The sequence below is a fragment of the Cupressus sempervirens genome, chromosome 8, assembly GCF_028749045.1.
Source record: "Cupressus sempervirens isolate cs-2001-9-10 chromosome 8, ASM2874904v1, whole genome shotgun sequence".
Classification (NCBI taxonomy): domain Eukaryota; kingdom Viridiplantae; phylum Streptophyta; class Pinopsida; order Cupressales; family Cupressaceae; genus Cupressus; species Cupressus sempervirens.
In genome coordinates this window covers 80805778-80949956 of record NC_143125.1, presented here as the reverse complement: position 1 = coordinate 80949956, position 144179 = coordinate 80805778, and the positions used below count along the sequence as shown (strand labels likewise).

Below are 144179 nucleotides of genomic sequence, written 5' to 3'. Positions count from 1 at the left end.
ATTAACTCACTATTCTTGTGATTACCAAGTATCAGAAGAATAACTTTATTGTTACCTAGTTGTTATCGAATTGCAATATAAAATAAATATCATGAAAATCAACTTACAACACAACAACAATCACACATTCGATATGAAGATTTAACACGAAAACTCTATAAAGGGAAAAATCACCTAGGACCAACAACACAAATAATTCCACTCTTCTGAAGTGTGCTCTACTAGGAGTTAGCCTTGGAAAAGGTTTGCATGCACATTTTTAGTGTGACCTAGTTAGAGGATTTTAACATAAAGATCATCTAGACCTTATCGCTCCTTGATACTATTTAAAGATTGAAATTCTCTGAAGGACTTATAAAAATCATAGTTGATGTCACCATATAGGATTTCCCAAACTTGTTAGGTCCACTCAGCTAAGAGATTTTTCTACTACAATGGTAAGTAAGTAACAATCAAGTGATATTTAAGATTAACACTACCTTGCTTGTTTAGATCTTAGTTCAGCTTTATCTTCTTCCTTCTCTAATCTCCTTTTGGCTGAGTCACTTCTTTGTACTTTGCTTGATCTTCCTTCCACTTTGCTCAGTTCACCTTACTTCTTTCCTTCTCTTTTTCTGTCAATAATTAACACCCATTCAACATTCAATCAACAACCAACAACATACAATCAACAACCAAAAACTTGTTCCAACATCTCCTTAGATAGTAAACTCTCAACTTTTAGATCTTGTCACTTAACCACATCTATGGATCTTAGATTCATTGTATTTAGTCACTTGGAAAATGGAATTCGCATTGAACTTTGTACTCATCCTTATCATGTTTCAATCTTTATCATCAAATCTTCATTGTATTTTTCCAATCGTTGATCTTGTAACTAACTTTGACTCAGGCCTTTGAACTTCTTGAACATTCTTTATTTTCACTGTAAGTCTACCTCAAATTCCATCTTTCTTTACTTGTTCTTCCATCTCATACTCGATGAATATTACATTCACTCAGGTAATACATCACTTGGTTAATACATGATTTACTCAATTAAAACTGTAGCAGCTCATGCAATATTGTACTCCTTTCACCTTGTCACTCAATTTAGCTTGTATAGCTCGATGAGTACATAAACTTCATCATTATATTACATAATTACATGATTGTAAAACAATCAAACCAATATTACATTATCATTTTCCCTCTTATTAAAGTGCCCATTGAATACCATACTTATCAACTTTGTCATCATCATACTTTCTTCGGATCCTCTTCATCAATCAAATGATATGGCACTCTATTGAATTAGCATAATGTCTAGCCAACTAAGATTTTGACATCAATAAAAACATAACAACTGATATGAATCTTTTACATACATTATGACATTCTCTATTACATCATCAATTAGGGCTAGTGGAGAAATATAAGAAGACCTATTCATGTGGTTATTTTTTATTATTCATATTGCATTTAATAGAATATATATATTTGTTAAGATTCTTGTATCATGTTGTAATGCCTCACCAAGGAACCCAAAAGAAATTAACCTAAAGTTTCACTAAGTTTACCAAACAATTTTTTTTTAAGTTAATAAACAACAAGAAATAACACAGCGGAAGTAATAACTCACATACATACAACCATTCATAAACATATTCCATCTCCTAAGGGTCCCATTACGTTGAATCGAATATATAAGTTCATCAATACTAAAACTGATACATAACCAATAACCACATCATAGATAACCCATGAGTATGAATACATTTGTAGATAAACCACAAGTATGAATACATTTAAATAATATATAATTACATAAGATGCCACTTGACATAACTAGAATGCATAATCATCCACTGTACAAGTCACAAGGTATGAAAAGCTCAACAAATATACATCATCAATAAAATACATCATCTCATAAGATCTCTAATAAATAAAGTACAGATCAACATAATATAACCGTCCATCAGAAATACAAGGTCAGAATGAAAGGAACAACTGCACAAGTACATCAAGCAACAACATCTAGTTGTTGATGGTATAAGAAAAATCACTACCACCCGACCTTGTGGAACCTAAATGGCCCACTCCCACTATGTTGAGGAGATAGTCTCAAGTCCCACACGGATATCAATCCACAAGTCATAACCAACATCTAGGTCAAGGAAATAAATTTTAATCTATAAGTCCCCCGCCCACCCAATTGTGTGTGTGTCTATATGTATGTATGTATTATTTTTAATAAATTACATTATATAAAATGTAATTTGTTTTTATAAAAAAAAAATTAAAAATTAATTTCCAAGTACAGACCTGGTATACAAATTTTTCCAGCAACCCTCTTTAATTTTTTTAAATAAAATTATAAAATTTAATGCTAGGAATGGTTTTCCCCAAATTGATTTTCGATTCAAACAGATCTCATTCTTGAATAAAAGCAAACCTTATCTAAGTTGATAATCCAAAACATAATTACTCAACACAAGGGTTTTCAATCTTCAATTCGTTTACATATGTTTTCAAAACAAAGAACAATAATTTCACAATCAAGGGTTTCAACCCGAATTAAATTTTAAAAACAAATCCATTTAGACACAGAGAAGAAAAAGATTTCAAAGAGGAATTATTGTGCAAAACTCAACAAGATTCCACCTAGATTTGATCCTAATCGGTCGGATGCTCAGAGCTTGCAAGAAAATTCTCTTCATTTCGAAAACCCTCTTCCTGAAAATTGGCTCCCCAAAACCTCTGTGTGGAGAAATGAGCTCTAATTTCTTAATAAAGAGCTTTCTCCCATTAGGGTTTCGGTTTTGCAATCATGCAAAAAAAAATTCTTAATTATTTTATTATTTTAATTTCATGTGCAACCTTTTTGCAATTTAATTAAAATAAACTTATTAGTTAATTCTTTCTCTCTCTCTTTTTTGTTTTGATCGATAAACGACCTAAGCCATATATTATATTTGATTAAAAAGCAAATTTACAAGAATCTTCATTCTAACGCGCACTGGTAGGAAAGAACGAAGAAAGAAAACCTCCACTCTAGCCCGGGACAAGTGTCCTTTATTATACATAAGTGAAAGGGGCATACCCCAGCAAGATAAATATTAAGAGAGTTTTGAATTAATCATTGCATAGCTATACATCTTAAATGAAAGAGGGGATCAAAGAGCTCAAAGCGCATTTTCTTCGAGAAGCAGGAGAAAACTTGAAAAATGAGGGGATGACACAAACTAACCACCAACCAGAGTTAGGCGTTAGGAAAATAAATAAATCCACTACTAATTTAGAGGAGTAAACCAAAGGTCAATGGGCGAAACCAAACACAATAAAGTTTGTTTATCATCCTTTTGCTTATATGATAGTCTTAAAGATAATTATAGTGGGAGATTATTAGAGACAATTTGTTATATTAGTTAGGAGCATATTCTTGTTTTTTAATCCTTAGTTATTTGTTGTAGAATAAAATGCTAATTAAAATTCATATATCCTTTAATTTTTGACATATACATGTAATTTGTATATAGTAATCCATAATTAATCTACATCATTTAGGATTAGCTTATAATGAAGATCAATTAAAATGACAAAGGTTGAAAACTCGGGAGAATAAAATAACAAGGTTCAAAATCGTCAATGATACTAGAGCCATAAATTCAATCCAAATCTATTTGAAATTGATACATTATAAGCTAAAAGAGTATAATATTATTCTTTCTCTCTTTTATTAAATCACAAGATGTCTTTAATAAAATATTTATTAATTTAACTAATAATAATATTTAAAGTTTATTATAAAAAATGAAACTCCTAAATAAATTATTATTAAATTAAATAAATATACTTACGCCAAAATTAGAAGTTTGATTAAATCTTTATAGTTTAATTCTTTTATTTATTTAATTTCTCAATTAATTATATTTAATTAAATAGTAATTTTTCTTTATAAATTTTTTATTAAAATAAATCATTAAATTATCTTTTAATTTGATTTAATTATAACTAAAAATCACATCAGACCCACAAAACTAAATAAGAAAACCCATTATAAAGAATAGAGTACTAGATCAAACTCAAGGGTCAAAATCACAAATTCATGTCACTTAACAAATTTGGAAGGGTAAAACTCAGATACTTGTCCTACTTTCTAGGACAATTTCCTTAAGTTTAGAATTTGGACTCAAGAATTATCTCCCCTCTTTTACCATTGAGATATTGCGATAGCGCACACTCATCTTGGCAATTCAGGGAAGTCAATGCTCGGTACCTACAATCTACATAAAATCTGAGCATGTACATACGCATATAATCTAAACTAAATATGTAATGATGAGAAGTGGTGCATCGTGTAGATCCTGACTACCAGGTGACTACAACTCCCTCCCTCATCCACATCAGAAATGTCAAACATAAAGTAAAACAAACAAGTACACCATACACATGTCAATATGGGGTAAGTATCCATAGAAACTACATATAAATCAACCATCCATCTATCATCATGAAATAATTAAAATCACTATATGAACATACATGCATCATCACCAAAAGAATAACCATAAACACCTGAAATAACCATGTATCAAGTAGCTCATCAAATATATCAACGAAGTCTAAAATAACATCTAATCAAATCCAGTAACTAAGTACTGCTAATCATAAAATTGACCTAAAAGAATTTGACAATACAACATGAAATGCAAACTAGGGGTAGGCATTACAAATGTAGTTGTATGTGTAATGTTAGTTGCACTCTTTAAAAAAAAAATTTTTTAAAAATTTTAAAAAATCTTACTTTACCAAGTTGCCCTCTTGGGGCACTACACTTGAAGATAATAACTATAAAAATATTGTACACACTTGTGTAAGAGATGTATTTAAAAAAAGAAGAAGAAGTTTATCTCTAATTTACTTTTCTAAATTAGAACATAAAATTATTTCAACATCACCATTAATGTAAATGTTAATATCTACCAATAAAATCACTCACCTTTTCTTTAAATTGATGAAGGGTACTTCCCTTAATAATACAAACACATAACATAAATAGAGAAATAACAAGAAGTTGCAAGAACAAAAAAATTCGCTTCTTATTATATCCAAGAGTATGAAATTATAATATTTAGAAATAAAACATACAAAGCCACATGGGCATTTTCCTTTCAATGTTTAGTAAGTCGGAGCCACCACCAACATCCCAAAATTGTCCTAAACAACCCTACATGCCTTCTTTATACAAGACAATTTTCTACCACACAAGAAGGTTTCAGAGATTTTTCCCTAGAACTTGAGGCCAACCAAGCCTGAATTATTATTATTATTCATATTTTATTGCATTAGAGTAAGCCCCAACAACTTTCAAAACTCAAAATAAATTTTGAAGAAATTTCATTTTTGCCCATTTCAGGCGGTACAACTTCTAAATACTGTAATTTGTCACTAGTTGCTTCAATAGACTATTATGACCCCATTTCAGAAATGCCATGACCTAACCTACAGCTTCCATCTCATACAAGCTCCGATCAATCAAGGTTTGTCCCCCTTTTTAGAGCCTCTAAAGGCTTCTGAATCGAGTTCAAAGTTTTTTTACCTTACTGCCAATATTGTAAAATTTTAATAACTTTACAAATAAACTTGATATTACAATGAAACTTTACTAGAAGGCATATAAATCTAAAATGAACCTCCAAGGATGAAATCAAAATATTGTGATCTCAAACGACCAACTTATGAAAAATAGTAAGCTTATAGAAATAGTAACTTTGCATTAAGATAGCCCTTATTGAAAATACAACACAAATATTTTTGGATGATGCAAGATTGCCCTTACACCCAAGATGCTTCAATGTCATAAATCCTTGCAATAAATTATATTATTCAAATTAATTTGAGGATAGATGTTACTTTTAATTTTTTGTACAAATAAATTAACTAATATTTTAAACTAATCATCAGAATAAGGAGGGACAAAGCAATAACATGTTAAAGCTTTTTATCTAGTAGTTTGAGAAAACAATTTTTCTATGAGACTATAATCATTTGACAAATCACTAAACAAAAGTTTAAAATGTTTTCATTTGATTTAGAAAGCCACCTTTTCTATTATATAACTCTAATTGGGGTATCCATGTATTGAGGAGCAATAACATAGACAATATTTTAGGAAAGTGGACTAGCTATATCATAAGTGGGAATATTGAACTTGTATTGGGTTAGGGAAGCCAATCATTTTGGAGGGATGAGATATTTTGAGCTAAATTTTTGATAGAGGCTCTAGTAGATGAATTATTGTTGGATGTGTTGGATTAAGATGGAAGTTTAATTTTATCACAGGTAGGTGAAATATTTGAGTCTAAAAAGGTGGAACATTATGATGGTGGGTGAAGAAGATGTGTAATGTCCCCTTTTTAAGATTTATTTTTTAACAATAATTAGATAATAAAATATTATTAAATAATTAATAATAATAAATTCATGTCTTAAAATTAATATTAAAATATAAGCAAGAGCCTACAACACAACGATAAATTACAACCTCTCATCTGACTGGTCTTGGGTTCGAGTTTTCTCGACCTTAACATATACTTATAATAAACCTTGACAAATAATAATCAATTTTAACAAATCATAAGAATAATAAAATAATATAATCTAAGCTTCGACCCATTACCTATCTAAAAGATAAATCAATTCATATAAATAGAAAAAATAAAAATAAATAAATAACATATATAATTTATGTAAATACATAAATAAATAATATAATATAGAATAACATTAATTAATTAAATCTAATGAAAAGTCAAGTGATATGTAATAAAGAGATACGACTCTTTCAAATTAAGATAGAAAAGGGAGAGTTCGTTTGAAAGAGGGGAGGAGGAAAAGAGAGGACTTAAAGAAGGATTTAATAGAAGAGGAAAAGAATGTGAAGAAATAAGGAAGTGATTTTTTAAAAGGGAACAATGACGAAAGGATGCGACATTTTGAAAGGTTAGTAATCATGAAGAGTTGTGAATTTCACGTTGATTATAATTATGAAGGGTTGTGACTTTTCAAATAGATTATGATTATAGAGGAGAACATAAATATAATTGGCTTTCTTCAAAAGGAAGAGAAGGGGGGAATAAAAAATCTTTTATATATATATAGTACATAAAAGAGACTTCAATAACAAAAATTATGAGCTCATGTTTCAACATTTACAATAATTTCTCAGCCCAAACTATCAAAGACCAAAACTAGCTAACCATAAAGACCATAACCATCTAATTTCCATACTTGAATTGCTCATTATAATCTTCCTTGTAAACTTTTTGAGATTGGAGATATTGGTATATGAAACTAGCAAAAGTTTGAACTAATCAATGACATTTTGTGAGGCGATCCAAAAAACTTGCACTATACACACAAACGTACAACCTTGCCACTAGTCATTGCAACGCCCCGCCAAGGGATCCAAAAGAATTAACCTAAAGTTTCACTATGTTTGCTAAACATTTTTTTTTTTAAGTAAGAAAGTATAACATACACATCAAACACATAGTAGCGGAAGCAATAACATGTAATCAACAACAAACATACATCACAAGTCACATTCCTTAAGGATCCCAAGATGTTGAGTCACATTTAAATTTAATTAATTCTAAGTCTAACAACTACCACATACATATGAAAGGATAATCAGAAAGTCCAATGTCCATAATATACATTTGTTTTGAATGCCTCTTGGCAAATTAATTCAGAATGCTCAATCATCCACTGTACATGTCACAGGGTATGAAAGGCTTAAAAGAATATACATATGTAAAGATAAAGATACATCATCCTCAAATCCATGATACAAAGTACAGTAAAATAAATGAAATCATCCATCATACATGATACATCAATACATCCATAATGATAAAACATCCATGAACAGAATGAAGGTAAATGCCAACCAAGAAAACTCCAGTCACGGTGACCACGGACGGATCTCAATGGTAAGAGTAAAAAGCACTACCACCCGACCGCGTGGAACCTGAATGGTCCACTCCCACCGCGCTAAGGAGATAGTCTCAAGTCCCAAATAGGATAACAAAATCTATAATCATAAATACTCTCTAAGTCTAGGAAATCCTATAAGTATGCTAACTCAAGGGCTCCTAAAAAGATCGACATCTAAACCCAGAGGCACCACAAAGACACGTAGGAAACCTACTATGCAAGCGGGAAAGTTTCATCGCAAAAGTCACGTCAGAAGTTACCCGAGCAATCCCTTAGGAATCTCGGGTCCCCTGTGATCCTACGGCCACTAGTATCCTCTCGTACTGACAAGACATACTATGGAATCAAGGTCGTAACCAAGCGTTCTCTCTACCCCATCCTAGTCTGTACTAGCACTCAAGGCATGGGAGAGAACATACAGTTATCTTATTAGATTCATTTAAGTCAGTATTTAGATGAGATGTTTTCACTTATTAAAACAACTTACAATGAGTTACCCTGGCAGCCACTTAGGGCCCCGGCCCCCATCGCAAGCCACTTCCCGACACTACACATAGATAACCTACCGTAAACTCATGAAATCACAAATCACAAATATCACTGCAGCCCTATACAAGCGACTGGAAAACATCAAATGATAATCATAATGATCACAACAGTTCTCTATCACCAACTGAAGGCATCAATAATAAGTCACAATATCCAATGGTTCTCCAACGAGCAACCAACAATTATCCCAATAATAGATCACAATACTGATCGAAGACTCCAAAATGGTCAAGTCAAAACATGTCACAGCGTGACATCACCAAGAACAATTCACTTAAAAACACCTCAGCCTCACATAAGGAAATTGGAAAACAATAACAACTAGTAAAGACATCCATAATAGAGCATAGCATCACATTACCAAGGTCGAGTATAAAGATCGAGAACAAATCACCATAACATCACAATCGCACAACCCCAGAACCTCTGGTAAACGTCCTAAACTGGTCAACATCTAAACAACCCCAAAACTCCCAAAGCATAGTCAGTACAAACAGCACAATACAGTTTCATAGTTTGGGTTTGGTTTGAAAAAACACAATAGGGTTTAAGTTCTAGTTTCGTATATGTTTTCAAGTAATAAATTTTATTTTTCTTTTTCCAATTAATCCATTTCTATAATAACCTCCATTTAATCAATAATCTAATTCTACAATTTAATCGATAATATTCATTATTAATTAACTTTAATTAAACTAATTTAAATTAAATTAATCAATAATTACTGTTCTAATTACTTATATTAATATATTCATTAATTATTAATTTATTAATATTTAACCAAAAATTATTAATAAAATAATATTTACAAAAACTATGTTAAATGCATTAATATTTAATTATTAAATATTAATAAAGATTATTATTAAATAAAATATATTAAAATTTATTAATAAAACTTTTTTTTTAAAATAAAATAATACAAATTTAAAAAAATGAAATTAAAAACAAATATCACAAAACACACACGTATGTTTAATAAGCCTGTCGGCTTAATAACCCGCCTGTGGCCTGCCGCAGTCCTGCGGTCGCAGGGCCTACGGCGATAGGTACTATGTACTTGACGTCGCAGTACCTACGACGCAGGTACTGTCGCGCAGAGCCGCAGCAGTGGGGGTGGGTACGGGGTAATTCCCTCCCCCCCAATATTAATATATATATATATATATATTTTTTTTTTAAATACAATTTTTATAATAAAATTTTATTGATATTCAAATCTGTTAAAGATATATAAATTTATAAATATGTTAAAGTAATTCCTTTTAATATATATAAATATATTGAAAAATTGTTTCCTTCTTTATATTGACAGAGAAAATATAGTCAACCATCCGAACTTCTAATTTAGAATTTCAGTCTTAGATTCAACCCTTCCCATTTAAATACTATGTATACAGAAGTTAATTGATAAACATCTGATAAGTTCCAATATTGTAATGTTTAAACATTCATCATAAAGAATTCAGGTCTATAATCCACAGACACGAAGAAGACAGGAAATAAGAAAATTGCGTAAATAATCAGCGATCAAAACACAAGACCCTACCTGATCTTGATGCTAATACGAAATCCTTGAAAAACTATGAGAGAATTCGCTCCCCTTCAATAACTTTCCTCTGAAAATCTTTCTTGGTATTAGCCTTCTGAAATTCGCTTCCAAAAGTTGTCTCCCAAAAATTCCCATCCAAATTTGTGTCTCCCCAAAAATGAATCCCCAAAGTTGTGATAAAAAGTTTTCTCCTCAAATCGGGGCACTAATTGTGCGTTCACCCGAGAAGACTCTTTGCACAACTGAGTTAACTCCAAATTATCTCTTATTATCTTTTCTTTTATTTTGCATTCATCTTTTCATGCACATTAACTTGAATTATTAAATAACTTTATTTACTATTCCACTTGACTTCTATTTTAAATTAATTTATTACTTTAATCTCATGTGCACTTTATGAAATTAAAAATAACATTATTATTTTCTATTATTTTATCTTTTAATTTATTTCTCATATGTAAACTTATGCTTAGATCATGCGATCTAGAAACCTTTAATAATTTAATATCTTTCAACTTTTAATTTATTTTATAAACTTAATTGATAACATATTTAATTAATTTAAATAACAATAATATTTAGCATTTATTTAAAAATGAACTCTAAATATATTTTTATTAAATTAAATAATTATTATCATGTTCTAAATTTATCTTTGAATTTTTATCTCCAAATTTAATTATTTTATTTAATTAATTTCTCAATTAATTAAATATTAAAGATATCATATTAATTCTCCATTAAATTAAATCATTAATTAATCTTTTTAATTAGACTTAATTAATAGAAAACACATCAAGGACTCATATAACAACATACGAAAACCCTTCATAGAAAAACACATACTAAATCAAAACAAAAGGGTTATAATCACGAAATTACATCATTTGATGCATTCAGAGGGTACTTAACTCAGATACTTGTCCTAATTATCAATTAGGACAATTGGCTAAAGGGTTTAGGATTTGGACTTAAGAGTTTATCTCCCCTCTCTTACCATTGAGATAATGCGATAGGGTACGCTCATCCTGGCAATTCAGGGAAGTCGATAATCGGTACCTGCAACCTGCATAAAATCCACGCATGTACAAACACAATATTCTAAGCTAAACAGACAATGGCAGGAAGTGGTGTATCGTGTAGATCCCGACTAGCAGGTGACTACAACTCCCTACCTTAACCACATCAGAAACACCATAATAAATAAAACAAACACGCACACCATACACATGCAATATGGGTAAGTATCCATCAAAAAGCACATGTGATAATAAACCATCTAACTAATCATCATCGATAACTGAAAACATTGAATAATCATCATACATGCATGAAATATAGAGTACCAAGTAATCTCATCATATAATAAACTGAGTGTAAAACAACATCTGATAATCTCTAAAATAATAATACTAATCATCAAACATAAAATTGGCCTAAAAGAGTTTGGCAATGATATCAGGAATGTAACTAGAAAAATGTAGACTAGGGGCAGGTACTACATCCACCCCCCCAGACTTAGGCTTACTCGTGGAAGCCTATAAACAAATAGGGATATAAATCCCATAATCTAGATGCATCCTCCCATGTAGCTGAAGAGTCATCAATAGGGTCCCATTGGACCCTTACCTGCTCTATGGTTCGACCCCTGAGCATCAACTCCCGCTGCTCTAGAATATGAACTGGCTCCAAAGCCAGCTGCCCGTCCTCTACCTGCAATGCATTCCAATCAAGAATATGTACAACATCAGGGATATACTGTCTAAGTACTGAAACATGGAAAACATCGTGAATGCAAGTAAGGTTGGGCGGTAAAGCAAGACGATAGGCAACTGGACCAATCCTCTCAAGAATATCGAATGGTCCCACAAAGTGAGGTGCTAGCTTCGAGCCCTTTCCATAACGCATCAGACTCTTCCGCGGACATACTCTCAAGAAAACCTTCTCTCCCATAGCAAACTTCTTATCTGTCCTATGTGCATCAGCATACTTTTTCTGCCTATCCTGTGCCGTTGTCAAGTGCTCTCGGATACGCACAACCTGTTGCTCCATGTCACGAAGCATCTCTGGACCCAACAGGTTGTGATCCTCAAGACTATCCCAACTCAAAGGTGTACGACAAGGGCGTCCATATAAGGCTTGGAAAGGTGCCATGCCAATAGAACTGTGATACCCATTGTTGTAAGCAAACTCCACTAGGTAGAGATAGTTCTCCCAATGAGTCTACCTATCCATCACGTACATCCTCAACATATCTTCGAGAACCTGATTCACTCTCTTTGTCTGACCATCTGTCTCTGGGTGATATGCTGAACTGAAATTCAATTGCGCTCCAAGATCATGTTGTAGTGATGTCCAAAATGTGGAAGTGAAAATATGATCCCTATCCGAAATGATCTTTCGGGGAATACCATGTAGTCTCACAATGTCACGCATGAAGACATTAGCTACAGAAGCTGTAGTGTAGGAAGACCTGATTGGTGAAAAATCTGCCACCTTAGTCAACCGATCAACGGTGACCATGATAGCATCATGACGACGAGGAGTCATAGGTGATCCTACTATGAAGTCCATAGAGATGATGTCCCACTTCCATGAAGGAATGAGATTCGGTTGCAAAAGTCCTGCTGGATGCTGGTGTTCTGCCTTGACTCTCTGACACTCAAGACATCTAGCCACAAAATCAGCAATGTCGCGCTTCATTCTGGACCAATAGAATAAATGTCATAAGTCTGCATGCATCTTCTTGACACCTGGATGTGCCGAGTAAGGTGCACGATGGGCCTCTGATAGGATCAATATGCGAAGCTCATCCAGTAGCGGCACATAGATCCTTCCTGAATGTCTCAAAAGGCCATCTGACTCAAGGACATAGCCTGAATACTTACCCTCCAAAGGTCTCCCTGAATCGATCTCACTGCACACCTCCAGATACCACGAATCAGTGGGGAGTGCCTGAAGTATCTGCCATCTCAAATCAACACTAAGAGTTATAGATGATATCACATGTTTCCTGCAACTCAAAGCATCAGCTACTATGTTCTCCTTCCCTTGGATATACTTTACCTCAAAGTCATACTCGCACAAAAACTCCATCCAACGCCTCTGCCTAGCATTCAGATTAGGCTGCGTAAATATGTACTGAAGACTACGATGATCGCTATGTAGTTCAAATTTGTGTCCCAACAAGAAATGTCTCCATCTCAGTAAGGCATGAACTACTGCTGCTAACTCAAGGTCGTGTGTAGGATAATTCAACTCATGATCCTTGAGTTTGCGTGATTCATATGCAATCACTCGACCATTCTGCATTAGAACTGCTCCAATCCCCTCAAGGGAAGCATTTGTACACACCATGAAATCACCTTCTGGTTCAGGTACTGTTAAGATCGGTGCACTGGTCAGAAGCTCTTTGAGCTTCTGAAATGCTTCTTCGCATTTTTCTGTCCATAAAAACTTCTGTCCTTTCCTCTGAAGGGAGGTAATAGGATGTGCTATTCTGGAGAAGTTTTGGACAAATCTGCGATAACAACCAGCTAGACCCATGAAACTACGAATCTTTGACACATTAGTGGGTGCAGGCCAATCTACTATTGCCTGGATCTTCGCAGGGTCTACAGAGATACCTTCACCTGAAATAACGTGTCCTAAATACTGTATCTCTGATTGAAAGAAATCACACTTTGCTGCATTGGCACAAAGTTGATTATCTCTCAAGCACTGCAAAACCAAACTCAGATGTTCCTCATGTTCCTTTTGGGACCTATAATATATCAGTATATCATCGAGGAACACAGGAACAAATCTATCAAGATAGGAACGGAACACCCCATTCATTAAGCACATGAAAATTGATGGAGCGTTCGTCAGCCCAAAGGGTACCACTGTGAACTCATAATGTTCGTAGCGAGTTCGAAAGGTGGTCTTATGAATATCAGCCTCCTTGATGCGAAGTTGATGGTATCCTGACTTAAGATCAATCTTGGAGAACACTGTAGCTCCCTTGATCTAATCAAATAAATCATCAATCCTTGGTAAAGGATGCCTGTTCTTTATTGTCACCTTGTTTAGCTGTCTGTAATCAATGCAAAGGCCCAAAGAACCATCTTTCTTCTTCACGAAGAGCACTGGAGCTCCCCATGGTGATACACTAGGTTGAATACTACCCTTGGCCAAAAGTTCCTCTAACTGCAAACGCAACTCACTTAACTCCTGAGTGGTCATACAGAAAGGAGCTCTAGAGATAGGTTCCGCTCCTGGAGTGAGCTCAATGCTAAAATCAATTTCTCTCTTCAGAGGCATGCTTGGGATCTCACTCGGAAAGACATCTGCAAACTCCTGTAAAATAGGGTGATCGAGGGTCTTCCTCGTAGAGTCTTTTTCATCTAGCTCATTTACCGTAACGAAAAATACTTGACATCCCTTACGAAAGCTCCGCTTTAATTGCATAGCAGAGATCATCCGTAGAGATATAGGCCTCGGTATCCCCACAATCTCAACATCCTTCCCTTGGTCATCCTGACACATAATGGTCTTCTTTCTGCAGTCTATACTAGCCCTATGAGAGCCAAGCCAATCCATACCTAAGACCACATCGTAGGAGCCAAGAGGAATAACTCGGAGGTCAACTGAAGTCTCAAACCCTCCTATGCTAAGTCCACACTTATTAACTACAGAATCTGTGGAAACTTTAGCTCCTGAGGCTAGTTCCACTTGCCAACTATGATCTTGCTTAACCGACTCCAACTTACACTTAACAACTAGAGATGGAGAAATGAAAGAATCTGTAGTACCTGAATCAAACAATACAGAGAGAGGTGTACCTCGGATAGCTCCTGTAGTCTCAACTACTATCCCCTGATGGTCTACCTGACGGTGATCCACCACTGCAAATACTCTATGAGATCTACCTGCATCTCCGACTATAGGCTCAGATGCTGTTGGCCTAGGTCCTGAATACTGAGATGCTCATTGTGGACAGTACACTGCAATGTGACCAATTTGTCCACACGAATAACATCCTGTGCCCCTACCAGATCCTCTCCCTATAGGTGGTGCATTTGACCACTGGTGGCTATCCCTGCTAGCAAAAGATTGGCTGCTTTGTGTAGGCTGAGACTGTTGATTCTGTTTATTATGTTGAGCATTGCGATTGATCCTAGAGTTGGAACCACTGCCACCACTCTGTGCCTGAGGGTAAAATCCCTTATGCTGCTGAGGCTGCTGCTGAGAATGCTGCTGAGACTGATTCCTCTTAGGGAAGGGAGGCTTCTTGATTCCACCGGAGTTGTGGTTGCCCTTAGATCCTGCTGTAGTAGGCGCTCCCACAAAACCCCCCTGTCCAAGGTTGACACTCTGCTCTACAAGGATAGCTCGATGTACCGCATCCTTGAGGGTTTTAGGCTCAAATACCTTAACACCCCCAACAAAATGGTTGTTCAAGCCTTGAATGAAATGTTGTGCCAACTGCACTGGGTTGTCACTGAATCCCGAAAAGGGCATGAGCTCATAGAACTTGCGCTCATACTCTACAACGGTCATAGTGTACTGTCTCAGGTTATGGAACTCATCTGCTCTATGCTACTTCCATTCCTCTAGTAGGAATCGCTCATGAAAGCTCTTCAAGAAAATCTCCCAAGTGACACTACCCATGTTAATGCCCAACTTCTTTTCCTCAATAGTCCACCAGGTGGCCCCAAATAACTCCAGGTTGGTAATGGCAAACCTCGCTTTGACATTACTGTCAAAGTCCTGCATAGCAAAAATCCTATCAAGGGCAATAAGCCACTGCTCAGCTACATACCCAGAACCTTGCCCATTAAAGGGCTTGATCTTGGACCTCTGAAGGTCCTTCATCTGAGAGAATACAATGGATCTATGTCGATCCCTCTGAGGGCTCCTAGACCTGTGTCTATGCTCATGTCCTACCTGGTGTGCTTTATCCTGCTCCTGCTCGTGAACAGGAGGTAAGCGATCAATAATGGTTCGCATCATTTGCCTCAGATCAACCTCCTCAGAGTCGGCATGTCCCTCTCTGTGGTTCTCTTCCTGGTGTTCACTGACATGCTCTTCCCTATTCTCTTCCTGAATGGGGCTCTCGTGGATAGACTCATGAACACTGATATCTCTGCCTTGTCCACGGCCTCTGCCACGGCCAAGGCTACGGCCTCTAATGGAAGATCTTGTCCCAGATACCATCCTACAATAATATCCAAGATACAGAATGCTATAACAACCATAATGCATAAAATTGTAAATCGTATATATAAAAGACACACATTTTGCAAACAGTAAAAGTGTCGTTTCCAGTTTAAAGTCTTAGTGTTGAAGTGTGAAAAATATGCAACTAATAGTTTACATCATGTTTCAGTTCAACTAGTTTCAAGTTTCAGTTTAAGGTTTGCATTCTTGTTCAACTAGTTAACACTAGTGGCATTCCAATATACCCAGAGCTCCCAATGTAGAAACTCGCGCTCTGATACCAGATGTAACGCCCCGCCAAGGGATCCAAAAGAATTAACCTAAAGTTTCACTAAGTTTGCTAAACATTTTTTTTTTTTTAAGTAAGAAAGTATAACATACACATCAAACACATAGTAGCGGAAGCAATAACATGTAATCAACAACAAACATACATCACAAGTCACATTCCTTAAGGATCCCAAGACGTTGAGTCACATTTAAATTTAATTAATTCTAAGTCTAACAACTACCACATACATATGAAAGGATAATCAGAAAGTCCAATGTCCATAATATACATTTGTTCTGAATGCCTCTTGGCAAATTAATTCGGAATGCTCAATCATCCACTGTACATGTCATAGGGTATGAAAGGCTTAAAAGAATATACATATGTAAAGATAAAGATACATCATCCTCAAATCCATGATACAAAGTACAGTAAAATAAATGAAATCATCCATCATACATGATACATCAATACATCTATAATGATAAAACATCCATGAACAGAATGAAGGTAAATGCCAACCAAGAAAACTCCAGTCACGGTGACCACGGACAGATCTCAATGGTAAGAGTAAAAAGCACTACCACCCGACTGCGTGGAACCTGAATGGTCCACTCCCACCGCGCTGAGGAGATAGTCTCAAGTCCCAAATAGGATAACAAAGCCTATAATCATAAATACTCTCTAAGTCCAGGAAATCCTATAAGTATGCTAACTCAAGGGTTCCTAAAAAGATCGACATCTAAACCCAGAGGCACCACAAAGACACGTAGGAAACCTACTATGCAAGCGGGAAAGTGTCATCGCAAAAGTCACGTCGGAAGTTACCCGAGCAATCCCTTAGGAATCCCGGGTCCCTTGTGATCCTGCGGCCACTAGTATCCTCTCGTACTGACGAGGCATACTACAGAATGCAAGGTCGTAACCAAGCGTTCTCTCTACCCCATCCTAGTCTGTACTAGCACTCAAGGCATGGGAGAGAACATACAGTTATCTTATTAGATTCATTTAAGTCAATATTTAGATGAGATGTTTTCACTTATTAAAACAACTTACAATGAGTTACCTTGGCAGCCACTTAGGGCCCTGACCCCATCGCAAGCCACTTCCCGACACTACACATAGATAACTTACCCTAGACTCATGAAATCACAAATCACAAATATCACTGCAGCCCTATACAAGCGACTGGAAAACATCAAATGATAATCATAATGATCACAACAGTTCTCTATCAGCAACTGAAGGCATCAATAATAAGTCACAATATCCAATGGTTCTCCAACGAGCAACCAACAAGTATCCCAATAATAGATCACAATACTGATCGAAGACTCCAAAATGGTCAAGTCAAAACATGTCACAGCGTGACATCACCAAGAACAATTCACTTAAAAACACCTCAACCTCACACAAGGAAATTGGAAAACAATAACAACCAGTAAAGACATCCATAATAGAGCATAGCATCACATTACCAAGGTCGAGTATAAAGATCGAGAACAAATCACCATAACATCACAATCGCACAACCCCAGAACCTCTGGTAAACGTCCTAAACTGGTCAACATCTAAACAACCCCAAAACCCCCAAAGCATAGTCAGTACAAACAGCACAATACAGTTTCATAGTTTGGGTTTGGTTTGAAAAAACACAATAGGGTTTAAGTTCCAGTTTCGTATATGTTTTCAAGTAATAAGTTTTTTTTATTTTATTTTTCCAATTAATCCATTTCTATAATAACCTCCATTTAATCAATAATCTAATTCTACAATTTAATCAATAATATTCATTATTAATTAACTTTAATTAAACTAATTTTAATTAAATTAATCAATAATTACTGTTCTAATTACTTATATTAATATATTCATTAATTATTAATTTTTTAATATTTAACCAAAAATTATTAATAAAGTAATATTTACAAAAACTATGTTAAATGCATTAATATTTAATTATTAAATATTAATAAAGATTATTATTAAAATATTATTAAATAAAATATATTAAAATTTATTAATAAAAATTTTAAATAATAATAAAACTTTTTTTTTTAATAAAATAATACAAATTTAAAAAAATGAAATTAAAAACAAATATCACAAAACACACATGTATGTTTAATAAGCCCGTCGGCTTAATAACCCGCCTGTGGCCTGCCGTAGTCCTGCGGTCGCAGGGCCTGCGGCGGTATGTACTGTCGCGCAGAGCCGCGGCAGTGGGGGTGGGTACGGGGTAATTCCCTCCCCCCCAAATATATATATATATATATATATATATATATATATATATATATATTTTTTTTTAAATACAATTTTTATAATAAAATTTTATTGATATTCAAATCTGTTAAAGATATATAAATTTATAAATATGTTAAAATAATTCCTTTTAATATATATAAATATATTGAAAAATTGTTTCCTTCTTTATATTGATAGAGAAAATATAGTCAACCATCCGAACTTCTAATTTAGAATTTCAGTCTTAGATTCAACCCTTCCCATTTAAATCCTATGTATACAGAAGTTAATTGATAAGCATCTGATAAATTCCAATATTGTAATGTTTAAACATTCATCATAGAGAGAATTCAGGTCTACAATCCACAGACACGAAGAAGACAGGAAATAAGAAAATTGCGTAAATAATCAGCGATCAAAACAGAAGACCCTACCTGATCCTAATGCTAATACAAAATCCTTGAAAAACTATGAGAGAATTCGCTCCCCTTCAATAACTTTCCTCTGAAAATCTTTCTTGGTATTAGCCTTCTGAAATTCGCTTCCAAAAGTTGTCTCCCAAAAATTCCCGTCCAAATTCGTGTCTCCCCAAAAATGAACCCCCAAAGTTGTGATAAGAAGTTTTCTCCTCAAATTGGGGCACTAATTGTGCGTTCACCCGAGAAGACTCTTTACACAACTGAGTTAACTCCAAATTATCTCTTATTATCTTTTCTTTTATTTTGCATTCATCTTTTCATGCACATTAACTTGAATTATTAAATAACTTTATTTACTATTCCACTTGACTTCTATTTTAAATTAATTTATTACTTTAATCTCATGTGCACTTTATGAAATTAAAAATAACATTATTATTTTCTATTATTTTATCTTTTAATTTATTTCTCATATGTAAACTTATGCTTAGATCATGCGATCTAGAAACCTTTAATAATTTAATATCTTTCAACTTTTAATTTATTTTATAAACTTAATTGATAACATATTTAATTAATTTAAATAACAATAATATTTAGCATTTATTTAAAAATGAACTCTAAATATATTTTTATTAAATTAAATAATTATTATCATGTTCTAAATTTATCTTTGAATTTTTATCTCCAAATTTAATTATTTTATTTAATTAATTTCTCAATTAATTAAATATTAAAGATATCATATTAATTCTCCATTAAATTAAATCATTAATTAATCTTTTTAATTAGACTTAATTAATAGAAAACACATCAAGGACTCATATAACAACATACGAAAACCCTTCATAGAAAAACACATACTAAATCAAAACAAAAGGGTTATAATCACGAAATTACATCATTTGATGCATTCAGAGGGTACTTAACTCATATACTTGTCCTAATTATCAATTAGGACAATTGGCTAAAGGGTTTAGGATTTGGACTTAATAGTTTATCTCCCCTCTCTTACCATTGAGATAATGCAATAGGGTACGCTCATCCTGGCAATTCAGGGAAGTCGATACCCAATACTTGCAACCTGCATAAAATCCATGCATGTACAAACACAATATTCTAAGCTAAACAGACAATGGCAGGAAGTGGTGCATCGTGTAGATCTCGACTAGCAGGTGACTACGACTCCCTTCCTTAACCACATCAGAAACACCATACATAAATAAAACAAACATGCACACCATACACATGCAATATGGGTAAGTATCCATCAGAAAGCACATGTGATAATAAACCATCTAACTAATCATCATCGATAACTGAAAACATTGAATAATCATCATACATGCATGAAATATAGAGTACCAAGTAATCTCATCATATAATAAACTGAGTGTAAAACAACATCTGATAATCTCTAAAATAATAATACTAATCATCAAACATAAAATTGGCCTAAAAGAGTTTGGCAATGATATCAGGAATGTAACTAGAAAAATGTAGACTAGGGGCAGGCACTACAGTCATTTATACATGGAAACACAATTCACAACCTTAAAAAGTTAATCCTAAAAGCACATTCCAAAATGTGAATATCACCTCTATTACTGTGTCCAAATTTGAATAATTGGAAGATGAGAATGGATGTAACTATATGTTAAAATTAACAACTTTCTAGAGAAAAAACATGCAAAATATTCCCTTAATGCATAAATTCTAAAAATTGAGGTTGTGAAAACTATATAAGCAATTCCAAAGTAGCCCTTATCACCCAACAAAATGATTATGCAACCTATAAAACAAAAAGTCTCAAATTATTAAAAGCCACAAAAAATTGATTCTTCATAGATGTCCATTATAGATGTTGTGGGGAGGAGTACCAATTGAAGCAAAAAATTTCAAAACTTAATCAACAACAACATTTAACATAAAAATCACTTAAGGGCTTTCTAGAAGCTCGAGGATTCAACATAGGAATGGAGGGATAAATCCCTTAATGCATTCAAAAAATTATGTATTCAATTTAGGCTCCACTCATAAGCTATCCTCTTAGTTTATCTGGTTTTTGATCGCCCATGCCTTCATGTGTTCCTCAATTTTTTCTTCGTCTTCCTTTGACCTATTAACCCTAGCCTTCATTGTTGCAATGTCTTCATCGATTATGTGCTTCGTTATCAATAATTTTAGTGTGTACCAACCAATTCTAGCTCACCTAAAACACTAGTGTCACAAATCATCATACAAATGGGGTGAGCCTAGTGCCTTGGATCTTCTCAATCCTTGTTTTCCTTTCCCCTAAATTAAGCTCCCATCCTAGGACTAAGATGGAAAGGATCTCCTTGATCCCTTCTAGGGTTTTTATCGAAACAATCTTGTGCACGACACAACAAAAAATGCCTTTGGATTCACCTAGTTGCACAACCTAGGCCATGATTATTGAATAAACATCAATATTTGTTCAATGTTAGTTTTTCACCAAGAAAAATATGTCTCCCAGCAACAATTTCACAACCTCTATGAGTTGTGGGTGAACAAATTCAAACATGTTGTCCATTTTAGATTTACCAACCTCTCTATGGAAAGGTTGTTGTTATTTGTTGCATTTAAGGATGAATGAGGAATGCATTGTAACACTTTGCAAATCCCTTGAGAAATCCTGAAATGATTGTGAATTGGGTAGAGAATTAAAGTTACAACTTGAGGGGGTGAGTGATATTTTCATTAATTCTTATCCCACCACCTTACAACCACACATGTGGAACACATCACAAAATGAATTTAGCTTCTAGTTCTTTAAATAACACATGTAGGATGTGTCACTTTCCCAGATTATGTTAAGGAATGTTAGTCTCCAACAACTTGTAAATGTGCATTTTTAAGTCCTCAATTATGATTTCAGACACTTCAAGATTTAGTGTCCAATTAGACATTTTATTAGCTCCAAAGTTTCCAGCTCTTCTGATGTGGGTTATTTGCCACGTCCTTAATATTAGTGTATATAGGGTTATGAATAATTGACTTGTGGCTATCTTAATTCTTAATTACGTCATGTTATCATTATTATATTATTATTTAGGTGGGTAGGTCAGCCTAGGTGTCATGTAGGGTTGTGTCTATTCAACCTAAGCATAATTAGGTATTTATAGGAGGTTGTGAGTCTTATTTCAAGATCATATTGTGAAGTGTGTTCTCATTGGAGATATTTGGAGGTTGCCCGCTTGAAGTGGCTTATTACTCTCAGTTATTATCAAGTATTTATATAATATTTCATATTATTTCTTGTATTGTGCAAGTTATTTCATTACAAGTGGTATCAGAGCATGATCTTCGCACCATAGAGGCAAGATTTTTTCTCAACATTGGGGTGATTTTGGGAATAGCATAACTCTTCGATTTTAGTAAAATTTTCAAATATTTTTAAAGGGTTTTTGAAGACCATATCAAAGAAGCTATAATCCAAAATTTAAAGGGATTGGAGCAAATTTGAGCAAATTATTGCATAAATATTATTTCTACACAATTTATTGAGATCTTCATGTCTCTCACATCTTGTTGAATTGGAGTATAAATTGTATTGGGTTTTTGAATACATATTAGAGGAGCCTAAATTTCAAAGCTTGGAGAAATTGAAGAAAAAAAAGCAAGATATTGCAAAATTAGGAAAATTCGCTCTCAAGGGAGCAAATTTGCTTTTTTTATTTTTTATTTTTCCAAGCGAGGGTATATTGGCCCTAGTAAGTTATAGTAAAAAATAAATAAATAAATTAGAGAATTTACATTTCATTTGTGGGATTTATTTCAAAAATATTGCTTTCCATCATGACGGGGCCTTCAACAAGAGGCAAAAAGAATTGCTAGCACACCGGGGAAATCCTCTGATCAAGATTGGGAAACAACAGAGGATAGTAATCCCAACGAGGAACTAAGTTCAAGGAAGAGGTTAAGAGGGATATGTGTGACCTACAAGGAGATATATTAGATATATGAAGCATGTGAAGCACCTATATGAATGAAACAAGGAAGGAGCTCTCAAGCAATCAAGGTGAAACCTTCAAGTTGACTAATAATGACACAAATTTTAATACTCTTACGGGATCTAGGAATTTTTTTCCAGAGGTGGATATGCGCAAATTTGATGGCAAGGATCCTCTAACATGGATAAATCAAATGTAGAATTTTTTTGAAGTACATCAAACCCCATATGGACAAAAGGTCACGATGGCTTCCTTATATCTAGAACGAGATCAATTCATTTGGTATCGTTGGCTTTGTACTCATAGAGGAAAACGGGTCTCACCAGTCTCACCATATCATGATCAATTTTTACTAAAGAACTCCAAGTGCAATATAGCAATAGCGTGACAGAAAACTTCATTAGCCAACTTGCTAAGCTTCAACAAATAGAATTAGTTAAGGATTATATTCAAAAATTACAAAATATATCCTTAAGAATGGGTACAATTACAGAGGAGAACTTGAATGATTTATTCTTGGGTGGTCTCAAGGATCAAATTCAACATGAGGTATGCATGTTTTGTCCTAGCTCAGTAAATGAGTCTTTTGTATTGGCACGTAGGGTAGAGGAGAAGTTCTTGATTCCTAGAAAGCAAGGGGCTAATGTGACAAGAGAAAATGGATATTCAACACCTTCTCTTCCTCGACCTACTAGATTGACTCCACAAAAAATTGAGGATAAAAGAGCAAAAGGATTGTGTTTCAACTATGATAGAAAATATAGTTGAGGACATAAGTGTAGTGAAAATAAATTGTTTTATATTGAAGGTCCAAGTGAGGAAGAAGAGGATGAACCCATATTAGAGGAGGACAGGGAGTCAGGTAAGGAATCACATGATTCTCAACCAATCATTTCTTGTCATGCACTTTCAGGTTTTAGTGCACCACAAATTCTCAAGGTAGTGGGTTTCTTAAAGAAGCAGAAAGTAACAATGTTGATCGACTCAAGTAGTACTCATAATTTCATCAACAAAAAGTTGGCAACTCTTCTAAATTGTTTTATATATCCATCCCTAGAGTTTCAAGGTTTGATTGTAGATGGGGGCACAATTAGTTGTTCAAGGAAGTGACATAGCATCAAATTATCCATGGGAGATTATCAACTTGATACCCCAATGTATGTGATATCCACGGGTGCAACAGATATTGTTTTGGGAGTACAATGGCTTACTACATTGGGAACAATTGAGATGTACTTCCAAGAACTATTCATGTGATTTCAACCAAAAGGAAAGGTAGTGGAGCTAAGGGGATTGAAGGCAAAATCCCCATAGATGGTAAGCTCTCGTCAAATGAAAAAGTTTCTTAAGAAAGGAGTGGATGGATTTTTGGCCTAGCTATGTTCATTAGAAGTCTCTCAATCTAATGCTCTTACTCATCTAGATTTACAAGCAATAATTGATCGTCACTCAATGATTCTTGGAGATATGCCTAGAGGACTTCCTCTTAAGAGGGATCATGACCATGCCATAAAACTAGTTTTAGGGAGCCAACCACCAAACATTAGGCCTTGTAAGTACCCACACATACAAAAAAGTGAGATAGAAAAAATTATTGAGGAAATGCCAGAGGCAAGAATTATGAGGCATAGCCAAAGTGCTTACTCCTCACCTGTTGTGATGGTGCATAAGAAGTATGAAACTTGGTACATGTCTCCAAATTATAGAGTGCTCAACAAGTACACCATCAAAGATAAGTTTCCTATTCCAGTCATCGATGATCTTCTAGATGAATTAAATAGAGCTATGCATTTTACCAAGTTAGATCTTAGATCAGGTTATCATCAAATTCAAATTAAGGAGGAAGATATTTGCAAGACAACATTTCAAACTCATGAGGGTCATTATGAATTTTTGGTGATGCCATTTGGTCTTCCCATTGCACCGTCTACATTTCAAAGTTTGATGGATTCCATTTTTAAGAAGTTTTTGGGAAAGTTAGTGTTAGTGGTTTTTTATGATATATTAATTTATAGCAAGACTTGGGAAGAACATTTGCAGCATGTAGATCAAGCATTACAATTACTCGAAGATCATCAACTCTATGTTAAGCCATCCAAGTGTGCTTTTAGTCATAAGGAGGTAGAGTATTTGGGACACATAGTTTCATGTGAAGGAGTAAAGGTGGACCCTAGCAAAATGAAGGCTATCATGGAATGCCCTATTCCAAAAACCATTAAGAAGTTGAGGGGTTTCTTGGGATTGGCAAGGTACTATAGAAGATTTGTGAAGAATTATGGCCGTATAACAACACCCCTTACCACTCTATTGAAGAAGGATTCTTTTCATTGGAATGAATCCGCTCATGTAGCATTTGAGCAATTGAAGAAGGCTATGTGTACAATTCTAGTACTTGCCACTCTGGACTTCACCAAGGAATTCATATTGGAATGTGATGCCTTTGGAAATGGGATAGGAGCATTTCTCATGCAATAAGGTCGACCAATTGCTTTTGAGAGTCATTAATTAAAAGGTAAAAATCAACTCAAACCTATTTATGAGAAGGGAATGTTAGTAATCCTTCATGCAGTTAAAAAATGGAGGCCTTATTTAATGGATCAACACTTCAAGGTTAAGATAGATCATGACAACCTAAAATATTTTTTGGAACAAAGACTATCTTCAGAAGAGAAACAAAAATGGGTCACTAAGATGTTGGGATATGACTTTGAAATTGTATACAAGAAAGGGAAGGGAAATATTGTGGCCGATGCACTTTCTAGGAAGGATGAAAAAGATGAAGCATTATTGTGTGCCCTTTCAATGTTACAAGAAAATTGTGTGGTAGAAGCCAAAGAAGAGTGGCAAAATGATGCTGCAACAAGTAATCTCTTCCAACAAATAAAAAGTGACCCTAGTAGTTCATATAAGTTTTCTTTAAAGGGGGATATTCTTTGGTATAAAAAGCGCTTGTATCTTTGCAAGAATTACACTCTTAAACACAAGATTCTCAAAGAACTACATGAGTCCTCAATTGGTGGTCATTCTGGATTTTTGAAGACATATCATCTATTCAAGCAAGATTTTTTTGGGAAGGGCTAAAAGGTGATGTTCAAAATTTTGTGGCTAAATGTTTGGTTTGTCAAAGAAATAAGGGGGAAACAATTAAGACACCAGGTCTCTTGCAACCATTATCTATTCCTACCCAACATTAGAGAGAGGTATCCACGGACTTCATCACAAGGCTTCCCAAATCTAAAGGTCATTATGTCATCATGGTAGCAGTTGACCGCCTCACTAAATATGCACATTTCATTGCATTATCACATCCTTTTACAACAAGTTTAGTGGCAAAAGTTTTCTTCGAGACTATCCAAAAGCTACATGGTACACCCAAGGCTATTGTTAGTGATCGTGATCCTATCTTTACTAGTCACTTTTAGAAAGATTTATTCTCATGTTTGCATACTCAATTGGCTCATAGTTCTTCATACCATCCTCAATCAGATTGGCAAACTGAGTTTGTTAATAAATGTTTGGAAGGATATCTACGTTGTTTCACTTTATAAAAACAATCTCAATGGGTAGATTGGCTACCTCTTGCAGAATGGTTGTACAAGACTTCTTTTCATAGCTCATATAAATGTCTCCATTTTTGGCACTTTATGGATATCATCCTCCTTCCATCACATCATCGTTAAAGGTGTCACCAAGAGTTCAAGTAGTAGAGGACCACTTGCTTCATCAACAACAAGTACTTTCAGGACTGAAGGAGAATTTAGCTATGGCACAGAATCAAATGAAACAACAAGTAGATCAACATCATAGTGAAAGAAATTTTGGAGTTGGGGACTAAGTCTTCTTGAGATTTCAGCCTTATAAACAAATCTCAATGAAGCAACAAAAAAGAATAATAAGTTGTCTCCAAGATATTATGGACCATACCAAATCGTGCAAAAGATTGGTATTGTTTCCTACAAGCTTGAGTTGCCACCAACAACAAAGATACATCCAATTTTTCATTTTTCTTGTTTGAAGAAGGTAATTGGGCAGAGATTCATACTTAGATAGTACTACTAGAGCTTGATGAAGAAGGAAGAATAATTTTGGAACTAGAGTGCATTCTTCAAACATTCATGAAGAAGCTGAGGAATAGATCCCTCACTTAGTATCTCATCCAATGGAAGAAATTACTAGTTGAAGAGGCCACATGGGAGGATGAGAAGCCCATTCAAAAGAATCCACACTTGGTTAGCATTGAGGACAATGCTTCTTTCAAGAGAGGGGACATGCTACACCCTTAATATTGGTGTATATAGGGTTATGAATAGTCAATTTGTGGCTATCTTAATCCTTAATTAAGTCATATTATCATTATTATATTATTATTTAGGTAGGTAGGTCGACCTAAGTGTCATGTAGGGTTGTGTCTATTCAACCTAAGCATAATTAGGTATATATAGGAGGTTGTGAGTCTTATTTCAAGATCATACAGTGAAGTGTGTTCTCATTGGAGATATTTGGAGGTTTCCCCCTTGAAGTGGCCTATTACTCTCAATTATTATCAAGTATTTATATAATATTTCATACTATTTCTTCTATTGTGCAAGTTATTTCATTACATTATTTTAAAGTCCTCTAGGGAGGCCAATTCCTAATTAATGTCCGTGATGTAGTTTTGCAAGTGTCAAGACTCCATAATGCATTTGATAATGGAATTAATGATTATGAGAGATCCCCCTCCATATGTAACTTGGTCATCCCTAGTTTTTTGGATGTTCAAATTGCCAAGGTAACCTCTATTTCTACTACATTGTTGGTGTCATCCTAAAGCCTCTTACCCCCAAGAGCAATGAGGTCACCATTCTTGTCCCTGATGACAAAGCCTTCTCTTGAGTTCCCTAGGTTGCCTTTAGAAGTGCCATCAAAATTACACTTCCACCATCCAACTTGTGGTTTTTTTCTTTTCCAAATAACATGAAGCTCATGAGAAGGGGTAGGATTAACCTCACCAAACCTATTCATGAGTGATTATAAGATATATTATACCCATATGATATACATATTTATATGATAAGTCTAAGTATTTTGGTGTTAATATCACTTACATTAATGTGATCACAGTATAAATTATAATAGCAAAATTAGAAATATTCATCCACACTCATTCATATTACTCTTTGGCTAAGATGGGAAGACTAAAGTGTTATCAAGGAGGGGCTTGTACAATTTCAAGCAACTAGATCTTTGTCCCAAGATATGGTACAAGGGTCGATGATTTGTAAGCCTTCAAGATGTATAATTAGAAATGCAAACTTTAATGGAGTCCATTGCAAAGTTGGTAGTTAGGCTACTTGGATAACATCCACTCCTTCCTTCATTGAGTCAAAATAGTAATAAGATTTGATATGAGTTTTGACAAATTCATATTCATATTTTAAAATCATTCTATATATAGCCCACAAATGCATCTACATATGCATGTGATATTTCTACCTTGTCAATTATCTCCAAACAACTAGCCATCTCTATCTCAACCATTTTCTCACCTTCAACATGTTCCCTGCACTCACTTACACTCAAATTTATAGTCAATAGAAATCAGTTGCAACTAATAATTCATCATTATATAAATCACACTTTCATTAATTATTTTGACATAACATCTAATTATCATTCATGTACATACATTTATCGATGTATTAGATAACATAAGATAGTTGTCCAATGGTCCCATCTGGTTTTTCATATTATTAATGTTACGCTTATGGGAGAAAAAATTAGGATGTGACAACACACCTAACTCTCATATCTTCATCCCTCTTGTGACATTGGTCACAAGATTAGGTCTTCAATCCATTTCATCTCTCTCATTCAATCCTAGCCATTCATTAACCAATGAAACTTGGCCATTTGTTTTTTTTTCATTAAAAATTCTTTAAGTTGAGACCTTTATTTACATTTTTCTCATCCACTTTCTTTACACGTCACTTTTCTTCTATTTCTCTATCTCAAAATCATGCTCTTGGTCTAAACAACCACATTCCACCCAGCTACAAGATCAAAGAGGAGCAAATTAAGTATACATGAATGCACTTTCAACTAAATCAATGAATGAATAAATAAATAGAGAAGATAAAACTAATTAATTACTTCATTTATCTTGACTTTATGTCTTCTCACTTTCTTTCTTCTTCAAATATAATAATAAAAATAATATTTAATATTTAAAAAAAATATAACTATACCTAGAGACATCTCGAAAATGATCTCTCTCGTCGTCTTATGCATAAATATAAGAATGCTAAACTATCATGATTCAAAACTAAAATCACAATGATACTAATTTCAACATTACAATATAAACTAATTCACACTATCTTAGATTTAAGATATGAAAAGAATGTACCATCCACATAGATAGAATTAAAACAAATATATTTTATTAGTATTATGAGTTATGCTGCCTACAAAGATATCTGAAAATTAAAAAACAATTTAGAAGTTAATAGTCTAAATGTACAATTCAAAGAAGCTAAACTTCCCAAAACTAATGACTTCTTGATTAAAGTTCACAACCAAAAAAAAATCTAAAAATTCTTGAACATTGTGAACATCATTATTATTAGTTCCTGCCAAGGCAGGATACTATAGCATTCATTGAAATGCAACTGTTTCATTTAATTGTTCAATAAGATTTGAGTATTTTTTGACAACTTTTTAGATCTCTAAAGTTTTAATATATATTGAAGTTTTTAGAATTATAGAGAAAACATTTATCTTCAATATGATTGGCTGCTTTTTGCTACAGTAGTGTTTTTGGCTCACTTAGGAACTTTATACATTCCAATGTGGAAAAAAAATGAGTAATAAATAAAGTTGAAAAAGCACCATAAATATCTTGTACTTATTCTAAAGACAATAATAAATGAATTTTTAAAAGTATCATAAATATTTTGTACTCATTTGAGAACAATAACAATCTTGAAATTTTTTTATTTTTTTTTCTACATTCCACAATATTGTTGAAGTATTTTTATTTCAGTTTAAAACAAAATTGGCACATAGTGACAAAAATTGTACCACAAGATAGATCAATGTAATTATCCAAACAAAATTAACCTACCTCTACATTATTTTTCAAAAACTATTATTTGTCTTGCTCATCATTAATTGCTTAATACAAAGTAGACATTCTCTTGGTCACATATGATTTAAATGTTTTTCTAAATTTTTCTTTTAACACAACAAAATCAATATACGTTATGTATCAATGACATTTCATTTTTTAAATTTTGTATTAGCTTATTAGTCAATGTTGTATTTGCATATACAAATATAATACAATTTAATTTTTAACTCAAATTTTTTTACGAACTAATTGTATGACTAATGTAATAACAAATTATACATTGGCAGAATTGTTATTAAAAGTCCCAGTCATTGAACTCTAATTAACAAGTTTCTTAATATCAAAGGATCGAAAAAGAGTTCCATCGGAAATTCCCTCACCCTACTTTGTCTCAATAATTGGTATATCTTTCCACTCGGAATTTGACACGGTAGCGGCTGAAGAAGTATCTTTCACCTGCCGCAACGAATCAATTAACAACAAAATCCATCCCAAAATAAAGAAAAAGCCAGTCGGGAAAAGTTGCCATCAGCAAGCTACAAATTTGAACTTACTGAAAGAGTCACAAATAAAGGGGAAGCAACGTTGTTCTCTTGTGAACAAACTCCCCAAAAAGCAGAACCACCACCCACCATTGTTTTGCTTTCTTTTCAGCAAGCAGGCACTCTGTAATGTGCTAGGGTTTGAAGGAAAGCAAAAACAGAAGAGTAAATGGAGGGCGTGGAGGAGTACAGTTACAACAATGGAGGGCTTAAAACAACTAATAGTCAGCAGTGCTTGCATAAAGCTGAACCACCGTCAAGAATTCTCACGCTGCCTACGATTCTAACGCTGGCAAGGGTGGCGGCTATTCCCGTGCTTGTGGCAGGTAAAATTTATAACCCTCGCTGTTGATTTCACATAATTATTTAGAATGTCATGATATTTGGTGTCTAAATTCTAATGAGACATGATGTAGCGTTGAAATTGGTTGAAATGCTGTGTTATTTAATTCATCGTAGTGTTTGAGTTACGCGTGCTTTTCTCGCATGGGTAATGCCCATCAATTCCGGTTACCCGACTTTTATGACTAGTGGGATTAATATTCTGTTGCCCGTAGGCTTGAATGAGCCATCTGGAACTCAATACAGCAGACATGATGAAAATGTGAGATTGAAGCTAGCTAGATGAACCGGTGGACACAACTAGGGACGTGGTAACTGGACTTTCTTACGGCAGATCATAATTCCTGTGCTATTGCAGTGAGATAAAATCTTGCAAAATGATCTCGTCTCACATCAATGGATATAGTTGGGTCTTGCATCCGATTTGGGTATTTTTTATAAGACTGAGCTTTCCAGTATTATTCTGGATTAAACCTGCTTAATCATGCAATTTGACCTACAATCAGACCCACTTAACTGAAATATGGCCAAGCATTCAGGTCCAGAACTGCCGAGTCATATATTTTCTCCCACATTCATTGTTAGGTCCACTTAGCTTGATATACCAAGAATTATTTTTTTCAGTTTTATTTATGTTTGATACATATGGTACGAGTTTACACATTGCCCTTAATTCATAGCGGGTTTGGGTTGGGAAACATTCTCGAGAATTTTAATCATTACTTCTGGGTTTGATATAGATCATATGTGTGAGGCAAGGTTATGGGTTTCCTTTAACATCTTCTGGGGTAGGGTTGGAGAACATTTTAAAGATTTGTAAACATAGATTACACTAAACCGCATCTCATTATCTGTATGCCATGACAATGTTCCATGTTCACTACAGTTCCATGCTATCTTATTGCAGTGTTAAACCTCTGTTTTCTAAGTGTGAACCACAGTTTTTATGATTTGTAAACATAGGGTATGCTTGTTGGATGCATCACATAATCTTAACACCCTAAACTTGCCACATATTTGCCTAAGTTATGGTCTGTGATTCGGGCATTAAGGGTCTAAATTCAGCAGAATTACTATCTCTTGACAATCTAAATGACTGCTAAATTCACTAATTGAGATACTTGATCTTGTTTTCCTATTCAATTAGTGCATAAATACCTGTATGGACTATGTAAGCTGGGAATAAAGTAGTACTACATAATAGTTAGTGATTGGTTTTTGGGAGATACGTAGAGAATGGGTAAGGGAACCCTTTGGAACTAGAGCAAATCAAGTTCTGGACAAATCTCAGGGTCTGCTTGGGGGAAACATTTTCCCTAGAATTAGGATCAAACAATCTTTTTAGAATAAAGATGAAAATGAAGAATGATTTCCTCTGCTATATTATAATAAAGAATTGAATGTGGGTGGTCTAAGCTTGAGCCAGATTTCAAGAATATAGTATTTACTTCACAAGCTCATGTTTTTAGTTTTCACATTGTTATGGGCTATCTAACTGTAGTGGGAGAAATGAACCAGGCTTGTCAACGTTAAGTTTTGTAAATGTAGGTTGCATCACAATTTAGCCTCTAACGTTTATTCCCAAATCTCACCACATGTTCTCCTGAGAGTAATGGGCTGCATTTGCACATTGGACAAAATGAGTTGGGATTTGCTAAGCTTGAACAGTTGAACTTCATTCGTAAGATTCGTAAATACAGGCTACACTTGAATGTTGCTGGATTATGATAAACTTGAACGGAACTTGAAAGGCAAGCAAACATAGGTTACACTTAAATGCACACCATAACTTCAATCGCAGAAGTTTGCCACATGTCTGCTAGAGTTATGGGCTGCAAATCCAATGTAACTGGTGATCGTGTCACAACTTTTGTTACATGTTTGCTAGAATTTTCGGCTGCTTTATGGCAGTGGGAGATTCAACTTGATTTTCAACAATAATAATTGACTAGAAGACAAAGCCTAAACTTTGTTTTCGTTTCAGAATTTTGAATCATGTTATCAAGGAATGTTGATATTAAGGCCAGCTTATTACAAAAGATGAAAGATCTACGAGAGTGAAGTGGTTCTGTTATTGAACTCTATTTAAAAAAAATGTATTTTGAGGTTTTCCATGTCTAATAGAAATCTTACCAGATAATCCCAAAGGGACATCAGGAATTTATTTTTTCTTCTTTTCTTTTGATGTTTGAACTTTTGATCTTTGTGCTGCTATGTGTTTACTATTCATTTCATTATATATAATAAAGCAATCTTGCTTCAAATTTGTTAGAATTTAATGCTATCCTATTCAGTGAGGGCATTTGAACCTAGGCCACTTTCTCAGGAGTGTCCTCCATTACATTTATACCTCTATTGCTTCAACAAAATCTGTATTAGATTTAAAAGAATGCTAAAATAGATTTCCTCCCTGCTGTTTAGAAATTTGAAATTCCTTCAGAAGGAGTATTGTATGAAACTAACTTATCTCTGAAGAGCCTGCTAGCATGAAACACGTTCTATGTATGAGTATTTCTCACGGTTTACTGGTTTTTTCCTTAACAATTATTTTCTTTGCTTTGAGAATTTCCATCTCTACACAGCTTTGACAGTCTTGATATCAATCACTACTGAATGAGTTATCTCTATTATGTTCATTGGTTAGACATTAACATTCCCTTATATGTCTTAAATTCTCATCCCAAGCTTCTTGTAATCACAAACATAAGTTCAAAAGATGTCTGTTTCATATGTCCAAAATCTTATGAGCAAAAAATACTTGACATCAAGTAGAAATTAATACTGGCTATTAAATTCTTAGCAAAGAGTAATAAATACAGCATAGTTGGAAAACTCGCCTAAGGCAAAAACTTGCCAAGCCTCCCAAAAGTTTAATTAGGAAAAACTTGGAGATTTAAAAAAAAAAACTCGTGAAAACTTGGGAACCTAAAAAAACCACTGAAATTTAATTAAAAATACATTTTTTTTGTTAATGAGAAGATGCATCTAATAAGTTAATTAAAGAGAACACAAAAGAAACATGCAGAGTCTATATATATATATATATATATAGTGTGTACAAAATTGCATTCTCATGTAGAATGCTCATGGCGGGAAGCAAAATAGTAAATACTTTCAATCTATCAAACTAGAAGTAAATACTAAAAGTCTAAATACATCAATACAATCACATCTTCCTCTTTCCAGCTGCATTAGCTGGAGAGCGAGGGGATTTAGCCCTCGAAGAAGTGCCCCGCACTGGGATAGGGCATGAGTTGCGTCACTGTGAAGTTTGTGGCTGTGCCTCCTTGCTCAACATCCCTACTGACTGGCTTGGCGTCCTGGAAGAGGATGTATCTCCTCCTATATGTGGCATTGGTAATGCCTCGTCCTCTAAGCTTGAATCATCCTTGTCCTCAATGTCATCCATTGTGAAATGAAAATCTGTTCCAACATCCCCCTCCATGGCCTGCCTCTCCAAATCAACAATCTCATCCAGTGGAAACAATGGACCTGGCTCCTGTGCCATCCAATTAGAATAAGGATCTATCTCTTCTAGATGAAGTGGACCAGGTAGTGCTGAACTCTGTGCCCTTTTTATGTGCAACTTAAGATTATAGTGCACATAAACAAGGTCATTAAGCCGTTTTTGAGTCATTCCGTTTCTTTTCTTTGTGTGGATGGACTCAAATAAGCTCCAATTACACTCACAATGGGATGCGCTGCCAGGTTGGCATAGGACTTTGAGAGCAAAATTCTTTAAATTGAGGGTATTGCCACCCCAACTTGCTCACCTACCATCTGGAAAACAAAATATAAACAGTTATAAAGCAATGAAAAAAGATAATCAAAAAACACATCTTATCAATTTGCAAAGGTTTTAAAGTTTGACGCTTTACTTAATGTGCTTCAGTAGATCTTGCTCTCTTTGCTAGCATAGAAGAGAACAAATTACCCTTCGATTCCACATAGACTTGTTGTTCGGTCACAACAAGGTCTCTCTCCGCTTCATTGGATATTATTCTCTCAATGCATTTAGAGAGACCTTCCATGACCTCTCCGTTAGTATCTGAGTAGGAATCATCAGCCCTAAAACAAATAGAAAATGATATCAAGTCTTACAACACAAGTTAAAAAAGTAAAATAAAATAAAGTCTTAGTAAAATCTCAACTTCAAGGACAATCATAGTACCTGAATTTGCGGCATGAATGGGTTGGTGGAGCATATTGTTCCACCTCCTATCAATTATTTCCCAAATGGGGTCGAATCTGAGTTTGTCCGCATGATAATAATTTCTAACAGCCTCTTTGGCCTTATCCATGGCCTCATAAAGACCTCCCATTGGGGATTGTTGCCCATCATATATGTGCAAGACTCTAACTAGGGGCTTAGACATCTACATTTGAAATTTGAAAAATACAAATTAGTTAATAACATACTAAGTTATGAATTAATAATGAAACTTGAATCAACTAAAAATATAATGTTTTGATTCTTGAAGTTACCTCCACAATCTGTGCCACAACATCTCCTTCGAGCTTCTTTGAGTAAGATGAGGCAACCCAATCAACACACACAAACATTTGTTTCAATCCAATATGTGGTTGAGAACACTTTGCAATGTCAAGAACACCGTTGCAAACCTTGTCATAGGGGGTCTCACCAAATCTTTGCCTTTAGTGGTCTTTCTCATCAAACCGAGAACCCATAGGTGATTATAGATATATTTGGTGACTCGTTTAGCATCTTCCACAACTAGGCTCACCCAATCAAGTTTTCCTATTGTTCGAAAGAAGGTAAAGGACATATGTTGCACAAGGTGACCAAAAAAGTGTGGGATGCCGCTCTTGGCGGATTCTATCTAAAAGATTAGTAAAAAATCAATAATTAGTTACAAACTTTCCATATTTACATCAAATCTGAATTGAATAATACCATAGCATTATATTCATGATTCATTTCGAACCAAAACAATCAAATTTACCTGCTGCCACATATGCTACTGCATTCTCTGTTATGATTTGCACCACATTCTCTACTCCCACCTCCATGACAACATTCTCCAACATTAAAGCCAATGTGTGTGCATTTTTCACTTTGTTGGAGGTGTCAACAGATTTCCAAAACACTGCATCATCTTTGCAAGCAACCAAGAAATTAATAATGGTTCTACTTCTTCCATATGTCCACCCATCAGATAAAATGGTGCAGCCATACTTCTTCCACTCTTTCTTTTGGTCTTCTATCAATACTCTTGCCATACCAACCACATGGTCAAGCAACCTACAATTTAGGTGTAAAAAAGTGTTAGCAAAAAATATGAAATAACAATTAAGATTTAAAATATAACAATGAACTGAAGTGAATCACAATTATTTACAATTGCCAAATAGTAAAATACTAACCTTCTACTCATATCCTTGCGAGTAGGCGGCTTGTACCCTTTGCCTGATATTGACATTGCATTCACCAAATTCAACCAATAGGGACTATCAGCCGCATACATTGAGATATTGTTGAAAAACCAAAAATTAGCTGCTGCAATATTAGTTTTCTCATGCACCTCCTTGAACCATCCAGTGCCCTCTAATGATGGCTGTGATCTAGCTGTGTTCCTAAGCACAAAATAACCCCCTATCCCTGATGTAGATGGTGATGAAGAACTAGGAAATGTAGAAGAAGTGGAACCGACAAAAGAGACATTTTGTTTGTGGATCTGTGGGCCACAAAGAGATCCTGGTATGTTCTCAAGTGCTTCTTCTTCTTCTTCTTGCATATCAAAAGGAGCTCCTTGAGATTCAGCTATGGCTGCCCTCATAGCTAATTTCGCCCTTTCCCTATTCAATTTTTTCTCTTCAGTAACTGCAAGTAAGGCATTGATGAATTCTTTTTCTTCGTTAGTTACCTTGAGACAAGGATCTGAATCATGTTTCTTTTTGCCTGCAAGGTGGTATTTGAAGGGTTTATGCCTCCAAAAATACGTTCATTACATGGAATGCGGATTTGACAGCATGCTTTTTTAATGCTGAACCGCTGCCCTACACATAAATTTATTGAAAAAACTTAGAACTTAGATTTATGAGTATGAACCAAAGTTACTGAACAACTAAATGAACAACTAGGGTTTGTATTTAAAAAATCTTGCATATCCTTCAAAAAAAAATGTCAAACATAGAGCTGAATGACTTTCAAATGATTCAGACATAGAATTGAAATGCTTTCAAATAATTTGAACTTATTTACAAGCAACAAGAAAACAATAGAACTATTTTTAAAACTATAAAAACAATCTCAACAAACCTACCTGGGACAGAGATTTGTCTTCAAAAACCGTTTGGAATCCTCTTCAAATCCACCAAAATCCACTTTGAATTGCTTGCAATCACTTAAGAATACCTTGGAACCCTTCTTCCCTCCCCTCCTCAAGCCTCTGATCACACAATACAAATTGGTACGGAAAAAAATGAGATTTTCTGCCCTATAGTGCTTTTCCAAACGCGCGGCCGAGTTTTTAAGAAAAACTTGCGAGCTCGCCGATTTTTCTTCGATTAATTGCCAAGTTTTTCGCTGGAGCCGAGTTTTAGGAATGGTGAGTTTTTTTGCCATTTACTCTTCGGCCGAGAAAACTCAATGAGTTTCTGCTACTCGCCAATTACTCTGCGAGTGTGCCAACCATGAAATATAGTAACCTCTCTCAAACTCCTTTGAAGATTGTGTAGGATTGCTGTTTTTTTGTTAGACTCTGATTTACTATTGTCAATCTGGATCAAAGCTCTTAAAATTTTCATTTATTTTGGACACCTCAGCCGTTTTCTGTGCAAGGCTTTCTGTTTGTTAGTATTGTTGTGATCCTATATCCAAGCATTATTTTGTCTTCTTCGGTTAAAAGTAAAACACTTTGTCTCAAAATTTTGCAAGAATTACATATAGAGATGCCTTAGAAGACCCATGTTCATGGCTTCTGGCTTGCCACATTTCTACATCACCATTATTCTGCATATAAAATCATTTGGGACGACCAAACAACACAATTGCCTTGAAGGACTTTGCTTACATAACTACAATAGAACACTGCAATGCCTACTTTTCAAAGTGGGCATAAATTGACGGTCCATATTGCCAATTACCCCAATTTTGGAAATTCCTTGGATTGGTGCTTTAGACAAAATTGTATGAATAAATACATCCCTCAAAATTCCTCTTCCAAAGATCTTATGGATCTTTCAAGAATATGGCTAATTTCAAGGTCTTCCATAAAACAAGTTAATTCTACACCAAGCAATAGTACAACATCCTTGATACAGAGCAAGAATCAAAAGAATTAGCTTGAAAAACATAAAGGGATTAAAGAGGAAAGAGATGGTAGCATCCTTTTTTAATGCTATAGAAATCATTAAGCAGAATATATAGGAATTAACTTTCACTTCTTTTAAGTGAAGGTAGACCTTTAAACTTGGGCAAAAGTTCAATAAGAGTCTCCTGTCAATTTATTCAATCAATGAGAAAGGACCATTAGTTCTTCTTACAAATCATTTACCCAGTGATTATGGATCTCATTTTCTTCTTCAAGGAATTAAGGATCTTGAGATAGTTGATGCTTTTTACCATCCCCAGTCTTATGAATGGTGAAGAGAAACTTATGCACATGTAATTAAATGAAAGAATGCTGATGGATATTAACTACTTTGTTGATGCAGGAGCATCTTGGGTTTGCTTGCAATCCTGCATATTTGGAGGGATTTTGGTTAAGTGTTGTGGAGCTTGACAAATATTGGTGTTTGACATACACTGGGAGCTTGGCATGCTTTAGGGACTCGGCATGGTCATTGGTTGCTCGGCATGGTCTGGGGACACGACATGGTCTTTGGTTACTTGGCATGGTCATTGTTTGCTCGGCACAGTCTGGGGACTCGGCATGGTCTTTGGTTGCTCGGCATGGTCCATGGAGCTTGGCCTTGCTTAGGAATTTGGTGCTTGTTGTAGGCCCTATAACTAGTTTTCTATAATGAGTTAGAGGATGCAAATTTCAGGGATTGAAGAAGGCGTAGAGTAGTAACTACGGTTTGAAGCACGAGTTCTAATTCATTCAGAGCTAGGAGATATTGCGATTTTACTCAGATATCAATTTTGGGCATTTAATTGCTGTTGCAGGCCGACTTGTGGCATTTAATTTATGTATTTGTATTTAATTTGTGTTCTGGGCCGACTTGTTGCTTAGATTGGTATAAGTAGGGGTTGTGGGGAAGCCTTTAGTCATTATTCATCAATCATGGAGAAGAGGAGGAGCTTGAAGAGCGAATTTGGAGAAGAGCTAGTAGCTACGGCTTGGAAAACAAGGAGATTGCTTGGGGGCTTGCAAGCACAAGTTGAGATCTTCCTTGAGGGTTTCTACCAGAGTGTGGATCTGGACTAGCTAGGGTTTGGATTGGATCTTGAGGGATCTTGCTGAACTATTACTTGCTTTGTAATTGGCCGTAACCGGGAAGGCCTTACAGCTCAGCACATTGCATGTAATCAGTTATATTTTATGAATATATTATTGTAATTTGGTATCAAATCTTTCATTGTTATTCTGTTTCCGCTGTGTGGTTATTTGTTGGGGGCTAGGACATCTCCTTTGGGAATTCTCCTACCTTGCACTGCGTCATTTGTCTTTTCAACTGTGGAGTTTGGGATCAGTCAACGCTGCATAGAATTTTGGGGTGAAGTACCCAAGATACTAGTCTCTCCTCTGTGTGACATGTAATTTAGGAGAAGTAAAAGATGAAAAATAAGTGATGCTTTAATGCCCTAGGTATAACCAAATATGTTTCAAACATTGAGTTGATGACAATAAGATGATCACTTTACACCATTTGCATAGCTTGCTTGACAAGCAGCTAGGCAGGTACAAGAAGATTCTTCAAGGACATATTAATGTTATTGCTTTTTAATTCTGAATTTCGAAAGCTAAGTTACCAGATTCAGACTTGGCACAGGCGTAACAAGCTGATTTTGGACTTGGACTTGGAATTAGTACCTAGACTTTGGCCAGACCTGGCCAATTGAAAAAAACCAGAAATATAGAGATATAATAAGGAGCCAAATGCTATTCCTTGCACTCTTCAAATAAAATTCAAAAGCACAAAAGCTGAAAAACAATCAATAACAAACTACTCTAATTACTTGAGCATATGATGAACAAATGAGTAGAAAAATGAATTCAAGCTGAAGAAAGTAAGATTTCTAAACTATATTTCTGGTTCTGCTTCAGATTTTGGTTTGAGTTTGTGGATTTAGCATATTGTTTTTGAGGTTGTGTTTGTCATTAGCAGTAGTAGAGAGGAGCTTGTATCACTCAGCGCAACATCTTTAGCTCTATTGAGATCTTGTGATTGTATCTCGTATAGATCCTTGATGTTGCTGCAGCTATTTTAGCATCATTTGGGATTGGAGTTGATTCAGCAAACAAAAAGTATAATATCAAAATCCAGAAAAGTTTGGGAAATTAAAAACGTGGGAAAAACCATAAAAATATGAAAAATATGGTTTTCGTTATTTCAAGCCAAATAAGGAGGAAGATGCCATCTTTCCATTTGGCTTGGCCCAAAATAATTTTTAAAATTTTTTTATGCTTCTTAGAGTGGGGGATATGTGGGTTTAGCTCTGTGGTGTCAAGGAGGCCTATTGAGCTTCACAGCATATGCCATATTTTGAAATTGATTTTCTTTAATCAAACTAAAAAATTCAGATCTTAAAAATGTGAGCATTGAGGCCATAGAGCAGTAACAGTAATTAGTTTTAAAGTTTCGTATCAGTAATGAAGATAAATGACAAACAAAATTAATGAACAAAAGACAGCAAATGATCCTGGGAAAACCCTAGACTTGAGGTAGAAAAACCAAGCAACAAATATAGCACTTATATATTAAGAAAAAGTAGGAGATTGCTTTACAATGCCCAAAATTGAAGCAACAATCGTTACCTCTATGGTCTGCAGACAATAAATGAAATACCCATTTGATACAATCCCTCTACAAAGAATATCGAATCAGCAGCTTGAATACTCCTACATATATGTCACATGAAACAAGGAATATCAATGTGCTGTCCCTTCAAAGGGAGGACCCTTTGTTGTCTCTAATAATACCCTTTGTTGTCTCTAATAAAAAATAGATTATTTATATATTTCTATGTTACCCCGAGTTTTCGGGACGGGGGGACGGGGGGATGAGGAAACGGGTTTCTAGGACAGTTTTTTTGTTTTGGCTGAAATAGGGGACGGCTATATATATATATTAATGAATTTCAGAATTACATAGCATTGTCACATTCGTCATAGTAACATAATTTAAAATTATCAATTTCATTTATCAAATCAGCATAGAACATAGCATCAAATCAAATCATTGTCTAAGAATTGGAACATAGGATGACATCAAATGAGAGAATCAATTTGCCATAGATTAGACATTAGAGCCCTTTCTTATGAGTTCCAGAGGAAAACCGAATTTGTTGTGCCAAATCTTCTTAGACGGGTAGCAGCCATCTTGTTTGGGCAGTAATCAGCTACAACAATTTATTTTTGGGCAGTTATTGCTGCTATCAGAGCATTATCGAAGCTGAAAACAATCTAAGTATTCCTCAACCCAGCAACAATCATTTCCAGGTCTGCAATATGAATATCAAATAGAAGTCCGATTTACAATCATTTTTCAGGTCTAGTTTGTTTAACAAAAGTTGAAGTTTTAATTTTTAGTCATAGTTGGATGCTAAGTTTGTAATGGCTTCCAAAAAAATATATTTCAACATGGGTTATATTAACATATTTTATTATTTTAATGTGGGGCCAGCGAATGGGCAGAAAATCGCTATTTGTTAATGTTTTTTTAAGTTTAATTTTATTTTAAAATTAGAAACTTCAAGCACTCCCCAGGACGGATGGGAAACGGCTACGAAGTTTGGGGGACGGTCAACACCATCTAGAAACACGTTGACCGTTTCCGAAGTTTTGAGGATGGGTTTTCGATTTTCTTGCTTGGGTGGGGATGGCTTGGAAACGTTTCCGGCCGTCCCCAAGTCCCCGAAACGAGGATGGTTTCCAAAACTCAAGGCTTAGGGCTGGAAATGCGTCCCCGGGTAACATAGATATATTTCAAATTTAGGAAAGAAAGATAGCTTTTGACGCTATAACATTAGCATTCTGTCTTAGTTGGGGAGGTATCTTTCTAGATATCCATGTCATATGATACCCACAATGGCTACGCCCGTTTGTGGAAAAGGATTCTTCAAGAAATCGATAATATCGTGGAGTCACTTAACATGGTACCCATAGTGGCTACACCCATTTGTGGAAAAGAGTTTTACCACAATCTCTTAAGGTGATAACTTCATGGAGTTACTCAACATGACACCCACAATGCTTTGTTCAATGCCAAGAAAGAACCCATAGATAACAGTCAAATCCAAATACAAGCCCATTGCCTATACATTCCATCTTTAGAACTCACGCAAGATGAATATTCAATGCCTTTGTTGTTGACACTTGACTTTTATTGCCAGTAGCTGATACGATAGTGAATAGGACGCAAATGCCCAGATGGCGATTCTTAATTCTACCAAGGTTTTCTTAATAATGTTAGTCCACTAAGTATGGAATTATACTATTGCAATGTCTTTATCTGCAAATAATTTCCAATTGACAACATTTAAAAGTCCGGGTGATAAATATTAAAACATCAATCTAATAATAGAAGGTAGCTTCCACTAGAATATTCAAGGCAAAACATCAAATAATATGAACAACAACAATTGTAGATAATCTCATTACTTTGTAATGATAATTTTTTTTGATAGGTAATGGGCCAAAGCCTTGATTAGTTATTATAATTTGTTGAGATTAATTATTATCATGTGTTAAGCTCGACTAGACTCCAACCCAATACTTCCCAGATGAGAGGCTCACAAGTTACCATTGTGTTGTAGGCTCATGCCTTTAATAAAGATAATTATTAACCTATGACAACTATAATCTTTTATACTTAATTTCAATTATCCTGTGGGTAGAAATAACACGAACTTATGATACTCAAATAAAATATCCCAAATTAATATAAACTCTCAAAGCAGTAACAATATTAGATTTGATAATAGCACTTATCTACAAATTTGTTCAGCAGGAGACCTGGTAAATTGGAAAAGTGGAACTAGATACAACCTCATTACTTTTCTGCACAAGCCAATCCTTCAGACTAAAGTCTTAGGATTACTTTCATCACACCAACTCAGTGCACATGATAGTTATCTTAAGTACTCACATGAAAATCTCAAACACAACAACATTTCATTTTTATTCCTTTGGTAAACATCTCTTATGTTGGAAATAAGAGAGAATGTTAGCACTGGCACTTGGAGTGGTGCAAATATCTTTTTATTAATGACAAGTTTTGTCATTGATGTCAACATATGTTCTTTGGTTGAAGACAAACTCATATTTTGTATATTGCAGGTCATTGATCAATTCAATACAGCCAGTGGTTGATAGATTTGGATATGTGAGTTTACATTGTGTAGAAGATGGAGTGTAACCATCATATCTATGTCGGTTTACTTTATTTGATATTTTGGATGTGCTACAGTTTGCTTGGTAAAGATTGGTAGTAGACAAGTGAGCAAGAAAGTATGCCAGAGGCAGTTGCAGTATTCTTGTTGTAGCTTGATGGCGAGCATGAATTAGTGCTAATGAGCAGAGAAGAAACTAGAAGACTTGTTTGTGTGTGTATGTGTGGAGTTGTGAGTCATTTGGCTTACTTTGGAAAGGTTGGTGATATGTAACGTGTGATGTATTTTGTTGGCAACAGACTGGATCATTGTAGCATGTGAAATATTATTGGCGAGTATTAAATTCTTATTTTAGTGCGTGGAAAACTTAAGGTACTAATTTTATAATTGCTTGAGAAGGCGTGCATGCCTTAGCATGGTTCTATGTAATTAATTGTGCATTGAGGAAGTCCTTAATTGATGTAAGGCAAAGTTATTTTCCTCATTTGTATTGTATGGGTTGTATGGAAGGATAAGTACAAATGCGAGTCTTTATGTTGGATTGTCATAGTAGAGTTGAGAAGTTATTAGATTGTAGGCCATAATAAAGTCATTAAGGTAGTTAATATAGTAGTTATGAAAACATATGTATGAAGAGTCACAAGGGTTGGTTCTTGTAACCAATTAGAGTGCTATATGCAGTGAGCATAGGGAACGGAAAGGGATATGGTGATACTGGAGAGCATTGGTATTGGTATTGCAACTCTTTGGCACAATTAATAAAGATATATTTTGCCAATTATGTGTGCTATTCTCAAAAGTAGTAGGAATGCTGCAATAACGTTGGTAATTAGATTTGATATATAATTTCGTACTTGGCAGTAGACTGCCATATCTGGCAAGTAATCACTTCTATACATGGTAGGTAAACCCTTCCATATCTGGCATAGGACTACTTCCACATCTGGCAAAAGGCTCTGCCATATTTGGCAGACAACATTTCTGGTGGCGTTGCCTAGTTTGGACCTGTGGTCTACATAGACAAGGTGGGAAAACAAAAGTATAATGGACAAATTTTTTGACCAATAAGTAGTGATAAAGGGGCAGTAATAGTGACAAGGACCAAGGAGGATCGAGGAGTACAAGATCTCATTCAGGTATGGGATGTGGCAATAGAGTACGTATAGTGGGAGACAGAGTAGAAGGCCCTCTCCACTGGTATAGTACACGAACCCTCATGGTGAACGAAGTATTGCATAATCTCCTGGGGTCCTTCAAGATTACTAGCAAGAAGACAACTAAGCATAAGGGAGGAACCTAGGAATCACCAATAATAAGACTACTGAGTACATGATGAACACATCAGATAAACAAAAACTCCCAAGGTTTAGTGGTGACAAGTTAGAAGACCCGACATGCCATTGTCGAACGTGCATGACAATATGTGGAGCTAGTGGTCAAAACGATGAGAATTATTGGCGAAAGGTGTTCCCTGCCACCTTTAGGGGTACGACAATTGACCGGTACGCAAAGTTTGTTGGGGCAGAAAAAATTAAATGGCAAAGACTGAAGAATGCCTTTGAGAAGGAGTTTCAACTGCTAGGAGATGATGATGAGGTAGTGGCAGAAATTCACTGCCTAATTAGTGGATAGTTGAGAAATGAATTAATTTGACCTTGCTATATAGGTGATTTTGGACCCAAAAGGCACATCTCCTAGAGAGGGCCGACTTGGCTATTAAACAATGCAATTATATAATTTAAGTCGTATTGTCAGTGTTGGTAGGAAATCGCTACATTTTGGGTAAAAATGCTCAAAAACAGTCAGATTTCGACCTGTTTTGGTCAATCGCAGCCACAATAAGAAAAAGGGAGGAACCTAGGAATCACCAATAACAAGACTATTGAGTACATGATGAATACATCAGATAAACAAAAACTCCCAAGGATCAGTGGTGACAAGTCAGAAGACCCGACATGCCATTGTCGAACGTGCATGACAATATGTGGAGCTAGTGGTCAAAACAATGAGTATTACTGGCGAAAGGTGTTCCTTGTCACCTAGAGGGGTACGACAATTGACTGGTACGCAAAGTTTGTTGGGGCAGAAAAAATGACATGGCAAAGACTGAAGAATGCCTTTGATGTTTACCGTACTGGGTAAAGGAATTAATGCATATAGACAATAGATAAGAACAACAGTATGAATAGCAAAACTCCTTATATTATTCGCATATGCTAGATATTACATTATGCTTATGATGCTTAGATGCTTTACAATGACCCAAGAGGGTGTATTAATACTCTCCGAAGAACCTTCTCGAAGGGGTCCGTCGGCTACATAAAAAGATCCTTCTCAAAGGGACCCGTCGGCTGATACACACAACAAGAACCTTCTCGAAGAGCCCCGTCGGCCAATACACAATTTTACCGACGACATCATCCCCTCCATAAAGAACAGTCGTCTCGGGACGACAATACAACAAAATTGTACAACTAATGACATCATCTAGAATCAAGATACTAGGCAGGGGGACGGGTCCGTGCTCCCAAATCGCTCAGCTTAGCTTGAAGCTTATAGACTTGCTCCTTCCGAACCTTCAACTCAACCTTTGCTTCCATCTAAAGCTCAAGCGCTGACTGCATCATCGTTCCAACTTCTCTCATCTCTTTCTCCTTTTCCGTTGCTGCCTGCTCCTTCTCTGTTGCCAACTGTGCCTTCTCTGCTGCCAATTGCTCCTTCTCTACTACCAACTAACTTTGTCTGATTAATAGGGCTTACCTCTCAGATTGCCAAGCCACCCTCTCAGATTCCCAGGCTGCCCTCTCTGAAGCCAACCTGGCAGCTGACTCCTCCCGAGCTCTCTTAGCTGCTACCTGATTCGCTTGACCCCTCTGAAGAGTGTAGTATGCCTCCTTGTGCAACTTCACTATCTCTTGGAGCAAAATCTCAACCCGACTGTCAACACCAAAATCCGCCATGGTGGCCTAGTCTTGACGCATCTCATTAGTCTCTATATCCGGCCATCCCCGCTCCTCAAAACAAACCGTGAAGGCAGCTGGGCATCCTAGTCGCATAAACGAGATGACTCCCTCCAACTCCTCACAACCGAATCCAATGCTCGAGTCTTCGTCGAATCCAACACTTGGCGAGCCCAAGATGCTAGAGCTACGAAGTCGGCAAGAAATGCCTCCTTGATTCCTATCTCCCGTGCTAATGGATGTTCTTGCCCATCTATAGCCATCTCCACTGTGTCTGCCATACGCTCTATAGTACTGTGTGACGGTCCAATGTCCTAAGCTGGCTTTGTTATCTGTGCCTGAATATCTATCTCCGAAATATCATCTCGTGTAGGAGTCTGCAAATAGGCCCTACGGGGAGTTGGAGCACGGCGGAACCACGTGCTCAAAAAAGTACTAACCTCCTGAACTCGACTCTCCCTATCACACTCAAGTGATGCCAAAAGTGCTGCATCCACCGTCACCATTGCATCAGATCTTACGACATCCAAGTGTACACCCGGCGTATTCTGTCTTTCGGCTATTTCTGGTGCTGGGAGATCGGGTACCTCCATGGTCGTCTCCTCTCCTCGATTGGCACGCTCTCTGCTGTAGGTGCCTCAACTCCTGCTGGTTGTGCCATGGTGACTTCCATTGCTGGCTGTGCTACGGCAGGTGCCACGGTTGTTGCTACCGGTAGTGCTTCAGTAGGGGCTGGCAAAGTCTCTCCGCTGACAGGTGTTGTCACCCGTGCAAACCCTATGGCAAACCCAACTCCCGGCCGGATAGGAGAAGGCCTTACCCTGTGCTTCCATGGTGTTGCTATTGTAACTGCCTGCTGGGATGTACCAGTGATCAGTATCAGCCGCCTTGTTTGTCCAAACCCTGGAATGTGAGCCATGTGCAGACCTTCTAGCACCAAACAGGGAGTAGCGAGTAGTGAAGTGCGCGGAAACAAGAAGGGGGTAGCTGTGACAATCTGAACCTCTTCATCATCTTCATCCCCTACATTGTTCTCCCCAGAAGATGTCTCTTGACGGTTGCTGTTCGTATCACCTCCTGTGTCCATTCGAGGCCTCTTCTGTCCTGCAGCGCCTTTCTGCCCAGTGGCTGAATCCAAGTGTTTCCACTGCATGATAGGAGGTTCCTTAGGAGCAAGTGGTCCAGGTTTTGCCTCCAACTTGTCTTCTGGAATCATCTGTTTTGCCACATCGAGGAAGAGACCAATGGCGTAGTGTGGCATATAGAATGTCTTATGCTGGAGAGTCAAACTCATGCATACACTCAGCCAGCACAAATGCCCAATCATACACCTTTTTGTTCATTATTCCATTCATCATAGGCACCTACGGAAATGAGATATCGGATGCCCTAGATGATCTCGTAAGCCTGCTCTTGACCAAGTCCATTAGGCATCACCATGGTCCCTCCTGGATGTCTGTTTTCTTTAAACCCCTTCCCTTCGATGTCTTAGCCAATGCCTCCTGCTTTGCTTCAGTCATATCTTCACATACCAGTCTAATAAAAAATAGCTTTACCTCCTTAGAAATTTTCTTAGGTTGAACCTTCTTGCCCTACGGCCTTGGTATGCCAAAGACTTGTGTGAAATCAGTTGCCTTGAACGAAACCACTAGGTCTTTGTCCAAGTACTCAAATGAGCTCCTCCGAGAAGCTCTGCCATAGGTCTCGATCATGGCGTGTAGGAAACCTTTGTAATCTCGAATGCAAAAAAAGGCATCCGAATTGCCCATTCCACCAGTGCCCTTTTGATGCTTGCTTTTACTGCATGATCATCAGGGGTTTCTTGGCCACCACTTTCTGCTGTCTATTCCACTCAACCGTTCAAATTGTATAGTTTGTGGTGTGATTTCAGCTGTTGCCGATGTCGAAGGCTTATGCTTCTGCTTGCTGTTGCTGGTGCCTTCATTCTGATTTCCTGCACTTGACATGTTCATGCCCTCCTCAACTTCAAACTGTTCCAGTTGCTTTTTTCACTTCCTTTTTTCTGTAGACTCCATTTACCATTAGGTTAGTTATTATACTTTCCTTCTTGCAAGCGTACGAATCCGTATGACCGCTTTTGAGAGGGTATAGAAAAGTAGCGTACAACAATTATATTATCCAATTCCGTACAATGGTGTTTTCCTGAAATCTTTACGCCAGCAACTGAATCCGTATGGCTCAAATAGATTAAGCCTCCAAAGTAGTATGAGAACAAATCAAAATCTGTATAGCTGCACTATGCATTATCAAATATATAATTAAATCCTTACACTCCGCATGCCAAACTGTGGTTGCAATCCGTATGCAAGTTATTAATTCCTCCGTATGCCATAACTTGACCTTCCAAATTCCCTACGCCCAAATGCATCAGTGAAGAACACTCCCAAAATCCGCACGGTGAAGAATACTCTCAAAAACATGTACAGTGAATTGCAAACCACAAGTAATGTCTTCCAAAATTTGTATGCCGAGCTTTATGCCGGGAATCTGTACAGTAACTTCTATTTAACAATTCCATATGGTGACAACCTCAAACAAATCCGTACAATTGGAAAAGTTAGTGTTTTACATAATCCGTAGGGTGGAAACAGCATCAAGTCATGCAAAAATTGTACACCAATTATGAGAAGCCGTACACCAGAATGGAGAATCTAAACATCCGCTGAGATTTAATCTGCAACCTTGAAATCCGTACCACAAGCCTTGTTAGAGATATCCGTATGCTAGGTGAAATCATAGAAATCCGTACGTCGAGCTAGAGCTGATTCAGCCCATTGACAACTTTAGAACAGCTAGTACATACTCATAGAATCTGTATGGCATGCCGCATGACAATATGAAAACTTCAAAATCTGTAGCCCAAGGTCTAACTTAGAAACCCGTATGCCAAACTGGAAGGTCAATCCGTGCATCAATCTCAGAAACTTGAAGACCGTACGCTGAAGGTAGAAAAAATCTGTACGCCAATCTCCAGAATCCCAAAATCCGTACAGTGCAGGTTCTCAAAATCAATGCTCTAAAAAATCCGTACGTTAGCCTTCAAATCCGTACATTGTGTGTTGCATTGCAATTTCTGTACACCAGTTTTAGAAGCTCGAAACTTGTATGCAAATCTCAGAAGCTTTGCCTTAATGAGAAATTCGTACGGTTGTCTTCCAAATAAAATTCCCATGTACTTTAGAAGCTGTACGTTGAATGGGTTTTTTTTTATAAAAAAACCGTATAGTGACTGAGTTTAAAAGCTGTACGGTGCATTAGGCTTTAGAAGGCCGTACAGTGACTAGGCTTTAAAAAGCCGTACGGTGCCTTTGTGACTTTCTCTTTTTAAAAAAAAATTCTTTTGATGAAATACAGTAGACTCAATTTTTCATCCAAACTTTGCCATTCTGCAACGACGAAGGAGTTGTTCGGACTTCATTCTGCAACGAGGGAGTCTCCTTGGCATGGTACATCTTCAATTTTGAGCCGTTCATTGCTTGAGGCACTTCTTGTCCATCCAAAGTCCACAATTTTATTGCTCCATTGTCCCCTACCTCCCAGATCTGGTATGGTCCGACTCATTTGACTTTGAATTTGCCTGGTTTGACTTCGTTCCTTCAATCATACTTCAACACCCACTGACCTGGTTGGAACTTGTTCAGTTTGAGGTGTTTATTGTGCCACGCCTTATGCCAGTTCTATGTTACCTCTGTCACCTACTGCGCCAACAATCGCTTCTCCTCGAGCTTGTTCAATTTATAGAACCGCTCCCTTAGGCTTTCCATGTCGCCTAACTTATTTTCTAGTGCTATCCTCAGGCTCGGTATCATGAATTCTGCGAGTACCACTGCCTCTTGTTCGAACATCAACTGAAATGGTGTGTGCCTTGTCGTCACCTTATACGTCGTGCGGTAAGCCCAAAGAGTAGAGGGTAATTTTTCTTCCCAATCTTCACCTTTGACGGCACAAGATTTTTAGATAATTGACTCTAGGATTTTGTTGGTAGCTTCGGCCTGTTCGTTTGCTCTTGGGTAGTATGGGCTCGATAATGAATGATAAATCTTGAACTCAGTGGTGAGCAGTCGGATAACATGATTTACAAAATGTCCACCTCTATTACTTGCTAATTGCAATGAAATGTCGTATTTGGTAATAATTTGCTCTTAAATAAATTTTGCTGTGCTTACCGCTGAGTTATCTGGTAGTGCGGGTGCCTTGACCCATTTGGTCAGATACTTTGCCACTATGATGATGTATCAACACCTCTTGATTTTGCTTGCCTTTAGAGGTCTGATGAAATCCAGCCCCCATCTTTCAAAAAGTTCCTGAGCATGAGACGGGTATAGTGGCATGAAGTCTCTCTTGAGCGGCTTCCCAGCCCGTTGGCAAGTGTTACACCCGACGACCCATTCTCGTGCATCGTTGTACACTGTTGGCTACCAAAATCCTGCTAGCAATATCTTCTGCGTCGTGGTATCAGGTCCCATGTGCCCTCCTACTGGACCCTCATGTGCTTCCTTCAATACCCTTGGGATCTCTTCCTCCAAGACGCATTGCCTTAGGATCTGATCAGGTCCCATTTTATATAACAGCCCATTAATCAGTTGAAACGTTCGGCTTTGTAGCACCAACTTCCGTCTTTCATTCAGTGGCATGCTAATTGGAAATTGTCCCGTCGACAGGTACTCTCCGATGCTTGTGTACCACTTTGGCAGTATAACAATCTAGAACAACTGTGCATTAGGAAAGTCATCATTCACACCGTCTGTTGGTTCTCTTGTTTTGAGGCGTGATAGATGATCTGTGCTTACATGTTTCTTCCCTGGTTGTACGATGATCTTGAAGGTAAACTCTTGCAACAGAAGTAACCAACGGCTGATCCTTCCTTGAACGACAGGTTTATTGACCATATACAATAGAGCCTGATGGTCGACATAGAAGACGAATGATGTTGCCAGCAAGTAATGACGAAATTTCTGTACAGCGTAGACCATCCCCAAAGCTTCTCGTTCAATCGTATTGTAATTTTGTTCAGCCTTTGATAGTAGTCGGCTGGCACAGTAGATCAGGTGATCCAACCCGTGGCTACCTGTCTGCGCCAAGGTTGCTCCAATTGCATAGTTGGACGCGTCAACATGAACATAAAACTCTTTGCTCCAATCCGGATACGCCAAGATGGGTGCCGTAGCCAATTGTACTTTGAGCCCTTCAAATGCTTCATCTTGTTCTTTTTGCCATCAGAACGATTCTCCTTTGCATGTTAACCTATCCAATGGGTATGTTACCTTGGCAAATTTTTTGATGAAGCGTCTGTAATAGCCTATATGTTCGAGGAAAGATTTTACCTCCTTTACATTGGTGGATAGCTGCATCTCCAGTATGACTCTTACCTTATCCAGATTTGTCTTCAATCCCTCTTTACAGACTATGTGTCCGAGCAACCTTCCTTGCAGAAGAACCATAAACTTGCACTTCTTCGGGTTCAAGGCTAGGCACGCACGTCGACATCTCTCCATACATTCGCCCAATGCTACCAGATGTTTGTCCTCGGCGTTTAATACCGACCAATCATCCAAAAATGCCTTGAAGTTTCCGATGGACATCTTGTCAAAGATGTGCAGTATGATCCGTTGGAATGTAGTAGGCGCATTGCACAGACCGAACGACATTCGATTATAGGCGTACACCCCATCTTCTACGACAAATGTTGTCTTAAGTTTGTCCAGTTCCAGAAAATTCATCCATGAATGAGTAGATCTCATGTCCGGCTACCTCCTCCAAGATGCTTTTTGTAAATGGAATTAGAAACGGATCCTTGATCGTGACTGCATTGAGGCATTTGAAATCAACGCATATCCGGATTTGGGTGGTGTCCTTCTTCAATGAGATTACTATGGGCGACACCCATTCACTAGTCTGCACTTTGAAGATAATGCCTGCCTCTAGCATCCGGTTGATTTCCTCCGTAACCCGTGCCGCATAGTTCTTGTTCATCTTGTTGGGCCGCTTCTGTATAGGTACGACTCCTTCGACCAATGGAATGCGGTGCACACACAACTCCGACAGTACTCCTTTCAGGTTCTTGTATGTCCATGCAAACACATCCTTATATTCCAAGAATATCTTGAATGCTGCTGCCTTCAATACTGGATCCCAGTTATCTCCCACCAGTATGTTTCGTGGTTTGGCTCCGTCTCCAAAATTCATAGTCTGCAACGTGGCTTCATTATATTTGATGGGCTCTCCTTTGGTGAATGCATGGGCGGGTGTTTCATTGAGTGGCGCATTTCCCTCTTTTACCTTCGTGAATTCTCTTGGGAATCCATCAGCGCTGTGTCCTTCCTCTATCGTCAGTACGTTGCAACTCTGAAACAATTCATAGTCCTCTATTTGCCAATGGTAGAGACCGTTCACTGAATTCAAATCGTCGTCTCCCTCCAATCGCAGGACTACCCCCTGATCTGGTTCCATACGTTGCCTTCCTTCATCCTCTTCCTTTTCAGAATCTGATGACAGAGCTTCTTCCCCGACCATTTGAGTGTGTAGATCAATGATGTATTTCCAACCTTTGCTTTCAAGTGATAAAGTATTTTTCTTCCAATCGTGTTTAACCTTGGCTTGTATCAGCCACCCTCGGCCCAGAATGGCATCGTATCCTTTCCGCTTTAGCGAGATCACGATGAAATCCAACAGGAATGGTTGGGTTCCAATCGTCACCGGTTGTGCTGTTAGGACTCCCAATGGTTTGATTCCATGTTGATCGGCCATTAGCAGCTGAAATTTAGGTGGCCATAATGTCAGTTGTCCCAATCTTTTCCAAGTATCCTTTGGTAACACATTGACACTGGATCCTCTGTCCACAATCGTGTCCGTCAACACAGTCTCGAGAATTCCCATTTCAACAATTGCTGGATAGCGTCCGGATGAGAGGGCTAACAACATTGGATCTTCTGCACTTGTGCCACCTTCTTTCTCCCTTGCTCTGGTGGTAGCTTAACAGTTGGAGCTATATTCGTGAGTGCCGTACGGAGTTGAGGCATAGTGAGCAACAAATCATTTATCCTGATGGGTACCTTGGTTTGTAATATTTGCTGTATGATGTTCTGTTCTGCGCAGTTCCGTGCGGAGGTACCAGTCGTGTCCTTCAAGTGTGCCTTCTTTGCCTGCATTGTTTTTTGGATCTTTGCTTGTGCTTCCTCCAGTCTCTTCTTTTCCTCCATAGGATTGGGGTATAGTTTCACTTGCTTCCGAGTGATGGCCAGAACCTATTCTTCGCCGTCTCGACGGTGATCAAGTTCACTCTCGACTTTGGGCACTTGGCATCTTTGTGATTGCTAGGCCCACACCATCTACATAACAATTTCGGTGTGTTCACTGTTGTGCACTCTCGAGTGAAGTGACCCCACAAATTGCATGCGCAACATTAAACTATCGGCTGATCGTTTGCATCGCACTGAATTCGACTCCTCCCGCCATTATTGTTATTGCCGCTATTGTTGTTGTTTTGATCGCGTCGATTATTTCTGTATCCTCCCAACGTGGCACCCTCCGTACTAGTGTTCCTGCTCCCTCCTGACGCAGAGGCCTCCTGTGTCAAGAACACTTGCTATGGTGCTCTTGTTTTTAGGTTGAAAGGGCCTTCCTTTATTGAATGTCCCATGATCTGGCAAATCTCACAAAAGTGGTCTTTTGGGCAGGATCCCTTCGTATGGCCTTCTTTCTTGCACTCCGTGCACCATAGCTCATTGCCCTTGGTCTCCTTGTGCATGTTTTTGAACTCTTTCATCATCCGAATCATGTCCTTTTGGAGGGCGCAGACCTTCTTGCTGCTGTCTTCATCATCGCTGCTATCTTCTCCTGAAGGCGCATCGTCATCTGAATTGGATGAACTATTCTTCTTTTTCTTTTTGGTCTTCTGTTCACTTTCTAGGTTCATTGCCCAGTTGTACGCTTCAGTGTATGTTGATGGCAGCACGATCTTCATCTTCTTTTGCAGCTTCTAGTGAAGGCCTTCAATGAACCATTTTTTCTGTAACCCATCAGCCGGCTAATTATCCATCTTATTGATCAAGTCCTTCAACTTCCTCACGAAGACTTGGTCTGTTTCATTCTTCCCCTGCTTAGTATTGAATATCTCCGCTACAATTTCATTATTGTCATGCAAGAGTTGAAATTTTGCGATAAACTCCTTTTAAATGTTATCCCAACTATTTAACTTCTGGGGATTTGCATCGGTGAACCAATCAATTGCAACACCCCGTAGGGTGGCTGGAAACTGTCGGATCCATTCGTTCATATCTGTTATGCCATTTGCCCGCCAGATCGTTTCGCATGTTTTACAATGTCGAATCGGATCGGCGGCTTCATCACCATCAAATTTAGGCAACTTTTCCTTTACTCTTGCCATTTTTACTGGATGTTGTGGGTTTTGTTGTGTACCTGCGCTGTTTTGCACGCTCGCGCTGTTTTGGACACCCGCGTTGTTCTGAACACCCGCACTGTTTTGCAAACCCGCGCTGTTCTCGACAATCGCACTATTTGGTGAAGAAGTGTTTTCGTCAACCGAAGTTGTTTGTTCCGAAAGTGTATCTCGGACGAAGAGTTCACTCCACGCTCGTGCTCCCTCGGTACTTTGAGCCATGAGAGTCAATCCCCTTCCGTCTGGATTCTCTTCCCTCGACATATGCAGGTTCAGAAACTCCTCCCTTGCTTCTTCCACCAAATCGAGCCGCTGCCGAGTCTCTTCCAACAATTTTTCAATGCTTTTGTGTCCATTGGTAATCTGCTGAAATCTTCGTCTGCGTCCAGCCTGTTGTGCCAAAATTAAATTTTCCTGCGTAGCGTGTATTTCGTCCTTTTCCTTAAGCTTATTCTTGTTCAACTGATTTGGCATTTAGTCTTCATCTGTTTGCCTTTGTACCAGGTCCATCGGGCAACAGTGCCAAATGTTTACCGTATTGGGTAAAGGAATTAATGCATACAGACAATAGATAAGAACAGCAGTATGAATAGCAGAACTCCTTATATTATTCGCATACACTAGATATTACATTATGCTTATGATGCTTAGATACTTTACAATGACTCAAGAGGATGTATTAATACTCTCCGAAGAACCTTCTCGAAGGGGTCCGTCATCTACATAAAAAGATCCTTCCCGAAGGGACCCGTCGGCTGATACACACAACAAGAACCTTTCCGAAGGGCCCCGTTGGCCAATACACAATTTTACTGACGACATTTGAGAAGGAGTTTCAATTGCTACGAGATGATGATGAGGTAGTTGCAGAAATTCACTGCCTAATTAGTGGACAGTTGAGAAATGAATTAGTTTGACCTTGTTATATAGGTGATTTTGGACCCAAAAGGCACATCTCCTAGAGAGGGCTGACTTGGCGGTTAAACAATGCATTTAAATAATTTAAGTCCTATTCTCAGTGTTGGTAGGAAATCGCAACATTTTGGGTAAAAATGCTCAAAAACAGTCAATTTCGACCTGTTTTGGTCAATCGCAGCCACAATTAGAAAAAAGTTGAAGTCCACCAACCCGCTAAAAATCCTCATTCGTTAAAATTATTTCGACCAGATTTGCTAAACACTTGATGTTCAAAATGAAAGGCTCAGAAAACTCAGACTTTTGGGCAAAAATGCCCAATGAAAGGTTGGATTCTGACTTGTTTTGAGCAATTCCAGTACACTTTGAAATTTCGAAGTCATCAAAGCACTGAAAATACTTCATTGTCTAAGCTGCTTTCAGCAAATTTTACCAAGACTTAGGGAGATTTCAAGAAACCTTAATGTTTTGAGCTAAAATGAGGGGTTGTAAATTTGGAGTTTTTGGGCAGTAATGCCCAAATCAGGTTGGATTCCGACCTTTTCCATACAATTCACTCTTACATCCGGAAAAATTAAGTGGCCAAAATCTCCAAATCTTTGTTTGTTCAAGCCATCCCCTTATCAAATTCATTAAGTTTTCACCTTTGAAAGATTGGATGCAAAATAGAGGGTCCCAAACTTTATGATCTTGGGCATTAATGCCCAAAATAGGTTGGAACCCGACCTGTATTGGGCAATCTAACTCAAAAAAACTCAATCAAACCCACCCAAAAGTTCATTCCTTCAATTGGCGCTCCATCCAAATTTTGCCCAATTTCAAACAGATTTTAAATGGACCAAAGTTTTGAGTTAAAATAGCAGGGCATAAATCATCAAAGTTTTGGCAAAATGCCCAAAGAGGGCCGGATTCTGACCCAACTTGGGCATTCCAGCCAAACTCTAAAAAACATCTAAGTGGTGAACCTTCTAAATTGCTCTCCTTGCTCACAGTTTCACTCAATTTCACAAGTTTATGATTTGAGCCAAAATGGAAGGCTGGAAATCTGGGAATTTCATGCAAAAATGCCCAAAAAGGTTGGATTCCAACCTGTTTTGGTCATTCCCAACCAGCAACATAAAATCTCCAAAACCGCAAAACACCCAAATTTCATCCTTCTCAAATCATAAACAGATCTCAAAGGCACTAATGCTTTGGCAAGAATGGGAGGGGAGGAAATTAGCCAAGTTTGGGCATAAATGCCCAAAGAGGGTTGGATTCCGACCTTACTTGGGCAATCTCAGTCAGCAACCTGAAATCTTTTGTGTGTTAAAACCATTAGATCTGCCCCTTCCTTTCACATTACTTCGCTCCAAATCTTCAAGTTCTTCATCAAATGATGCTTTAAAGTCTTGACTGAAGGGGCATAATTTTTCCTACATTGGGAAGTAATGCCTGAAGAGGGTCGAATCCCAATCCACCTTGGGCAATTTGCTTGGTTAATGCCGCATCTCAACACTAGTCATTTTCACATACTGTATAAAGTTAAGCTCAGGAGGCAGGAGGATTTACACAAATATAACATTTAAGTATAAACTTATACTATAAGTTATATTTGTATAACTATAATACTGTTAGGATGTTATCATGTTTGAGATCTGTCCCAACTTCATAGGAGTTATAATTAAGATTCTAGATTTTGGGGGTTTTCAAAAAAATTCAAACTCAGCCAAATTTCAGGATTCAACACTTTAAACCCCCATAACCTATCCTGGCATTCTAAGGTCAAATTGAAGCTAGAACAAAGATTGTCCAAAGGTTTTAACTCATTTCATCCAAAATCCCTTTGGTTTTAATTACATATTCCTCACAGACTTAGCTTCGCTGGTGCTTGCACCCCAGCCAGATATTACTTTCTAGCAGATCAAAATTGCTCAAAATCACTTACTTGACTTAGATACCTGAAAATTCTTGTGAACTAAAACCACCTAAGACCACTACTACTGTGGCTCGAGCAGTAAAAGGAGGGGGTCTCTATTTGTAATGGGACGATCGTGTGAAAACCTCACGACACCGTGACATATAAAGGCCTGATAACTCACTCACAAATATTTCTCACCAAACTTTAGAATTGATTGCCAATAGTAATATCAACCTCAGTAATAGCTCTGCAGCTTCATCTTCATTTAAAACCTTCTATTTCAGTCTCTTTGGGACAATAATTAAATATTGCTAGGCTCAATAATTAGCTCCCCAATGAATTTCAGAAATATTTGGCGCTATTTTATAATATTTTCACCTTAATATCTCATGGAAAATATAAACTTTATTCATCCCTTAAATTATTTCATAAAAATGGACACCTATTTAAATATTTGTCCAATAATCTTGTTACGACTGTTGGCTGACCAAAATAATTTCTATGGAAGCTCCAACTATAGTTGCCGCTTCAGGTTTGAAATCTATATTCTTATTGCAAGCCCAGTGAAAATAATAGAAAATATGAAAATAGCGATTGCTAGACTATATGATTGGGGCCCACTTGAAAAATTGAGGCTCTGAAAAAAATGAAAGCCTTTGATGAGCTAAAACATGTGCTGTTTTAGATTTTAAAAACATAATATTCAGAAAAGAGGCCACGACACTTATAAAATATTTTCATGGCTGAAGTATGACTTCAATTCACCAAACAATGGTTAGAACATAATAAATTATAATAAATTTATTTGCCAATAATTTTACTTCTTAGTAAACGATCATAAGACTCTCTTCAATCTTCTGATGGAATGGTTAGGTATTCTTGGAGACATTGTACTTGTTTAAGCATTCCAGCAAATGAAGTAGATTCTTTATATTCCTCAATCCGAGATTGATTGGATTCGGTAACTCAGAGGATGTCATGTCCCCTTCTCGATTTTAGTTCCGGGTGGCAGAATTAATCTATCTCCACATCCGGATAGATTAATATCATCTTCATGCAGGATGCTATCCAGTCACAAAGAGAAATAAAAATTAATTTATTCCAGAGCTTTTATTTAATGAGCAGAGCTAAGTTACTTAATGTTTTAAAAGTTATTACTTTATAATAGCTTTAAGTGACTACAGGACGAAAATGTAAATTAATCCCACATTCCTTGTACTTTGTACTTTCCCTCATTCTGAGGCTACTTAAGCACGTGTTTGCATTGGGATTAAAAACAAGATTATGGATATTGAATGCTCAGAATTGAATCTCTGGTTACTTTAAGTGACTGGAAATCATCTTAAGGATGAAAACCCTTAAGATTCTTGGCAATACTGGACGTAGCCCCAGTCCTTGCCATTTTGATAAATGGGTAGCTAATTTAGTAAGGAAGCTTAGGAGAAAAAAGAAAATATATCAAAGGTAATCAAGCTGGGCAAATAATCGGCAAGCAACAGTAGGTGCAGGAGAAGCTAAGATTGTTGAGGTAATAACAAACTCAGCCAGTTATTATTTAGAAATTCCATTTGTTGGGTGGTAGTATGGTCTAAGAAGAGTAAGGCATCAAGGCTTTGGATTAGATACAAATACGTATGAGACAAGAGTTCACCGGGTGATAACCATCATGTCGTACTCATACATAAACTGTAAGCTACGCTATACCCGCGACAGTAGCATTGGATTGAACCACAATCAACACCAGGCAGTGTTACCAAGTAATCCGTGGAGCTGGGTCAACTTCAGGCAGGAATGTTAGAGAAGGGAGACTAACGCTTGGGAATATTTTACCAGAGTCGGGCTTAAATAAACATTTCAGTCACGTCTGGGCTAGCAACAGATGTCGTTCTGGCACCTCAATGAAGTTTCGTGTTTGAGAGAATCCCAATCGTTTTTCATTACAGAGGTTAGAGACTACTCGCGTAACTCTTCTCCAAGGCAGCGAACCCCGGCCATACGTGTCAGAAGTATAAATTGCAAAGCCGTGTAACAGACTTGAGGGCAGATATTTTGGAACGGCTTGCACAGGGTAGTCGTCGGGTTAAGTTGTGGATACTTGCATTGTGCATCTTCACGGGATTTGTGGTTGTCATTTGCGGGTCACTAAAATACACTTTGGGACTTAGTTTATAGCTGTAGCCGACTATTGGAGTCTCGGGTGCTAATAATCTGGAAATACCAACCAGTACAAGGCGGGTTTGCTATCAGCAAAGTGGAAGGCGCAACTCATTCGACCTGTATGTTAATCACTGCATATACTCATCCCAGGTTGTTGTCAATGTCAGTTTTAAATATTCAGAACTAGATGGAATGAACCTGTTGCATTTTGTTTTTTTTTTTACATTTCATTATTTACAGCACTTAATGAATGATTACGTTAGTTTGATTGAGTAACTGTTTCAATATGGGAGCTGGTGAGGTGCAGCTATATCTTAAACTTTCAGAAGCTAAATTTAACTGTCCACAGTGAACACCATATCTGGGTCTGTTAATAGTGAACTATTTGACATACTACTTCTAGACTGCTTTCACATATTCTGGTTAAAGTTAGATATTGGACTTTGAAGTTCCAGATCACTAGCAGATTGTTCAACAATTGTTCGCATTAATGTCAAGTACTAAATAGTTGGTATTGCTGGGAGAAATATTAGATAGAATATTACAGTGGTATTAGAGCCACAGACCCTGCCAGCTTGTGGGGAAAAATATTTTATGCAGGTTCGTGAATGAGTAAAAGGCAGTATACATTCCGTCATCTTCAGCCGGAAAAGACAGAATCTTCAGAACATCTTGTGGTGGAAGATAGTTATTCAGTGGATGAGGATATAAGCTTTGGGCCAGAAGTACAAGTTGAACAAACTACTAGATTTGAAAGGGTTCAGGAACAAGCACTGGTTTCTCCAATGGCACGAAATGATGAAGCAATAGACAGGGAAGTAATGGAAACCATGCGGGCCATTAGAGAAGGGCAAAATAACATTGCTGCAGCGTTACAACAGCTCACAGGTGCCATGCAACAGTTAGCTCCTGAAAATAGGAGAGCGCCCAGCCACCATAGTGGGGGTGGTAGCATAGCAGGAACACCCCATACAGCTAGAACTCCAACTCGTAATACAGATAGACCCTTGATGCCTATTTTTGTGGGAAATAATGCTGAAGAAGAAGTGGCTCGACCCGCAACTCAAGCCTTGTTACCTGATAATATTATAGCTATATATGATGAGTGGGATGTACTTCCAGATCCAATTAAACAAAATTTAACTTTTAATCAATATATGAACCAAAAGAGGGAAGCTGAGAGACCTCAACATGATAGAAGGCCTAGGATGCAAAACAGGGATCTTAAACATGCCATGAACAAATTAACACTTCCCACTTTTGATGGCAGCAATAAAACTACAGCCAGAGCATGGATTCATAAATTGGATACCTACCTAACACTCAAGCCCATGACGGAAACAGAAGCTATTAGATTTGCCACTATGCATCTTGAGGGGGCAGCTTATGATTGGTGGCACCATGGACTTGTTACCCAGGATCACGGACTCATCACTTCATACGAGGTTTTCAGCTCAAAGTTGATTAACCGTATTGACAGGAAAGATATCGAGGTCTACTATAGGGATTTGGCCCAGTTACGGCAGAGCGGGACTTTGGATCACTATATAGATGAGTTTCAGCAGATATCAGTGATGGTACCGGATATGTCTGAGTAGCGCAAGGTGATGTTATTCACTGAAGGATTACAGGACAAATTTAGAGGTTTGGTCAAAGTCCTAAAACCAAACACCTTCGATGACGCCATTAAGATTGCTCACAATTTGGACACACCTACCTCATTGTCACAACCTCCTAAGAAATCCTATAAGGGATCCACTTCTTATAAGGGAAATAAAAAACAGCAAAAGACAGACACCCCTAGATTGGATTTTGAGACACACAATGAATTAAGGAGGAAGAAGTTATGTTTTACTTGTAGAGAGCCTTGGACTCCTGATCACAGATGCTTGGGTAAAGGCAAAATCCATTACGTTGAGGTGCATTCTGAGGAGGAGGAAGAGGTGGAAGAGCCACAGGAAGAGAATACTAGTGGGGACAGCGAGGAGGAGAAGGAAGTTGAAGGGCAGCCTGATAAAGATAAGAAGAAACAAACCAGTACGAAACAGCCTCCAATTTTAGCTACCCTTTCGAGTGACCCAGCATGTCATCCTTTCAGAGTGAAAGGAGTTGTTAAAGGCCAGCGTATTATTTGCCTTTTAGATACAGGTGCCTCACATAATTTTATCAGTACACAGATGGTATCTAGGAAGGGATTACAGATAGTGGCCATACCCAAGTTTGATGTTAAGGTAGCTGGTGGAGAAGTTTTGAGGTGCACAGAGAAGGTAGCCGGGCTCCAGATTCAATTTGATGGTTATCTTTTAGAGGCTGATTTCTATGTGGTTGATTTGGATGGACTGGATGTGATTTTGGGAAGACAATGGTTGAGTACTCTCCGTCGGTATACATTTGACTATGAGACTATGCAGCTGGAGTTTTCACAGGATGATAGATTGGTGATCCTGAGAGCTATATTTGATAGTAGTCCCAGGGTGATTTCAGCTCACAAGATGGAGGCTATTTTGAGACACAAGGATATAGAGTGGGCTACTCAGTGCTTCATCTCGTCCAAGGTGACACAAGGAACAGGACAGTGTTATCACTGTGACCTACAATTAGTTATAGATAAGCACAGGAGAGTGTTTGAGGATATTCCTCCTGGAATTCCTCTTGATAGGGGATTTGAGCATATTATTGAGCTTGAGGAGGGAGCTAAACCTGTTATTACTATACCTTATGGTCATCCTAGGCATTATAAGGAGGAAATAGAGAAGACGATAAAGGAGCTTTTGGATATGGGGCATATCAGACCCAGTTCGAGTCCCTTTGCATCCTCAGTAGTGTTGGTTAAGAAGAAGGATGACACCCTTCGAATGTGCATAGATTACCGTGCACTAAACAAGAGAACTATCAAGAACAGGTATCCGATTCCCCACATTGATGAGTTTTTAGATGAGCTTCACGGGGCAGTTTATTTCCCCAAGATAGATCTACGCTCAGGGTACCATCAGATTCGGGTCCGAAAAGAAGATGTGCATAAGACAGCTTTCAAATGCCATTACGGACATTACGAGTTCTTGGTGATGCCATTTGGGCTCACTAACGCACCAGCCACTTTCCAGTCTTGCATGAACCATATTTTTAAAAAATAGTTAAGGAAGTGTGTTTTGGTATTCTTTGATGACATATTAATTTACAACAGAACTTGGGAGGAACATTTACAACATCTGGATGAGGTTCTTAGTATTCTAGCGGAGAACTTTCTATTCGCAAAAGAATCTAAGTGCGAATTTGGGTTGACTGAGATTCTTTACTTGGGTCATGTGATCGGAGCTGAGGGAGTTAAGGTGCACCAGGAGAAGATCAGGGCGATTTTGGATTGGCCACCACCAAAGGATGTTTCAGAGCTGCGAGATTTCCTTGGACTATGTTCTTATTATCGGCGGTTTGCCAAGGGTTTTTCACAGGTAGCTGCACCTCTCACAGATTTGACATGAAAAGGGGCTTTTTCTTGGACAGAGGATGCCATGGTAGCATTTGATAAGCTGAAACAGGTGATGAGCTCGTGCCCAGCGTTAGCGCTTCGTGATTTCTCTAAGCCCTTTGTTTTAGAATGTGATGCATCGAGAAATGGAATAGGGGCTGTTTTGATGCAGGACCGTCACCCTATTGCTTTTGAGAGCAGAAAACTGTGGGGCAGCGAGGTATTATATTCCACTTATGATAAGGAGATGCTGGCCATAATGCATGCATTAGCAAAATTCAGACAGTACTTGGTAGGAAGTAGATTTACAGTTAAAACAGATCATAATAGCTTACGTTACTTCCTAGAACAGACGGAACTGAATGAAAGACAGCAGAAATGGGTCAGCAAAATACAAGCATATGATTTTGACATTGAATATGTCAAGGGAAAAAATAATATTGTTGCTGATGCATTATCTTGTAGACCCCCAGTACTAGACTATTATGTCACTTCTGAAATTTCAGCGGATTGGAGATCACAGCCACTAGTGGAGTATTCCAAAAATGCACACGCATGTCAGATTTTGGATGGCATACTACAGGATGAACGGTACAAGGTATTGAATGATATTATATACTATAAGGATCGAATCTACCTAGTACCCAATTCTAAACTTAAGAAGGACATCATGCGCACCATACATGATGCACCGACAGCAGGGCACCCTGAGTTTTTCAAAACTTACAGGCAGGTTAGAGAGAGATTCTCTTGGAAGGGCCTTAAGGATGATGTGTTACAATATATTAAAGGGTGTCAGACGTGTCAGCAGAACAAGTTTGAACAGGTTTTTCCAGCTGGATTACTTCAGCCCCTCCCCATTCCAGCTCAGAGATGGGAGAGCATTTCTATGGATTTCATCATCGGGTTGCCTAGGGTCCAGGGCAAGGATTGCATCTTTGTAGTGGTGGATAGGTTGACCAAGTATGCGCATTTCTTCGCAATATTTGTAGATTGGTCAGCTTTCCAGGTAGCTGAATTGTTTTTTCGAGAGATTTTTAGACTCCATGGATTACCTAAGACCATTGTGAGTGACAGAGATAGTAGATTTCTCAGTACTTTTTGGTAGGAAATTTTTAGATTGATTGGTACAGAATTGACTCCTAGCACAAGTTATCATCCATAGACTGATGGCCAGATCGAGATAGTGAACAAATGGGTGGAAGGTTACTTGAGGAACTACATTGCAGGATAGCAGAGAGCGTGGGTCAAGTGGTTGTTCTTGGGGGAGTACTGTTATAACTCCACCTATCATATGTCTATTCGGATGACTCCTTTCCGTGCACTCTACGGCTGTGAGCCTCTCTCTTTTATTGATTTGGCTTTATCAGACAGTAGAGCACCATTGGCCAAAGATTGGATTGAGGAACAACAGGATATCCTTAGAGCTATCAGGGATAATATTCAGTAGGCGCAAAATCAGTAGAAGTTGTACGCCGACCGACATCGCACAGAGCGGAGTTTTGAGGTTGGAGATAGAGTTTTCCTTCGGCTACAGCCCTATAGACAGAGCTCATTGAAGAAAAGTGGGGCTGAGAAACTTAAGCCTAGGTATTATGGACCCTATTGCATCATTAGGAGAATAGGGGAGGTCGCGTACGAGCTGGAGTTACCTAGTGACAGCCGGATCCACAACGTCTTTCATGTCTCGTGCCTCAAGAAGGTAGTGGGCCAGCAGATTGTGCCTTCAGAGAGTTTACCTCCACTTGATGAAGTGGGTAAACTTGTTTTGGTACAAGAGGAGGTGATTGAGACTAGGGAGAGGAAGCTACGCAACATGACTGTCAAGGAATATCTGATCAGGTGGAAAGACTTGCCTTATGAGGATGCCACTTGGGAAGGCGAGTCCATATTGCAGCACCCAGCGTTGAGATTGCTTGAGGGCAAGCAATCCCGGGAAGGGAGGACTGTCATGTCCCCTTCTCGATTTTAGTTCCGGGTGGTAGAATTAATCTATCTCCACATCTGGATAGATTAATATCATCTTCATGCAGGATTCTATCCAGTCACAAAGTGAAATTAAAATTAATTTATTCCAGAGCTTTATTTAATGAGCAGAGCTAAGTTACTTAATGTTTTAAAAATTATTACTTTATAATAGCTTTAAGTGACGACAGGACGAAAATGTAAATTAATCCCACATTCCTTGTACTTTGTACTTTCCCTCATTCTGAGGCTACTTAAGCACGTGTTTGCATTGGGATTAAAAACAAGATTATGGATATTGAATGCTCAGAATTGAATCTCTGGTTACTTTAAGTGACTGGAAATCATCTTAAGGACGAAAACCCTTAAGATTCTTGGCAATACTGGACGTAGCCCCAGTCCTTGCCATTTTGATAAATGGGTAGCTAATTTAGTAAGGAAGCTTAGAAGAAAAAAGAAAATATATCAAAGGTAATCAAGCTGGGCAAATAATCGGCAAGCAACAGTAGGTGCAGGAGAAGCTAAGATTGTTGAGGTAATAACAAACTCAGCCAGTTATTATTTAGAAATTCCATTTGTTGGGTGGTAGTATGGTCTAAGAAGAGTAAGGCATCAAGGCTTTGGATTAGATACAAATACGTATGAGACAAGAGTTCACCGGGTGATAACCATCACGTCTTACTCATACGTAAACTGTAAGCTACGCTATACCCGCGGCAGTAGCATTGGATTGAACCACAATCAACACCAGGCAGTGTTACCAAGTAATCCGTGGAGCTGGGTCAACTTCAGGCAGGAATGTTAGAGAAGGGAGACTAATGCTTGGGAATATTTTACCAGAGTTGGGCTTAAATAAACATTTCAGTCATGTCTGGGCTAGCAACAGATGTTGTTCTGGCACCTCAATGAAGTTTCGTGTTTGAGAGAATCCCAATCGTTTTTCATTACAGAGGTTAGAGACTACTCGTGTAACTCTTCTCCAAGGCAGCGGACCCCGGCCATACGCGTCAGAAGTATAAATTGCAAAACCGTGAAACAGACTTGAGGGCAGATATTTTGGAACGGCTTGCACAGGGTAGCCGTCAGGTTAAGTTGTGGATACTTGCATTGTGCATCTTCACGGGATTTGTGGTTGTCATTTGCGTGTCACACAAATATACTTTGGGACTTAGTTTATAGCTGTAGCCGACTATTGGAGTCTTGGGTGCTAATAACCTGGAAATACCAACCAGTACCAGGCGGGTTTGCTATCAGCAAAGTGGAAGGCGCAACTCATTTGACCTGTATGTTAATCACTGCATATACTCATCCCAGGTTGTTGTCAATGTCAGTTTTAAATATTCAGAACTAGATGGAATGAACTTGTTGCATTTCGTTTTTTTTTACGTTTCATTATTTACAGCACTTAATGAATGATTACGTTGGTTTGATTGAGTAACTGTTTCAATATGGGAGCTGGTGATGTGCAGCTATATGTTAAACTTTCAGAAGCTAAATTTAACTGTCCACAGTGAACACCATATCTGGGTCTGTTAATAGTGAACTATTTGACATACTACTTCTAGACTGCTTTCACATATTCTGGTTAAAGTTAGATATTGGACTTTGGAGTTCCAGATCACTAGCAGATTGTTCAACAATTGTTCGCATTAATGTCAAGTACTAAATAGTTGGTATTGCTGGGAGAAATATTAGATAGAATATTACAGAGGACAGAATTATATGTACAGAACATATATCAGGCAAATACACAGTCAAATCAGGTTACAAAACACTCATTGAGAATAGAAGGAGAGGGGGATCACTTAAAAATCAAGTGTTGGGCTTCTGTTGGCATCCTGCAGTACTTCCTAAAGCTGGGGCTTTTTTATGGTTGGTCCTCAATAGGAGAATTTTGACTCCTGATTGTTTGCTAAGATTAGGAATTAGTAATGCTTTTTTCTCTTGTGTTTTCTGTAATGAATCCAGGGATGAGATTGATCACATTTTTCTTAACTGTAAATTTGCATATTCTTGCTGGTCTAGGGCTTTGGCAAAATTAGGCTGGCATGGCCCTCTTCCCAATTTTCTTTCCAACTTGTTGATGGAATGGCCAATCTGTAATAAGGACTCTTTCTTCTCGGCTATTTAGTGGATCATCCCGCCCTTAATTGTTTGGGGTTTATGGTGGGAGAGAAACAAAAGGATTTTTAGGCAACAGAGTTGTACAGTGGAAGAGGTGTGAAATCATATTCCACATATTATTGACGAAAATCCGAAAATATTAATGCTTATACAAGAAGATCCAAATCACTTTCCTCCCCTTTTCATCCAGTAGATAATGAAATCCTGCATTCTTGGAAAGGTATTTCAATCCTCTTCAAAGGTGTCCTCGTGGGTAAGGTTTCAAAGGCAGAAAGTAGATCAAAGGTGTAATGGGTTCCTCCAGATGAACCCTTTGTAAATTTAAATTTCGATGGAGCTTCAAAAGGAAATCCAGGTAAATCTGAAAATTGCTGGGGTCATTAGGAATCACAGAGGGAAGGTTTTTCATGCATTTGCTTCTAGTCTTGGATGGTTCCAATAATCAAGCTGAAGCCAAAGCATTACTGGAAGGGATTCGGATGGCAGTTGGTTTAGGCATTTCACAGTTATATATCAAAGGAGACTCCCAAATCATCACTTCAGCCCTTTCCAAGTTGAACCCGATTTCTTGGGATCTTCAATATATCCTCAGGGAGGTTTGGAGATTATTACTGAGATTTTCAGAATTTATTATTGGTCACTGTTTCAGGGAGGCAAATGGTATTGCTGACTGGTTGGCAAACCTTGGGGTGAAATGCAATGAAGATATCAGATTTTTTAACAACGACAATTTGGTGGAAATCATCTCAAATGATTTGGCTGGGAGAAATTTAATAAGTGAAGTGAGCATTGTTTAAATTGGATTTCAAATTTAAATTTACATTTCAAGTGGTGTCTGTTTTGTCTGTTTTGTTTGCTTCGGCACTGGCAACTGCTTCAATGGGCAAGTTTCAGTCCTATCTCCTGTGTGAAGGCTGCCTTGCCATCCTTATTTTGTCAAGTTGGGGGATTCCATATCCTTTTCCCTACTTGCCAATAAATGCTTTCATCATGACAGGAAATGATTGTGAGGCCGTCATGAAAGTTGTGGAGTGTTGTGTTCGGGCAGAATTTTGCAACAGGGCATCCTTCATTCGGCCATAGCTGCATGCAATCTACATGGTTCTGAGGTGTGGGTTGCTGGTCTTTTTCCTCTGACAGTGCTAAAAGATAAAATCGAGCGTGTGAGGCGTTATGATGTTTTCAAGCTGGGCATTATGTCTCATGATTCCCAGTATTTCAAACGGGAGGTTGGATACATGATGGGGATTGTTGCTCCTTCACTTGTTCGGACATCATTTTCCACTTTTCATTTGGTATCGGCCCTGTTAGACTTTGCAGTTCCACTTGCTATGCCACTACAGTTGAATCTGGGTTCCTTTTCTTCATCAACTCTGCCAAGTTCAGCTACGGATTGTTTGGTACCAGTTTTGAATTTCGGGAACCTTTTCTCTGATGATGTGTGGGAATGCTCTTCTACCCCTTAATTGACTGAGTAATTTTCTTCTGGTCTCGCATGATTTTGTTTTTGTCGTTGTGCTTCATGGATTCTCTCTCTCTGTGTGGGTTGGGGTGTTTTGTTGTTCCTGTCCTTGTTAGTGTTCTTTTGTTTAATGGTTTTTGGTTGGGGTGTGCTCTCTGGTTCTATTGGCTGCCCCATTTTTGCAGCAGTCTGTAAATCAACCTATATATATATGTTTCTACAGGTCTTCTTACCTTTTGCTCAAAAAAAAAATTAAATTTTTACTTCTTACCAAGCCCTCGCATATTTCTCTACAAGAGAGACTTAACACTCTGCTCCAACTGTATTGCTGGTACTCGTAAACGTCACAGGCCGGCAGGCTACCATGTTGAAGTTTCGTATCAGATATATGAAGATAAACAGCAAACAAAATGAATGAACAAAAGACACAAAAAATATCCTGGGAAAACCCTCCAACTTGAGGGAGAAAAATGCGATCACATATATATTAATGAAGGAGTAGAAGATTGCTTTACAATGCCTAAAACTAGGCCAAAACTGAAGCAATGATCATCATCTCTATGATCTGTAGACAATGAATGAAATACCCATTTGGTACAATTACTCAGCAAAGAATATCGAATCAGCAGCTTGAATCCTCCCACATATTTATCACATGGAACTAAGAATATCAATCTATATATCTTTATATGAATTCCTACTTGTATTCTCCCACATATGTATCACATGGAACTAAGAATATCAATCTATATATCTTTATGCAAATTCCTACTGGAAGATTATATAAAGTTCTCTTGCCCCTTCATTGTCTTGCCATTACAAAATGAAGACCCTTTGTTGTCTTGACTCTTCAATGTCTTGTCCCTTCAAAGTGAGAAGCCTTCGTTGTCTTTAATAGAAAATAGATTATTTTTATATTTCAAATTTAGGAAAGAATATAGCTCTCAATGCTATAACATTAACAATCCTGCTGTTTCTATTTGTTTTTGTCTTTTTATGAAACAAAGTTTTTTTGAGCATATACCAGTTGTCATAATTTTATTGCTTTCAAACTCGAAGTATTATGATTTCAAATGAGGCCAAAGAGCAGTAATTATGTCTAACTGTGGTTTTGCCTCTTTAGGATTTGTAAAGCCTTTCTTCTTTCTTTCTTTCTTTTGGAACTGATGAAAATCGGCTCTACAATTAGTATTGTATGAACAATTTTGTCATGTTTTTGTTGTATAGGTCCTACCAGGTCTTTTGCTAATTTGAACAAAAAAAATCATCCTAGGTAGCTGATCTGGGTACAGGTATGGATATGAAATACGGTTTTGAGAATGGCGAGAAACAGATTTTCTCCCCTTGGGTACAGAAATGGGAACATACGTAGATACAGACATGCATACATATTTTGAATTTTGTGAAGTATTAATTTTAAAATAAAACTATTTTATTAATATGTGATGAATATTATGTACTTTTGTATTTAATAATAAGATATTTTATATTATTATTAAATTGATGTTGTTCGATATTTAATTTAAATTATGGTATTGGATATTATATTAATATATAGTTTAATTGTTATTGCCATCGGAGGAGGAAGGATGATGCTGTTCAATGCACCTGTGGACCACACAGGTGCTACAAAGGATGCATGGTGCCCAGGTGTACAGACGCACGGACACTATAGTTGTTTGGGACCCTGGGTGAACCCAGGGCTGCACCTAGACCCGGACCGGGGCCAAACTTGCCCTGGCCCCCAGCTTCTCACCCCTGTACATGTTAACTGAGATTTCATCTCATATTCAAATTGCATGCATAGGTTTTAAAAACAGATTAAAGATGGCTTATTTATAAATATTGGATACACTTTAATAAATAAATAAAATTCTGAACAAGAACAATCTAATTGAGTTTTGATAATGGAGACCTCTTAACAAAAGGTACCATTGTTTCATGTCAGATAATTTGTGAGCAAACTTTAAAGTTAAACACCAAAATCATATTATAGACAGAATAAGTGGCTGCCAAAAATCTCAATGAAGAGTTAATTAAAGCAATCTCTCCCAAAACCTTCTGAAGATTGTCAACGGTCGAGTTTTGGTTTGTTGGTCTCTTTATTTTTGCCTTGTAAAACTTGCTTAATGCTCTGCAAGTTACCACTTATCTAATAATCTCAGATGCTTTTCCTGCAGGGCTTTCCAGTACCATTAATACTATGACTTATATAAGAATTACAGAGAGAGATGTCCTCGAACATGAGGGTTTGTTACTCCTTGCCTGCCACATTTCCCCACATCTGTAATTAATGACCATAGGCAAAATCTCTATAGGCTATGGGTATGGCTGTTTAAAACATCATTTTTTATGTCAAGGATTGGGCAAAACAGAGTTCCCAATTTCCTAATTCCATTCACAAAATTACCAAAGTCCCTGAGATGGGTCCCAGAGATAAATTTGGGCAAACCAGAAGCATCACTTTTTCCAGGACCTGCATGTTTCTCCAGAATTTAATTACAACATTTGTGACATGGAATAGTAGCCTCCATACTCTTCTTGAAAAACACAGGGGACATAAAGAGGGAAGAAACAGTTGAACCTGCTTTTAACACCAGGAAAATTATTGATTTCAATGTTCTTGCTTCTTAAATAGTAGTTAATCCTTTACACTACATTAATTATCAGTTCCCCTGTTTTTGGTAAGCTTGATCTTATATCCATAGTATTTGTCATCTGTTCATCAAAAGATGTGGAACAATTGCTTCTATTTGGATATTTCTCTTTCATATTGACCATTTTTTTTCCATACTAGAAGAATTACCATTAAGTGCAGAACTAGCTATATTTTGATGGGCTTTATTATCAAATAACTCCAACAATAATGCTTGCACGATACAAGAAAAAGGATGTACTCTAATATATTAGTTATTTCATAGGTTAGAGAAAACTTATAATCACGCATGCTTTTTAAAATTAAAATTCTAGACTTGTTTCTATGCTATGTGTATCCCAATAATTGCGGTGCTTAAATAAATGAATTATGGCTTTTCATTCCCTCATCTTGGCAAGCTTGGACTTCTTGCTGACCATTTTCATCAAACAGGCAAATAAATGTTTATTTCGGCCTCAAATCGAGCTTTTGTGAATATTTTGACATCTTTATATAAAAATATTAGTTCGTAGGAAAATGATGTGAATGTTTTTGGGCTATGGAGTGTGAAGTCTGGTATCTATTTTAAAAATAAAAATTCTCATGAGCACTGTTTGTTTTGAAAAAAATATAAAGGTTGACACCATACTTCAGGATGCTATGATACCGAAAAATCCTTAAGCATTTTATTTATCTTGGGTGTTTGCAACCTTAGTCCGAAATGCAGGTTGTGATGTGAGTTAATGGCACAACTTTGCACAAGAGAATCTTCACCTAGGCTCGTAATATTTTCAAGCTGCAATCATATACTGCTCTTTAGGCTTGGCACTCTCTTGTGTTTGTCGCTCAGGGCTTTCTTTATTAATTTCTCATTTCATATGGAAGAAACACACAATTGTTGTTGAATGTATCGTGTCTTTAATATTTTTCTCAGCTCTTACATTTTTTCTTTTATGTAATAAGGTCTCGTATTCATTGTGATGTCTTTGGTCTCTTGAATTTCAAACCCAGAAATGTATTGAAACTCTAGATTTTTTTCAACTTTTTAGAGTGCATATATAGAGAAAGATATTCACATCAATTTGCAATTATTTAAAATTTATCTGCATTGGAGAATCTTTAATCTTACTACTAGAATGTAATTGAACCAGTTTTTTATATGGATTATCGGTGGGCAACAACAACAACAGCAAGTATCTTCATTGCAGCAGCTGTTACAGATTGGCTGGATGGTTACATTGCTCGCAAAGTATGGTAGCACATTCTTCGAAAAATATGTACTGGTTTTTTATTTAAGGCTTGATAATATAGAATCTAGATTTGAAGTATCCTGGTGTTATTTCTTATCTGTAAGAAAGTTGTTATATATATCGTTTATAGGGTGGCGCAAGGGTACTGGGAGTGGCCCTATCCAGTCTCTTGAGGTACAATTTGGCCTGAATCAGCCACTGTCGTGGATGGCAGATGGGATCATGCTCTGCATTTGGAGCTTTCTTGGACCCTGTGGCTGACAAGGTAAACAGAATAATTCTTGGATGCAATCTGATTCTGGTGTTCAATGCCTGGGTTTTGTACTTGGACAAACCAATCTGCTATCTTGTATGTGCCTACACTTTGTTTTTACTGGTAACAGTTGAACAAGGATACCTTACATTTTTTCACAGCATATGAGGGTGCATCTTTCCAACTAAATATCTATATATTATTGAAATATTTGCAGTTTTAAAAAGAACCAAAGAAATCAGTTGATATTGGTGAGTGTTTGAGAGATCACGGAACAGTAGCTTCCCGTCTGGAATAAATGATATAATAACAAAAAACATTTCTATTATCTGTAAAAGTGTTCAATGTCATTTGATATAATTTCATAAATTGGTGTTGTATACTGCTTGCTGTTCTAGCAAATAAGCAGTAGCTTTTTTTTAAAAATTCGTGAATATAGAAAATTTGATGAGAGGCAACTGTTAAGAATTCTCAATGTTAGCATTGCATGGACACAATATGAGATATAAGTTATAACCCTTTCAGGGTGTCTTGCCTTAATTATAAAAAGGATAAAAATCACATTGTCATTCTTTGCTGTTGGCACATACTGTTAATGTTGCATGCTTTCATGTATCCGCGAGCCACAACTTCCATGTCTCCTGTGCTGTAAATTGTTGTCTTCTATAACGATCTTGTACACCTTTGTGTTTGCTGTTACGTTTTTTACTTTCAAAGTCTTCTAGTATAGGTTAATAACTAACAATTTTGTACTTGTGTCTTTGTTCTCTTCATTAGATTTATCATTTCATCCTAATATTGCATTGACTAAACACTGACATCCTCATATTGCCACATGCTCAGCACCTCTGTCAAATTTGTTTAGAAATTTATTAAACCAGTTTTCTGAAGTTTGTCAGTGCCACTTGGGGAAATTCTGATCACTGCTCCGTTGCAATTCTTCAGTTAAACATTACATACTCCAATTGTTCTGATGTTGTTTCCAATCAACAGTCAATATTTCTCACTCTTTTCAGGTTTAAGTTAACAAATGTCGAGTGTCTGAACACGTACAGTATGTTTGAAATTGTCAGAAATTTAACCGATTTTTTAATTTAAAACTACGGCAACATTCATATCTATTAATTCAAGAACATTTATGCTGTGATCCCATGCTAAAAGTTTGGGAGACATATTAAAACAGTTTAGAAAATATAATCATGTAAGAATTCATAAAACATTAAGATCAGATTCACAATTACCATCTGTAAAGACAAGTGATATTCTGGTTCGACAAATTTGAGAGGAATAGATTATTTCTCTTCTGAGTTATGCAGAATGAATGATATGACATCAAAATCTGTTGCTTAAGCTTTGTCATGTACAATTCCATGCACCACTTACATTCAACATAGTATAAAATAATCTTTTAAATTTCTCACAGGAGAAGTACTATATGTCTTGCCTCATGTAGATTTGCTTTCTGCAACCATATTTGTAATGACAAGCATATTATGTTAATTATGATCATTCTCCATTTTTCTGAAGTGTAACAAACACATTAAGTAATTCACCACTGGAGCACATGGCCGTGAAAATTATTTCGGACAAAAGACCTAAATAACTAACATCTGGTTTGTGCCTTAGTCACGAGTGTATGCAATTGCTGATAACCTGGGTTACCGTATTCACGTCCTGGAGCTCGGGTCCTGGTTCAGATTCATTTGGGTCCGGATTCGAGCCCGGGTCTGTTGCGGGTCTGCGTAGGGTCTGTGTTGTAGGCTTGCTCAGACCTGCAGCGGACCTGGGTGAATCCAGGCGGACCCGTGAATTCAGACAGACACGATATTTAGTAATTCAATGTATGATTTTCTTTACAATCATGAAGATAGATTAATGAGCAAACATTTAATGTTTATCTTTGACATTTGGCATTGATCAATGATCAAGCAACATATATTCGTACAATGAAATGACTTTGTTTTACAATTATGCACATTTCTCTTACATACATACGTACACACACACACACACACACACACATATCTATATACTGATGGACCTGCCCACGAACCCAAATGAGAATTTTATTTTGCCTGAACCCATGAACCCAAACTCAAACCCGAATCCGTCCCCGAACCTGTATCAGCAACGTAGCTGATAACCAATCAGCAATAGCTCCTTATCATTTGTCTTACATACATACATACATACATGTCTATATATATATATATATATATTCTCATTTGGGTTCGTGGGCGGGTTCATCAGTATATATATATATATACTGATGAACACGCCCACGAACCAAAATGAGAATTTTAGTTTGCCTGAACCCATGAACCCAAACTCAAACCTGAATCCGTCCCCAAACCTGAATCAGCAACGTAGCTGATAACCAAGCAGCAATAGCTCCTTATCATTTGTCTATCTTGAAAACTGTTTCTAAGGTATCCTATATTTTATGCCCCTCTGGAAACATGAGATAAACAATTTACCACTCTGTGCAAAGTGGAGTTCTTAAACTCTTTTGAAATCTTTGAGAGATGAATGCTATTTTAAATAGTTAAAAGTGATGGAATGATAGTCATACCATAGGATAGTACAATTTAGGACCATTGTAGGACATTTAAGTGTAGAGTGTCCATACATTTTGAACCATTGTAGGTCATATGTGTTCTTCAAGCATGTAACTTCCATCTTTGCAGTAAGTTGATTGTAGGTTGGTAACAACTTGTACTTTTCAAAATCTTTTTGTACTATTTTGTGCCCTTAAGTGGGGTGGGCTCTTGTTTGAAATTCTCAAGATATAATGCCATAAATGTGTACTCTGGTTGACCCAATGTTGAATTGCTGTAATCATCAAAGTTAGCTGGTTGAGTTAAAACTTACAAATGCAGATTCTTTGCGGGGACAAAAACAGTATAAGGGAGACGTCCTAAGTGGAATGTATTCTATGTATTTACACACTTTTTGAAAAGACAGTGACTGTGAGCTCATATGTGAAATTTATGACTTAAACAATTTGCAACCGGGGACAAAATAGCATTACTATTTTGGCAATATACAAAAATGTTATACACAGATGATGATCAGAAGACAAGTTCAGCTTCTGTTAGAAATGCCCCATTTATGACATAACTTGTTCTGGGAAGTTGAGTTGATTCTTATTCTATTTCTTCATATGGGAGACATTCCAATTCTTCTTTTGTTTTTTTAGCTCATCGTCAGCACTAATACCTCATTCAGCAGTTAGAGTAAGCACTTTATTATAAATTAATGAATATTCAGCATTTCAAGTGAAGCTATTAATTTAACATTCCCTCTTAGCAAATATGAAATCAGTTAAACTCAACAGTCATGGACTCTCTCAACATTACAATAAGTGAACAGTTTCCTTTTTATTAATAATCATGGAATCACTCAGCAAGATAAACTTGTAAGAATTATAACTGAGTCTTTCATTACGGACTCTCTCAACATGATGCTGTCATGGAATCTCTCAACATGACGTCCAACTCCCATCAGTGAATCTCTAAAAGGTGATGTCATCATGGACTATCTCAACAAGATGCTCACTTCCTCATAGTGAAAGAGTTATCATAGCTGACCTTACATTCATATTCATTTATACAAGAATCAAAACCATAATCACAGATGAGACATAATTCCAAATTAAGTCTCAAGATCAACAATACATAGCTTGTCTGTAAAATAAGAGAACTTCACCTTGGTTGAGGTTTGGTGAGGATATCAACAGTTTGCTCATTTGTGCTGATATCTTGCAGTTCCACTGCCTTTTGGATCACCACGTCCCTGAAGTAATGATACTTAATTTCTATATGCTTGGATTTATCATGAAAAATAGGATTGATAGAAAGCTTTATGCAGCTTTGATTATCACAAAAGATTATGGTACTATCCAATGTTTTTCCAAATAATCCACCAAGTCGTTTGGAGCCAGACAGCCTCTCGAACTGCTGTACAAACTGCAACATATTGAGCTTTAGTTGTACTTTGAGCAACGCATCCTTGTTTTCTACTACACCAAGAAACCATAGCAGATCCAAGGCTGAAACAGAAACCTAAAGTACTCTTTCTATCTGAAACACATCCTGCCCAGTGAGAATAAAAGAAACCACGAAGATCAAGGTTATTAGAACTTGAAAACTTCAAACCACACTTCAGTGTACCTCTAACATATTTCAGAATATGTTTGGCAGCAATAAGATGAAATTTCCTATGTTCACACATAAACTGACTTAATGTGTTAACTGCATAGCAAATGTCAGGCCTGGTGTTGACAAGATACATGAGGGAACCAATTAGTTGCCTATATAATATGCAATCAATTAAATCTGAAACAGCAGTTGCTCCTTGAAGTTTCTTCAGATTTGCTTCATAGGCGTCACATTTGGTTTATAGTCAAGCATACCAAATCTTTTAAGAATATCTACTGCATGCTTCGCTTGAGTAAGGCAAATCTAATTAGGTCTATGCCAAATTTCCAACCAAAGAAAGTAATGCATTAAACCGAGATCTCTCATCTCAAATTTAGAAGACAAATCTTTCTTACATTTAGCAATTAACTCATTTCCACCAGTGATAAAGAGATAATCAACATAGAGAACTGTGATCAACATAAGATCATTATATCCTTTGAAATAAAAATTTGAATCAGCCTCATTCTTCATAAAGCCCAAATTCAAGAGTTAACTATCAATGCATTCATACCATGCCCGAGGAGCTTCATTAAGGCCATACAATGCCCTTTTCAACTTGCATACATAAGATTTTGTCATGTATTACGAACCCTTCAAGCTGTTCCACTTAAACTTCTTCATCAATGGCACCATTTAGAAAAGCAGTCTTGACATCCATTTGATGTAGATTTCATCTTTTAGCAGTTGTGATTGCAATGATAGTCCTGATGGAGGCATATCTGGCTACAGAAGCGAAGGTCTCATCATAATTTATCCCTTCCTTTTGTTAGAAATCTCTTGCTACAAATTTGGCTTTAAATTTTTTTACACTACCATCAGCAACATGTTTAATTTTTTGCAACCATTTAGAAGAAACAACTGATTTATATTTAGGACGAAGAAAAAATTCCCGAACATCATTTTTCATAATGGAGTCATATTCCTCCCACATAGCATCTTTCCAAACCTGCTGATCTATAGATCCATCAAAACAAGGTGTTCATAATCAATAATACCACACATTAGCACAATATAACCATCAATTCTCGGAGGCCTTTTACTCTCTCCAAAAGTTCCACAAGGGGATGAATAATTTTTAGCTTCTTACATGGTATGTCTTGCCCACAATGGTCTCTTATTTTCATTCAACTTGACACTTGGACTTGCATCGAAAACAATCCGATTTTCAGGAAAGAGGACAATCTGAAATAGGATCCTCCCTCTCAAAGTTGTAAGGAGAAGATGGAGCAGTTAGGGAAAGATATGTTAATGTTTGGTATCTTGAGTTGGACCCATGAGAACTAAACTGAAGATATATATATATATATATATATATATATATATATATATATATATATATATATATATATATATATTATGATATATGTTAAGTTTATAACTGCGATATCATACTAGTCTGAGAGAGTGCAGGCTACACCATAATCTCCTCTCTTTAATACCAGTTAAGGCATTATATACTTGACAGTTCATGAAATGATAGGCGGTGATTCTTGATAATATGTCAATGCTTAACACTAACTTAGCAGATTTGTTAGTTAACATTTAGTTTATCTAGATTGGTCGCCGCTTTCTAGAAGCATGGTATGGGCCGACCTAGAGAGGGTCATGTCCCTTTGATGGGCATGCCCTTTGGTCTTGGTACTAAAGGTAGGTATTATTGTAGTTTGAGGACACACAATAATCAGAAGTCTGCTCCCTCAAGCAATAATACCAGTTCGAATATACTGCAGATATAAATAACATTCAGATCAGAGTTAAAGGTGATAACTCCTCCTTACTTCAGAATATTAAGAAGATCATATTCAGCAATATAAGGATATTATACAAGTCTGAGTTTTTTACTACAAAATTTCCATAAACTTTACATGGTATTAGAGCTCAGTTAGTCGAACCTAGGCTTCGCAAATTAAGTAATCAGACCTTAAACATATCTAGCGTCATTCTCCTATCTTCAATGGCATACGCAATCAGACCCGAGGATAGGTTTGATGGGAAAGAACACTTTGGTGCTTGGAAATTGAGAATCATGATGATTCTTGAAGACAATGATGTAAAACAATTTGTTGAATCAGCATCCAGACAACCTACAGTTGAATGTTATAAATCCTTTTGGATTAAAGGAAATAGGAAAGTCATTCAGATCATATTAGATGGAGTGAAAAATAATATCGTACCCATGCTTACAAAACATCAAACAACATTCGCTATGATAAATGCTCTAGTAAATGCATATGAGGTTAACAATGCAACTAGAGTTCTCGCACTAAAAAGGCAACTAAATCACATTCAAATAAAGACGAGAGAATCGATCAATTCATACTTCCTAAGGGATGCCAACATAAGAGATGAACTTTCAAGTATAGGAATCATCATTAGTGACACGGAACTAACACTGATGGCTATAGATGGATTATCAGATTCATGGGAAACTTTCGCACAAGGATTAAGTGCCAGAGATAAACTTCCTGACTTCAATAGACTTAAGGGAGATTGTCTTCAAGAAGAATTCAGAAAACTAAAGAAAGGAGGGAAATTGAAAACAGAAGATGACGAAATTCATGTTCTTAATACAAACTCCTATAAAGGCAAGAAAAAGCATTTCAAGAAGAAAAAGGGTAATCAAAAGAATGACAAATTTAAGAATGATCTATCCAAAATAAAGTGTTTCAAATGTGAAAAGATTGGACACTTAGATCTAATTGCCCTGAGAATTCTAAACAACAAGTGGACTGTACAAATGTTACTAGGGAAGAAGATAACTATGATCTCGAGAATCATGTATTGTATTCGTCACTATCAAATGAAGTCTCAAGTAAAGCATGGGTAATTGATAGTGGATCTTCTAGACATATAACATGTTACAAAGAAGCACTAGAGTCTATATCAAAAAAGGCCATTTGAGTCTATATCAAAAAAGGTTAATGGCGAAGTTACCATTGGTGATAATTCAACACATTTTGTTGAAGGAATTGGAAACTGCACCTTGAAACTAAAATTAGGAAATTCTTTTTTTCTCAAAGGAGTACTCTTTGTACTAGGAATAAAAAGAAATCTAATCTCAGTTACAATACTTGAAGATGATGGACATAATGTTGCATTCAGGGATAGTTAAGTAATAACCTGGACAAAGAACTCAATTAAGAAAGCGAAATTGATTGGTCAGAGAAAAGGTTATTTGTATGAGTTAAATTCAAAACCGAGTCGACCTATTCAAACTTTAATTTATGAAGCTGCAGACATAAATGAAATATGGCATAGAAGGTTAGGACATCTAAATTTCAAAACCTTATCAATTATGGAGAAGATGGTTACTGGTTTACCTAAACTAAATAAAGACCACTCAAGCATATGCAAAGGGTGCGCTTTGGGTAAGAACACCCAAAGTCCATTTCATGATAGCACTAGAAAAACCAACAATGTTTTGGAATTAATTCATTCAAATTTATGTGGACCATATATGTTCCTTCTCTTGGAGGATTTTGGTACTACATTTTGTTCATAGATGACTTATCTAGGAAAACATGGATTTAGTTAAAGTGCAAAGAATCAGAAGAAATCCTAAAGAGATTTAAAGAATTCAAAGTATTAACTAAAAACTTATCAGGACATAAAATTAAAACTCTTAAAACTGATAATGGAGGAGAATACACCTCAGATTTGCTTAAAAGGTTTTGTAAAGAAACATGAATTAAGAGGGTGTACACTGTCCCTTATAATCCAGAACAAAACGGGGTAGCAGAAAGAAAGAATAGAACACTTATAGAAGCTGCTAGAGCTATGATATTTGATCAAACTCTAGAATATTTTCTTTGGGCAGAAGCCTCTTGTACTGTGGTCTATATTCAAAACAGAAGCCCTCACTCCTACCTTAGATATAAAACTCCCAAAGAAGTCTTTACTAAGTTTAAACCCAATATAAGTCATCTTAGGATTTTTGGATGCCCTGTATACATCCATGTTCCAAAAGAAAAGAGAACTAAATTAGAACCCTCCGGAAGGAAATGTATTTTTGTAGGGTATATTGAAACATAAGCATGTAGGATTTTCATACCTGGACAGAAAAGTGTTGAACTTGGTAGGGATGTAATTTTTGAAGAAGATCTAGCATTCAAAAGAGCCCTAAGTTCTGAAGAACCCTCTCCTTTACCTAGTTCTGAAAGAAATACCGAATCTGAGTCTCAAAGGGAGAACATGGAAGAAATTGAAGATGAAATTTAGAACCTAAATCTTGGAGAAACTCAAAATTCAAAGAAAAGATGGGCCATCAAAATAGTTGAGGAAGCACAAGACTTTGTTGCACCTTCTGGAACAGTCATAGAAAGCAAAAGACCCAAAAGATTTTCTAGTTAGACAACAAACATGAATGATTTGTCCAAAACAGAACCAACCAATCCTTCGGATGCTATTAAACATATAGCTTGGAAAGAAGCTATGATAGAAGAATACCAATCTATTATGAAGAATGATGTTTGGGAAATTGTTCCAAGACCTAAAGGAAATTTTTTTGTTTCTTCCAAGTGAATATTTAAAATAAAGCATGCTGCTAACAGTAGCATTGAGAAATATAAAGCCAGATTTGTAGTCACAGGATTCTCTCAGAAAGAAGGGATTGATTATGAAGAAACTATTGCTCCTGTTGCTAGATATACCTTTGTAAGAGCAGTCCAAGCCATTGCAGCATCGAAGGGATGGAAAGTACATCAGATGGATGTAAAAACAACATTCTTAAATGGAAAGATTACATAAGAAGTTTATTTGGGGCAGCCTGAAGGATTTGAAACTCATGATCCTAATGTTTTTGTTTGCAGGCTCAAGAAAGCTCTCTATGGGCTTAAGCAGGCTCCAAGGGCTTGGTATGAAAGAATTGATAAGTACCTCACTGGCTTAGGATTCTCCAAAAATGAAGCTGATCCAAATTTATATTATAAAAGAGATAAAGATGATATGATAATTCTGATACTTTATGTTGATGATATACTAATAACAGGTGATGATCATCTCATATATCAATGCAAGAAAGATCTAATTAGAGAATTCAAGATGAAAGACTTGGGACTCCTTCATTACTTCCTAGGACTGGAAGTACTGTAGAATTCTGATAGCATTATACTTAATCAAGGGAAGTATACATAAGATATTTTGAAGAGATTTGGAATGTGGAATTGCAAGTCTATGTCTTCTTCAATGGAGACTAATCTACATAAACTTAAACAAGCAACAACAGAATCACCTTCCATAGATTCTACTCTCTACAGACAGATGATTGGGTCCCTTATGTACTTGGTAAATACAAGACTTGATATTTGCTATGCTGTTAATGCCTTAAGTTAGTTTATGTGTGAGCCAAAGGAGATTCACCTAGTTGCAGTTAAACACATTATGAGATACTTACAAGGCATTCTTAATTTTGGACCCAAATATGAGAAAGTTGATCTAGATTTACATGGATTCACCTGCTCAGATCGGGGTGGAAGTGTTAAAGACAAAAAAAGTACTTTAGGATGTTGTTTCAATTTAGGATCAACTATGATATCTTGGATATGTAGAAAGCAGTCTTTGGTAGCTCAAAGCTCCATAGAAGCCAAATACATTGTAGCAGTGATGGCCTCTCGAGAAGCAGTTTGGCTAAGGAAGTTACTTGTGGGATTATTTGGGCAAGCCATGAATCCTACGATTATTCATTGTGATAATCAGAGTTCCATCAAGCTTTCGGTGAATCCAATTTTTCATGACAGGTCCAAGCATATCGAAATTCCTTACCATTTTGTAAGAGATATGGTAGACAAGAATACTATAAAATTAGAATACATTTGCACTATAGATCAGACATCAGACATTCTCACCAAACCTCTATCTAGAGTGAAGATAGATCACTTCAGTAAAAGACTTGTTATGGTTGAATTGTAATTCATTTGTATTCTTTAAATTATTTATTAAATAATTTTATTTGTCAGGCTATTGATTGTTATGAGCTCCACCACTTGTATTCATTATTTAAGATGTGACGATCTTTGAGATAATGAATACTTGTATAAAAGACATTATGAGAGAGGACAATCCCTCAAATAATGTATTGAACAATATAGAACTATTGTTGGATCTAGGTGAGTTCAAGATCATTTGTGAAATAAGCATTTCTATGCCTAGTAATCACAACTTGGATAAAGGAAGAATTTATTCATTAGACTTTATCTTGTTTTTTGGTAGATCTTAACTCAAGATCAAGTTGTGATATAGGATTACTAGTACCTATGAGTGACAACCGGGATAAATGAAGAATTTAATCATTCTTCAGATTTTATCTTGTGTGTATTGCATTACATGCAATACTGACATCATTAGTATAGGTGATAAGTCGTATCACAAGATGGTTATATGACTCAGTATCATGTGTTCCATGATGCCATTTACTCAAGAAGATTCAGATAGATATAGAGTATCAATCTATGCTTATTCATCATAATTGATGATGCTAGTTATATTATCTTTCAATATGATTATCTAGTTAAGAGGGACTGTTAAGTTTATAATTGCGATATCATATTGGTCTGAGAGAGTGTAGACCACAACATAATCTTCTCCCTTTAATACCGGTTAAGGCATTATATACTTGAAAATTCATGAAATGATAGGCAGCAATTCTTGATAAGATGTCAATGTTTAACACTAACTTAACAGATTTGTTAGTTAACATTTAGTTTATCCAGGTTGGTCGCCGATTTCTAGAAGCATGGTATGGGCTGACCTAGAGAGGGTCATGTCCCTTTGAGGGACGTGCCCTTTGGTCTTGGTATTAAAGGTAGGTATTACTGTAGTTTGAGGACACACAATAATCACAAGTCTGCTCCCTCAAGCAATAATACAAGTTCGAATATATTGCAGATATAAATAACATTCAGATCAGAGTTAAAGGTGATAACTCCTCCTTACTTAAGAATATTAAGAAGATCATATTCAACAATATAAGGATATTATACAAGTTTGAGTTTTTTAGTACAAAATTTGGAGAAACTGTACTATATATATATATATATATATATATATATATATATATATATATATATATATATATATATATATATATGTAGAGAGAGAGAGAGTTAAATAATCAATTCTTTTATTAATTAAATAATAATGAATAAACATGTACTATGGAGGGACACGTCTCTCCATGTCTCATCTACAATTAAGAGAGAGATCACTGCCCTTGGAAAACATATAGTGAAGAGACAATGTTAATACATTTGCAACGATCCTGATAATTATGTTTTGTACCATCTTAAACTGGAAGCACTCCAATTTAGTGATGATTTAGCACCCATTTAAGGCGAAGTCATCATGCCTTCTAATGGTGCATGATTGGGTTGCATACTTGCAATCAGTGCATGATCAAGAAATAGATGCACAAACCGTATCTGATCAAGATAACGACAATTTAGTAAAAGGGGGTGAAATTACATCAAACAGTTCATAGACTCCTGTAGTAACTCAAGAATTTGCTATACTGTTCACTGTATTTGAAAAATCCAGAGAAACTATAGAATAATGAAACAGAGACATTACATCAAACAGTTATCCAATAATCATTAACTACTCCAATCAGTATGGTATTATGGACTTTAAATACTGTCAATGAGAATGCACAAAGACTAGACTGGAGTATCTTCCCGAAACGCAATACCAGTAAGGAAACCAGTCGGTGTCTTAAGGAGATTACAACATAAATCCAAACTCAGCAAATAAGAGGTAAATGATACTGACTGATTATCCTAGTAATGACAATAATTTTTAGAGCTAGTATTCAATCAAAATAGAACCAAGGGAAGATTTATTACATACCCGACCTGGAGTTGTCCAATGAAAATTGACAGTAGTCCAAACTGGTACTCTGCTGCATACACCCAGCTCACCTTTCTCTTGTTCGACTCCGTCACTAAATGAGTGCCCCACACAACTATTACCTGACGTGATTAAAAATCTTGGCTCACACTCCCCCTTTTGTAGCACACAATGTGCTCTTGTCGACTTGGTAATCTCCTTGGTTGCTGTGCGGAATATCTTACTAGGATAACATAATAAACAATGCTTGAAAGAACAACCCATGTCAACCCTGTGTCCAACAACACAAATTGCCCAGTCGGGTCCTTTTTCCACGCGTAGTATCCAGAAGGCATTTAAGATCACAGTTCGACTAGCAATCTAACCACTGTGCTGGGAAAGCCGTCTTCACACTATAACTAGTCTGGACGTGATTTGCTGAGAGGGCCCATTACAAAACTCGAGGTATCATGTTTCCCTGCCTTATCTAGAGATTGATTAGTGCTGTTCTAATCATCTGTGCTTGTATTAAGTCATGCCTTAAACCATTTTGTCTCCAACTTCACTCTTACCAATTCCCTTTCCAATGCAGAATGGTGAACCCAACTCAAGAAAGAGTTCAATCCAGCAAATAGAAATACAAACTATATTTTGTCCCAGCCGTATGAAGAGATCTGGGTACTAACTTCAAACAACCAAACTATACTGCAAGTAAACTGCTGTGTTTAACAATTCCTTCCAGGAATAATAAGCACTGAACTTATCCACTTTCATGCCATTGCCGATTTGCCCACACCATTGCAAACTGAGAAATAGAGGAAGATTGGGGCTACGTCCAACTCCCTTAGTGTTTCCAAACTTGAGGGTTTTCGTCCCCAATGTCTCAGACCAGTCACATTAAAGCAACCAAAACTCAGAATACTTTGTTTATAAATTCTCGTGTGTTGTTAATCCCAATGCAAACCCGTATATATAGCCTCGGAATGAGAGAAAGTACAAAGAGCAAGGAATGTGGGATTAAATGACATTTTCGTCCTGTAGTCACTTAAAGCTATTTATAAAGTAAATAACTTTAAAACATTAAAAATGACTTAACTTTGCACATTTTAATAAAGTTCTGGAATAAAATAAATTAAATCCCCATTGTGTCTAGAAAGCATCTTGTTATACATAGTTATTAATCTGTTCGGATGTGGAGATAGATTAACTTGTCGCTTGGACCAAAATTGAGAAGGGGACATGACATACAATTGAAGATATTCATGGAGCACTTGTAGCTTATGAAATGAGAAAGTTTGGCAAGCAGGAATCGACAAGCAAAGAAGCAGCATTCAAGGTGGAAAAGAAAGTGAAGCAAGTCTCTTCAGAATCAGAAGATCTTGATGTTCTTGAAGCACATTTACCAAGGAAATTAAATAAAGGAGAAGATAAATACAAAGGTAATGACAAGTATATCCGTGGACCCCCGCCACATCGTGTAAAAGACTGGGTAATGACCATAATGAGCCATTACCGTTCTAGCAGTTAACAAGAAAGGAGCAAGTGGGGGTCTCCCTCTTGTCCAACTACTGGCGGGACTGTCATTTAGCCTTGGGGCTCTGCCTCCCTTCGGAGAGCACGAAGCCTATCTGCAAGTGAGAGAAACCGGAGAAACAAGATGTCACCATGTCCAACTCAACACTTATCCAATGTGATGTTTGGGAAACCAAGTTGATGACTAAGGAGAGAGCATCCAGCTGAGAGAGGATCAGATATAGAAGGGAGTCCATGAACCCGTAGATTGAGCTAGCGAACCCGCCTCACCCGCTCATCATCAATGTTTCCTTGAACCATCTTGTCAAGACTAGCTAGAGGTGTAGTATCCGCAGTTTTACAGAGGGAGGCCCACGACTTAACTTTTTGTTCAGTTTCAAAGATTAGAGAAGAATGTTTTGCTGCAAGAACTTTCTAAATATCCCTTATGTCATGCGGTGGTTTGTGATGAACATCTGGATGTCCTCAACTTCTACATACATCTCCTTGATCAACTGAATACTCTTCCCAATCTTTTGTAGCATAAGATTGAATGAATGAACTGCACAAGTTGTCAAAAAAATATGGTGGTATCTTTCTTCAACCAACAAACCAGTAACTGTACAATTCTTTGCTTGTTGTCTGTTATGACTTGGACAATGTCTCTTGCACCCACTTGTTTAATGGCCTCAATTAGGATATTAGCAATGAATGGCCCATCTTTTACATGCCCCTCACAATCCATTGCTTTCAAAAACATTGCCCCTTTAGGGGATACCGCCAAAACATTGATCAATGGACGATTTCTAGCATCTTTCCACCCGTCTGAAACGATTGTTACACTTGTCTCAATCCACGAATCCTTGATGGGCTTCAGTTGCTCATCAATCAACTTGACCTCGTCATTCAACAAGGTGGTTCATACTCTTTCAAAACTGGGACCTGAATACCTTGCAGGTGCTTTATTAGCACTTCTCAACATCTACTTGAAATATGGAGAGCGAACAAGATTAAAAGACAACCCATTTCCATACAAAGCATCAATGTTGGCAATTTCCCTACTTTGATTTTGAAATGTAGTTTCAAGTGGTCCCTTTCTTTTGTGTTGAAAGGATGCTTCATTTTGAGAATCAGGGGCGGTTGAGGTAGTATAGAAGGGGTGATTTTCTATCACAACATTTGGGGTGGATTTCATTTCTTTTGTTCTTTTTTTATTTTTATTGCCATCAATGACATTTTGTCTAAGTTCCTCTCTCTCTTTAGCTCGCTCATGCTCTTCAATATATTTTAATACTACTGAGTTTGGCATAGGTGCTTTTTTTTTCTTGGACACTTCTTCACTCCTCTACCAAGGTATCCACACAAATGACCCACCATACAATAATATGAACTATTTCTTTCTACATCACAACTCCGACATTTCCAATGGAAGCCACCACCTCCTAGAAGAGGTTCTAGAATATCTACATACTTCCACAAAGGAGAATCAGAGGGGGGTTCTTTTCTATGTGAGATATTGGCATTGCCTACTGAGGAAGATGTAGATCTCTTTGATGCTCCTTTTCCTATGATAAGAAATTGTGTACATATTGACATATTGATATTACTATTGAGAATAAATTTTAAAATTCTAGCCTTTAATATTTAATATTTATGAAACATTGAAACAAAAGCAAAATATAACAAGAACTTACCGCTTCCTGACATTGTAAGCTTGCAAAGATGTAGCAATGAGACACAAACACTTCGTTATAGCTAACAATCTAGTCTTCCAACTTACCTTGCACAAACTTCTTTTGCCCAATCACCTATTTGCTCACAAAATCACCTATTTGCACACCGCAAATGATGTTAGAAGCCAAAATAACCTACTTAAATTCACTGTTTAGGGCATCTGGACCTCAAAACATATTAAATTTGTTATAAAAAATGACTTGAAAGTTGGCTGACAACAGAAATTTGTCCCAAATTCAAGACAAGTTCGATCTGGGCAGCCCAAATACGCCCAGGTTCGAATTCTAGGCTGTGGGTTCGAACAAGCCCAAGGAAATTCATACCTTGGTTGAATCGGACCTGAATTTCGAACCGGTTCGAACCTAGGTAGGGTTCTTGGGCCAATATGGTGAACCCGGGTAACTAAGGTTGTAGAGAGCATTGAGACACAACTCAGTGTTTGTGTTGCATCTAAGACATTCTTGTGTCCTTACATGTGGCCTGCGTCTAAAGTATGAGCCACGGTTGGCTTAATTCAAACTTATTATGCCTCACCTAGATATTTTGCAATCTCCCAAATCCTAACTATCCAATGTCAAACCTCAAGGTTCTTAATCTCTCTTTCTAAGAGCGGCCTAAATCAACAATCATGTCTTCCCCATTGCCCTTTGCTTCCTTTGCTTCTCCTTTTTCATTACAACTGGTTCCTCCCCTTTATGCCTCCCCTTTTCTGCACCTTCCTAAACTTTTCACCTATTTAAGTAGCCATTTGTCTATCCTTTTTACCCTTTTTTGCGAACTTTGCCCGGTGGGCATCACAAATACTCTTACTTGGCGTATTGCTCTTTTGCAGTTGCTGCTGGTATTGATCTTGATTGCAAAGCCTATTTTGGTACGCCTAGGCTTTTGCTTTGTTGGGTTTGACCAGGATCGAGATTGATTGTCTCCCTCCCTTCCAATTCTCTCTTGATGCTCCTGCTCACATCCTTCCCTTCTAGCAGGAGTTCAACGAGCATGTCAGACTTGACATCTACATAAAGTATACCATCACGACTTGGAGCAACCCCTCAGGGGGTCTACAACCAAGGATAGCCTATTACGCCAAGCACTTTATGGATATTTAGGATGGGGTCATTGTGCGCCCTTTCTACTTATCATGACGCTAGAGCCATGGCCTTTGTATCTTTGACGGTTCCTTTAGAGTCGGCTACCACTGACTGTGCATCCAAACAGACCATCAGATTGACATGGTCGACTAGATTTGCCATCTTTGTACCTTGGAGGAGGCCAAGTCTGAAATTTGCTTTATCTTCAGGTGTTCCACTTATTACGGGATCAAGGGGAGATTTCATTGCCTGTTCAAAGAATGTAGATCCCTTTCATCTTTCTTTAGGTACATCGATCAACAATGTCTTTCTCTTTATAGACAGGCTCATTGTGCACCTTTTCTACTAATCACGACACTAGAGCCATGCCCTTCGCATCTTCTTATCGGTTCCTTCAGAGTCGGCTACCACCGGCTCTGCATCCAAATAGACCACCAAATTGACAAGGCCGATTGGATTTGCCATCTTTGAACCTTGGAGGAGGCCGAGTCTGAAATTCGCTTTATCTTCAGGTATCCCACTTATTACGAGATGAGGGGGGGTTCCATTCACCCATTCAAAGAATGTAGATCCCTTTCATCTTTCTTCAGGTACATCGATCAGCAATGTCTTGCTCTTTACCTTCAGTAGACCGCATGACTCTGGAATCACACTTTGCAGGATCTATTTGCCTTGGGACAGTCTTCCGATCAGCTTTTCACTTCCTAATTCCTGCCAATGTCTCTTGTTTGGGGTATGAAGTAGTCGTCCTATTTCTTGTCACACCAGGCTTGTGAGGCCTCACAGCGGGTTCATTCAGCAGCGACACCCCCTCTCCAGTGGTTTTATGATACAGTCCAGAGCTTGTGCTCGTCGCCGCCCTGGATCTTATCCTAAGGTGCTGGATTTTTCCCACCTAGAAGGGACCTCTAGACTTCCTTGGTTGGGTCTTTTACTTTCTTGTTTGCTCTTTCCTGGGTCACCATTTGGTGATCTTGCTCTTTGTCACGCCTTTGCTGTATGCTTTCAGTCCTAGACCCTTTTGTGGTCTCTTGTTGGACATCAATAAAATTATCTTATCTTATCTTATCATTGTTACCAAAAACAACGACGACAGTGCTGCAACCTTCTGTACTTCTTAACTGTGTTCTGCAATATCATATGTTCATTATGTTGTTTTTAGATGAGATTAATAAAGGAAGCAGATTTTAAAATAAATTCAGTCACACACAATGCACAAAAGTACCCTAGGCAAACCTTCAACCTTGAAGGTGAAAAACCCAGCAAAGAATCTTTACTATATATATAGAAGTAATTGATTGCAATATGATCTAATTCAAGGCTATTCACAAGTATGATCTGCTCCAGGAAGGATACTGCCAAATACAATATATATTGATCTCTGTATCAATCGACTATAATCACAAAAGCCTCTGAGTATGAATATTACTTTGACTGTTATTTCCAATTGTATAGAATATACTATCCTCTGTGAGAATGATCTTCTGCAAGATATGTGCTATCCTTTGCGACAATGTCTTCTGCAGTATATGAAACATCCTCTCCGATATATATATATATATATATATATATATATATATATATATATATATATATATATATATATATATATATATATATATATATATATATATATATATATATATATATATATAGACACACTGCGATCTCAATATATTTATCCTCTGTGATAATAGCTGATATTCTCAGTGTTGTATGCTATGGCCTCTGATTGCTATCTATCTGAATGGTGTATATCCTTTGGTGATTTGGAATACATATCAGTTGCCACCTTATAGCTCTATGGAGGAATAAATCACATCCATTCATGATAGAAGGTTATCATTAACCTGCACCTCTTCATAAGATAACTGCAAACTTGTTAATGCTAATCATAATCCTTTAGATCACACTTTATTTAGTTAATTTATTAGGTACATAATCGATTGTTAGTAATCGGTTCTCATTTGGCATGGTGTATTGAACTTTTAACAAGTCAATAGTTAATCAATCACTGTCTCAAGTGATGCAATGCATCACTTTAGACAACCAGATTTCTCAGATTTGTCCTCCCAATGTTATCTTCAACATATTATTATTTATAATATCATGTGTTATGTTTTAGTTTTAATATATTTATATATTATATGTATGCTGTGGTGGCATATCTGAACCCCAAAACTTTACCCAAACTGGCAACTTAGATCAGCGCTAGCATTAGATAAGAATTAGCTAACATTGTAGGATTTGTAATCAAATGCAAAATTGTGGATGGTCAACAACTCAACACTGCAGATAATTCATTATATAAAACTGAATTTGATGGAAGCTCAATAGCTGTGTGCCAATCGCAAGCAAGAAATATGGTTATTTTCCAAGAGGCAATCTAGAGGATGAGATCATAATGACAAGATCCGTTAATGGCCAAATAAATTTGTGAGTTTGACCAATGGAATCAAAGGGAAACTTAAAGATGATGTTTCAGCACAAATTTGAGCAAAGAACAAAAGATTACCTGTATATGGAACTGGTTAAAAACTAATGCTTTGGAATCCAATTTTGTGTGATGTCACAAAGTCTAAGTGAAACTTATTAGTTTTGTGGTGTGCGATGAAGGGTTAAAATAGAGGTGGTCAAAATCAAAGAGGTGATCCCTATGCACGATTCTTCCAGTATGGAACATGCTAATTGCTTTATTGGTTGTGTGGAATTATCACAATCTATCAGAAACACTGCAAAAATAAGTGTTGGATGGATACAGTAACCAAAAATGTAGGTGCAAGGATAGAAAGAAGATAGATGATAAATTGAAGAAATAGATCAATAAATGCTCCTTGTTTTATATATCAAAATTGAAACAATGAATTTTATTTTGATGTGGACACCTCATTTTTAGAATGGATGTATGTATTTTTAGGATACGCATGAGTGTCTATGCCTGATTTTTTATATTCTTTGTATGTTTTTTAATTCTATCTAATAGTTAAAGATTTTCTGAGCTAGTTAAAGTTGTATGCTATTATGCAGCTTATGGTTGCAACTGCTTTAGTGCTATTGTGTACCATACCTCCAGATTTTGCTTGGTTTGGGGATGCACCATGGATACTGTCTGTCCCTGCAGTCGCTATAATTGGTCGGGAGGTAAATTCCTCTTCTTCTGCTTTTAGATGTTGGAGTTTTTCCTATTCTTCTTTTTAAGATTTGCCAAGTTTGAACAATATTTTGTTTTCTAATATTGTTGTGTTGCATTGAACTCGGGAAGTAGATTAGTACTTAAAAGGCTTAGTTTGTATTCCATAATACTCCCATGAACATGGATAAGCTTTGGGGTGGTCAGTGATACTATTAGCGTCCCTAACTACTATTTAATGTCCAAGGGTAGAACTGCCAGTAGGTAAATATGTGTTTATATTGAGCACTTTTTCATATCTGCCAAGAAGCTTTTTTTACCTAATATAAAATTCAGAATTATTCATTGAAACGAAGTCATTTTGCATCTGCTCACAATTGGTTTAGAAAGGAAAGTGGTTTTTAGATTGAGAAACGGAAAATCTAAGATTTTTCAGTAATCAGCATTTTAATGTTTTTTCACATCACATACACTTTTAGCTTACTTACTGGTTCAGATGTGGGTACAAGAATCTGGTACGTGGATGCATGGAAATGTTTTTTAGGGGGTTAGAATGTGCTGGGTACATGTATGTGATTGTACAGAAAACTAAATAATTTTACAGATTTTTAAAATTAAATCACTTGATAACATTATGCTTCATTCTTGATCGATGCCAAATGCCAAATCAAAAAAAAAAGAGAAATATACAGTCCAGGATGTGCATCCAGATGAGGCATCCAAACTGGATGCCTAGGGTCAGGTCTACACATCCTGCAACTAAGAGTTTTAGCTAAGAATTCTAGCTAATAATGCTTATCCTACGAAAAATAATGCTCATCATACAAAACACTCCACAACATATTTAAATTTCTATGCAATAAACTACCATATAAGTTGTTTTTCCTTCAAATCATTAATTATTAATTGGTTTTGTTAGTAAACAGTTTTGCCTTTCAACAAGAATTACAGAACATGACTCAATACACCCGAAAAGAAAGACAAAATATACTAACAGATGGATAGATTATCATTTTATTAATAATCCTCCTCTGAATTGAGAGGTACAGCTCCCTCACAAATGATATTCAATGAATATGATACTTGGTTGTGCCTTTAACCTGAAGACACAAAAGGGTTTCTAACATCCGCCCATCAACATTAGGTGAATGTGATTATCAAATTTATGAATAAAGAAAGGAAGACAAATAAATAACCCTATGATTGCTTATTCAACTTCCCACATTGCATTACAAAAGAGTTAAGAGGGGTTGCAGGTATTAGCATGCAAAAAATGTGAATGCATCAATCATAAGATTACATACATCACAAATCTGATGTAATGGATATCACTGTGTCTAAAACAGGGAAATAAAAGACCATAAGATCCTTTAAACCAAAAATATGAGTGTATAGACTATAGAATCAAACACATGCATATCCTCTTTATTTCAGAAACATAATGGAATAACAATAGTATTATCACATCCTTCCATTGCAAACAGACTGCAAAACCAATCTCTCTTCCCCTGAAGCAGCTGTAGAACCTGCTCCAAAACAGAAAAAAGAACAACCCTCCCTTTCCTCGAACCAGAGCTGTCTTCTCACTTGTTATAGCCGCTGTAGAACTTCTAGCCCAGAAAAGAAGAACCCCTGTTACATCAGATTGTAATCTATTTATCTTCTCTTTCTGTCGGTTTTGTTTCAGTTTGAATAACTGTTTCTTGGAACTGCTCGCATTTCCAAATATTTACCCCTTTTGTTCAATGCTCATATGATCTTTAAATAATTATGTATTCTATTATCTATTATGAGGAGGAGTAATGTGTCGAAGATTAAAATAATGTTTAATAAAACATTATGATATGCTTATTCTCTTCCAAATTTCTGCTTACAGACACCTGTCTAATTTATGGGCTCCACCTCCCCATGCGACATTCTGTCAAACCAATTATTTGCTTAGACATTTGGTTGAACATTTCATAACATATCTTTTCATCTTGATAAGATAGCGAGAGATAGTCACTGACCAATTGAAATTCAAAAGGGGGGGAACTTTTGCAATAAATTAAATCCATGTTGTTACTTTGCTGACCTCTTGGATAGATGTATATACAGTCAGCTATAACTTTTGAATGCCAATGAATTTCGCTAATCGCACTGTTGAGAATCTGGAAGACTAGTCTCATAACAACATATCCCAAACTTAGCAAAATCCGACGGTGCAATAAAAAGTTACGGCCCTCACACCGAGACCCATTTTTGCTGATAAAATATTACAGTTACAGGCTGTATTAATACTATAACAGTATATTACTTGCACATAAATTACCAATTGGAGCTTCCTGTAATCATTCTACATGCTCAATCTCACCTCTATGATGTGTTTGATGATTCTCGGGCTCAGGCATCTCATTGAGAGATTCACATATTATATTTGACCTCTTCTACTATTCTGATTTTACCCGCACAAATAGATCTTCAAATGCTAAGAAAGGCATGGCTGCGGGCTCCTCATTTCCATATAATGGGACTTGAGTCTTTCTGTTCAGAAATTTAGGTAGTTTAATGCCTTCTCTAAATGCCTGGTTTCAATTCATGTTACCTCTGAAACTTATGAGGTGTCAATCACATAGCAACTCCATCCCGTTCTTAGAACACTTCACTGTCATCTTCCCGGTAACCGAGCCTCCAAATTAAATTCATGAGTGTTCAATTAGAACATGGGTGTCTTATCTCCAATTTGAATTGTATTATACCTCATAATGCTTGTTGGATGTTTGTGAAGTATATCAGGTCTCACAATTTTTTAATGCTTCAAGTATGTGATATAGCCTCACATAATAACCCACCAAGAAAATATATCATCAAATTTAAACCTGGAATCTTAGCCCTGCCAATCACTAATTCAAACACAATCTGGCTCCTTTGATGATTTGGCTCTTCAAGTAGTCCGGGTGTTTAGTCCTGAAATAGATCTGAGTAGTGATAAACTGTGAATCACTGGGCTCCTGAATCTGCATTGAACCTTGACATGGGAGTCTGATTCTGAGAACACAGACTTATGCTTGGAAGATCATACTGCACATCTATACTGATAAGTTTGAGCTCTGAATTTTGATTTTGCAGACTAAGGCTTAAATTCGAACTTGAACTTGAAGTTCTGAATTTGATGGTTCAACTTCAATATATCTTCACAATTCTATCTTCTTCACAGGTCATAGGTCATAAACTATCACAGAAATTTAAAAACCAACCAATAACTACTTTGCAAAGTTAACCTGGAAGTTTAGAATGTAACAGGTTTATAAATCTGCTAGCATGGTAACAGGTTTATAAATCTGCTAGCATACAAATCAATAATATCTATAAATGATCCTTGGCTCTTTTAGTGTGGAAGAGTGATAGGTACCAATTTCTTAGGAATCAATGCTTTTATAGCTGAGCCCTTCTGATATCTTTTACATTATCTTGTAACACATCTAAACGCAACTCATTCTTTCCATCAGCTTCAGGACCACAAATATTCCATGTCCCGTTGTGTTATAGTTTTTGGTGACTCTACAACACCCCATGGATCAAATGAAAGACCAAGATAACTTTCACAAGAGAATGACAAGTAAATTGCAACAAGATGCAAGAATGATATTATTGCTAATAAACATCAAGTAGATTACAATACAATAACTAATGGTGATTCAATTGGAATGATTTACAGTGTAGATGCCCCTTCTTATATAGGCAAGGCAATTAGACAATGATAAGTAGTGGATAAGCTATCACCCACACAAAGTGGAATCTCATGTCCACCAAAGGTGGATCGTCCTCCTTTATACAATGAAGTATTTGCAACATGTGAAGGATGATAGTGTGATAAGTGCACTAAAGGTGGATCTCACACTTAAGTGGAATTTGATATCAACTATCACCACCTAAGGTGGAATTTCTCCTCGACCATATGTAAATATAGGTGCAAACTCCTAGGTGTCTCATATGTAAACTAGTACACAATACAATATCCTAGGTAAGCTCAAGTAAAGTGTAATTAGTGAATATTAATCAACACCCCCCCTCAAGTGCAACTTATGGAAATGAACCTATACTCACAATGCAAGACGGATATTGGCTACTAGACCATGTTAGTATCCATGAACAATGCAAGTGCAATGTAATTCAATAAATCTCAATAAAGTGGAGAAAGGAAGAAAGGTATGTGGGAGAAAACTCCTTTCTAAAAAGAGAGATGAAAATACACAAGATGTGTGGATAGACTCCCGAAGGACCACTTACATCATACGTATAATCAATTATCCCTCAATTAGAGGAAGGAAAGAAGCAAACAAACAAAATTTCTCCCCTTGGGAAGAAGATATACCAAGTATAAATGCATGAATGCTTCCCATTTTCGATAGGAACTAGGAAGTGGAATCCAAATGGAGTACGATGATGTTTTCTTTGAAATTTGCTCATGTGTCACCATGACCGTGGATGGTGAAGATGCCACAAATCAATTAGGAACATGCCCAATCACAATAAAAGTTGACTAACAACGAGCCAATGGAAACTAATGGTGCAAACTCAAAGATGAGAAATAGTTGCCAACATTGTGTCAGCAATTATCATCAAAGAGGATAGATATCTTTGAAAACTGATTGTGAGTCTCCACTTGAAGAATCCATCATATAAACACAATCAACCTAAACTAAGAAATGTGACATATCAAGGAAAGCTAAATCACAAGGTTTGAATCTGAATTCGACTTCGTCCATCATAAAATTCAGATGAAATTCAGCATAGGTAAAAATTTGGGAAAAGAAATTGACATTAAACTGGACTTATATATATTTATCTATTTTTAAATATAAGTCCTATATTCATAGAATTATCAAAATAGTTTGACATTGCTAAATAATCAAACTAAATAACTTAATATTATTTTAAATAAAATAATCTTATTATAAATAACAATATTATATTAAATATCATGAAATTTGGATGAAGTTCGGAAAGGGTAAACATTTGGTGTGATTCGAACTTCATGGATGAAATTCGGCGAGTCTTGTGACATAGAAGGAAAGGTAGAGCTCATGAATGGCAATCTCCAAAAGAGGTGAAGAAGATTTTCCAATTGTGATGAAGTTGTCATCAAAGAGAAATAGGAATCCCAAATAGGGAGATAAGTAGATATCTCTTGTAATGACTCATTGGAATCACAAACAAGAGATGAATGTGTGATCTTAGTTGGACAAGTAGGAGTTGCATGTGTTCTTATTGGATTATCATATCTATTAAGTGCTACATAATATTCAATCTCTTTTAAAGTTTTATCATTATAGGCAATGTTATTTGCATCATCAAGTGGAAAGAGACAATATGCAACAGGGTCATCAGGGAATGGAGGAACATGCGGATCTCCAAAATGCACCCAAATAATGGTCCAAAAGAACCCTTGGTTTTGGAGTAGAATGCATGGCATAAATCGGAGCTGAGACTCAAACCTAGCAATCCTCAAATATGACCATTTCTATCTTCCCAAACTATATTCTTCTGTTGTGTCTTTGGCTTAGGTATGAATCCATAAAGAGGAGGCAAGAGATTAAGCCATCTACATTGTTTGATGATCCCTTTTGCCCATGACTCACAATTATCCTTAGTCAAAGTTATTATAGAAGGATGTGTATCATATCCAATGATTATGTCAATTATACGCTTCTCAAATCACGAATTTAGATCCACAATTGATTACACTGTACAATTAGGCTATAATAGACTTAGATCACTATGCAAAAGATCAAACTAAAGTCTATGCATTGTAATTGCAAAACTACGCCAAATTTTGAAAGTACAATTTATGATCACAGTTACAACAATGTGATAGAACCACTGTAAAATACAAAGAAAATGTGCTTTCAATAACCTTGCACTTGAAAAGGAGTTTGTATGATCCCTAATGAGGCTTTGAAAGTCACAAAAAGACGGGATTAGTGACATACAAAAAAATTCAAGAACAAAGATAAAAAATCACCTTTAGCATTATGTCAAGCACGATACGTCTAGATGATTGACATGTTGCTGTTTGAAATCAATCTCTATAATCATTTTTCTTGAATTGGTGCTATTGTACCTCCAATTTTAAATGGCTCTCGATTTGGCCTTCAATGTTCAACTTGGGTGAAGCAAAAGTACATTTAGAAGTATTGGGACCTCCTTCATATGATGCCAACCTCTGATTTGCACCAGTAAGCTCCAATATTAACCTGTAATAGAAAGCCACAAACTGCAAAATTCCAAATTACACCAATTTTTTTTCCAAATAGAATACACAATATGATGCCCAAATAGCCTTATTTTGCACCCATGATTGAACTAAGCTAAATGTGCTACTCTTGAGAAGAAGTCTTCACATCTTAAGTGCTTTGATACCATTTTAGAGTTGTAGGTGACTTTGGAGTCAATGACACCCCTAGGATCAAATGAAAGACCAAGACCACTTCCACAAGAGAATGGCAAGACAATTGCAACAAGATGCAAGAATGATTTTATTGCTAATAGACATCAACTGGATTACAATACCATAGCTGATGGATTGATTCAATTGGAATGATTTACAATGTTGATGTGTTTGCTTATATAGGCAAGACAATAAGAGACAATGATAAGGAGTAGATAAGTTATCACCCACACAAGGTGGATCATCCTCCATTGTGCAATGAAGTATGTGCAACACGTTGAGGATGATAATGTGATAAGTGCACTCAAGATGGATCTCACATGTAAAGTGGAATGTGATAACAACTATCACCACTTAAAGTGGAATTTCTCCTACACCGTGTGCAAATATAGGCACAAACTCCTAGGTCTCTCGTACACAAACTACTATGCAATGCATTATCGTAAGCAAGCTTAACTAAAATGTAATTAGTGAATATTTAATTACACCAACACATTGGTTTAAGTTTTAACAAAGTGTTCTTATGTTGGAGAGGATTTGAATAATCGCACACCAAAGTGAACTCTTCTGCAAGATTAGGCTTTTTGCATCCATAGATTTGATAAAGAAATACTTGCTTCAGTTTCATTCAGTTGTGATAGTGTGTTCAAAATAAAAATGAAATTTATAGTGTGCCTAATATTTTAAATTTTTAATACAAAGTGAACTACCTTGTTTGATTTGGAAATTGGGAATAGTTTTGAATGCAGATGAATAGAGTGGCGCAAATACAAGGGGCTATTGTGATGCAGTTAAGGCAAGAGATTCCTAAAGGGAGATTGTTGAACCTTGCAGCTAGAGACAATACAACGGAAATCACAATGCCAAAATAGAAATGAACATATTTGCTTTCAATTAGGCTGCAACATGTAACTTACAATTTCACAATAGACATGCCACATTACTAAAGACATAAGCTTTATTCCCAATCATCACTATTTCATCACCTTCCTTTATGACTACTTTGTTTGCCCCCTAAACAAGAATTACTACCCTACTTATATACAAGATTGTAAGCCACAATTTGGCTTATCCAATCGTAGATCCTTACAAGAAAGAAAACATATTACAACATATAGGTCAGGACCCAACTCCATAAGAACTCCATCAAATAAGGTTAATATGTCGTGCGATTGTACATGGAGGTTCCACATAAACGTATTAGCCTTGAACAATGTGTCACCGATCATCATGGATTGTGATTCACCATTGCAAGATATATCTTGGTACCCTAGCTATTAGAACAGAAAGAACAATATAGGGTTGAACCAATCTAAAGATAACTTCATAAGGAAATAAGGATCAGGATGTGAAGCTAGACATAGGATAACTATAATGCATAAAACACACCATAAGAATCACAAAAGATAACAAGCCTCAGGAAGATTGGCAAACAAGAACAAGAACAAAAATGAAATATTTTGGGTGATACGAGATTGTCAACTGCCCAAGAATGCTCTTGTATCAAAAAGCCCAGGTGAATATAAAATGTTCAATAAGAGGAACTTATAAACTTCTGATAAGATTTAAAACATAAATCCCATGCTCGTTCTTAATCCACATATCCTCTGTCTACAACCATCACATTCTGCAAATGGTTACTTTTGCTATTGTTGTATCCAGACTTCATAAACCCAACAGTTTACTCTTCCTCATCAAGTTACACTGCTACTGCTTCCACTACTTTTGTTCATTCAACTTACATCAATTTCTTTTTCCTTTATCTCTCCTACGACTAGCAATAAATGTTTGTTCTTCTAGCTGCTGCTTCACTTCACCTCTGTTACCACTCAAAAAATTCATTATCTTCGATCTCAATTCAAGATCTCTCTGCTCAGAGGATACTACTTTGGTACCCTGCTGCTGTAACATCATCTTGTTGCCATCAACCTTTAATTCCTATAATTTGGGTTCATCCATCAAATCCACTTTCAATTGTACATCCTTAGCTATACTCAGCCATCTGCTACACATCCTTCATCTTCTGATCTATAGCAGTCTGATCTCCTAAAGTCTAAGTCCTTGTCATACTTAAGTTCTTAGCTTTCCCTCCTTCCTCTTTCAAAGGAATTAAAGTGAACTTCCTTCCATGCTTACTGATAGACACAATATTCCTTCTGCATGAATAGCTCCAATATCATATTATATCATATTCCCAAGGTCTTCCTAACAAAACATGACAAGCACTCATGTTAACCACATCACATAACACCTCATCCTAGTAAAGTCCAATGTTGAACTTAACTCAACACCGTTCTTTTACTTTCACCATATGTTCATTTTGAAACCAACTTATCCTATATAAGCAAGGATGTTTTAGTCTCTTTAGTCCAAGCTTATGTACCATCTCCTCAGATACAAGGTTATCAATACTACCACCAGTCCATTATCACCTTGCAACATTTGCCTCATGATTTGCAAAGAGTTTGGAACAATTGCCTTATCTGAATAGCCTCAAATTTCTTCTTTCTCAACATAACTCTTCAGAAAATCAGAGATTCTCCCATCTTAGGTGCAGCCATACTTTCAACAGGTTCATCTTCAGCTTGTTCCTCATGTGCCACTAGGTTTTATTTACCCATGCCTCTTCTAGAACCTTCTGAACGTTTGAAAGCTCTATGTCAAACATTCCCACACTCAAAACAAATACCTTCAAAGTCTTTGTTGCCATTGCCTCTCCTAAGATTCTGCTGATTGCATATTGATAAGCATCTTCAATTGCACTAATCCTCAACATACTTCACTCATCTTGAATGTTACGCCTCAAGCAACTAATATACCTAGCCACCTCTCGTTAGATGACACTTGGTGTTTAGATCTGATTGTCATTTTATAGAACTCTTTGGTGTATTCCCTTACACTCAAATTCTTTTGTTTGAGGTTTTGTAGTTTCTTGAACAATTCCAATTCATAATCCTTCAGTATGAACTTGGTCTTTAGTTTAGAAACCATAAATCTCCACCTAGTGACCTTAGGTTCACCATTATCTTCTCTATCTTTTTATAACTTTTTCCACCATAAGGTAGGATGACCTTTCAACTTAGACTGCTAATCTAACCCTTTGTGGATCCTTAACATTTTCAATCTCAAAGTAATCTTCTAGTTCATTAATCAAATCTATCAAAACTTTAGGATGTAAAGCACCTGAAAAGGTTGAAAATCCATTCCATGACTCTTACCCGTTTGTGCCATAACTCTCAACAATCTTACTTCTTCTGCAGGGATCTCAAGTTCTACATATTCATCTTTGGTCTCAAGATTCATCCTAACCCTAGTCAAACTATTTCTCATTTCTGCCCTCAACTCATTCCTAAATTCCTCCATCATCTGCTCCATCCTTCTAGGCTTCATCCTTCTAGGTGGCATTCTTGTGAGTCTCAGGTAAATATTCCTCAGCTTTGGCGATCTGACTGCTAAGAGTTGATTGCCTAACTCAATCTTTCATTATGCCAACACTCCTGTAATCTGCTGACACTCCACAATGTATAAGGCTCTTGAAGCCAATAATCAGGCCACCAACCGATCCAATTATTGGTTCCCTTATGTAACCTTCTGCAAATGTAGGTCAGATCTCACTCTGCCACCATACAACCAAGATTTCTAGGGTTCACAAGCTCAGGAACACGAACTACTCAATCCTATTGTTGAAACTTCTATTATGCATAGTTAGCAACAAATCCTCTTCCTAACTTCCTTGGGAAAGTCATTTCTTAATGTAGGTCAGATCCCTGGTTTTGCCACCCTACAAATAACGAATTTGCAACTTTGGAAGCTTGGGAAGTTGGATCTGCAATCACAAGATTCAAAACTTCACTCTGATACCACTTGTACAGTCAAGGCAAGAGTTCGCCCAAAGGAGATTGTCCAACCTTGCAGCTAGAGATAACACAACAGAAATCACAATGCCATAACATAATTCAACACCAGCAAATAGGAAACAACAGATTTGCATTCAATTGGCGTGCAACATGCAACTTACAATTTCACAACAGACATGCTTCATTACTAAAGACATAAGCCTTATTCCCAATCATCACTACTTCATCACCTTCCTTTGTGACTACTTCGTTTGCCCCCTAAACAAGAACTACTACCCTACTTATATACAACATTGCCAGCCACAACTTTTGCTTATCCTTACAAGAAAGAAAACATATTACAATATATAGGTCAGGACTCAAATCCATAAGAACTTTATCAAATAGGGTTGATATGTCGTAGATTATACATGGACGTTCACTTCAAATGTATTAGCCTTGAACAATGTGTGACTAATTGTCGCGGACCATGATATGCCATCACATAGTAAATCTTTCCACCTTGGCCATTAGAATAGGAAGAACAATATAGGACCAGACCAAGCTTAAGATAACTTCATAAGTAAATAACGGATCAAGCTACGAAGCTAGACATAGGATAACCAAGATGCCTAGAACACACCATAAGGATCCCATAAGATAATGAGCCAATTGGAATGATCACTACCTGAAACACCGAAACTGGCAAACAAGAACAGGAACATAAAGGAAATGTTTTTGGGTGATGCAAGATTGTCAACTTCTCAAGGATGTTCCTGCATCATACTGCCTCCAATTTTATTCCAAATTTGTATGGCTACAAGTAATTCCTATTATACTTGTACTATGGTATTATAAATTATTAAATTGCATCTCTGTTATAAAAAAATTACTTAATTATACCTTTATGATTCTATTGTCATCACGGTTTACAATCACAAACACTTAAAATGAATTATGAAGCTATTCCAGTTTTCCAATACTTTATAATTGTCATCTTACTTTGGAAAAAATTGGGATTGAGAAAAAGAAGTGAAAGCATCAGACATTTTAAAGCCTTGAAGTTCTTATCAATTTATCATTGCTCCAAAAAAAGCCTTGTGATTATGTGGCTTCAATTTGGGTTGTAAATAGTACATGCCTTCTGTTCTCGCCTTTTTACCTCTCAACTTGCTCTTCATAGGAATGTCATCCAGAAGTCACTAAACTTCATTCTTCAAAGTATTAGGATGGAGATCCTTCTATAGGTCTAAGTTTTCTCGTTTAGAGCTTTCTGCATTCAGGTTCTGACTATGATCCATGTTTTGCACTGATGACTGTATAATGAGCAGGTCTCAGGTATATAAGAGAAATGCAGATCTAAAACATCTGAGACCCTTCTTTGAGCCATGCATAAGCTATGTTACTGCCACATTACATTTATCATAATTAGACATTACTGGTTCAAAGTTTGTTAACACCTTTTTGGGTGCATATAATGCCTTACAAGCATGCATTGATTCTCAGTTATATGATACTCTACATTTTGCAAGTAATTGGAGCTTCTATTGTTGATTATTCATCAGAGATTATTTTTTTAGATTTTTGCCATCTAGAGTTATTAAATTATTAAAAGTCATCACTATGTGTCCTCTTTTTATGTTATTCTTTTAATATTTATTTTTGGTCCTTTTAAGATTCCACCAAAATCTGTCTCCAGCATTGAAAAATCTAGTAAATTTGAAAAGTTTGTATAAATCCTTCAAATACTGTAGTTACCGATTCATGAAACGAATCCGATTTGGGCACGTGAATCAGATCTGTGGATTCGTGATTTTTCTTTTCTTAATTATGATTCGTGGAGGATTCGTGTGTGTGTATGTGTGTGTGTGTGTGTAGATATGCATTAAATATACTAAAAAATGAGAGAAATATACATAATTCTAAAACTAAATCATTTCATGGTATGAATTTGTGATTCTGGTATGAATCTATGGATCAAAGCCATTATGATTATAATTAAATAATCGGAAAAACAAAGAAAAAATTAAAAATCGAAAAAAAAGCAATTTTTCATTTTTTTGGAAGAATCTGGACGATTCCAGGCACGGATCCGGCCTTTAGGGCACGAATCCGGTAACCAAGCCAAATACATATGAAGACAAGTTTTCTAGATTCCCATATGCAATCTCATACAGGGTTTGGATAACACAATTCATCTATTTTAACTCTCACACAATGAGGCACCAATCTGTATATATAGCTTGCAACAATTACTAGACTTGAACAATCAGTTTCCATCAGTGCATGGGTTTTTAACAGTTAACAGGATAGTTTAGAATTTTGAACGAATCAAAATAGTGATGAATGTTCATGGGACACATCAGTAGTGTACTCATTGTCAATGAAATGTCGATTAGCCTTGCTACGTACCTATTAGTTAGTAAACATTGTTAGACAAAACTTCAATGGATAGACAGACACTGATGTGAAAACAAATACCAGCACAAGTATTTTAACATGGAACTGAAATACAGGGAGAGGTATACAGAAATAAGGATCGACACCTCAATTCTTTTATGATATATGTTGATGCATATCAGATCCATTTTATGATGGATCTTTGCTTATTTTTATCTGAGTTTAAGGTTGTAATTTTTTGGGGCCTACCAAAGTTCATTTATATTATTTAGATACAATCAATTAATTCAGCATTCTTTCTGAATTTGTTCTTTTTGTGGTTTTATGCTGGTTACCACTTCCTGCTGGCTTCAATATCAAGTTTTCCTATCCCTTCAATAACAAATTAACCATTTTACTCACAGATTCTCATCCAGAAACTTCATATTCAAGTCTTTGTGCAAGATATGCCAATGTGGATAACCATTACTGCACAGTTTACTGCTGCAGTTTTTCGAGCTCTCAAAGTTTTAATCTCAGTAGAATTTCCTATGGAATTAGCATAATTGTTTCTTACTAAACATTACATAGAATTTATTGTAAGTTCTGAAGATAGAAAGGGGTATTGGCATGGGTTGTATTTTTGTTCTTTGCTTAATCATTTCTTTTTTAATGTTACCTGTAATAGCATGTTTAAGATATTTTGGATGTTAGCCCATATTGATACCTAAACAGATTTGTTGCTGATGCTTTTGGATTCTGATATGGTTATAGGCTCAGTCTAAAGCTTTTCTTAGATTCTTATACTTCTGACTTTACAGAAATTAAATTTAGTTTCCATGTTATAGTGTACAAGGCTGACATTCTGGATATCGTCTTCTTAGGGAGGAGAGGTTTCTCATTTTCAAGAATCCTCAGCACCAAGTGTTTTCAGAAGCCACTGAAATGTTCATCGTTAGAAATGGGGATTAATTACCGTCAAGTTGAAGAAGTGCCTTGCCATAGGGCTCAGCAATTCAGGGTTCTCAGAATTGAAGTATAGGTTATTTCACAGGTTTAGGGCAAGGGAATATCTATTTTAATTCTCCTTCCTTTGTTCCTGAAAGTCAACTGAGGCCAAAGAAGCTCTTTTTAGAAGACTTTTGATAGGGTTAATGTCTGGAAAAAATGTAGGATTTTTCAGGTTGGATAGGTATCAATTCATTGAGAACTGAAGTTTGGCACACATGTTCCACCAAGTTTGATAGGCTTATCCAGGATGATCAGTCAAAGCACATCAAGTGTCACATCATATGGTGGAGAAATTTGAAGCCTTCAGTCTTTTGTTTGGAGAAATTAGGTTTAAAATTAAAACCCTTTGCCTATCACAGCCAGGCATTTTCCCTAGTTTTAAACAGTTTTCTCTATGCATGGTGATTCTGTGCAAGTGTGGTAAAGTATCATCACTCGTCCATAAGGTAGATCAATCACTTATTATGTCAAAAAAAATTTGGTCAAAAATACTTGAGGCTTCTTAGTTCACACGCTAAGCGAAATCCTAAGATTGCACCTTCTGTGCAACTGTGGTATAGTATCATCACTCATTAATAAGGTAGATCAATCAGTTACTATGTCAAAAAATACTTGAGGCTTCTTAGTTCACACACTAAGCAAAAGCTTAAAACTTCTGATTCAGGTGTGAATCAAACATAAAATATATGAAATTATGAATTGTCCTACAAGGCATTTTAGCATTCTCACCTTGTTGATGATGTTGAGATGTGTTCGATCAGCTATATAAAGATCAAAATTGGTAGTGATTTACTATCTAGCCCAATTATTTGATGGTCTGAAACTACCACAACTATATGGAGTAGTTGATATCAGGAACAAGACATTATAGGTCAAGATCCCCATACAATCACTACCACAGGAAATTTTTCATCATGCTGGAATTTTTTCATCATGCTGATGACTTGATTTAAAAGCATAGTTACTTGGAGATGTGGGGTTACCAGTACTACTATGGGGCTGTGCCAGTGCCGTTGATGGTTATGACATTCAAATCATTGTCTGAGAGTAAATAATCATGGATGACCACCTCTGGTGGAGGAAATTATGTAAACTGCTTCGGGACTTAATCATGTTTAAAGGTCACACAGAAATGAATATCATAAAAAATGTCATCATGTTGATGATTTAATTCGAAATCTTACAGAGAAACAACTATAGTAAAAATTATTCAGAGTGGTGACAACTTGAGTATAAAAAATACTCCAAAATCCTTGTGTAATAAAAATTAAAAATCTTAAAAAATATAATATATTAATATAGATAATATTACACCAGGAAAGCTTCATGTAAAGTTATAATTTTCACCTTTCAGTGCAATACAAAATAAATCAGGTGCAGTGGAACTGACAAAAATAATCTTTTAACTGTATTCTGAGCAATATGTTCTATTTACAGTTTGTAGACCTGTGTTTTTCTGGGCTCTTCATGTATAGTACTAAGAAAATATAGTTATCTAAGGACCCCAATACCATGATTTTAATAAACATAATGGCATTTCCCTTCCAGTCTCTGTCCACCATTTCCAAAAGATTTTTGCTTAAACTTGTTTTCACTTTTTTAATACCATGCTGATGATTAGCCAAGAATAATTTTATAAATCATTACTTTCATTGACATGGATACTATTACTTGAAATTTTGAAAATTTAATTCTTACATTCTTTTAAGATGCATATCTAGTGTATGTTTTGTTGTTCTTCCTATATTTAGATGAGTCTTTATTATAACTTTTTGCCATCTCCAAGTACCGACTTCCAACTTTTATTCAGAAGGCATACGGGTACCTGTTCTCATCTCCCATAGCAGTCCCAGTCCTGGTCCCACTCCCTGTCTACTAGTAATCGTGGTATGTATATTCTGTTTTCATCCTCTGATCTGCTATTAAAAATTACTCTCCCTTGGACTGATTTCACCTTTATTAATAGGTAATCACACATTTTTCTGAACATTACAAGCTTATCATCTCATGGTAGAGTTTGTCTATCTATAGCAGTTGCAGCCTTTTAACTTAACAAAATCAACTCTCATAATGGGGCACAACTATTTGAACCCTGGCATGAGTTTTACACGTTCCCAGTTGACCCTTGACAGCCCTTGCCAGTAGTGCATGGTGGTCTTCACAGGAATGGATCTCTGTTTTTGTTCTTGAAATTCTGAATGCCCATTGGAAGGCAGGCCACCTTGTAGGGTTGCATATTTTTTGTTTCATGAGAATTTGTTCTCATGTTTGTACTAGCTCATGATTTTTTATCTCCTGCAGTTTTTGGTTTTAAAAATGTTTCTGCATATTAGGGTGTGCGCCAGATAACCGCACATGGTTTTAGTTATTGAAAACCTGTTGACCATTTAAATTTTAGAGGCATACATTTGTTCATATCAGGACACTTTTTTGTTTGTTTGTTTCAAAAAATTTCATCAGTTGTACTGGGTGCACACACAGGTATTACCTTGCAAATATCAAGTTGTCAAGAGTTTGTCATTACATTGTGTAGCACACATTTTGCATGCTGGTGCAAATTTATAACTTGAAACTGTGCTTCCTGTCTTGCCTGCCAACTTCATAATACACTTCCACTCCACTGGACATATAGACTTCAAACTGAAAATTATTGGGGCATGGTTTCAACTTTCAGCTGTCAAATAGCATCTTCACTTGTTTGCACGTTTTCTGTTCTGATGGGACATACTTTAGATCTTTTCATTGTTCCTGCAAGGTCGTGGGTTGGAGACAACAAGAAATGATATGGACAAACAAGATGAAGATCGAAATGTGACTTGTATTTGACAATAACGAGAAGGTTTAAGGTTTGAAATATGTCAAAACACAGTTCTTTTTTCACAGTTGCAACAAATAACAAATTGCCTGCAGATGAAGTATTTTGTGGAACAATAAAGTCTGATGCATATCTATTACAGTATGCAATTGTTGTAAAGTTTCTGCAAATTCTGAACAACCAAACTGATATAATGCCCTTCTTTGACTTGCTGAAGATGGTCTTGAATATATCAGACCTGTATATGAAGTGTTCCTTGGAGTATGATAATTATCCTGCAACTGTTTTATACCTGCTTCAAATCATATAGGACAGTAATGCTAAAGGAGCAGACCTTATGTTTTTTGTGTGTCCTTTATCCACATATTTACCCCTTTATTTATATGGCGCAAAGAGGCATGTCCTTAGAAGGACATGACTCTTTCCAGGTTGGCCCTCTATATAAACTAACAATTGTCTTGCCAAGATCGGCGTCTCAAGGATATTATGATTAGTTAGTAAATATACTAACTATACCATGCAAATAGAACATAATAAGTGCTCCCATTGAAAACGCCAATTAGGTTATGCAAATAAGGTATTTAAGAGACCGATCCTTTCTAAGGATCTCCATACTTTACTAGATCTGACAATCTTTAGTTCAGACCAGTTACGATTGTCAGAGTTACCTAGAATTAACAATTGTCATATCCTTCACTTTTATGCTACTAAAAGAGGATTCATATACAGAATCTCAAAGGAATGATTGGATGTTATCACTGCAAGAAGATGATCAGTAGAACACAGTATTCACCAGAATGTGTTTGTAATTGCATAGTGTCATTGTTTGAATCAAATCATAGTTCAGGACCTAGGTCCATACCATGCTTTAGCATGACTATCATGGTCCCTCAACTCTGCTTTCACAGCTATTGCTTTTTATTTTTTTCTTATTTTTTCTGCTTAGCTCATATTGAGTGCTTTGATGATCTTTCAGTTGTTTCACTCGCAGATAACAATTTCGGCAGTGAGAGAGTGGGCTGCTTCTCAAGGTGGAGATTTGCACGAGGTACTGCTGCCTTTTCTTTGAAATCGATCTAGATGGGCAGTTTTCAGCTTCTTCTCTTGGGATACTATGATTATGAAATAAGTTAATTTGACTCTTACAATGCTATAGGTTGTTGCTGTACACAACTTGGGAAAGCTAAAGACTACTCTACAAATGGTAGCCTTGACATTTCTCATGGTTACTAGAGATAGTAGGTAGGCATTCTTGATTCGGCCAATCACTAATGATAAATAACATATTCAAGAAATTTGACAAGATACCATTCCATTTCATATTATAATGTCATCCAACCTTTATTGATGAGTGCAAATTCTAAAGTGTTGTCTTGTGGTATAGTTACTCTTGGGCCGGAGATTTAGCTGCATGTGGAGTTGCCATGCTCTATGTTGCTGCTTGTATTGGTTTGTGGACTTTGGCAGCATACATGAGGAGCATTTCAGTGATGCTCCTCAAACAAAAATGATAGTTGCAATAACTTGTAACAGTATATCTGTTCCAAATATGAACCATTTCTATAGTTCAAATTCTCATCCAATGAGAGTAGATAGTGGAAGAAATGTTTGAGTACAGAAGGTAAATTCTACTGTATCTGTTAGGTTCAATGTGCTTCAATATATGTGTTTTTCATATGATGGCAATGGTTGATTCAGTTTTATATGGAAAACAATATTTTATTTATTTATTATTAACCAAACATACGCAGTTATGTTCCCCATGAAAGTGAAGCACACTGACAGGGAACCTCTGGTGTACTAATTTAATAGTCAAAAGTATTTTTTGCATTTTGGCCAGAAATATTTAGTGATTGGTATGTTCTAAACTATTACTGTCCATTTTGAATCTTTTATAATAGAACACTGCTGGATATATTTGACATTATAATAGGTATCACAAAATAAAGAACAGCACTCCTTCCTATCTGAGCAGAAGTGAGAGTGTCATTTTACATCTCTAGTCAAGAGCCAGAACAAAATGAATGATTAGGAAGGACAAAAGGGATTGAATCAGTGGATCTGAAACTAGAAACTAGAAATAATTAACCATTGAATAGGTTAACTTTTTGGTAATATGTTTATTAGTGTTGATCAACTGCCTCATAAGCCCAAAGGGTCTGGTTGATCAAAATTTATTGTCCAGATTTTCTTCTTGGAGTAGATTAATGGCATTAAACATAGTTGGAGGTAACAATAATAGCATCCAAGACTTGATAGGCGATTTTTTGGATGTAAGGATGCCCTCCGATCCTAATCTAGTGGAAGCGAAAATGATCAGAATGCTCTTTTTCATGAAGAATCATGATATACGAGAATGCATAATTTTTCACAACACAAATTGATGTACCTTGGGGTTTTCTTGTGATGAAAATTAAGTGTAATATTGTTGGACAATTAAAATAGAAAATTATTAAATACCAAGCTTGGCACATGGTAAGGCATGAAGGAAAAACCTAATCTAATAAAGTAGATGTTGCCATCATATCATTTATAGCATAAGATTATATAAACAAATGGAATATTTATAGTACATACAACATGACAAACTCTGGGTACCGTGAACATGGTGTAGAAATGAAATTTGTCAAGTATATCCTATACTGAACTTTCCAAGTTGATGCATATGCTTTCCCCTTAAACTCTTTTGAAGGGTCTTTGGTTACACCATTGACTGTTGGTTTTAAGGACGGGTGGTTTAGTTGATGATAAAATATTTGTTTCTTATTGATAAAAGGTCATAATAGATAAGCTATCCACGTGAAGTTCCTTTTTCTTAAACGGACAATATGGGTTGTGAAAACACATTTTTTTAAAATAAATGCTTAATATTCAAGTGTTATTAAATCTAATTATTATCTATACGAAACTCTCCAAATATAAGTTTATAAATTTGATTTTAAAATGCAATGAGCGTGATCAATCAAGCTATCAGAATAAAGTTCAACGAAATTAGGTGGAAAAGGATTAGACTAACCTGCCCTTTAAGCATTTCCTTGTTAAAATAGGCAGTACTTAACAGCAATATTGCTCTTTTTAATCCTAATTTAAATGCATTTTTGGAATATAGTTTTAATAGTTTGCGAGCAGGATATAATCTCTTTATTGCTAATTTATTGATTCGGTATGGAATCTACCTTTAGGCATGTTAATAATGATGTTCTATATCAATATATATATATATATATATATATATCTGCCAATGGCGAGTTTAATTGTTTTCTCAAAATTCTAAGACTTCCATATTTACTCTTTTAGGTTTCAATTGTTTCGTCTCACCTTGAAGGATTCATATTTATATAAATTTTTAAAATGTGCTAATTCATGGAAAATAATGAAAGAGTGGGATTAAATAATGATGGAAAAATTGGTAGAAGCCAAGGTTGAAATTTGGGAATGATTTGAAATGAGAAGTTTGTTAGTAGAGTGCCCAATGGGGTGGCCTTGTCTTGCCCTAGAATTGGATGAAATTTTTTACAATTTTGTTATTATTTGTTAAATAGTTATTTATATTTTCATTTGTCAAGAAAAAATTTAAGAGCTGAGATAAGGTAGAAAATATGTTAAAAGTGTGAACGATTCAGAAAAAAGATTGAAGATGGCTCCCTCTCTTGATTTTGATAACATGGTCATATTGGCATTGGTTACTCATTTGATATGTGTCCTCATGTCTTTATCCTCCCATATTGTGCTTGTGATGGGTAAAGTTGGAAATGGCTTGTTTGTTTGAGAATTATTCTAAAATTGTTTTTTAAAGGTATGTTGATTCAAACATGCTTCTCTTATTTGGGTTGTCCTAGATTGTAGATTTCAAGGGTCTTCTCTTTGCCCATGCTCTCCCTCGATAGTGACTTCAATGCTTCTATGTTAGGTTCACTTGAGTTCTTTTTTTGACGAGTGTCTTACTTTTGGTTTGGCTACATCATGCTTTGAAGTCCCTGTTGAGATTCTTCTTATGACCTATTCAAGTCTTGCTATGTTGGCTACCTTTTACCTCCATTTTTCTTATGTTTTCTGTATATATTTGGGATGGGATTATTGTACGCCTTGAGTACTTACATAGATATTGGACACATGCCCCACGTATCTCCCTTGGCTCCTTCAGGATGGGCTTGCACAGACTCCAAATCTAGGTCGATCACCATATTGCAAGAGAGGATTGAGTTTGTACACTTTGTACCTTAGTAGAGGCAAAATCTGAGATCCATTTCCTTTTTAGATGCCCCATATACTACGAGATTAGAGAGAGATTTTATTGCCTGTTAGAGATTGCAAATCCCTCTCGGATTTTTTCAGGTACATCGATCAGCATTGCATTGCGCTCTATCTTTGTGAGTCCTTACAGCTTTGTGACCATATTTTACCGTTATCATCTCCCAGGAGTCAGACCTAGGCACAACTTATTATGACCTTGCATTTAGCTCTAGCTTGGGGTGTGAAGTGACCATATAGTTTCTCTAATACGTGTCATTCTAGATATATGAGACCCCAAAGGGGACCTCTTTGCCAGTGACACTCCTCTCGTAGCACTCAACTTCATCATATGGCCTCTGGTAGCTACACAAATTAGTGGATGTTGGACTTTTTCCCTGTGAGGATAGATACCTATTCTTTTTCGCGATGTCTCCTGCTTTCTTTTTCACTACTTGTGCCTATTCTTTTGTCGACACCATTTGGTGCTCTGTTTGTTTGCTTTCTTCTTGGTGTAAGCTTCCAATCCAATAGACCCACGTTGTGGTTTTTTGTTGGACGATAATAAAATTATCTTATAATTACATTTAGCCAAGTCATCCTTTTGTTTTCACTTTGTTATTTTTGTCACCTCATGTTACCGCTTATAGTGGGATCTTGGATGATAGCGATGTTTAGATTATAGTTTGTAAGAAGAAAGATCCTTCTACCTCATCCCACATTCTTTCTTGAATTGACGAAGAGAGGTATTTGGAATAAGATCAACACCTTTGTTTCTTGTTGTTGGTGCATTGCTTCTATTAAAAGCATATATTGAGTTGATTTTCCTAGTCTCGCTTCTAGTTAAGCTAAATTTACTTACAAGGATGCCTTTATTGTGATGAGCTCAATATTGTTTTGATAATGGAGGATAGGCCTTTGACTTGATTCCTTGACTAAACAAATGACTATTTTAAAGATAAAGAATTCTCTATCATAAACCAAATAGCTTTTGATTGTCCACTCGCAATGTAAGGATACTAGAATATAATAGACAAATATTTGTGAACGTTATTGAATTATTTGTGTTTTTCATGCTTTCATTGATTGGCATGTACTGTCTTAAATTGGAAGCACTCCAATTTAATGAAGGTTTGGCTCCTATTTAATATTTGATCATCAATCTCCTTCCATCTTTACTTATTTCTTCCCTTTTCTATCTTAGCTCCTAGGTGGAATTTGGGGTAAAACCTAATAGATCTTCTTTAAGAGCTCTTATTTTCATAAAGTAAAGCTTGAGGTAAGATCTATCAATCTAGGTACCCCCTTCCCTTTATTTAATTACTCAAAAATCAACTCTTCACACCAAAATGGGATTTGAGACCTAATTCGGGACCCCAAGGGCCTCCTAAAGGTTCCCAACCTTGGTTGCCAGGGACACAATGCGTCCTTAGAAGGCCAACCAAGGATGTAGTGTGACCTTGGTTGGGTTCCCTTTTGGATCCATTGTTTGGACCTCGTGCATGATTAACCTTAGGGTGCTAATTAAGAGGTAGGGGTCATCCTACACGAGTTAGTCAATTCTTGGTCCTTTATAAACCCTTCAATTTTCTCCTTTTTGCATACACACGAACAATCCAAGGTCATACATGCACAAGCACTCAAGCTCTCAAATTTTCAAGCATTCTTCAAGCAATTCCTCCATTGAAGATCAAGGATTGAAGCATTCAAGCAATTAAGGGAGCCATCTTCAAGATCTCCTTTGATCCACTCAAGACCCTTTGTTGCATCATCTACATTCATTCATCTTCATCTTCTTGATCCAAATCAATTGGTGTAGTAAGCACATTGCATTTAATTCAAGAGATCTTACTATTGTAAGGTGAATTTGTATATTTACTTTACATATAGGGAACTTTAATTATTTCAATTCAAAGTTAATTATGAAATTGGGGTTTGATCAAGGCAAATTCCCCATCAACAACAAAAACCCCTTTTTGTTGCAAGTTGTGGATATTGGATTGGTGAACAAGTTATAGATCTAAGCGCCCTAGATCTAAGCGCACCCTTTTCAGCTTTCTTCATAATTGTGAAAATAGAAACAATGTCGCACTCATTCTTCCAACGTTGACTAGGTCACCCTTGGCGCTCAATGTCAACCAGGTCACCCTTGGTGCTCAACATTGACCAGGTCACCCTTGGACATCTATTTTATCCTTGGCAAATGGCCGAACAATTTTTTGAGCTTTGTCCATTGTGTAGTTTTATGTCCAGATTTGATGATTTTCATCTATTTTGACCAGTACAAGCAGCATAAAATCAGATTTAGAAGGTGTGTCTTCTACTTTCTTTGTCCTTTAGCATATCTACTTATTGTGTTTACATATCTTGCCCTAGCTTACCATATCATCTAGTGTTTTCAAGGATTTGATTATTTGTTCCCCTATTCTTCTCTAGACCTAGTTTGCATTGGTGCTCCTTTCTCATTTGGTTAACACTAATATTTCTAGATCTAGTCCTTTAGGATTTAGATTGAAAGGACCTATCTCCTTTACTTCCCCCTTTGAGTTGTGTAAGGGTGGTTATGTGATGAAATTAGGTTTTCATATCCTTGATTCACATTCCCAACCTTAATATGTTCCGTGTAGGATGACAAGTCCTCTTAATGTTACTTTTTTCTTAGTTTTGATTTTTTAGGTGATTGGTATGACTTTGGTAAGTATTATTCTTTAACAACTCTTCGTAGTGAGTTCCATCCAACATCTATTTTGATTGCTTGCTTTGATGTTTCTTTGAATTTACTTCCTTTTTGCCCTTTTCCTCAAGTATTGGTTGGACTTTGAGGACATGATGTCCAAGTTGTCCCTTTTGGACTCCTTGGTTAGATCGGCAATGCTTTATGGTTCAGTGGTATGGGGATTGTCTCTTCTTGACTAAGATTGGGCCTCTATTGAGCATGCTCAAGACTCTACTTCTTTGATGCATTATCAGATGCCATAGATTCACCCCCTGTGACATTATTATGGTAGAATTTGAGGCTTATCCTTTTAGATTGGGAGCCACTTTTTATCTAGTTTGGTTTCTTCACCGACCTCATGGTTTTGCGGATGGTCATCACATATATGCTTACTTGGCCTATTGCTCCTCTATTATCGTTGCCGCCTCATATCCCTCCCCTAGAGGTCGATGTTGGTACGCACAGGCGATCCCTTTGTTGAGCTCAATAGGGATTGATATTGACCCGCTCCCTCCTTTCTAGTTTTCACTAGATGCTCCGACTCATCTCCTCCCATCACAACAGGAGTTGAATGGGCATGTTAGGATGGACATTTACAAATAGTATATCATCGCAACTTGGAGTAACCTAGTTGGGGAGTTACGTCCAAAGATGGCCTTTTACGCTGAGCACTTCTTCATTGATGGGATTATTACACGACCTAGCTACTTGTCGTGGTGGTGGTGTCATGCCTTATGCATCTCCCTTGGATCTTTCACAGTCGGCTCCCTCTAGTTATGGATCTAGACTGATCATCATATGGACAGAGAGGACCAGATTTGTCACTTGTGCTCCTTGGTTGAGGCTAAGACTGAGACCCATTTCATCTTCCGTTACCCATCCTACTATGAGATTAGAGGGAAATTCTATTGTCTATTCAGAGAGTGTAGTTCCCTCGTGACTTTCTTTGTGTACACGGATCAGAGGTGTCTAGCACTCTATCTCAAGGAGGCGATGCAGTTTTGGGACCACACTTTATAGTGTTTGACCCCTCGGAAGGCCTTAGATAAGCTCCTCATCACCACCTTCTTCTCCCCCTTGTCTTTGATGCGGGGGGGTGAAGCAAACCTCCAGTGCCTCTAGTAGCCCCATGGCTGGCCACTCCAGATTAGTGAGACCCCACACCAGGTTTACTTTAACTCTTCAATGGCACCACTCCTGCAACTCGCAGTGACAGACCAGAGTTCATTCCTGCCCAGAATTGTCTCGTTCGGTGTTGGATTTCTTTCAATGGAGGAAGGATCCCTAGTTCTTGCCTCTTTGTTGGCTCCTTTGTTGCTTTGTTTCTTTCGTTTCTCGCTTGCTTTTTCCCAAACACTGTTTGGTGTCTTGTTGTCTGCCATTTCTTTGGTTGTATGCTCTCGGTCCCTTAGACCCTTGGTGGTCTTTTGTTGGACATTAATAGATTTATCTTATCTTATCTTATCTTATATTTCTTATGTTCACAAATAACCTTTGTAAGTGAATCCCATGCAACTTTTCCTAGATCTAAGGATTTGGAAGCTAATCTTTCTTAGGGAATTGTATAAAAGTGTAAGAAAGGCTTGCCTAATATTTCTTTCAATGTCATAATGGATCATAGAGTAGTCTCTTGTTTTTTGTAATTTGGTTGTGATTATAATGGTTAATGCTTGGTAGCTTGGTTACTTTTGTGTTTGATTTGCATCTAAGGGGTGGATGTATTTACCCATGCTTGTTGGATTTCTTAGAAATAAATGTGCGATCATTTTTTTCCAATTTTATCTTATAAAAACTAAGGCAAAAGATAAGTTAGTTGTTAAGTTAAAAGGTTTCACATGAATTAGACAAACTATAATTGTCAAATTGTGATACAAGGACTTAGGTTGTGGTTGTGTTCTTGAATTTGCTAGTGTGTGTTTGTTTCCTTGGTTAGATTGTTATTTTTTTGAAGCAAGATTGTCAAATTGTGATGTAAGCACTTAGGCTATGGTTTTGATCTTGACTTTGCTAGTGTCGGTTTATGTCATGTTGTTAATGTTTGCAAGTAACCTCTACACTTTATATGGTTGCTACCAAAGTTGACCATGCAGTAACAAATAATGATTAATTGGGGTTGTGTAACATATTTTGGTCAACCGATGGATTTCCATGGGTAACACATTTAGGGGTAGGTCTACCTAATGATGCAAGCTATATGTATATGGCATAGAGTTTTTGTGTAAGTGACAGAGAGAAATTAGCAGTTAAAGGAGAAGTGATTGACAAGGGTTGTGCAATTAGGAAGATAGTTGAATGTCTGCAAGATGAAGCAGATGGTGAACTAAAAAGGATTTGTACAAGAAAATGTTAAGTTTTATTCTCATATCATTTTGCTTGGTTAATCTTAATATGTTTACAAGTTAAAAGCCTCTTACAAGGTCATTTTTAATAGGGTGAGTAGGATCTTTAGTAGGATCTAAAGTTAATTCTTTTAACCGAGTGGCTCACTAATATGAGTTAGAAATCCTCCAATAAGGTTACTCATAACAGGGTAAAGGTCCTAATAGGGCTAGAGGTAAATCCCTTGGCCGAGTGACTCCTAATAGGGTTTGTTCTTAATAAGATTGTAAGCTCCTATCAAGGTTAAGATCTTAATTGAGCACATTTCATAAGAGTGCATAATACTTGTAGGTATCCAATTCGCATCATGATTTTTCCCTCTGACCAAGGGTTTCCATGATAAAAAAATCTCTATGTTATTTTGTTATTTGTTTGGAATCTTTTTATGTGTTGTTTAATGATTAAGTTTTTAAAGTTAACATGCATGGATGGATGAATGAATGATGATAAGCTCAATTTTGGTCAATTGGTTTTAATAAGTTGTGATATGAGTTCTAAGTTGGATAAGGTTAGTGAGTCATTGTTCATTACCCATTAGTGTCCCTTTCATTGCTAGGTACCAACCTCATCAAACATTGATATTAGAGTTATATTATAGGTGGCAAATAAGAGATGCCACCCTACTCTACCAAATCCCCTCTTGCCTCTTGACTGTGACTTAGCCCTGATAAGCTCACATTTAAATTTATTTCTTGCACCCAACCACGAACATGTGAATGGCCAAAAGCCTAGGGGAACTTTTGACCCCTTGTATTTCTAATAAATTATTTTTTGTGTTAGGGTTATCCTCACAACCCAACCCAACATCCAACCTACATTTCCTTAGGCTTACTACAAATTTTGGGCTAGGAAGGGGCAAGCTAAGGCAAGACGAATCCCCGAGGCATCCATACAATCACTTGCAAAGCACATGCATCAAGTCCAAGCCTTAGAGTCGAACCCGTTACCAATAGTCTTTTTTTTTTGGACCATAACTTGGGAATTTAGAGCCAAAAAAATCAAATGAGATATTGTTGGAAAGCTAGCTCTATGAATTTTGCTACGATGTGAGTTATATTATCATATTTGTTGTCGACAATATTTATCAAAACTTGAAGTGAACACATTATTTTGAACTCTGATCTCATAACATTTTTCCACTTTCTTTGATTTTCACAATTCTTTTGATGTTGGAAAAATCTTGAGGAGCTATATCATTAAATTCATGCACTTCTTTCAAATCCAATCCTACTTATTATCTTTTTTTTTTTTCAATTTGTAGCATTTCCTTTATTTTTTGGACATCTTGATGCTTTAGGGAGGTACTATTTATTGAGGCACTTAATTTTTGGTTTCTTATTATAATGAGATTTTAAATTAGTTTCTATCAAATATTTCCTATTTTTCTTGATTTGTGTGGCGTGGCTCTAATGGTTGCATCAGGTATATAGGTTCATACTTCACATAATTTTTGCATGTGGAAATTGAGGGTGCAAAGATTGATTTGGTCAAATGAATTCTAGTCTAGTTTGAATGATAAACAAATGAAAGGTCACATATAAACAAATGCACATGCCAAAGATGAACTTGAGTATGAGAAATTTTCAAAGGAGCACTACACCTAGAGATGTGTGGGGTAAATATAAGAATCTCTTGGTTAAGTTAATAATGTAAGAGTCTTGAAACTAGAACCTAGTAAATTTATGTGCTAGTTGATTTCTTACTATTGAGGATTATTCGTTAAGTTCAAATCTTTGATGTCTAAAGTTTTCAATTGTGGGAAAGAGAAAATTGACAAGGAATGCATATTCTTTAATTCATCAAAATTGAATGGTGTTTTTTCATATTTCTCTACTTTAATGTCACTATGGATGGATAAGGTGTTTCAATTGTCATGCCTTCATTTCATAAAATTTTGTGAGGAATTGATTAGGGATAAATCAAAAACTTCATCAAAATAATGTCACTCATGTCTCATATTGATTATTTGACTACCTAAAGGAAAGGGGAAATAAAGGTAATGGAATTTCAACATTTAACCTAGTTGGAAAGGAAAGGGTTATGCATTGATTGCCACTCATGAAAATAGGGGCATTGGTTGGATTATGATCTAGGTGCTTCTGAGCATATTGCTCATTTATTTAATCATATTATCGTAGGATTTCTTAATGCACCACATTATTATAGACTGACTCTAAATGGTCACTTTGTACATGCTGCAGTAGGTGATGTTAATTTGAGTAGATGGTTAGTGGCCAATGTTCTTTCCATTCCTTAGATTGCCCATAATCTATATTTAGTTGATCAAGTTACACGGGCATGCAACACAATGAGTTGACGTTTGATTCATTATTCATTGTCACATAAGTGAGATCACCTTTTTAGGTTGGGTTGATCATTAGTCTAAGATGTGTGCCTTTGACCACTTCATTAATCATGAGACTTATAGTACTTTTTCTCCTCCAACTAATGTGGGGAGTAATCCAACTCCTCTTAATGGGTCTATGGATCTTTTTATCATTCTCTCATTGCCTACTTCATTAGAGTTGAGGATGGGCATGTATACTAAGACTTCAACATAGGACATATTTGGTTTTTTAGTTTTGGGTGTTTAATACTTGGTTTGTCATTATTCTTTTATGAGATTATACAACTCTATGGTGGGTAGATTTAGGACTCCTTGCGGGTTCTCCAAGCCACTCTCCCCCACTTTATTTTGCATCTGCATTGATGAACTTGAGGCCTTCCTTCATGGTTCTTCGCTTCCCAGTGATAGTTGTTACTTGCACCAAGTCCTACCCATTCTCCTCTTTGTGGATGGTGCGATTCTTTTGGCTTCTTCTCCAGAGAGCCTCCAATGGCTTCTTGATAGCTTGGCTTCCTTTTATGACTTGAGACAATTGAAGGTGAACATCGGAAAGACTCAGGTGGTGATCTTTAATTTCCTAAGGACTTTTCATCTTCACTTCTATTTTTAGGGGAACAAGATTGAGACAACTTCGTTATATTCCTACCTCGAGGTTAAGTTCTTTGGTCCCTGCTTCATCTAGATACCCGCTATGCAACCCAAAGTTAACAAAGGGCTTGGATCCCTAGCTATGCTTGAGAGACTTCAGACATCACTTTCAAGACACTACATCTAAGTTGTCCCTCATGGACTCCTTGGTTAGACTAATTGTTCTCTAATGTTTTGTTGTGTGGGGGGCCTCTCTTCTTGACACCAACTGGACCTCTTTTCAAAGGGCTTAGATCCTTCTCCTTCAGTATACCATTAGATGTCATCAAATCATTGCTCATGGCATTATTTTGGCCAAGTTTGAGGCTCATCCCTTCAGTCTTGGGGCCATCTTTGGCTTGGTCTAGTTTCTTCACAATTTTCTTCAGTCAAGTTTTCTTGAACAGTAAGTTTTCCTTTTTAACATCTATGACATAATTATTTATCCAAAAATCAATACAATAAATGAATAAGCTTTATGCAAGCACCCAGGAAGACACAAAGTAGACAAATCTTTCAATAAAATTCTTTAATGGGTTTTCAAACCCTACCTCAAAACAATAACTAAAATCTGAGACAATCTGTGAATGCATGCAAATCTAAACCCTTTGAAACTTTCAACAATTCTTTTTCTCCAATTCCAAATTTCGCTTCCCAAAACTTGTGTGCCCCTCAAATGAACTACAAACCCTTTAATAAAGAACCATAACCCTAACTAGAGTTTCTAATCCCCAATTACTAAAAGTCACTAACTATATTAAATAATATAATTACTTTAATTATTTAGTCATTTCATACACACATAAAGAACTTTTTAATTAAACTATTCATTTATTTTCTTTTCCTTCATTTTATTAATTAGTGCAAGCATTATTTAAAAGTGTAATTTATTATTTAATTTTATATTAATAATAATTAAAGTTCATTATTATTCAGCTCTAATTTTATTATTATTGATTAAATAATTGTTATAAGGTAATATTAATTTTTGAATCTTTTAATATTCTAATTATTTTTTAATCTAACTTTTCAAATTAGGTTTTTTAATCAAATTTTTTAAATTGAAGCACATATTTAATTAATTAAATATCATCATATTTTAATTTCTTTTTAACCTGTTTTCCAAATTAGACTTCCAAATTAAGTCTTTTACATTAAAGCACATATTTAATTAATTTCTGATTGATTAAATATTCTCATGTTTTAATATTTTATTTTTATTCAAATATATTTAATCATTCTCAATATTCTATAATTAACACAAATATTAAAATTAAATCATTTACTAAACAAATCACATAGCCAAATCCATATAAAAGAAACATTCCCAAAACTCAAAATTAAACAACACATGCAAAGATAAACTCATGGGTTTAAAAATGATGGAAAGTCAGATACATGTCCTCTTTTTCAAGACAAGTAATTAGGCTATGGTTGGGATTAGACCTGAACATTATCTTCTCATTCTTACTATTAAGTTATTGTGCTAGGGCACGCTCATCCTGGCAATTCAGGGAAGTCAATGCTCAGTACCTGCATCTTGCATAAAAGATGAACGTGTGTGTGTAAACTAAATAGGCAATGTTAGGGATTGATACATCATGTAGATCTCGACTAGAAGGTGACTATGAATCTCTCCCTCAACCATATCAAGCACGTCAAACATAAATATAAAATACACACACACACACACACACACACACACACACACACACACACACACACACACACACACACACACACACACACACACACACACACCATACACATGCAAGTATGGGGTAAGTATAATAGTAAATTCTAAATATAAATAACATCATATTATAACATGAATATCTCATCATCGTGAAGACATAATAAACATGTTTCTAAGACACACCATATGGCATGTTCATAAAAGTAATTTCATTAACTAAAAGCAATTAAAGCATCATCACTGCAAGGAGGAAATTGTTACAACCTGATGTAATCAATTACTCAACATATCAAAGTATTGCATTTCAAATATCAAATAAGGGCTCACACATCTATAGAAGAGTCATATAGAGCTTTAGCAACTAAGTCTATAATGATAGCAAAGGAGGGGTATTACAACCATGACTTGGTGTAGTCCCATGGGTGGTCTTCGGTTGAGGATGGCATTCTATGTTGAGCACTTTTTGGACATTCAGGAGAGTGTCATTCTGCACTCCCCTTATCTGTCTCAATGATGGAACCATGCCCTCTCCATCTACTTAGACTCTTTCAATGTTGGCTCTCACCATCTCTGCATCTAGACTAACCACCAGATCTACCAAGTTGATCGGATTTGCTACCTTTCAAACTTGACCAAGGTCGAGACTGAGTTTCATATTATCTTTTAGTGTCCTATCTACTGCAAGATTAGAGAGAGGTACCATTTCCTATTGAAAGAGTGCATGTCCTTCTCATCCTTCTTTAGGTACATCGACCAGAAGTGCCTTGCTCTTTACCTTTAGGAAGCCATGCAGCTCTGCAACTACACCTTGTAGGCTATTTTCCCTCTCAAACAGGTTTATGATCAACATGTCACTTCTTTTTTCTCGTCAACATCCCTTGCCAAGGCTTGAAGCAATGACTTGACCCTCACATTTATAGGCACTCCATGCATGTGAGGCCTAGTAGCAAGTATTTTTAAAAGTAGCATTCCACTTCCAGTGGTACTCTACTTGACTACTACCAAATGCACTGTGAAGAATAAGATGAGTGTTTAAACATGTTCAATTTCTTCTAGATTGTATGCAACCTTGCTTCATGAATGGATATATTTGTGCTTGGTGTATATCATTTCTTACTCCTATAATTTGTTCTCACAAGATTCAATTTGTGAGGCCTTTGTCATGTAGTTGGATACTTCTATCATGCATTGTAGTCATCTTGTACACCAACATTGGCATTCAACTGCCACAAGATATAAATTCAAAATTACTATACTTAGAAAACATAATTTTTCCAAAAAAAACTTGTTGTGTCTATCATTATAGCTTAAGTGTTACTTTGAGCTTTAAGTTCTATATATTTGTGTTGATAAAAAAAAGTTGAAATGGTGTTGGTACTAAGTCATCCAAGAGAGAAATTGAAGTTAGTTCAATCAAAGATTGATATAATCTCATAAATTTATAATTTGAAAAATAATTTTTTTACTTAAAAAATTTCTTAGATCCATTTCTCATGAGTGAGAGAAATAAAAAACCAGACAGAGGAATAATTAAACTAAAAGTAGTAATGCTAAATGAGTTCAACTCCTAAATGGAACATTTAAGCAACTAGAAGTAAAGATTCCACTTGAATTCAAGCAAAAAAAATCTATAACTTTCTTTAGCAATTAAAGCTTGTTAGTGCTTAGGGTATGCCATTGACTGCATACATTTTCATACTCCTCTAGCAAAGGTAGGGACCCGAGTTGCACACAACCCTTGTCTTTTTTGTTTTCTATATCCATTACTTCAGCCCATACTCCTATCATGTAATTTCTATGGATAATATTTTTTAGCAATCTAAACTATTTTCTCTTTTCTACTTATTATGTTGAGAATAACATGCACTGTTCCTATTCTTTTCTAGCTGAATTTGAATCTAATAAAGTTTCTGTTGGTTATGGGTTCTTCTATTATAATATGTCATTGCCTTAAAATATGATATTCTCCCCATGTACTTTTACTTTAGTCGTGTGTATGTTTGATCTCTTTAAATATCATTTGGTGGGGTTTGTCCTGTGTGTTTCCTGTTTAGTTTCCTATTCCCCCTTGTTTTCTAGTTGATGTGGTACTTATAGTACTCATACCTCTTCTTGGTTGGTCATGTCTTTTTGTACGTATGTGAAGTGACCAATTGGCTCATTACACTTAGGATTAAAGTGGTCAATTTATTAGTAGCATTATTTTAGAAATAACATTATTCTTACATAATGCATTATTTATTAGAAACATTAGAAATTATATTATTAATATGCATTACTTTTGATTGATATTTTATGAATATTTCTTAATGAATATTTATTCATATTGTTTCTAGCTGATAATAAATGTGCAATTTATTTAATAACGATCATATCAATTCATATGTCAATTTTATAAGGAGTCATGACAGTTCTACCTTGTCAAAATTGCTTGTCCTCAAGCAATTATAATTTCTAGATGACAACATAACCAAGAGTTTACATGATATGTACATAAGTATATTTTTTGAGTGATTCAACTTGTGTCAGTGATTCGTTCTTGATGGTTAAATGATATAAGATGATTGATAGATTTTAAGATTGATAATATGGTACCATTTATTTTCTTTGTTCTTGTGTCTTTTTGTTACACTTTGATTAGCATGTGTTTGAAAAGAAATAGGTTTACTAGTTCTTCATATTATGCTTAAGTACCCTTTGTTTCTTATATGTCCTCATTCAAAGGATGGAATTTTAAATATTGTTGGGTGCTAGAGACTCTTCTACAAGTAGGTTCCCTCAAGACATTGGGATTGCATGTTTCTACCCATCTTGGAATCCTTCCTCAAGGTATTACAACCCATGTCCTTACCCATCTTTGAATCTACCTATCTCGAGAGGATTTACTCCATATTTCCCTTTTTTTAAAAGTCACTTATTTTTATGAAATTATTTATCATTTGTGTAATCATGTTTCCAGGCTTCATTATCACCTTTATTCAATAGTTTGATCTTTTATTGAATAAAATGCTTATGATTGTATACACCCTACATGATGGCAAGATCATGCTTTGATACCACTATAATGTCCCCACTGACTAGGGTTAGTTTGGGACAAGTAAAACCTGTAAAATAAATATTAAAATTTAAACAAATAATAAATCTAACTACACTATTCTACCTTCTATCTTAAATCCCAACCTTAAATGTGTCTCCTGATCGGGTTTCCTAACCCTTGATCAATCCACCATCTTCCCTGAAGCTCAACCCATAAGATTCTTCTTGGACGGGACATAGTCTATCTAAGACCAATCACATATGTATATGTTGACATCATTAGAATATTCTAGCGCATGAAGATTATGTATTAATTCTCGGCCAAGGCAATCAGATGAAGATCTTAACATCTCACATACCCCATGCTTCGATTCCCATTAATCTCCACAATGTCAGTCCAATGGACTGACGCAATATTATCCATTGCTCATCTAGCCATTCATACAGGGTTACTCATCTCTTGCACTGACACGATAGTAATTTATACAAGGATCTCACTTCCTGTACTAGCACTATGAGATCCATATATTATAATATACTTCAAATGAATCACACAATATTATTCTATAAATTTTCTTTCTTAAATGAACATCAAATCTTTAAATATTATTTCTATACCAATGTAAATTTCTAAATACAATTATAAAAATATGAAAAATAAATATATTTACTATTTAATGTAACTTTTTTTATATTGAAAAAGTTTAAACAACATCCAAGAAAACTTTACAATTTGAAAAACACCCAACCCTCAACACTTATACAAAATTGGAGGCAGGAGTTAACCAACTATAGGATTGTACATAGAGTTTTTAATATTCCTTAGTAGACGAAAAATGCACTTTAGAACTATAATTTATGAAAAAACATGCTCTTGCTGATCAATATCATTTATATGTGTTGAAGTGACTCCAACACATGTATTAGCCTCCATATCAGCATCAACATCTGGATGATACTTTTCCATGAGATTGCTTAACTCATCTATTTATGCTTGTGAAAAGAAACTTTGGTACTTCTCAATGTAATGAGTAGCTTTCACTTCATCTTTATAAATCAACAGCATCCCATTGTGCATCAACTTCATGAATCTGGGCTTTGTAATCTCCAAGAAAAAATAAACCTGTGACATGATGTAAAAATGTGTGAGTGTAAGATTAAACTCAATAGGGGAGCTTCTCACATTTTGAAATATCTCCTTATTCCTTTCCTTCTTAAGAAACCATAGTACTTCACCAGTAAGAGCAAACCAAAATATGTTAAGAGACAAGTCAAAAAATCTCACATAGCCAGCCAAGATTTCAAACCAAGAAAAACCATTGTTTATTTTCCAATCAATAGGATACCTAAAAAAAATGGCTCAAATTTTAGATGGATAAATACACTAAAAAAAAAAAAATGTTCAAAGTTCTTGGGTCTATTACACAAGTTGCAGGTCATAGGCTCAACATGAATGGATGAGAATACTGACCCAACAACAAGGTTCTTAATCAACAACAACTATCTAAAGTGAATAACCTTAGGCTCACATGGACCCTTCCAAAAGTAGTGAAAGAAAAAAAGCTAGTTTGAGAAAGGACAGTCAAGACCCCAACAGTTAACTATACGTTGTAACACAGATTGATCATTTTTAAACATATCATAAATTTTCTTAATAGATGTGTTACCAATACCAGTGCCATCATTCCATTTTACATTTTTGATAAAAGAATTACTATCCATGAACTTTCCACCTTTCTCCTTGCATAGAACTTTTTTTAGAAGAGTATATGTCTTCTTTTAAGAATTTGGGATGTCAAACTTCTTGGAAATCTCATCCCATGAACCAATCCTATTATTAACCATTAAGTCACTAATCAAAGAAATAACTTTCTCATTCCATTTTTTTAGTTGAACAACTCTGAGTAAGAGCAAGAGGCTTATCATTTAAATACAATCCCCACCAGATTGATCTGTCAGTAACAATGTAATAAGGAGGACCCTAGTGGCATTCCTACAAGAGATAAGCTCCCTCACTTGTGACCATGTAGACCACAGGGAGGTAAATACTTTAGAACCAAACACTTCATCTTAAAATCTCCCATAATAAGATCCCAAAAAGGAATGTTATCCCAATGCTTACCTGTTTTAATAATTGACCTTTCAACATTGTTTCTCACAAGAACTTTCCAAAGTTCATTTCCCCAAAATACTTTGAAGATCCACTTGGCTACCAGAGCAATACCTTGAATTCTAATATCTTTAATCCCCAACCCCCCAACTTTTTGGGTAGACAACACCATTCCCACTTCAGATAATGTCTCTTGTTGGACCCCAATCCATCCGACCATAGAAAATCTATGAGAAATTTTTCTAGCATACCAAACTGAGTTTTTGTAAACAACCAAGCCGAAGCAAAATAGATATGATGAGATGAAAGGACTTTCTGCACAACCTGGACTCTCCTAGCCAATGAAAGGGAGAAACTCTACCATCTAATATGCTCTCCATTAATCTTATTGAATATCCATTCCCACATATTTAGAAATGAAGGATCTAGAGAGAAAAGGATACCCAAATAACTAGTAATAGTTTTAGGTCTAGTCCAATTCCAAACCATCTTAGACAACAATTTAGGAGGAATCTCCTTCCATCCCATAACATATGACTTATGGGGACCCACTTTGGCTCTAGAAATAGAGCAAAAAAAGTTAATTCTATGAAGAGCCATAGAAAAGTTATCTTCAGATAAATCCAAAAAAAGAGCAGTGTCATCTACATATTGAGCATTGATCAATTCATCTGCATTCGGGAGGGTGATGCCCTTAACAGGATGCCCTAAAGAAGCATCCCTTAGAATGTAATACAAAGCATCTGTTGCCATCACAAATAAGGAGTGTGCAATAGGACATCCTTTCCTGATAGATCTCCAAAGAATAATAGGTTTTGAAAATTCCCCATTTATCTCTATAACTATGGATGCATCTTTAAACAGAATTTCAATCCATTTGCAAAAATAATAGGGAAAGCCAAAAGCTTTTAACATTCCAGATCCTGCCTACTAGCCTTAGCCCAATTCATAGCTTCCTAGCTGGTAATAATATTCTCCAATATATATCTACCTTTTATAAAACCAGTTTGAGTGACTAAAAAAATGTTCTTCATAATATCTGCAATCCTCCTTGCCAATAGCTTAGCAATAATTTTATAGGATAAATTAAGCAAGGTAATGGGTCTCCAATTCTTGACTAAAGATCTATCCCTTATTTTTGGAAGCAATTTAATAATTCCTCTATTCACATTACTTCCCAGAGAACCATTATCAAAAGCATCATTATAAAATAATAGAAGTTCTTCCCCAATCCAATCTAGATTATCCTTGTAAAATTCAATAGGCAGTCCATCCATTCCTAGAGATTTGACATTGACCATAGATTCAATAGCTTCTTGAATTTCTTCTAGAGATTTTTTTCTACTTAACTTAGCACTTTCACTAACAGAGACCTTCTTCGGGATCATCTTCAAACATTCTCCCTGTTGCTCATTTTGTTCTTGATCAAATTCCAAAGAAAAAAATTCAAAATTAAAACTGTAATTTAATGCTTCCTAAATAACCTTTGGGTCATTAGTTTTACTATCCTCAGTCTAAATATTCTCAATCTTTTCTGCCTTATGTTTAGCCCTAACAATGTGGAAAAAATATTTAGACCCTATATCACCATCTCTAAGCTAATTCATTCTTGCCCAAATCTTTTGCCCTTGGATCTTATATCTGTGAAGAAAACCTAGTTTATGCTTGATGGAAACCAAATTGTTTAGCAGCATTGGGTCATCTGGACACTTTTGAAGAGAAAATTCAGCTTCATTGAGACTGAATTGAAGATCATTCTCTTCTTCATTTTTATCTTTGGCTACTTTTATCCCAATAATCTGATAAATCTTTTTCCAAGATTCCACTAAATGGCACCACTATTTAACAGGTCTTACAAACTGATTACATAATTTGGATAGAAAAGTCACCATTCTAATAGACTCTTTATTATCAGGGGCTTTTAGCAAAGAGGCATTTAACTTAAAACTTTTGCTGCCGTTGTCCTCTTTATTAACATTATCAACCTTATTAATCAGCACCCTTGCAAAAATATGATAATGATCTGACATTGCAATAGGAGACATAGTAATAGGAGAATGACCCTCTTTAGATTGGAAGGAAAAAATAAAGAATCACAATATATCCTATCCAATCTACAATAAACTCTATTCTAACCTCCTTGATTATTACACCATGTGAACCATATGTCATTAAAGTTCTCTCTATTATTCTCCAGTGGATCAATCAAGTTATAACATCTTCTGAGTTTACGCCAAAAAAATTGCTCATTGCCTTTCCATTGATGTGTCAAGCCTCCTTGCTTATCATAGCCAGCTTCCACCATATTAAAATCTCCTACAAATATCCAAGATGCTTTTGGCAAGTTAGAAGAACACCAATCCCATAATCCAATTCTATCCCTATAATCATTTGGGGCATAAATGTTACATACCCCAATTGTATCCTCTTCAACTATAAGAGTCACCCAAAGTGCCCTTTGACATCTTGAACATCCATGTTGTATGATGGAATCAACCCATTTGGGACAAATTAACATGGCCACTCCACCTTTGCTTTTCTCATGTTCAGAGTGTAACCCTAGAGCTTTATCCCATAAAAAAAATTAATACAAGATGCTTAAAAATTGACAACTTTAATTTCTTGTAGACAAACAATGTCCTTGTCTTTTAACTTATTACACCATTTTCTAACAATATATTTCCTATCGGTCATTTCCAGACCTCTAACGTTCCAACTATGAATGTTTAACATGATGGAGGGGATTGAATAGAGGGAGCCTTTGAAGCCTTATGGAATCTATTGAAGTAATTCGGGATGACATTCTTACCACTAGAGCTACCCGAAATTGACCTTTTCTCATATGTTTTCCTTTTCTTCTTAACGACATCAGTAAATTTCCCCCCAGCCTCTGCATTAAGAGTATTATGAATCAAAAGTGAGGGAGGACTGATCTCTTTAGGTATACCAATCCTACTATTAATAATCTTTACCTTCTCTTTAATGTATTTGATAGCGAGTTGTTGAGCATTCAATCTAGTAGGGATCTCATCAGAACTAACCTCAGCCACCTTTGATGTTAAAACAACTCAGGCCTTGGGATGAACTTCACCAGGAATTTTCCTGGCATGTACATCCATAATCACCTCAAAATCTTTATCATATAAAGGATTATCTAAAGAAACAAACCCACCACACTCCAAGGAATCAACTTCAGAAGGGCTTTTTGACGACATGGGCTGATTAGGCATACCACCATCCAGTTTTCACTTTGGAGTAGCTGGTAGACCATCCTTGTCTGGTACCTCAACAACATTAACCTTCTTCGAGATACTTTCCTTGGCATTTTCAACATCCACCTTAGCTTTCTCAAAATGCAGATTGTGGGTCGAACAATTTTTCTTAATGTGACCATTAAGCTTACAATGAAAACATGTATGTAAATTACCTAACAAAGAAACTTCCCAAGAGAATTTATCTTCTTCTATATTTAGGGAGATAATATTAGGAAAAATCACATCTGGGTCCAATGCCACAAGAGCACACACATTTAAATGCGGAAGAGTAACCCTAGATTCTTCTATTTGTAAAACTGACCTGAGGGGTTTAAAAATATGTGAAACAAATGGCCAAAGTTTGGCTTGGAGATTCTTAATTTCCACCCAATTTGGCATGGATTTTTTTACTTCATCAAAATTACCATTAGATAACCAAGGATATGCTCTAAATAAAGAATGACCAACATTCTAAAAACCCTTTTTAAATATTCTTTCCTACATATTATGGGTTTTAAAAAAAATAATGAAGATCCCTTTTTGAATCATTTTGCAGAAGTTAACATGCAAACCAAAAATTTTCCCCACACAACATTTAACCAATCATCAAGAAATTTAAGCAAAGGCAAAGCATTCAGATCTAAACAAACAAAAAATATGGCAATATTTCTTAACCTACTTTGCTCTTCTCTAACATCTTTAACCATATCTTCATTGAGAGACAAGGTTAGGGTTTTCAAACAGTCAGAAGGGCTCCTACCATCTCCATGTTTGTGAATGACACCACCACCATTTCTTGCATCTCATCGATCTCCATGGGTTGTGGTCCCCCCACTTCTGTTTGAACACTCAGCAACTGGAATCCTCTCAAATCTACTTTCAAAACAAGCCATCTCAGGGAAAATTGGTACTGAAGTCTCTGTAAGGACTGCCTTATATGAAGGCTTATCACTCTTATTCGCAGAACCCCCATTTTCCATGATATCTTTATGAAAACCATCCTTACCATCATTACTAGAGATCTCTGGTTTATCATTTTTAGAAACAATATCAACCCTCAAGATTTCATCATTATCACAAATTGGTTCACCTCATGGCTCACTTGTCATGGCTACATCATTTCCTTCCATCAGCCCTTGTCAGATACGCAAGCCAATTTCAGAGTCGAACAACCAACTCAAACAAGCAAAGAAAAAGAAAAAGAAAAACCACACATGAGTTCTAGGCCAGGGTACACAGAGAAGAAAAAACACAGGTTAATGAACACAAAACCACAAGAGAACATGAAAACCACAAAATAAAAATAGAAATGACATGACAACAGTCACAAGCAATGGGGAAAGCCCACAAAGCCACACAAGTCAGATGCGTTGTAGGCGTATAGAGTTGCAGACTGCCATCAATCTCTAGTTAATGTAACTTTCTAAACTTACATATAAATAAATAAAATAATAGAACATACCTTTATCTTGTAATATTTTTTACCTTTTATAAGACCCTTGATTCTCGTGTAGCTATTCCTTAATTTCTCCTTATTATTAGGTGGGAATAAGAATATATTCATCTTTTAAAATTATGGTGGTCCACCTTTGAATTAGTTTTATAATTAATGACTACCTTTATCTTTGTTATTTTTTTTATCCATTACTTCACCTCATATTCCTAACATGTAATTTCCATTGATAATATTTTTGAACATTTTAAATAATTTTCTCTTTTCCACTTAGTATGTTGAGGATAAAATGCATTAATTTTTATTTCTTTTCTAGCTGAATTTGAATGTAACAAGAGCTCTTGTAGAGCTAGAGTCCCTGCCTTATGAATGTTCGGGAATAATGACAAAGGCGTAATAGGGGTAACAAAGATGGTTGGAATCTAGTACATTGAATGCAAGAGAGGGACCAGATCGCATTTGTATGAAGGTGTAAACATAAAATTGAAGCCACAAGCTGAAAATTGCTCACATTTTTGGCATTCCAGTGACCATTGTATAATAAGAAAATCTCCATATTAATTACATTTGTTAATCAGTAAAAGATAACAAATAATTGTCTTATGTATGTGATGCAATCGATCTAGTAATATTTGATTCCAATTCTATAGTATTTATTGTCTTGTTTCAAAGACTTTTAATTTTTGAAAAATCAAAAATTTAATATTATTCATGTCTAATAAAATAATCAATTGTACATAAAATTTATGAATTAATTTTAATATTAAAACAAATCAAATATGTTTATATAAAAGTTGTTATATTAATAAAACTTAAAATCATATAAAATATATTACTAATTAATTTGAAAAACTAACTAACCAAAATTTAAGAACATTATTAAATGTACATTATAATAGAATATCTTTATTTTAAAATTTAGAAACAAAATTTTACATTGTATTCCTATTTATCCATCAAACTAAATTGATAAATTTTTTAAAGAAATATTAAAAAGGAAAACTTCAAATTTATGATAGCTTTAAGGAAAGAAATTAGGTCCCACTTGGTAATATAGAGTAATATGATATATCATTCAAAAATAGCTAAAATAAATTAAGTGGGGCATGATAGTTTAAAAATGTCAAGCTGTATCAGCTTGTGTAAATGATGTGATGACATGACAGGGAATCCATCAATATTAATTAACTTTTTGTCAAAGACAACTGCCATGATATTTTATATTTTTCCAATTTTTGTATTTACGAAAAATAGGTATAAACCCCAACAAATTCAATCTAAACCAATCAAAAATTTAGAAATAGCGAATCATAAATGATTTATAAAATGAGGCTTCTAAACCTTAGACATATTGCATTTTTCTCCAAAAAAATTAATTGTTGTTGGGGGAGGGATGGCAGGGAGGGCAAATGAAAACATAAGTTCCCTGCCTTATACAAGGTAGGGACTAATATATTTTTTGATTATGTGTTCTTCTTTTATAACATGTCATTGCCTTAAAATATGATTTTCTTCCCATGTACATTTACTCCAATCGTGCATATGTTTGATCCCTTTAAATATCATTTGGTGGGTCTATCCTTGTGTGTTTCATATTTATTTTCCTATGCCCCCTTGTTTGTTAGTTGATGTGGTACTTATAGTACCTGTACCCCTTCTTGGTGGGTTGTGTCTTTTAGTACATATGTGAAGTGACCAATTGGCTCATTACACTTAGGATTAAAGTGGTCAATTTATTATTAGCATTATTATAGAAATAACATTATTCTTACATAATGTATTATTAATTAGATAACATTAGAAAATATATTATTAATATGTATTACTTTTGATTGATATTTTATGAATATTTCTTAATGAATATTTATTTATATTATCTCTAGATGATAATAAATGGGTAATTTACAAGATAGAGATTACATCAATTGATATATCAATTTTATAAGGGGTCTTGACATAAGAACATCTTGGGTTCTTTTGAATTTTGCATCAACCAAAAATATTTTGTTTCCTTTTTTGTCTAGTTTGTCCGCTACTGAGTTTATTTCAATATTCCTTCAGTTTGGATCATTTTTTTTGTATCTCATCACGTGTTTCATTTTTTTTACCTTTAGTTAGGTTCACAACTTCATTGGTTGCTTTATGTTTGAAACATCTTGGATTTCTAGTGAGACATCACTATTCTTCATGTTTGACAAGTATTTGTGAAGTATTTCCACTATTAGGAATACTTTGTGGCTCATCTCTTGATGACTCTACACCATAAATGACCTAAGTGTAGGTTAGCTCACCATGTTTTACCTATTTTTGGGAAATACTTATGATTAAGGTCTTGACCTATAATGTAATACAATTTGCTATTGTTGGAGAATGTAATATTTTCTCAAGATGACTTGATGCTTGTGAAGACTTTATAAGATGTTAAATTTGATTGTCAAGGTAGTAATGAAAATTTTTATAGCTAAAGAATTCTACAATAGTTAGTGATAGGTAGTATAGAAAGATAACCTCCTACAAGTTCATGAAATAAGGCTTGTATTCTTAGAATGTAAGACTACATGTCGCATATCCATTGTACTCTATTATCTGATAATTAGAAGGCCAATCTTGAATATCTATCAGTTCTTTGTGTTTCTTTTGTTGCATGACTTGTGCTCTAAGAGTTGGATTGAATTCTTTGAGGTCCCTCTTGGGTGGACCCATAATAGTGGGTTACACCTTTTTTTCTTGAACATACATTGAAGTGTGCATTTTTACTTCACATTCATAGACATATTGTTGCTAAGTCATTATTAATTGGAAGATAAAGTAAATTGAAGTCTTTTAGGATTTTAAATCTAGATTCTAAATGTATTTTCTCTTTTCTTTTTTCAAGCTGATTTGAATCCATTTTTCTATCTCCCACAAAATGTAGTATGTTGTTGAAAACAACATTTTTAAAGACTAACACTCACTATAACATTTGAAGTTGACTTAACTATAATTTTGACATACATTATTGCTTGTACCTTATTTTGTATTTGTTGGAATCACTATTTTCATTACACCAATAGTTTGAGTTGTCAATGAATGTTACAACAACCAGAGACAAGGATACATGGGAGGCAATTAAGCACATGTCACAAATATGTCAGTCTATGTTGGACAGAGGCACCAACCTAGAGGAGATGGAGGCACCGACCTCCCAACAATATTTACCTAATTTCAAATATATATTTTTATAGAAAGAATATTTGGATACCTAGTGCATGGATATTTTTAATTTTCTTTCTCCCATTTACTATTTTTCCATGAACATCAAATATAAAGGATTGATAATAAGCAAGAAACCTATATTTGATTGCTGTCAAATAACATTTGCATAATAAATTCAATTTAAAAAAATTTATATCAACATATAATTTTTTCTAGGTACTTGTGTCTTGTATACATAGTTTCACAATATTATACCATATGAGGCCTAATCTTGAGCTCCAAAGGCCCAAAAAATGCAAGCTTTACTTGGCCTTTGGAGGAGTAAGCCACTTAGGGGGTTTGTATCAAAAACCCCAAGCCTTGTTGTAGGGTTAAACAATTTAAATTTAATTTAAAAATTTTAAAAAGGGTTAAATAAAATGCCCCTTTCTATAAAAAAGACCTTGCTTAATACATTTGATAAAAAAAAATTGACTTTTGATCGAAAGTGAGTTCTAATTGAAATCTTAGAATTTTGAGATTTGTCTGAAATGTAGGAATTCCTTCCTATAAGAAATTGTAAGCCACCATTGTGGGTTCACCCTCTTATCCTTGGCTAATTAATTTGGTATCAAAGCAAGGTTATTTTCCTTTTGGTGGTAAGATTGCCATTCTAGAGCTCACAAAGTCCTGAATCAATTTGTTGCAGGGTGGTAGATTGAGGACTTGACCCACAATTGTAAAGGATTCATCTAAGATGGCTCACAAAGGACACACTAAAGGAGAACAAAGAAGAGATGTAAATCCAAAAAAATTAGACACATTGAGACAAATTATGGCTAGGTTAGAAGTTGTAAAAATGACCTAGAGAAGAGGTCGATGTATAGAGGATGCAAGTGATGAAGAAAGAAGATTTGAAGATGCAATAAATAGAATGTGACCAAGGATATGATAGATTTTAAGAGTCTTGACTAGGATTAACACTAGACCACATTTCAATTCATCTAATTATGATGGCGAATTGGATGCAAATGAATTGCTTGATTGGATCGCAAAGATGGAGAAATACTTTGATTATGAGAGCACTGACGATACTAAGAAGGTCAAGTATGCTTGCATAATGTTGAAAGGAGATGCATGTTTATGGTGGGAATATTTGCATACCACTAGGAAAAGAAGATGCAAGGATCAAATCAAACCATGAGATCAAATGTAGAACAAATTAAAGGCCAAGTTCTTATCTATTGATTATCAAGCAAGTTTATTTAGAAAGTTGCAAACCTAAAGCAAAGGGATCTTAGTTTGAAGGAGTATATCAAGGAATTTCATAGGTTGGATATCAAATCTGGATATATAGATGAATAGGTTGAAATAGTTGCAATATATCTGAATGGTTTAAGGGTCTGAATTCAAGTTGAAATTAGTCTAGTTAAATTGCAAAGTGTAGACTAGTATTCTCTAAAGGAAGAATTCTTTTTTAATAAAAATAAAGAGCAAACACAAACATGTAGAAGTGGAAAATTTCATAGTGGAAGGACATTTGATGGAGGTGGATGATCTTATTCATGTCCCAAGTAAAGAAAAGGAAAAATTTAAGATCAAAGAGAGTTTGTACTGAAGAAATGGCAAGAATTTCTAGTGAGGTGGATGATCAAGTAGTTATGGGAAATATGACAAGAGAGTGTTTAGAGGAACTTTTTTCAATTGTGGAGGTGAAGGGTACCTAGCCTTTGAATGTACCAAAAGGAATTTGAGTACAAAGATTGAGAACATGTGTAGACATGCTTATACAAAGGAGGAGTCAATTGAGTATTTGAATTAACTAGAGGATGAAGAAGACCTAAAGGCAAGGAGATCCCTATGTTACAAGGAGATTGATCAAGAACAATTGTTGATGAAAACTTAGTATAAAAATAGATGTAAAATTGCTAGAAAATGTCATAAAATGATCATTGATAGTGGGAGTTTACATAATTTGGCTTCATAGGAATTGGTAAACAAGTTGCAATTGCAAAGTTTGAAGTACAAAAAATCCTTTTTGATTGTATGGATCTAAGATGATCATAAGATATTGGTAAGTGAGAAATGTTTGATGAAGTTGAAAATAAGTTCTTACCATGATGAAGTTCTTTTTGATATTATGCCTATGGATGTATGTCATGTATAGTTGGGAAGATGATGGTCATATGATAGACAATATTTTCATGGTGATAGAAAGAATGGGTATACAATCTTTGCAAATAGGAAGGAACAAGTGTTGTTGCCTTTGATGGAGGAAGATGATAGTGAGGTCTATACCAATATTATATTTTTCTAGTGGAGGGAAGGGAACTCTTGGACAACTTGACGAGGGATAGTATGTGTTATGCATTAATCCCTAAGAAGACTAAATTGGAATAAAAAAGAGGAATGACCTAAGGAAATAAAAGAGTTGATGACAAAGAATGAAGATATAGTTGATTTGTGGTGACTAATTAGGAAAGTATCATAAAATTTTCATAAGTTGTGGGGTTAATCTCAGGAAAGTACTATATATATATATATATATATATATATATATATATATATATATATATATATATATATATGTTTTTCTTTTTTGGTTAACTCATCAAATATTTTTTTAGATGACTCGTCAACTATTTCTTAAGGTTGACTATCAAGTATGCTTAGGGTTAACTTATTAAGTTGATATAAGTCATGTAATATTTACTTCAGGTTAGATTTTTTCCCTAACGTAAAATGTATAACTTCTTGTCGTGTCATTTAGCTGTAAGGCAGATTAAGAATTTAACAGGTTGGAGTTACTAAATAATAATATTAGACTCATTGTTTGGTGGATGTAGCCTAGAGATTGGGTGAACCACATTAAATCTTTGTCTTATGTTCATTTATGTGTGCTTGATTCCTTTGCAATATTGGATATATTTACATGTAACTATTATTTTATATCTATCTAAACCTAACAAACATGATATTGGATAATGTGCCTGATGGGTTGCTACATGTGAGGATTATTAGTTATTGTATGCATCTAATTATGGGAACTAGTTTTCCTAACAAAGAAACACCTTGGATGACAACTATAGAGGATAAGGAATTGAGTAGACAAGTGCAAGAATTGTTGAGTAAGGGATTGATAAGAGAAATTTTGAGTCCTCATATAGTACCTGTAATATTGACACCAAAGAAGAATGGAGAATTGAGGACATGTACTAGTTCTAGGTCTATAAATAGGATCAAAGGGAAGTATATATTTCATTTTCCTAGGGTGGATGATATAATAGATTTCTTGAGTGGAGAAAAGTATTTCAAAAAGATTAATTCAAAGAGTGGTTATCATCATATCAAAACCAAAGAAGGGGATGGGTGGAATGCCAAAATCATGATTAATGAAGGATTTTATGAGTGGTTGGTAATGCCTTTTAGAATGACTAATGCCTCGATTACTTTAATGAGATTGATGCATGAAGTATTGAAAAAAATCAAAGGTATTTTAGTGATTGTTTAACTTGATGACATTCTAATTTTTAGTAAGAGAAAAGAGGATCATTGTGTTGTAGGATCATCCTTGCATTGTTGGTAATATTACATCACCCAAAAATATTTCCTTTCAGTTTGTCTATTTACTATTTTTTGAAGTTGATTAAAGATCAACCCCACATCTCCCAAGAATCACCTACATGCAAACACTTGTCACAAAAAGAGAGAAGTAAAAGCTATGGAGGTTGGAATTCCCAAATCCATAGATGAGACATTCTGATGAGAAAAAAGAGAAATTGATACTATCAAAAGTGAATGAATAATTAAAAAGAGATCAATCCTTATAAAATGATATCCAAACCCTAACAGATAACTAACCTAGGTTCAATGCTAATAATTAATAAAAATAATTATTATTATATGCCCAAAGAAATAAACTAGAGATAATAAGTGACTTAATAATTAAATCGATATGACTTAATTAATAAGAAAATACTTTTTTACTCTAACACCCCCCTTAAGATAATCTTAGGAAGTAGCTAAAACCAAGAAACTACTATTGAAAGTAAATTTGGATCATGACAACAAGGCTTAATGAGGTACCCAAGCACAACCAAATCTCTGAAAAGAGGAGAAATAGAGAAAACCACATGGGAAAAACCCTACTCCAAAAAGAGATGGAAACAATGCTAAAAATAACTAGTGAAGGACTAAAGAAGCCTCCAAAGTAGGGAATGTCCTAGAAGATAGGAACAAAAGATGATAGTGAAGAACACCACTGAAACATGAAGCTGCAAACATTGACTACTGATATGAAGAACCTCCACTATATAGAACATGGCTAGGTAGAGAAGACTAAGTCTAAAGAGTTGATCAATCAAAGATGGAAGGTATCTTCATTGCCTCCAAAAATAGGAATGAAGGAATGCCTATATGGTAAATGATCCATCCCACCAAAATACATAGGTATCCAACCACTACAATTGCCTAGTACATAGGATCAAATACTTAATACATAGCTCACTCCATCGAACCAAGAAAGAAACATAACCAACATAACCCCCCCATAATGCTAAGAGGTAAGACATGAACACTAAAACTGAATGTAATATCTCATGCATAAAGAAGAACTAGGAACATCCAGAGTGCACAAGATGTACAAACACCTATAGTGGCATGTATCATCGATACATCATGAGGCTAATGTCTTGGAAGGAAAAATCACTTTACAAAAGAAGATGATGAATGTGACCAACATGAAAACCCCCCAAGGTATTTTATAATGTAGTGTGAGTGCAACAAAACACAAAGATGTACAAGATCTTGAAATGCAATAGAATGAGACTTTATTTCATTGCATTTAAAAAATACTACAATAGGATGTGAACAAAGACCAAAAGAGACATAAGGTTGGTGTAGACACCTAAATCGGATTACACTGCTTCGGTAATCTTATTTAGCTATCTCTAAAGGCATCATTAATTAAATTCCTATTTAATTTATCCTTTGCCATCCCCTAGCTGATTAATTTAATTAATCATCTATAGTCCTAATTGATAAATCAAATAACCCATTATTTATCAATTAATCCTATTCTCCTATCTAATTCCAAATCCCAAATTTATTAAAATCACTTTAAATAAAACCCTCAAATCTAATAGCCCCTAAACTATCCTAAATCCTCCATTTAGCCTAATCCACCCCATCCACCCATACTAACCTAGCTTAGCCACTAACTCACCCACCCTCATGAATGCCATCCACTTGCACATCTCTAACATCCTTAATCTAATCCTAACCCAAGCCTAATACCCCCGCCCCCCCCCCCCCCCCACCTTGTCACATTCCCTAAGTAAGCTTAAGACTTTCCTAAGCCAAATCAAAGTCTCCTCCCTCAAAATATCCCAACCATAAAACTTTATCCCAACCACAAAGCCTTCAATGCTCTTACATGCTCTTAAAAGCTCTTACAAGCACTTATGAGGCCATTTAAGGCCTTGAGCCTCCTTTGTTGACTCATCCTTGCCCTTTCCTCCACCCAATGACCCTATGACATGTGTCACTCCCTGATTGGTGCTAAACAAGCACAATTCATGTGCTCCCCTTTGAATACATCCTAGCCCTCCCTAAAGCTTTCATCTCTCCTTACATCTTAGCCCTCCATCCCTCAAGCCTCTTGCCTATAAATTGAACCCTCTCCCTTCACTAAATCAATCCACCTTCCATGCAAAGTTATAATGCTATTTTGAGAGCTCATAAACTACCAAAATACCATTATAATAGCAAAATCACTCCATGACTCCATTGTTGAAACCTTGCCTCATTCACTCCATCCATCCATCTAAGCTTGAGCTATACTTGTGAGCATACATACCTTAAATCAGAGACATATCTATTGCATCATTGTGTTATACCATTTGGAGCTTACCATTCTTGCTTTGCCTCCATTTGTGGTGATAACAAATTGGTCCTATCTTAAGTGTTTACTCATTTTAGTATTGTTAATGCTTTCCTTAATAGTTAGTGTTCATTTTACTCTACTAAACTAGGTGATACAGTTGATACAAGAGATAGTACAACCCATGGAAAATCATCTGAAGCAAAAAAATGATCCCTTGACTTGAAACAACCAAGATATCCACCATAATGCAAAAAAACAAAAAACTGAATGGGATGTTCTTGGAGTAGAATTTGGAAAATAAAATGTCTCAAGATATGTCTCCCAGAGTACAAAATAGTGTAGAACCAGAATCGGTGTGCAAAGAACATTAACAAATAAAGTAAACATTCACAAACCAAAAACTAAATTCACATATATGCTTAGACAAAGAAAACAAACAAGAAGTGCAAACCTCACAAGAGAAAACAATCCATGCTTTCTTGATTCTGTAGATGTGTCCTTTTGCTGTGGATGTATGCTCAAGATGCTCAAAAGTTGCTTCAATGGAGATGGGTAATGGCAAATATGGTAACTTTGTGAGCTCTCAATTTGGCATTATAAGGGTAATATTGATGGCTTTGGTTCTCAAAATAGCATGGTAACTTTAGCTCAAAGATTGTTGATGAAATGGCTTGGGATGGGATTCAATTTATAGGCTAAGGGGTAGAGGGATGGAGGGCTTAGATGCAAGGATGGATGAAGGCTTAAGGAGGGCTAAGATGCACTCAAAGGGGAGCACATGGATTGTGCTTGTTTAGCACCAATGGGAAGGTGACACTTGTCACAAGGAGGATGAGTGTGAGAGGGTAGGGTTAAGGGTTGGTTAAGGGTATGATGAGTGGGGTTGAGTATGTAAGAGGGATGTAAGAGGAATGAGTGTGGAAGAGGGAAGAGTGTGGAAGATGGGTGTAAGAGTCATGAGTGGGCTTGTAAGAGTCTTTATGTTTTGTAAGAGCACTCATGACTTAGTGGTTGGGTTTTTTTGAGGGGAGACTTTGGTTTGGATTAGGAAAGTCTTAAACTTGTTTAAAGAATGTGACAACATTAGAGGGTGGATTAGGCTTGGGTTTAGGATTAGATTATGGATGTTAGAGATGTACAAGTGGTTGGCATTAATGAGGGTGGGTGAGTTAGTGGCTAAACTTGGTTAGTATGGGTGGATGGGGTGGATTAGGCTAAATGGAGGATTAGAGATAGGTTAGAGGTTTTTGAATTTGAGGATTTCATTTATCAAATAGATTTATTTAATAAATGGGGATTTTTGGAATTAGATAGAAGAATAGGATTTAATTGATAAATAATAGATTATTTGATTTATCAATTAGGACTATAGATGATTAATTAAATTAATCAACTAGGGGATGACAAAGGATTAATTAAATAGAAATTTAATTAATAATGTCCTTTTTAGATAACTAAATAGGATTACTAAAATAGTGTAATCAAATTTAGGTGTCTACATTTTGCCCCTCTTTGACATAGTGTCGAGACAACACTATTTCAAAGAAGTTTGAATGAAGACGACACGAGGAAGATGTTTTAGCAACAAGGTTGCCCCAGTCTCAGATAAGAAGAGGAGAGACTAGACTTAGATGATGCCCCCTCAAGAAGGCGGCGGGGAGAGAAATGAGGGTCGACGACTTCTTGAAAAGTACAAGAAATTGAGACGAGCTGAGACGCAGGTTGGAAAAGGGGCTGAATTAGCTCAAACTCTCACTACGGGAGAATGATAAAGGGAAATCAGAGGCACAATAGTAAAGCAAGCTTAAGACTTTCCAGGATTGGGGGGGGGGGAGATGGAGGAGCGGAGCGCTATAAAAGGAATCCATGATAAGGAGATGGATGATAGAATGATAAAACTGATGCAACAAGATTTCAAAGAGTCAGATTGGCAGAAGATGGGTTTCGGAGATCCCTAGGACTAGGATTGTGGATCTCGAAAGATGAGGCTTGGTGGATTGATTTGATTGGTGGATCCCTAAGACTAGGATTGTGGATCCCTAAAGCTAAGCATGAGGAGTGATTCAAAGAGATACTGATGCATAAGCTGGGGTAGGAGCGACAG

The 144179-nt window shown here is 36.1% G+C and overlaps 1 protein-coding gene across 1 annotated transcript; it reads left to right on the top strand.

Moving 5' to 3' along the window:
- The first annotated feature begins 30720 nt into the window (after positions 1-30720).
- LOC149541723 (CDP-diacylglycerol--glycerol-3-phosphate 3-phosphatidyltransferase 1, chloroplastic/mitochondrial-like) lies at positions 30721-110999 on the top strand. The gene is made up of 7 exons (XM_089796845.1): positions 30721-31175; positions 72866-72963; positions 73179-73229; positions 92596-92709; positions 110161-110217; positions 110326-110411; positions 110554-110999. Exons 1-7 carry the CDS (start codon positions 31019-31021, stop codon positions 110678-110680), a joined length of 690 nt encoding a protein of 229 aa, XP_089652971.1. The 5' UTR covers positions 30721-31018; the 3' UTR covers positions 110681-110999.
- Positions 111000-144179: the final 33180 nt, after the last annotated feature.

Excerpts from the sequence above, each read along its gene's own strand:
- LOC149541723 (XM_089796845.1), top strand. The coding sequence starts at position 31,019 with ATGGAGGGCGTGGAGGAGTACAGTTACAACAATGGAGGGCTTAAAACA. Across the intron at positions 31,176-72,865 it reads TATTCCCGTGCTTGTGGCAG|TTTTTTATATGGATTATCGG; the intron begins GTAAAATTTATA and ends TAATTGAACCAG. Across the intron at positions 72,964-73,178 it reads ATGGTTACATTGCTCGCAAA|ATGGGATCATGCTCTGCATT; the intron begins GTATGGTAGCAC and ends CGTGGATGGCAG.